Source organism: Sebastes fasciatus, chromosome 12, assembly GCF_043250625.1.
Source record: "Sebastes fasciatus isolate fSebFas1 chromosome 12, fSebFas1.pri, whole genome shotgun sequence".
Lineage (NCBI taxonomy): Eukaryota > Metazoa > Chordata > Actinopteri > Perciformes > Sebastidae > Sebastes > Sebastes fasciatus.
In genome coordinates, this window is record NC_133806.1 from 15,620,733 (window position 1) to 15,763,234 (window position 142,502).

Below are 142,502 nucleotides of genomic sequence, written 5' to 3' on the forward strand. Positions count from 1 at the left end.
ATCTACTTTTTGTTCTACTTGCCGTTTGCTTCATAAAAATTCATTCCTCAATGCCTCCATTTTTTATCTATTACTACTAGTATCTGAAAATGCTTTGAGTCTCGTGCTCAGTTATTCTACACAGGAACGGGGAGCAGAGACGGAGTTTATTCTACTGAGGAAAAGTAGAAAAGCTCACCAGCCTCTACTCCTTTCATCTATTCTACAGCTACTCTACGTTTACTACTTATTTAAGTCCCTTTTTCTCATCCATACGCCCACCATTTGGTTAAACACAAAAGCTTTGTTTGATCAATAATTTACACAGATAATCAGTAAAAATCAAAATTACAATGTACAAGATGCTCGTCAAAATAAAACGTGATGTGTTCATCAGTCTAAAACAAGAAAAGAAAAAGTCATAATTTGTTCTGCTTTGGATAAAAAGATCAATTAATACAGTTCTCCAGGTTATTTATAGTTATGTTGCCGCGGTAGACAACCCATACATTTTCTTTTCTACACCAGCAACCAGTCAAACCAGTTATCCACCAGAAAGGTCTTCCATGCAAATTCACCTCTGAGACCAGACGCCGTAACGCTGAACTGCCGAGCTCGGCGCCAGCAGGAGCAGAAATGATCCGACTAACGAGCTTCCCCACGAGACGAGAAGAGTCGCACAGAAAATAACCAGCGATCAATAACTTAAGTTCACATTGGATATAAATTATACAAATTCAAATTTCTGAAGCGATATGTTAAGACTTTAGTTAAAGAAACTATCTAATACTACCTACTGCTTTGTCTAACAATGTACTGTTTCTAATCTACAGAAAAAGGATTTAATCATTTAATACAACTTGAATGCTTTTTTTACGGTCAAATGTTTGCGTCTCTACAATTCTGACAAATTATATGAAAATTAGATAATATGTTATGGAACGTAGTGTAATGCTTCCTGGTTTCTGATCAACCATTTACAATAAAAGTTTAATTAAATATCGGTTACTAATTGCCATTTCTCTTCTGCTACCTCAACCAAAATGTTCACCACTGTTTGCCAGATTATTCCAAGTCTCTCATTTAATGTTTTTTTAAAACTGACATATGAAAACGTCAGAAATCACATTGTTCCGTGTGCGTATTTGACTTCTCTTGTTGACTGCTTTATGTAACAGATTGTCTCAACACCCTCCAGAAGTATTTTCACCCTCTAGCAGCCCTTAATGAAATCAGATTGTATATATACTGTATATAAATATACTGTATAATCTTCATCAAAGGGTTAAACATGGCTTAGCTTTTAAATACCTCCTAATGTAAAAGATTCAACCACCACAACATTTTCTGCCCTCTAATTATTGTACAGCATCATGAAATTAGTTGATAATAATTCACTTTCCCTCGGAACTCTGGGAAATGTAGTTTAGTTTCTCAGAAGTGCATTACAGAGATGTAATGTAGAAATTTCCAGTCTTTGTTGTTATGTCGTTTTTTTTATGTCACAGTTTGTTACAAAATAAAAATTAATTCCAGTTGCCTCTTTGTAAAATCTCATTTTTACACTTTTTTCGTGAGGTTGTTTTACAGTTATAGCGCCTGATGTATTCATCTTAAATTTACTTTCATAAACTACAGTGTTGTTATGTGCATGTCACTCCTTCACCCCTGAGTAGTTGAGGCTGTGAGAGGCCGACGTGTGTGTGTGTGTGTGTGTGTTATCTGTGTAACTGAGTCTATGTTGTGCGTCACTCTGTGTTGTTGACGCTGTAGGGCGGCGGAGGGTCCAGGCTGTGTTCAGAGGAGGGAGTCGGGGTCCCTGGGAGTCCAGAGGAGGGGGTGGGCGAGGCTGGGGGCTCCTCCGAGTCAGAGTTCTCCAACGAGAGGTCGTCGACCAGCGCTCTGCGTCCACGCATCGCCAGGGGCAACGGAGCACGCCTGGACAAGAAGAGAAACACATTTATAGCATGTCCTTCTGTGAAACAGCTGAGCGCAATTCTCTGGAAAACTACCGTATTGGTCCGAATATAAGAAGAGCCTGATTATGAATCCACCAAACCTCTCCCAACACCTGATTTTGGAAATCGCCTTTAGTAAGATACAAAGCACTTTTGAGACTTTTTAATCTAGTCCTTCTTGTCCCAGAGATACTGTTTGTCCAGTAATGTTTCTATTGTGAAAACGAACGTATGAGTGCAGCTTGTCTATCAGTCACGTATTTGCACACGGTCAAAATTATTTTCTTTGGCTGTTATCCGGTCGGTTTCTGCAAAGACATTGGGAGCCACTTTTGACTTTACTTTTTACTCATCAGGAAGTCAGTGAAAACACTTTCAGGAGCCATCAGAAACATCTGTAGGTTAAACTGGGCTTCCTGGACACTTCAAGAACTGAGTAATACTAAAAAACACACTAGACTTGAAGAAACTCCCTAGCTTAGCATGAAGGCTACAAACAACCAATAATGCAACACTCTCTGTAGGACCCGACGTTACATTCAATATCAGCTGTTGTAAATAGGCAAATGTCTTGTCCTATATAAAGTATATACTATATATAAAATAACATTAAATTAAATGATATCCTATATAATACTGTACATAATCTAATAACCTTTTTAAACTAAATTTCCATAAAAGAATATAATACAATATTATATTGCATTGTATTGAGCCCAACACGATTAGGGATTTATTTACTTAAAACTAAGGCTGCTTCTCACATAGATTAATCTGACTATTTTTCAATTTAATCAATTAACTGTTCAGTCTAAAAAGTGTCAGAAAATAGAGAAAAATGTAGATCACAAGTTCAAAGAGATGTCTTCAAATTTACTTGTTTTGTCCGACCAACAGTCCAAAACCAAAAGATTCGCGATTCACAAAGATATAAAACAAAGAAAGCAGCAAATTTTAACATTTTGAAAAGCTGGAATGTTTGCTTGCATTTTTGCTTGATAAATTACTTAAATGATTAATCAGTCACTAATTAATGGTTTCAGGAGAAAAGCAGAATAACAGTGGAATAATACATGAAGGGCAAGAGGTTTAGCAACATAAGATATCATTAAATCTCTTACATGACATACGTTATGTAATTACAGATGAAATGCGCAAAAAAGTAAACGATAAAAAAACAACACATGTACTGTATGAACTGTACATGTCCATTAAGCTTCCACCCTTCCACACACACACACACACACACAGATGCACAGAAATAATAAAAAGATGACACACATATTGACCTACTGATCTGCTCTCCATTCAGGCAGGCTGAGTGTTGGTGTGACGGACACAGATGGACAGTTTGTCAGTGTTAGATGGACACAAACGGATGCAACAAAAGAGCACAACAAAACAAATGATAATGAGTTAATGGGGGGTTAAAAACAAACAAAACAACAACAAATGATCATTCAAACACAGAAAATACGTGCAGACACACAAACACACAGGGGTACCTGAGCTGGCCGCGGAGCGAGGTGATCTCTCGCATCATGCTCTGGCTGCTGTCGGTGAGCTCCTCCATCTCTCTCTGCAGCTTCCTCTTCTGGGCGTTGGAGCGAGAGTTGTCCTCTTCCACCTCCTCCAGCTGCCTCTTCAGCTGCTTCAGGCGCACCATCGATTTATCCAGCTAGGAGGAGGAAGGGGGGAGAGGAGGAGAGAGGAGGAAAAGGACGGAGCGTATCGCAGAGGTCGGGGTGAGACACGAGATCGGAGAAAAGAGGGGAACAAGAAGAGAAGGGGACAAATATATATGAAGAGACAGATTAGTCTGGGACCAGGAGGGCTGATAGGGATCAGGAGTCAGATTAAACCCAGCAGATTATCACCGATGATGTTTTGGGAGGAGAGTCAGTGTCTCTGCTGGGGCTGATGGATTTATTTTTTGGTGGAATACGCTCTAGCATCCCATTGAACACACAGATGCCGGGGCGGGATTAGGATTAGGTTGGACTGAGCCGGATAAATCACTCATTTTAGGATGATTTTTTCAACACTGGGTAACAATTAGAGCAGCGAGTTTAGCTGACCTGCCCCCCATTAAATGATTATTTAATGCTCTGTCTCCAGCTATAATATTAAGAGTATCCTCTTGTGGATAATGTTAATGTTCTTACCTGTTCTCTGTACTGGTCTGCGTGTCTTCTCTCGTCTTCTGCCTGCATCATCACCTCCTTCAGTTTCTTCTCCGTCTTCCGCATCAGTTTGTTGGCGATGGCTCGCTCCCTGAGAGACAGAAAAGTTCATGATAAGATACCTGTTGCACCAAGCAGTTCAAGACATCTGTAACACATTACCATCTAATTGTGTTTTATGGGCATTCTGATGTTTTGGAGGAAGGTTCAATGAATTAAAAATCTCCATTGCATATTGTGGCAAACACATCTTAATTTAAACACTGAGACTGGTTATATTTAAAACCATTTTATATCCTATATCCCACTGCTGACCGTCCTTAAAAGTGGTACATTCAATATAAAGTAGGGTTGGACGATATGGCCAAAATCTTCTATTCCAATATAGGTCATTTCATATCTGGATAACAATATACATCACGATATAGGATGTTTTCTGGTAATTCAATAAATAAATAGTCTCGATTAAATAACCACATGGTAAAGCCTATTTTTGTACACTCCTGTGTGAATTAAATACTCAGCAAATGAAAAGTACGGAGTATTTTCTTGTTTTATGAACTTGAGTGCAAAATTAACATAACAGTTTAGCAGTGGACACTATAGAGAAAAAATAAATATAGGCCTAGCCTATATTTATTTATTTATTTTATAGGTACTGGATGAGTTAAATAAATAAAACTGGCTTTGAAATTTGAAAAAGTAACCTTTAATATAGAGTCAACTTTTATGCATAAAATTTGTATTGACCCTCATTATTATTTTTATTCTCTGTTCAATTCTCCCAATAAAAACAAGAAATACAAAGTTAAAAAAGAGAAAAAAGGCATATCTGTTGTTTTAATTATCTGTACTAAAGTGTGTGTTTCTCTCACTGTCTCTCCTGCTCCAGCAGCTCCTCCATCGACTCTATCTTGGCCTCCAGGGCGGCGACGCTGAGCCGGTGCTTTCCCCTCACTGCTCCCTCCATCTCTCCCAATCGGGTCTTCAGCTCCTTGTTCTGCCTCTCCAGCTGCTCCCGAGCCGCCTCGGCCTTCTGGGCCAAAGTCCTCTCTCCCTGCAGCTGCACGGTCATAGTCTCCATCTGGCCAGCAAGCAGAGCAGCAATGAAGAAGTGCACTTACAAGAGAGAGTGGTGGATGTGTGTGTGCAGTTACATTTACTGTACCTGTAGAGCCGTCTTCCTTTGTCTCTCCACCAGCAGTTCAGAGTTACTCTGCTCCTCCTCCAGCTCCTCCTCCAGCTGACTGACTCGTGCGTCCAACCTGCGCTTCTCTTCAAACATTGCGGTCCTGGACAAACAGTATATTTTAGTAAACCAACCAACCAAGAACACGTTGATTAATATAATATATCCGTAGTAAAGTGATACTAACTTTCCAGAGCTGCTGTTGACCATCTCGTCGGCCATCTCGTCTCTCTCCTGCTGAGCCTGTCTCTTCTGCCTCTCTGATACAGAAAGCTCCTACACAGATAAAATGAATGCAGATGGGGGTTCAAAAGTTACTCAGAACACCATTTTAAAAGCATTATATCTTAATATTTCTGCAGTGATATACTTCTGCTGGGTTTCAGTTAAGTAGACGCACCTCCGTGAACTGCAGGACTTCTGCCTCCAGAGTTTGGATCTTCTTTTCGCTGTCTTTCGACTGTGCGGTCACCTCCTCCCGAGACAACCTGCTCTCGTCTAGCTCGCGCAGAACTTCCTTCATTTGACCCTGTGACAAATAGAGAATTTAAAAAAAAAAATGCAGGCCATTGACAAGTACAGAAAATCAATGTTTATGCATTGGAAAATGTCTTTACCTGCAGCCTCCGGAGCTGCTTCACAGCCTCCTCTTTCCCGCGGCTGGCTGTCTCCACCTGGGTTTCGGCTTCCTGCAGTTCTGCTTCCAACTGCTTCTTGGACGACGTGGCCTGAGACCGCTGAGTCCTCTCCTCCTCCAGCTGGATCTCCAACTCCCTCACCTGGGAGGATAAGAAAGTTTTGAGTGATCTGGAGCGAGGAACATCAACAACACACACTGTGATTTCCTCTCTCTCTACCTGTTTGCTAAGCGCCCTCCTCTTCTCCTCTCCCTTCTCCTCGTTGGTGCTTATCTCCCTCTCGAACTGAGCCTTGAGCGCCTGCAGGGTGACCTCCAGCCTCAGCCTCGAGTTCTCCGCTTCCGTCAGCTCCTCCTCCAGCTCCTGCGACTGAACTCGAAGGTTCTGGGCTTCTGTTTCTAAAGACCTGCGAGTGCGCTCCAGCTCATGGACCTGACGCAAGAGCAGATAAAAGGCGGTGACTCACTGAGAAATCAGACAGAGAAATAACCAACGGAGTCCCAAGAGGAAGATTCTTACGCTCTTGCCGACGTCGTCCTGCTGGTTTACAAGCTGTTCCATTTCCAGACGGAGCTGCTTGTTGGACCTCTCGAGCTCTTCCCTCTGGTCCTGAGCCTCCTACACACAGAAACACAAGAAGACGATTAATCACCACAATCACAGACACATAAAAATCCTTGTACTGTCTGCTGTCAATCAGTTTACCTGCAGTGCTCTGGAAAGAGCCAGATATCTCGTCTCCTTCTCTCGGCTGTCTGCTTCTGCTCTGTCCCTTTCCTCTGCCAGCCGAGCGCTCACCGCCTTCTCCTCTGCCAGACACTGACGGGGTGACGGAGACAAAGTTAGACAACAAGGGAAGACATTTCAGGAGTATTTTTGCATGGAAGAAAACTGATTAGGCTCTGACCTGGTCAAACTTCTTCTGCCTCTTCTCCAGGGCCGTGCAGTTCTGTCTCTCTCTCTGCAGGGCGAGGGTCATGTCCTCTATCTCCTCCCTCAGTCGCTCCCTCTGCCTCTCCACCCTCTCCTTCTCCTCCTCCCTCTGACGCTCCCGCTGGACGGCACTGTCCAGCTCTCTCTGGAGTTTCCTGCGCGTCTCTTCTCCGGTCTCCACCGCAGTGTTCACCTCCTCTGACTGCTTACGAAGCTCTGCCAACTGAAGCAGAGAGGGGTTCATAATTTATAACAACCATGAGTTTTTGGATATTGTGAATTATTAGGGGATGTTATAAACAATTTGAAATATAAGAAATCTTTTACACCATGGTCTGGAATAACATAAATGAATTGACTGACATCTATTTTCAGATGAAGCAGCAGTTACAGAGCTAAACAAAGCCCACGTGGGTCTCTTGACTTACCTGCTGGGTATGAGTCTGAATCTGCCGGGTCAACTCTTTGGCTCTCTCCTCCTCCTCCTCAAGTCTTTCCATCAGTCCGTTCTTCTCCTCCTCCAGCACTCGCACCCTCGAGCCCAGAGCCATCTTTTGACGAGTTTCATCCTGCAGCAGCTCCTGAGAGAGAAGAAAAAACGAGAGGGTCAACCAGAGCCCGGCGACAAGCCTGTGCATGTGTGGGTGTACTAAAAAACGTTCTCTTAAGTGGCTGTAGTCTAATATCACACCTGACCTAACCCCGGTGTCTGTGTGCGTTTCACTTTGTTACCTTTGCATCGTGCAGCTGGCTCTCCAGGCCGCTGACCTCTTTAGTGAGACGAAGGGATTTGGTGTCAGAGGAGGACACGCTGCCGGAGAGAGTCTCAATCTCAACCTGAAAAAGACAGAGTGGGGATAAAGGTACAGAACTAATACAAGAGGATCTCTTTACTGCAGAACCACAGTCTGATTTTGTGACGTTCAAAACATACAAAGCAACACCTATTTGAACACAAAAAAACTAAACATATAAATTGAAGGTTTAATATCAGTGCGTTTGCACCTGTAGCTTGTGCACCCGCTCCTCCCTGTCCTCCCTCTCTCGGTCAGCCTGAGCCAGTCGGGCACCGAGCTCCTGCAGCTGACCCTCGGCCCTCTTGCGGCCTCTCTCGCTCTCCGTGCGGCCCGCTTGGAGGCTCTTGAGCTCGGAACTCAAATTCTGCCTCTCCTCCTCCAGCACTGTCTTGGCCTTCTCCAGGGACTGACGTGCCTGAAAGAGAACACGGACACGACACCTGATGAGCGACATGTTTACACGTGCATGTGTTTTTGAATTTGCATCTATGTCCTGCTTACTCTCTTGCTATTGTCCAGCTGTTCCTGGAGGTTGTCTATGGCAGCGCTGTGTTTGACTCTGAGCTCTGATAGCTGGACCTCGTGGCGGCGAGTCTCCTCTTCAACACACCGCTGGAGGTCATTTAACTCCGCCTCCCGACGAGACCTGTGTAGGCGGAAGAGGAAATGGGTCAAAGGGGTCTAATTCTTTCCCTTTTATTATACTTTCTTTTTCAGTCCTGATCTGACAACAGAAACACAAAAAGTGAACAATCAAAGCCTAAATTTATGATAATTTATTATCATTTACCTTAGCTCCTGCTGCGCAGCTGTGGTGTCCAGAGTGTCCTCTAGCTCAGTTCTCAAAGCCTCCAGCTCCTCCCCCAGGTCTCTCCTCTGTTTCTCCGCCCTTTCCCTCATCCCTCGCTCATTCTCCACTTCCTCCTTCAGCTCAGACACCTGGGACATGGCCTCCCTCAGCGCCCTCTGAGCTTCTGCACGGCGCGCTCCTTCCTCCTCCAACCTAACAGAAACAGACAAAGACAGATGAATTAAGGGGAGGCGATGTCGTGTGAAAGATCTATGACTTTATTTGTGTTACTACGTCTATCACATGTCGTCCTGTGTCTCACCGGCCCTGCAGGGTGGTGATTTCCTTCTCCTTCTGAGATAAGCTGCCCCTCAGCTCGCCGGACAGCATGCCCAGGTCCGACAGCTGCTCCTGGGCCTCCACTGAGTCGTTCTCCATCCTCCTCCTCCACTTCTCCTGCTCTAGGCGACCTTGCTCCTCACGCTTCAGGCGCTCTGCACAAGGTTGTAGATGTGACAGATTATAGATCGCAGTATTGAACAGTAACAGACAAAGTTGGTTAACAAGGTTACCACCAGTCTCCAGTCAACTACTAATGAACTATGACTGTGAATGACAAGGTTGGGAGGTTGCTTTGTATTCACAAGTAGGGTGCTAAAATCCTCTAGCTATGGCTAAAAAGATTATTCATTCATTTTCAGAAGAAAATTGTGTCATTCAGTGACATTTACCCTCTAGGTCAGCGATGACAGCCTCCTGTTTGTTCTTGAGTTTGTTCAGACTTTTGGATTTCTCCTCTTCCTCAGTGAGCTGATCGGTCACCTCGCTCAGACGCTCCTCAAACTGTTTCTTCTCCTGCTCAGAGAAAAACAACAACATTGCATTGGATCATGAAACGTGTACAAATATGTGAACAATGATGCACAAAGCGTTATAATGTGATGCCCACCTTGCTGAGTCGGTCTCTCTGCTCCACCGCAGTCAGCAGGTCGGTTTCCAGACTCTTCACTTTGGTCTCCAAGGTAACCTTCTCCAGCAGGAGGCGCTGTCGGGCACTTTCCTCCTCCTCTAACTGCTCCTCCAGGTCCTGGCAAGGAGAGGACACAATTTAAGTAACAGGGAATGGAAAAAAACTAAACTAACGTCAATTTGAATGTAATGTTACAGATTTTATTCTGTTTTTATGATTAAGCAAATCTGGCAGAAAGAACAGATGACTCAGTCAGTATTGGTTTTTGTTTACATATTTTTAGAGTTCATCTCCTAACCTGAATATTCTGCTGCATCCTCTTCTTCTCATTGGTCAACTGACTGCCTCTCTCCTCCTCTTCCTCCAATCGACTCTCCAGCTCTCCCAGCACCTCCTCCAGCTCCTGTTTCCGACTGGCCAACCTGGCCCTCATCTCCTCTGCCTCCGCAAACAGCTCCGCCTCCGCCTGCAGCTGGTCGGCCAGCACTGACTTCTCCTCTACCAGCTAGAATGGGACAAAGAGAGGAGGAGGAGGAGGAGGAGGAGGAGTGGTGAGAGAGGCACTGATTCATAGCAGAGGGATTTCAGTGTAGGGGGAACCGGCGGCAGAACAAGATGGAGGTTTTGTTTACCTGGGCATGTTTCCTGTCCAGCTCTGTGTAGTCCATCTCAGCTCGGGTGAGATTGTCCTTGGCCTTCGTGAGCTCGGCCTCCCGTACCTGGATCTCCTCGTCTTGCCGGGTCACCTGCAGCAGGGGCTTCACCTGGTTGGCACAGAACAAGGGTCAGAGGTCAATGTGAGGGATGCCCTTATTTCTGCATCCCTTTTGGTTTTATTTTTATTTCCCTCATCAAGGATCTAAAGTCATTGTGTGAATTTCACAACATATTTCAATTGCGAGGTTCTAATACCTAGTTGAGTTTTCTTTAGTTCATAATTTTGTTTGTGTGCTGGGATGTGAGATATTTTCCTTCCTGCACAAACTAGTAATTATATTTTTCTGTCTTTATTTTTATTGTCACATTTCAGCACAACTTTTTAATCAATGCTAGTTTGATTAACTGGTAGAAAGAAACTAAATCAAAGTAAATAAAAAGTTAAATAAACTGAAACATTTCAGCTGTGTCAGAGATCACTTGCAGGTATGAATATTGTTTATTTCACGTCTGTGTTGTAATGTAGTTGCGTGCTCACTACCTTGGTGAACAGCCGCCACCACTGCCAGTTCCTGAGTTTGAGGTAAGCAGCACAGTTCCTCTGCATCACCCTCATGGCGCTCAGCTGCTGCTGCTTCTTCAGGAAGGCTCTGAGAAGTAAAAAAAGATAATCGCAGGTAATCTCTGAAATGATTCAAGGTGGTGGATCATTCTTTCAGACACAGAAACTAAATCAGGTATTAGCACTTCTTTACCCAAAACTAATGACAACCCAAAACTTTAAGCATTAAGTAAAATGTTTACTCTTTTTTCCTGCTAGACTATAGCATAAAATAACATCTGCTGGCATTTGGTAGGGTCGTTCACCAACATCAACAACTTAATGATTACTTTGACAGGTGCCGAGATTTGGCTGAACTCCCTTTTTGACCAATGCTCACACTACACCTTCCAAATACCATTCACACTGCTCAGTGATGGGGCAGCACTAAAACTGAGCGACTGGTAAAAAGCGAATGAGGAAATTGAATTAGTCAAAGCCATCACTAGGGACACTTAGACCCCCTTTACACCTGGCTTTAAAATGTGTCTTGTATCCAGGGTGTATCTATATATGATTTACCATGATTAGTTTTAAACCTGGTATTAATATGTGTCTCCAGTGTCCACATTGAGATCCGATTGCTCTCTCTGAAAGGGCTGAGCAGAAGCTTCCTGAGGCTGCATTATGCACAGGCTTGCAGCCGGGCACTGCTGGAGAGACGGTGTGTAATGGGCAGACACAAAAACGCTGACATTTTTGGGGGAGAGGGCCCGCAAAGAGGAATGAGGAGAGGAGACGCTGAGCGCAGACAGAGCAATGGCGGTGATCTCTCTGGTCACGGCGGTCCAGTGATAAGAGGAGTGCCCTGCAGGTTGAGCTCGGCCGAAGCTTTGAATATTCACTGCTGATTACTACCGAAGCTCCGGAGCCCAAAAAATGGTACTGCGGACAGACCAAGCCTTACGTATTTCCACGTTCCACAATTGTTGTATGTGGATTGAAAACGCATTTGCATTTACACTTGTGTTCAATGTGGTCACAATGCCTCAATGCATTTTGGGTGCATTTACACCTGTACTTTCATGCGGTCAAGCTCTATCCAATTGCAATCCGATCACCCAAAACGTATCTTAATGCCCGGTATAAAGGGGGTCTCAGTTTTAATTTGCATTTTAATGATTTAATGCATTATGTAAAGCACTCTGAATTGCCTTTGTGCATGAAATGTGCTGTACAAATAAACTTACCTCTAATGAGTTAGCCTCCATTGTAAAAATATAACTTTATTATTTATGTCATTTGCAGGCCAAATACCTGTCAATGCTGACGCTATTCCGGAGTCACTGATAGGGGCTGGCAAAAGATTAAATATTCATGCTCCTTTAAGGGCGAAATACAAAACTGCGACCTAAACAGCAGCAAGCAAATACTCCTTACAGAGAAACCCCACCAGCGTAAGATGTTTGTCTTCTCCTACCCCTTTAGTTTCATTTAGTAAGAAAGTGACTGTTGACTGACTGATGACTTGAGTTAGTCAAGTCAATTTATGTGTAACAAATGTTTAAAAATGACCAACAGGAACAATAATTCAGTATCTATCATATCTCTCTCTATCTCTGCTAATGTTTTCTCTTAGGTAATGCTCTTACTTGCGTGCGAGGTAGCCTCTGGAGGCGCTCTGGAAGCGTATGATGGTGTCGGTGATCTTTAGGTCTCTTTCTTCTTCCAGGTGACCCAGGACTCCAGCTCTGAAGAAGACTTTACTCTGACCCACTCTGAACAGGTTGTGATCCAGCTCCAAAGCTCTGATCTGAACGAGGAAACAGTTGTTGGAGATTTCCACCATTTGAATCATTAAACGGTATGTCAGCTACTGAAAAATGACTCACCATGAGTTCTGATGCCTGTTTGCCATCCATGAAGGTGCGAGGAATAGCATTCGGAGTCAGGATCTCATATCTGCAGGACAAATGTGATTTTATAAGTGAGTGTTTGAGCAAGAGACACAAGAGTGAGGATGTGTAAAAAAGGGTCATTAGCAGGAGCCAGAGAAAGTGCTAGATGAAGCATTTAGTGTGTGTTGGTGTCTGTTGTCTCTTCTGTGATACAAAAATACAATCACACACCTCTGTCTGAACTCCTGGAATGGGATGCGGTTAGGGAAGCCTTGTCTGCAGATACGGATCCCCTCCAGGACTCCATTACACCTCAGCTGGTCCAAAACCAGGTTGGGGGACAGCTTACCGGCCTGACAACAAGCAGACAAGAGAAAGTAAAGAGTGAAAAGAATGGAAAGTTGCAGACATTTTCCTCCAGCTTTCTTGTCTGTTTTGATGTAAAACAGTGTCCACATCCCCCTTCCCCCTCATCCAGTCCCCCCCATCTTACCCTCTTCTCGTGGTTGGGGATGATGCAGCGCAGGAAGTTGGGGTTGGTGTTCCTCAGCGTGGCCATCAGCTTTGTGAGCGACTCCTTGTAAAGCTGACCGACGGTCCTGAACATTCCCTTCTTTGTCTTCAGCCCCGCCGCGCCGAAATTGACCGGCCCGCTGTTCTCTCCGGTCGACACCTGGTCCAGACCTATGATCCTGTCCACTGGACGAAAACACATGGAGCAGGGCATCAGTTTCAGCAGCAATTATCGGTTTAGTGGAGTGAAAAGAGTGTTTGGCATGGTGATGTCTGTGTGAATGTTATGATTTCACACCTGCTTACACATCTGCTATCAAGTCTCTGGACAGATGATATCAGATGGTAGATAATGGAGGAGTTCATTAGAGATGCAATGATATGGTTTCAAAGCCAATACCAACAACATTTATTTGCTCACCCATATCGGCCAGTAAGATACACAAACACTGTCTTAGTACGGTGCATGTGCATAACACCTTTTCTGGCTTAACCTGTTAGTATGGAACATGTCTCGACAGGTATGTCTGCAGGTTTAGAACATGATGATTTATTCTGTTCCTGATTAAGAGATATACTCTTAGAAAAATGGCATGAAATTGCCAATTCCACAATCAGCCAAATACCTACATTAATAATATTATTAGACCAATACTGTGGTTGCTACTTAAATGTTAGTACTGTATGCCCATATGTTGCATCTCTAGAGCTCATTCAGGATCACATTTCTGCCTGGTCGGTTTTCATAAAACCACTCCAGTGAGTTGTTTGTGGCAGTATTGTGCAGCACAACTCTTACGTGATCCTGAATGTGGTTTTTGTGACTACTAGCGAGCATGCTGCTACCTTGACACTGTCAAACATCTACACAACCAAGGTGGGTTACTTCTTTATAAATGGAAAAAGCTACATCACACAAGCACAGCGCTGTCACTAAAAGCAAGAACTTGGTGAAAGAGCAAAGAGAGTACAACTGAGCAAACAGCACAGCAACTATATGAGAAAAGAATTAACAACATGTAACAGTTCACTACAGCACAAATGTAAACTAAAAAGGCACACTACAATCAAACAGCGGGAAGACAGAAAACAAAGGAGTAATGTAAGCAGAGGTGGGAGTGAGGAATGTGAGTGTGACACACAGAGGAGGAGCGAAACCTACTGTCGGAGCCATTAGCCTGCATTGTGGCATACGAGTCAAAGAAGTACACACGAGGAAGAGTTTGAATATCTGATGCAGGAAGAAAGAAGGAAGGTACAGGGAGAATGAAAAAAGGGAAGGAAAAATGGAGCCCAAGCAAGCACCGAATCGGTGGAGAGGGAAGTGAAAAGAACAGAAGGAAAAAAGACAAGAGCAAGCGAACACAGGAAAGAACAAGAAGGAACAAGAACAGAGAGATGAGCAGAAAGTGAAAGACAGCAGATAGTTGCATGATAGAGAAAGAGAGGAGAAAGAAATACAGTAAAGTTAGTACATTTTACACCAGAAACTTCAATATTCATACTTGAAGGGTACACTACTGATGATGTATCCTGTGCCCAATTGTCCTGAAATGTCACAACCCAGGCAACCCTCCCACAAACTCTGAGAACCCCCACCTGTCAATTGTCAACCACTCTAAACAACAAGGTGAATTTCGTGGAAGTGCTCACCACCTATTGGCACAAGGGACAGAATTTAACACCACGTCCTGTGTTTTTTGATTCTGACAAGCTTGAAAAAAATACAGCGCATGAAAATGTTTTTGTTTTTCAGTTAAAAGTAAAAAATGTTTAGGACTGTCAAAGTTAACGTGATAATAACGCATTGGATGTAGGGGACTCAGTTTTAAAGCTAGAGTGATGATACTGGAGCCCTATGAAACTAGAAAGGAATCCATTGGTACAATGTCATACTAGCTTGTTAAGAAGGAGGGTACCCACGAGTCTCCCCTTTACAGACATGCCCACTTTATGATAATCACATGTAGTTTGGGGCAAGTCGTAGTCAAGTCAGCACACTGACACACTGACAGCTGTTGTTGCCTGTTGGGCTTGAGTCTGTCATGTTATGATTTGAGCATATTTTTATGCTAAATGCAGTGCCTGTGAGGGTTTCTGGACAATATTTGTCATTGTTTTGCGTTGTTAATTGATTTTCAATAATAAATATATACATACATTTGCATAAAGCAGCATATTTGCCCACTCCTGTGTTGATAAGAGTATAAAATACTTGACGAATCTCCCAACGTGAGAATAAATTAGTCTCACCCTCTTTCCAAAGCTCTGAGACAAAATTATCAGACGACTGGTGGAGAAGAGACGCCACGTTGTCGTTCAGAGGATCCATGTTCTTCACTAACCAGTCATGTGCCTTGTAGTCCACCTGAGAAACATTACAGAGGGCAGGGGACATTTTTCAGTTGGTTCCTTTGAATGGGAAAGATGGCAGACATGGAGAGATGTGAAGGAATGATGGGATACCTTGCCAGCATAGTGAATGATGGAGAAGTCGGCTTCCCCGCGTGGCTGCTTTGGTTTGAAGAACTTTGGATGGGTGCCCTGCTCAGTGGACAGCTTCTCCACAAATGAGCGGTCTGTCGCCCGCGGAAACCAGCACTCTTCATCCAGCAGGGCCAGAACGCCAGGCGGGTGGGCCTAACAGAGACAGGGAAAAACAACATTTATTGTGAGTGAAATTTTGAATTTATAATTCAAGATGACAAGGAATCAAAGCAGAGTGTTTGTCTGCATGTTTTCTATTTATGTTCTTTTATTCTATTCATCTGTGGGTGTGTTTGAGTGTGGTGAAGTGATGAGGTCCTATGGGCCACAGGTTGAATCTGCAACCTGAACTTCATCATGCTATTTTCATACAATCACCAAACAATGCACACTATTTATAAGCTAAGTAAAAAGGGCTATCAGCATCTATATCCTCATCATTTTACAAGTGATAATGTGTGCTGTGTTTTTGTGTGTATGTACCGGTCTCTCGATGAGGTCGATGCAGGGCTGTAAGTCGAGGCCAAAGTCGATGAAGTTCCACTCGATGCCCTCCCGCTGGTACTCCTCCTGCTCCAGGATGAACATGGTGTGGTTGAAGAGCTGCTGCAGCTTCTCGTTGGTGTAGTTGATACACAGCTGCTCGAAGGAGTTGAGCTGCAGAGGAGGGATTAAGGAAAGCAAACGAAGACTCAATGATTAATTAATCTTGTAATGTTAACTATGGAAGAACACGCTTGTATGCCTAACGTTTGTGACTAGTATTACATGGATTATAACCCACACCACTACATGCTTATAATAAGGGCTGCAACTAACCATTATTTTCATTGTTGATTATTTTCTCGATTAATCGATTAGTTTGGTCTATAAAAAGTCAGAAAATGGGGATGTTCTCAAATGTCTTGTTTTGTCCACAACTCAAAGATATTCAATTTACTATCATAGAGGAGTCAAAAAACAGAAAATATTCACATTTAAGAAGCTGAAATCTGAGAATTTTGACTTTTTTTCTTAAAAAATTACTCAAACCGATTAATCGGTTATCAAAATAGTTGGTGATTCATTTAATAGTTCTAGCTCTAATTATAACGCAGGCAATATAAATTGTAACCAGTCTTTAAAAAAGTAGAAATAAAGGAAATCGCTCAGTCATGCTTAAAAAATAAAATATCCTTCATCACAAAAGTTTCAGAACAAATGCTGGGGTAAGAAAAAAACCCACTATCACCCCTTATGTTAAACTACCTACCGCAAACAAACACACCATCATTACATGAACAAACCTGGAAGATCTCAAATCCAGCGATATCGAGGATGCCTATGAAGGACGCTCCCTGTCTCTGCCGGCGGTCCAGAGCTCTGTTGATCCTGTGGACCAGCCATCTGAACAAACGCTCATATGTGGCCTTCGCCAGGGCCTCCACAGCAAAATCAGCCTAGAGGAAGAAGGAGACGCCGTTAGATACACTCCACAGATACAAATGACGGTTCATCTCTATGAGCGCAAACGTCTAATTACATGAGTCTTACCTGTTCTTTCGTCTGTGCCTTCTGCACGTACTCTCGACCCACTTTGATTCTGGGGGTGAGGATGGCCCGAGTGAACTCCAGCACGTTGATTCCCAGCAGGTGGGACACTTTCTGAGCAGATGTGTTGTCAGGCATCGAGGCCTGGTCCTGGTTCTTCTCCTTCATGAAGGAAATGTTCCCAAACTGGAGCACAGCGGAGATCACCTTAAGCATGGCTGAGGAGAGGTGAGACAGGGAGAGGGAGGGTGATTTATAGCAGGGACCAAATGTGAACAAAGCAAACTACTTTCTCTCTTTTCCATCATCTTGTCTCTTACATAATGACTCCTCTGCGTTGAAGCCCATTATAACCATGGAGTCCATGGTCTGGGTGAAGTTGTCTGAGTCGCTCTGACCAGGAACGGGGATGGAGCCTCCACTGAGGAAGCGGTACTCATCAGCAGTTCCTAAGAGCAGGTCCGCTAGGGATTGGAATAAAAAAGGTGCAACAGAGAAATAGATGTAAGTAGAAAAGACATGAATTACTGCAGGAAGTAGATACATTTTCACCAAAATAACATACAGTATGTTCTGTATAGCAGCATTTCATTATCACACTTTGATCACCTTTTGTCTCGTCTGAAGTGCCACACAACAACTGGTAAAAGATGTGGAACGTCCTCTCATCTTTGGCCTGACGGGTGGCCCGTGACTTTTCAAGGAGGTCTGGATTTATATGGTCATGGATGTATATACATCTGTAAACCTTTAAAGATGCTTTTTGGCCGAATGAACAACCTACATCGAGCACTACCATAAACATGAAGTTTCAGAAAGCACCTTAGGCCATCAAAAATAAACAAAGCGTGAATGGACAAAGTCTCTATGCTGTAAATGAGGCAGCTTATTTAGAGAGCAAGAGTGCATTAACAAAAACTTTGAAGATATGTAAAAGGATACAGGTCTCGATGTTGGCACCAACAATGTACCCCGCCACATCAAAATTAATGCGGATGAATTTACCCTGAAGAAGAAGAAGAAAAAGTGGTTTTATGTTTCAGTTGATTTCTATATTAATTGAACTATCATACTGATGATACTGACGACATATTCAGGAGGTAATAAACATTATCTGGTTGTATAATACATCTCGTCTGCTCTCACAAATCTAGAGGAGTTGTCGTTCTTGACAGTCTTTGCGTTGCCGAAGGCCTCCAATATGGGGTTGGCCTGCAGCAGCTGTCTCTCCAGCTCGCCCTGAGACACACAGAAGACGTCAGATTAGATTTGCAGCACAACAAAGACAACAGCTTCGACAAAAGGCTTCTACAGGGCCTATCTACTAAAATGCACCATCTTGCTTTCTTTGGAGTAACTACTGATCTGTTATGTAAAACAAAACAAAAAGCATGACTCACCCTTGAAGAGCAGTGACACAAAATGATGCATTTTAGGGCCCAAAATAGCATCTACAAACACACACCGTCCCCAGACCCAGGAACAAATGATTCTCAACGTCATTAAAAGTAATAGGCCTTCATTAGTTTAGCAATCGATGATGAGGGCAGCGACACGGCAGCATATTGCTGCCACACCAGAAAAAGAAAAACGGATCAGTATCACGTTATATCAATGTCTTTCACATTATAACAAGATATTTTCATGTTATTATGACCTGAACCGAATGCTATGAAGATTTGACCGTTGCCATGGTTTTCGACCTACAAATCATTATTCGAATGCTTTGTTTTTTAAATTTTAAATAATAATGTATATGTCGCCAATGTCTCCCTGATTTGTGTGCCTTAGGGTGTTGTCTGTGTTTTATTTATTTATTCATGTATTTTTTTTTTTTTCTTTTCTTTTCTTTTCCTCTCACTACTTATGTTTTTTGTATTTGCTTGTCTCCATTTTTGTTTGTCCTTAGTTCCTAGTATTGTCTGTTTTCTGTTGATATATATATAACAATGAGGCATGATACACACCCCACAGAAGTCTGTATCACTGACATGCACATGCTTCTTAATAAAAATATTTGAATAACGCAATAATAATAATGTATAAATCCCCAAATAGCCCATGAAATAAGGAATAATCCCACAACATTATTGGTAGTTATTCTCAGACGGATATCGCTGTTTGTTGTGTGTAGAGGTGCGTGTGTGTACAGTAGTGCGGCAGCGGCGCTGTCCCGGGCACTGAAACGGGGGAGATGGAGGCAGACAGACAGAAGAACATTTACGCCTTCTGCGCCGCAAAGCTTAGAATACCTTCGAATATTTCTCACTGAAGCTTCGAAGCCCAAAAAATGGTATTCAGGACAGTCCTATTAATGCATACTAACTTATCTTGTTATAAAATAAAACATAAAATTTGTCGGAATAACGTGAAAATATCTTGTTATAACATGAAAAACATTTTGTCATAACAATAAACATTTCACATTATAATGTGATACTGCTCCGTTTTTCTTTTTCTGCCGTGGTAGCAATAGGCTGCCATTCATCAATCATGTTCACATTTAATTCATTAAAATTTAATGTGCTACATTATTAAAAGGCAACCTCTAGAAACCAACTAACAAGAGTCTGTTGAGAACCATTGTTGTAGAAAAACAAGGGCAGAGGGAAGCTGCAGATTTAGATGCCAACATCATACACAAGCTATATATTGGCTGAATCTAGCTAGCTGCAATGCATTAGTGCGGCTGTCGCATTGCCAGTGCAGCAGCTGTTGATGCAGCAGCAGCAGCAGCAGCAGAAGCAGGCAGTGATGTGATGGGGAGTTACTGCAGTTACAGGAGGTGGTTATACTGTAAAAACTGTCAATGCCAGCAAGCCAACACCAAAGGCAGATACGCAAACATACATGGTCAGCACTTTTTATAGTGTACACGCTGCACACATATTTACCACATATTTAGGTGTCTACACTCGTTCACTTGCCACACACTCACACAAACGGCTGCAACAACACAGCCACACCTGAATCTGCACTCATTCAACACACACACATACTGTACAGTTGTGGGAAGTCAACCATCAGCCCACTGAGGAGAATAGAGTAAAACGTGCCAAAACTAGAGACCCAGATAGCAAGGATCAATTCAGATAAAAGTCAAAAAGACTATGCACAGAAGACATAATTCTCATTATTTAGAAAGAGAATCATTTCAGGTCTGGTAAATATTCTACAAAATGTGACCCCCAAAGAATAAACCCCAAGTTGTCTAAATACTTTCATACTCACATATTGCATACTCTGACGAATTGTGGGGGTGGGAATGAAGTTTTAGGAGGGAGGAGAATGGGTGAACATATGGATGGGACAAACAAACAAACAAACAAACAAACAAACAAACAAAAAAAGACAATAAGACAACAATAACAACAACAACAACAACAAATAAAAGAATACAAACAAGCAAAATGAAATATACTGTACAACGCTTGACTGTTATGAGGAACCACATGACAGTTAAAGGTTTAAGGTTACTCCGTTGGTTAGTCAGTATCATTGTGGAGTTCATTAAGTAGGAAATAGGACGGGACAAAAGCGCAGGACAGGACAGCAGGATGGAGTTAACTCACCTTGTTCCCCAACGTACTGCCTCTTGTTAAGGACCTGGAGCCGTCCATCTGAACATGCAGGAAAGAGAGAGGGGCAGAAAGATGAGAATGAGGGGAAACAAGTGCAGGAAGGAAGGTAAGGAACACTGCTGAGGAAATTAACTATAAATCCCCACTGAAAACACTGCAACAAAGGTGGGCCATATTAGGTTAAACGAATAGTTCAACATTTTGGAAATGTGCTACGATTAGCTTTGCTTAGCATAAAGCCTGGAAGCAGGAGAAAACGGCTAGCCAGGCTCTGTCCAAAGTTCAACAACACACCTACCAGCACATCTAAAGACCCTGACACACCAAGCCGACGGTCGGACAGTTTAGGGCCGTAGGTGAGCGCCTGTTGGCCTAGTTTTTGCGGTGTGTCCCGCACCGTTGGCTCTAGTCTGCCCGTGTCAGAGTTTTTTATGGCCGCTTCAGCATGTTGAATTGGCAGCGGAGCTGGTCGGTGAGCGAAATCACTCTGATTGGCTGTACGTATCATAACAAAGGCTTGTATATCCGCAGTCCTCTGTCTTTCGGTTTCACTTTTTGAATGACAAATACAGACTACCGCGACTTGCTGGTGTGGAGAGTTATTTCATCTCAGGCAGGCGCAGAACGTACGTGGTAGTTGGACGTTGGCTGTGGTCTTTGCGGTGTGTTCAAGTGCAACTTTTTGGCCAAGACACAAGCAACGTGAGGAATGGTCGGCCTTCGTCGCTGCTAGTTCTTTGATGTCGGTTTGGTGTGTCTGTCACTAACTAACACAACCCAATATACTGTGACAACAAGACTCGGAGAAATCACTGCAGCCAGCTGTACACCAAGAAATAGTTACAGTACAAAACTCCCCATAAAGCTCCAAACTGTAATTTTAACATTTCTGTTTGTGTAAAATTTAAAAAAAAACAAGACAAAATGTGTTAATTAGTGAGCTTTGCGGGCGTTGGTAAACTTTGTTCTTCATTTTCTTTGGACAGGGCCAGGCTTGTTGTTTCCCCCTGCTTCCAGTCTTCATGCTAAGCTAGGCTAATCGCCTCCTGATTCCAGATTTAAGCTTCCACACAAACTCGAGAGTAGCATCCGTCTTCTCATCTCACTCTCCGATAGAAAGTGAATAAGTGTACTACCCCAAATCTACCTATTCCTTTACGTAGCCTAGTCCTTCACAGCTGTAACATACAACGTTTTGCCCTCATTCCATGTATATCGGTCAAAGTGACTTAAAATGTCAAGGGCACAAGTCCTGCCCACATATAGAAAACACAGATGAACTGCACTGACCAAGAGGAACAGTAGCATAACAAATACAAACTGTATACAGAGTGTTGACATACAGCTACATGTATATCAAGTATGAAACATTTTTGAAGCACGGTTATATGAATTGATGATCTAAAACACTTAATGTTAGTTTCCTACAGCCTCATCCTACTTCATATTTCTTTTCCTTATCTTTTGTCTGTTTCGCCTCAACGTTTCAGCTTCACCAACTTTCCTGTTATTCCTCACCCCTTCATTCTTAATGTTCCTAGAAGGCCCTTTGTCTCTTTTTATGTATGTTGTTTTTCCAGCTGCTCTTCTTGTATTGTTACTTCTATGGTGTCTCTATTGCGACGTACCTGTGCACCTTCTTTGTTCCTACCCAGAGTGGCACCCTTATGGGACGAGGCAACGTGAGCCAAATACTGGATGACTTTCTTCGTGTTCTCCGTTTTCCCAGCTCCAGACTCGCCTCTGGAACACACACACACACACACACACACACACACACACACACACACACACACACACACACACAATAAATACCAGTCTCTTTACAAAAACGGTCCATCTTAAACACATATGGTCTCAATTATGAATGGTATATATGAGCATTTTAAAGAGTGAGAACACACAGGAACGAGTGGCTAAACACTCATTCATCACACCAATAAATACAGAGCCCATGCAGTGTGTTCAAAGCCACAGGTCTAAACAGAAAGCAGGTGTGGAGGATACGGGCTGCGTCACTATTGTTGCTTTTGGAGAAGAACGAAGGAGAATGGGGTAAAAATAGCAGCTGTAAAAGATCTAAAAGAAGAAGACGCCTCGTCCCAAATACACGGATTCAAGATGAACCTAAAGTGGGATCCCTGACAATGACAGGAAGAGTCTGGCAGGAAGACATGATGACAGGGAGACGGATGGCAGGCCCTCGGGCAAGCAGGTAGGTAGACAAACAGACAGGAGGATGCATTCACACTACAGGCCTGACTTTATACTAAGATGTGATTTTTCTGTCCTGATTCTTTAAATCCATGTTTGAGAATGGCCCATAATGAACATCGGTGTGAACATTGATAGGTCCTGCATTTGTGCATTTGCATTAAAGGCAATCCATATCCCACGTGAACTATGAATATCTGCAATAAATGATACCAAGACAATTCATCATGGAAATCAATGAAATATGGTTAATTTTTTATCTTATTGGTTGTTTTTTCCCAAATATTTTCTGTTTACTCAAGTAGGAAAAAGAAAATCACATCTGTGCGACATTTGAATAAAACAATCTGATTTGATCCACATTTGCTTGAAATCTGAATAAGTTACAATTAAATGCATATGTGGAAGGAGGCACCAAGACACACACATGAAACACATAAAAGCACACCAGACACACACACGCACTCCCAACAGAGGCAGACAGTCTCAATGTGACCCGTACAGAGATTTTCCTCACGGCAAAGTACAATGCATTCACAGACAGACACACTGCTATCCTGTAGGCTACTCACGTGCAGAGGATTGCCTGATCTTCTCTGTCTGTGAGGAAAAAACAAACAATGTGGACAAATTAGTCACAGCTTGATAGATGAGTGTTAAACATGTGGTTTAATTTATGGCTGACAAGTAGGGCTGCTGCCTCTTTGTCGACTAGTTGACTAATTGGTGGTTTGGTCTTTAGTCAACTAAGATTTCTTTACACAATTAGTCATATTACACTTTTTCATGCTGAATGATGTATTTCTAAGAAACAGAGTACATCTTTGGTAAACACAAGATTTAAAGTGGTGCTTTTGTGTGATTCTTTGAAAAGAAATTCAAGATCTGTCGATTGAATCAACGAATTGATTAGTCTACAAAATGAGTGACTCATTCAGTGACTAATGAGTGTTAGTCAACTAAGAATTCCTTTGGTTGAGGACAGCCCTACTGACAAGACAGCAAAGTTAACATCAAACAGCTACAAGGATCCCAACTCGGCCCATTTGAAAGTCTACGCATGTTGACATATGAATCCTTGAAACAACACACAGGCTGGTAGTCAATTGGTGAACATTGTTTGCTTCATTACCTACCTTATATATTTAAGATTCCCACACGTTCAGTCTAGAATTCATACTGGTCCTACAGGTTCAGTCAGTGTGGTAACACGCCTACAATCTACCCTGAGGGGGGCAGGTGGTAGCAAATGCATAGACACGGAGCCTCATCTGGCCTGTCCTGTTATCTCAGGAAGAAACCCTGAGGCAGAGACATTGCTCAATTGGCTCTTAACTGCTCTGCTTGGTTGCTGGGAATTCTCTCTCATGAGCTCACCACAATAGGTAGGGCCTAAAACATGTCTGCCATGCATTGTAGTCATGAGAATAATATGTGCCTACTATCATCACCACCACAAATATGTAATATCACTGTATCTACTGTTCGTTACACACCTTACTGCTTGAGTGCCACACCTGGAAATCTGTGTTGCGAAAAATACCGTCTTGCCTGTTTGTTTTCACTTTTAAGGCCTTTGATAACAGTCAAGAAAACACCACACCTTCACATAACGTTCGTGGTGTGGCTTAGCGATCAAAGATCACAGACGGGATTCAGTATTTCATGTTCTAGGCCAGCTGAGCTGATAGCAGATGTATGGGTGAGCTGTAGTGTCAGAGTTAGTCAGGGGTTAGAGGTCAAAGATAGTGTTAATTACCTTGTAGCATGCTGCGATAGGCGGCCTCTGATATGGCGTAGATGTGTGGGGGCATCTCGTGGCGTTTTTTGCCCCGGTACATCTCCACGATGGACTCTGTGTAGATGGGTAGGTTCTTGTAAGGGTTCACCACCACACAGAAAAGCCCTGAATATGTCTGGAAAAACACAGAGAGATTTATCCTCACATTGCAGTACATGGTGCGCTTTTATTTCATTAACAATTAGGATTTCAGTCAAGTCAGAATAAATCTGCATCATTTTGCTTTATGTCTGTTTGATAACCTTCTGTTTTTCACAGAACACTTTCTCTGTACATGCTAAGTCACTTGAGTTACAGTAAGTGGTTTGCGCTCGATTCAAGTAGTCAATACTGGTGGGTGGCTTGACTTCTCCTGTTTAATAACTGCAGTAGTAGCATATTCTTATTAAACTACTGCTTCAGCAGAAAGTGCAGCAGCAAACCAAGCGTCAAGCACTTGATTCAATATATCATGCAGGTCAGCACCAAATACATTACTTATTGTGACACTGGTAAACACCTTTAGGGCTGCAACTAAACGTTATTTTCATGGTCGATTAATCTGTCGATTATTTCCTCAATTATTGCTTATCGATTAGTTGTTTGGTCTATAAAATGTCAGAAAATGGGGGGAAATGTTGATCAGTGTTTCCCAAAGCCTGAGATGACGTCCTCAAATGTCCTGTTTTGTCCACAACTCAAAGATACTCAGTTTACTGTCATAGAGGAGTAAAGAAACCAGAAAATATTCACATTTAAGAAGCTGGAATCAGACAATTTAGACTTTCTTTTCTTAAAAAAAACCTGAAACCGATTAAATGATTGTCAAAATATTTGGTGATTAATTGAATAGTTGACAACTAATCAATTCGAATCAAGCTCTAAACACCTTATCTGAACATTCATCTGACATTGTCAATTAAACTGATTTCAATCAAGTGAACAATCAGTCATCCATTTCCAGACCGATGCTCCACATACATAACAACAGTCACATCAAAACATACACATGATCACAGTGATGGTCTGTAATCAGCCATTCACATAATGCAAAAAACAGACTCCTCCACCACGGAGCCCACACCTCTAATAATAAAAACAGTAATAATAATGTACTTAATTTGTCCCCTTGGGGAAACTCATTTTTTTCATTCTGTTGTTATTTCTCTCCTAATTTAGACACACACATGACATCACATCAAATGTGGAGAGATGTCAGAATGATGGGTCGCCGCAGCGCAGCACCCCGAGGGTTTCAGTGCTTTGGTCAAGGAAAAAGGAACCTCTCCAGCCTGGGACTTGAACCGGCTACCCTTCGGTTCCCAAGCCGAGCTTCTGCCCCAAATGTGACGATTTTTCCAGGTTTATAAATGTCAGTTCATGCAGGAAGGAGCATTTTGGTTCATGTAAATGCAGCCAGTGATTGTATTTCCTACAGTGTCATCTCGACGGTTAATGACATAAGTGTTCTCATAATGCATTCCAACTGTAATGAAAGTCATGATGAAGTCATCTCCATATTGTAACACGCCTCTCGAAGTTATTCCAACAATCTATCTCTGCTCTGCTCTTAACCATTCCTTTCAGCGTCACCCTTCATCAATCACTCCATTAAAGGCTGCTCAACTGAATTTAATTGCCTATATATTATTCTACTTTACTATATGCTTCCTGTCAATTATCATTGGCTTACATCACTATTCCATTCCTATCTATCCTACTCATATCTCTTTTTTGCACTCTCATCCCCCTTTTCTGCAGGAGAAACTGGAGATGCCTCCCACTGGCACCACACACACACACACACACACACCAACAACTTTGTAAACCGACTCCTCACCTCTCTTACCACTCCATATCAGTTACACAGGAGATGCCAGAGGAGCTAACACATGCATGGACATAACATCACCGACACAAACATCCATGTATGTGAACATGTGCTTTGGCGCGAGAACCGTGTCCACAGGTTCTTTATTAGTTGTGTAAACATGATCACATGCATTCATTGTTTCGCTCACTCACATAGATCAAGCCGGAGTAGTATCTCTCTCTCAGGTTGTGCAGCACCGAGGCTTCGTTGAGGCAGGTGAGGTCGGCCATGTCCTCCACTTTGCTGAAGCGCGGGGGGTTCATCCGCTGCACCTCCTCCCTGGACAGAGTCACCTTCCTCTGGCTGTCCGTCAGCTCGACCTCCACCTCATCGCCGCGTTCCTCCCGAATACTGGCCGACTGGTTAAAGTAAAAGAAGAAAAAGACTTTAAGAGGAAGAGAGAGTTTCTGTTCAATGTGACAATCAATAAGCAGACACTTTAAACTTGCTTTAGGGAGGTAAAACACCACGGTGAACGTCATGTCTGCATTTATCGTCGTCAGCGTCACAATTTTACAATCAGGAACCAAACAAGCAATTCACTCACGAGATATGCTGTCAGGAAATCTATCCCAGAATAATCAATAAATAAAAATCCCTTGAAGAGGTTAATGTGAATTTAATAATTTCTTGCATCCTCAGAGAGCCTCAGACCCTCTCAGAAGTCTTAAATCTTCAATGTTGCATCATTAAGTCATTCATTTTACTAAAACTAAAACAGACTAAACTGTGAAGCTGTCACGAGTTTGAAGATTTTGAAAATGTTCATTCATTCTGCACCGAAATGAAAAGCAGCTAACAGCTACCTAGAAGGTTGAACATCAATTAAAAAACGTTATGTAGCAGTCAAAGAATCAAAATCAATGTAGCCGACTTTATTGTATATTTGTGGGTAGTGGGCTATAACATACAAAAAACTCTGGTCTAGTCGTTTAACTCTACAGTAACCAAGCTTGCCTGCTTATAAACTGAAGCAAACATAAATATATTTGTGAAAATGTTTGACAGAATCTCTGTCAGTGAATTTAGAGTCTTAGAGTAGTCATTGTTTTCGACAGCAGACAAGAATAGACGGTGACAGAGGACTCCTCTTGTCATGCCGTCAGTCTTGTGCTTGTTGGACAGGAAGTAGTGAACTCTCGTTTTGACCAGGTCACATGACTCCGCTCTGCTACACTTTATCCTCTCTGCTACTTGACATGCACAACACGCAAGAAATATGTGTGCGTCTGTGTTTGTGTGGGTGTATGTTAGTCACAGATTGAACTCAGAATATGAAACTGGATAAAAGTGTTCGGGTCTCTCTGCGTGTTATACTGTATGCATGAATGTGTATATTCGGTATGTGTGTGTTTGTCCTACGGTGCCATTCTCAGATCATGAGTGTAAAAATGAAGTCAGTGTCGCTACAACGGCCTCTTTAACATTAGGAGGCTGAAGGAGGGTATTGTTCTATTCATAGAGCTCTCTATGAAACCAGTCCAGCAGAGAGAGGGAGACTCATACGTCACATCCCACAATATGCACCAATGAAAACTTCTAAAATGCTTTATACAAGTACCAAGTAGAAGTGGAACAAATTAATATTATGACACAGGCCTTGTGATCGCCATTAGGCCTAAATGTGTTAGAGAGCATCACAAGACATATTAAGGAAGCTAATAGGATGAAGAAAACCATGGGAAATAGGGTATCGTCATGGGGATAGAGACCTCATAAATTATGATAACACATACAAAGACGCACCCGCCCTGTGCTGCTTTGCCTCAGCTATTTGACACACCTTCAATCGAAGGCACACACTTGGAGCTAATTATTTACCAAAGGATTAATACTTAGATAGTAGGAAAAGAAGTTAAAAATAAATTCCACTTAGCACTGAAATTCAACTTAATTTAAGTTTAAACATCCAGTATGATTTTAATTAGATGTCCGTGCTTGTTGGAAACAAAAAAAACTCATCAATTTCTCTCAATGCCCGCCTTACCTCAAAGCCATGCTTCTCTGACGGCACCCACACCAGCCGCTTAGCCGCCCAGTCGGCCTGGCTGGCGGCGGAGATCACAGGGGAGTTTGAGGTGGGAGACCCCGGCGTCACCGCCCCCGACGTCAGGATGCGGGTGATATCGTTGACGCCGCTGCCGCCCCCCGTTGGCTTGGACATGGTTTCGTTCTACTGGCACTGGGGAGACAAAAAAAGATGAACAATAAAAAGTGAGCCTGTGTTGAGCCTTTTTTTTTTTTTACTGTCTTGTGGGACGTTTAAAACTGGAGCGCTGAGGATGATGTGAGGGACTGTCGGACAGTGACACTGATGTGATTTTGTCTCAAGACGTACACTCCATGTGCATCCACACATAAAGGAAGAGCAGTAGTAGCACGCAAGTAGCATGCAGGCCATATCCAGCTGAGATTGGGTCAAGGATGGCCTAATTGAAAGACAGCAAATCAAGGAGAAGAAGGGAGGAAGAAAGACAGAGAGATCGGTGGGTGGAGGAAGAGCGAGATACATCAATCGACTGAGTAAACTGACATGACAGTGAGAGGGGGAGGGATGGTGAGGAAGAGAGATAGCAATGAGGAGTGGGGATGGAAATGGACTGAATCTATTGTTAACTGAAAAGAAAACGAAGGATCCTTCTACTACAGGCCACTCAGTAGAGATAAAACTCTAGTGAAGCCCCCACTGAGAACTAGTGGACACAGTGGACCCAGATTCCTGTGAAAGAGGAGGTGACAGTAGCTAGAAGTGGTTACTACTCTGAAACGTAAAGGGCAACCTCCAGTCGGAGTGACTGTTGCGCTACAACAGGACGCTTCTAGATTTGCTCTGACAACTAAAAAATATTGTTCAGCCTTGATTTCGTGAGAGAAGTTCTCTCGGTGGAGGAGAACTTGTATGACTCGAAAACTTCCCATTGAGGCTAGTTGGAGTGACATTGTTTCAGATGGGCTGGTTGCTGCTCGGTCTAGGATGGCCCATAATGACGCTTCAATGGTAAGTGTCACCCATGGACAGTACAATGTATCAGATAATTAGAGCTGAAACAATTAGTCCATTAAAAACGAAGAGCAGAATTATCACATAAACCACACTATGGGTAAAAAACTAATGATATACATATATATTTTCAAACATAAACATAAATACACATAGACACACAGACAAGTAGAGGTACATATTAGTCACTGTTGTCTATAGTCAATCTATATTGTAATTTGGCTTGAATGAGAATCAGTTATGGAAGAGTACACAGTTTTAGGGTTTTCATATATGTCAGAAAGGACTGCCGTGTCTTTACCTGTAGAGCCACCCAACGCACTCTTTATTTTCTCCATGTGTAAAAACAACGATTAATGATTAAAGTCAGTTTTTACACAAAAATGGTAAACATTCACTGGTTCCAGCTTCTCAAATGTGAATAATCTTTTTTTTTTAGATAATAAATATGTTTGAGTTTTGAACTAGCAGTTATTTTAAGATGTTGCCACAGTCTCCTAGAACTTGTGATGGACATTTTTCACTATTTGCTGACTTTCAAAAGGACCCAAAAAATGTTTGAGTCGAAAAAATAATCAGTCTGTCTGTCAGTCTCCATCCGTTTCAGTGCCGCTGCCACACTACTGTACACACACGCACCTCTACACATAACAAACAGCAATATACGTCTGAGAATAACTACCAATAATTAATACTGGATATGATTAATGTGGTTAGATTATTCTTTTATTCATGGGCTATTTTGGGATTCATACACTATTATTACAGACTTATATATAAAATATTTAAAAAAATAAAAATTACAAATTAAAAAAGAAAAACGAAGCATTTGTATAGTGATTTGGAGGTTGAATACCATGGCAATGGTTGAAGCTTTGAAGCATTTGGGTCAGCCCTACTGGAAACACAGTTCCTCTTACAGACAGGTCCATCTGTATCTATGGAATTTGATAGACGCTAGACGCACAATTTAGGAATGAAACCCTTCAAGCAGTCCCAAAATTTAACAATTGCTGAGGGATTAATTCACTGTTTGACGAGCTGACACAATGACCTCTTAAGCAACACTGTGTTTGAGCAAGTGTCAACTATGATCAGACAGGTAGGCCATTGTGCCGGCCTGTTTTAACTACTAGGCGTCTCCATGCCTCCACTGGTATGTCATCTGGCTTGATTCCTGCTATGCATATCAGTCTCAGTTTTTTCCGCTCTGTCTGTTCATGACAGGGCCCTGTCCTAAACCCTGCCTTACCCATACCTGTTACTTCAATACTACTCTGGGTGTGGAGTAAACACCTTGACAAAAGAGTTGCCACCACCCAGCCACTCAGTATGTCAAATATGTGAGTTTTATGAAACGGCTGTGTATCTGTTCTTAAAGGCTTCTTACTGTTGACCACAAATCCCTTGAAAAGCCCAACAATGCGGTAGTCCATATTTCAATACTTTACGACCTCTCTACTCTGTAGAAATCAGCCCCACGCCCATTTGTTCCAACTGAAGATATTTAGAAAACTGGTCACAAATATGTGGTTTGATGGCCTTTGATTTACTACAACAGTTGGGCACCATAGTTTTCAGCAAACGTAACTAAAATGGGAGCAAATTGTTCATTTACTGGGGACTATTTTCATCAAATTCATTCATATTGTAGTGTTTTACCTCACCGGGATGTGGGTTTTGTGGATAATGTAGTTTTCTTGTTCTTAGTTATAAAGAAACATGTCACCCGGTCGGTGCATCTGTATGGCTGACTTATGTCTTTTTTAATAGTTAATATGTCAAGCTTTGGCAACACAGCATCATCAATTCATTGTTATAGGTTTTTGTTATAACAATAAGATAAATATAGAATAATCTGCTCTATTCTTAAATCATAGTGATCATATAGAAGAAGAAGCTGCAGTGTGTGTAAATGCTGCTGCTGACGACTACCATCAATACCAATGATTCCCCCTGAAGCAATGTCTTAACACATACTCACACAGACCTCACAGGTTGTCGCAGTACAGCCTGGACTGACCAGCCAGCAAACTCGTCCTGCAGCAGCTGGAGTTGCCAAAAACCTGACTGCTCTCCTCCATAGCAACAGTAAGAAGCAGCAGCAGCAGCAGCCCACAGACAATACCTCGTCTGTACTGAGGTCATTCAATGCGGGGGTCTTCTTTTTAGGTGCGGGTCTATATAATATGTGTGTGTAATTAATGTGTGGGTGTCTTGCGTGGTGATTGTGCGTGTGTTAAAGGGGTGGGGGAGCAGGAGACGCCTTTTTTCCTTCAGCTTTTGCATCGGGTGATGGTGGTATTGTGTCATCTGCGCACTTTCAGTGGACAGTGAGGAAGAGGTGACATTATATTATTAAAGCCACTGGTTATGATGATGAGAATAAGCTGGCTTACAGCTGCAGCTTTAGAAATTATACCTGCATTTAAAGGTCTGTAGCTCAGAAGGCACAGAAACTGACGAACCACACCGACATTATTACTAAAGCCACTGGTTATGATGATGAGAATTAGCTCTTCCATTAGAAATTATACCTGCATTTAAAGGTCTGTAGCTCCACAGCACAGACACTGACGAACCACACCTTGAACATGAACAATCACATGAGCCTTTAATTGACTGTGAATCTCATGCATGTGGCAGCCACATAACCAAGAACTGAGAAATATAGCTAGGTATTATTATTATTATATGACACAAAAGGTCACAGTATAGGCCAATACTTTATAATTATGTGGCAGCCACATAACCAAGCCATTTTCACTGAGAAATATAGCTAGGTTATTATCATTATATGACATAAAAGGTCATAGTAGGCCAATACTTTATAATTATATGGGTCAAAATGCCTTCTAATATGTCCATTAGACAGACACAGGTCATCTGGATGTAAGCCTCTTCTCGAAGCATAAACATAAAGATCAAACCAGCCTCTAGTCCCCCATAATGGTTCATTTTGAGGCGTTATGCCACCGCATTTAGACCAATCATAGCGGAGGGTTAGCTCCAGCTCCTCTGAAATATGACACGTTCAGGAGGATATTTCACTGGCTATTTACGAGTTGGATTAAGAGTAAAGGCAATTAAATGTCTCACCTTCAGTTCCGCTGTGAGTCGTGGATAAGGCTGCGGTGCGAGGAGGACCGGGGTGAGGCTGTTCGGTGGGTATTTTCCTGCCTGATAGGTGTGTGTAGCAGCCTACCGCATATGCGGCTTTTTATCATTGCACCGCTCCTCTCTACGGTGGAGCCGCACTCAACACTCCTCGATGGGAATAAAACACAGAGCAGAGTGAGGGCACGGCGGCGGCTTCAGCTCCGGGAGAGACACTTCCTGCTAGCGCACCAACCAGACTACAGGAGACAGTTCTCGGTCACTACTCGGAGAGATAGAAGTCCAATCAAACTCTACAACCGAGCAGAAAGACCCGCCTCATGAATACGACGGGAACTTTCCGCCCAAGAGCTGGCATGAATCGGGTGCGGCGACGAATGGCGTCGACGGTTACAGAAGAATGTCGGCCGTTAACCAATGCTAACGGTCAGGGGGCGGGGCTTAGCTGTGAGTGACGCGTCACACGGCCAGTTGGAGCGCTGCAGCAGGTGCCTGTTGGTTGCGGCACCTCTCGCGCTAGAGTGAGGGGAGATTTGCGCGCTCTTTGTTTACCAGCCTGGTGGAGGCAGAGAGAGGCAGAGTGGAGGCAGACACTGATCTGAGATCAGATCTGTTTGAGTCCAACAAACAAACACGAGCGACGGCTTGCTGGAATGATCTGACTCCAGGCGCGTGATTCAGATCATCCACCCGAAATCCGACTAAACCCGAGTAGCCGAGGTGCCAGGCTTCTGGGGCTCTCGGTACATATCTCCACCAATGTAAAAAAAACAAAAAAAGAATATATATATATATATATATATATATAGCCTATATACTTTTTTTTTACATTGCAAAATATATATATACTATATATATACACACACACACTACTATATATACGATATATATATAGTATATATATACTATATATATACTATATATATATATATACACTATATATATACTATATATATATATACACACTACTATATATACTATATATATATATATACACAGTCATTTAAAAACAAAAAGAATTGCTGAAAAATTAAGATTGAACATCACTAAAAGTTGCTGTTGACCTAAAACAAATGTTATTCACTTATGTTCTTATAAAAACAAAGTTTACTCATATAGTCCATTACTCTGGAACTTAATCTACACACTATGCTAACTGTAAACTGCAGGAATTTGCCAAGTGGTTCTCTTCATAGTTTCTGAATAATCTGACCGAATATTAAGTGAAAAACGAGAATATGTTTTAAGTTCAACTCTTCCTTTAAGTGAATGCACTTGTTATATTCATAATTGACATGGATATTGTAGAAAGTGTACAGTATGGTGACTATCCCCTCTGTCTCATCGGCAGGTTTTTATTGAACTTATATATATATATATATATTTCTACAACATGATTCTAATAGTTCTTTTGCACGTCACAGGAAGTTTTCTAGGAAAACACATTCCTAAAGGAATTATATATGTGTAAATGACCATTTGCCATTTAATGGCAGGCTATATGTCCTGTGTTTTATAACATATACATTTCAAAGGTTATTATAGGGTCATTATTATTTCCATAAGGGGTGTTTTATTCTTTTGATAGAGTGTTGCAGAAGCTTACAGGTCATTTTAACAACGCAATAAAAAAAGTTATTAAAACGTTACCTGTCAAAGTTGTACAATTCTGTTGTTATAATATATTTATGGTTTTATTTACATCATTCGGTTTTAACATTCTTCCACTTGTTCCTGTAAAAAATAAAGATGTTTGGCTAAGGTTTAGGTTCAGACTGTATTCTGTGAGAGGCAGTCAGTGAAAATATAGAGTTGTGAACATTGGAAACAGAAAGTTGACAAGACAGAGTCTTAATCTCTGGCAGCCAGGAAGTTGTAAGAGTGAGGAAATTATAAACACAATCTGAAACACTTTTTCTTTAAAATGTTTTGTTAAAATCTTAATAACAGTTCAATGTATATGCAAAAAAAAAAGATTATGAGAGCAGTGATAAATTACACTTACCATCTGGATGACATTTTGAAAAATGGTCAGTAGGTTTGCCCTGCAACCTCTAAAGAGAATAAATAAAGAAGCAACCAATAATTGCAATTCAATCCCCGTGTTTTATTTGCTCTACAACACAGTTCAGTTTCATTTGGAAGTGCTCTGTGCCTGAGGCAGCACTGAATTACATTTCAGTGTTGGAGCAGAAAGGTTTCCCTTTGTCTAGAAAAATAACGTAGGAAAGGTAGCTACAGCTTTTATTGGTTTCATCTCACTCATTTATTAAAAATGTATGTATACGATGTATTTTACACTATGTATAAGTGAATCCTAAGCAACCGTGAAATGCCAAATAATCCATTTGTCTCTTTCTGTGGTTTCAAAAAGCGCTATCGTAGTTAAAGTGATGGTGCAGTAAGTTCAAGTTACAATTGGAGGCAGAGCGAACAACACGACCCACCATGCAACCTATAAATAGAACATGGTAGCCAGAGGAGAAGCGTAAGAGAGGAAACAAACATAAAAGAGCATTAACACTAGTTGTAACAGATAATATGTTTTCAATACCTCACCCCACCCCCCCTGAGGTAACCATAAAAAAAACTTTCAATAACTGAAGTGAAACGTTGCGACTGATGTTTTGAGGTTAACATGTGCTGATCCAGCAACACTACCGTGCTGTTGTAGAGCTTCATTAGTGATATTAGTCTCCATATATTACTTTAGTGCAAAAGTACAAAGAACAAGTTCCCAGGATGTGCGTTGGACAAGCTGATTATTGGTCAAATCTTAATATCATGTTGCACTCCTGACAACAACTTCTGTAATCATCACTTAAATACTCCGGTGGCATAATTTACTGCAAGTCATTACAGGAGCTGAAATATACAATAACATTCCAAGTGCTTTGTAATATTACTACAAAGTGCAACTATTGCAATATAATACAGCTAAAAGCCTCTTCATGTCATCAGTGCATGTTCATATCGAGACTACTCAGTTACTGAGCAGATTCACAGCATAGACATTATTGTCTACTTAGAACAACATCCTGCAAATGTTTTGAAAAAAACACTCTTGCATAAGTAGCATTTGCAAATACACACAATAAAAATAAGCTTTAAGCACATTTCAAACATGAAATTAACTGTTGCAGATGAAGGGGCCAGTTGCAAAATCTCTGGTTTGTTATGAAGGCACCGCTCACTATGCTGTTCTCACAATTTGTGAGAGAAAGCAACTGTAACACATTAGATTTAGTCAGGGTGTCACGTGATTTTATGGGCACAGAAATACAGAATCGTTTTCTATGAACGTGGTGTAGTTTCCAGTTCAATCCTCATCCGCTTGTGCAGGTGTTAGACAGATGTTTTATCTCTCAGAGATTCAGAAACGGCAAGCCGTCATCACAATACCTCTCCCCCTCAGTTCAGTTATGTTCTAGTGATGTTGGAGGTGACTTTAGGCCTCCTGTGCGTTGAGAGTCAATGACAGCAACCCCCTTTAACCTTGGTCTCAGTCCAAACCATCTTCCATCTTCCAAGTGCCAAGACACTTACAAGATTATAATGTCAGTCACTAAGTACTACAATCCAAAAGCAACAGAGCAAAACAATACAGTGTGGTTGATTTTAGCAACACGGGACATGAGAAGATACTGTAGATCGTAGTGCAAGAAAGAATGTATAGTAATTAACTAGTCTGGACACAGCCAGCATCATCTGTCATTGTGTATCACTGCAGTAGTCTGAAAACACAGCCCGTTCTCATTCCCAGGGCGTCAAATACCGACGCCTTGTCACAGCCGTCGGCGTTCGATTCTGACACCAAAGGCACCCTTTAGCATCGGTATGAGACGCACCAGGCTTTCCATTAAGTACAATATAAACCCATACGGGTCAATATTAAGCGCTCAGGGAAAGAGCTGTGGTGACGTAGTTTAAAGAGTGAAAGAGACACAGGGCGGGCGGGAGGGGAGGTGGATGGGTCCAAGAAACAAAAGGCTTTCATCCAGGAGACCGTTGTTCATGTCCTGTGTGTCCCGTGTTCCCAACGTTCAGAGTAATTTTCACTGTAACATAGTGGTTTTAAGCCCAACTATGCTGTTTTGTCCTAAACCTAGTTATCATACTTGCCAAACTTGAGACCTCAAAAATAGGGGGGATTTTGAAACCAAAGGGGGGGGGAGGGGTCTGGGGGTCCTGGTGAACCCAGTGGCGAGCACAGCTCAAACTGTTGAGTAGCGAGCGGTTGTGCGCAGGTCTCTTCCGCCAGGAAACAACATGTGGTGTAGCTGTATTGTTGTCCAGATGGAAACAGTAGGGCTTATACATGCTGTACAATGCCAGAAAAAGGTTGAGATAACAAAAAGGGAAAAAGGTGTGAAAATTTGTGTGTAAATCGTGAGAAACATGGAAGAATTGTGACCATGGGGGGAAACTGGGAGAGGGCAATGAAAAAAGGGAATCTTCCGGGAAAATCGGGAGGGCTGGCAAGTATGCTAACTATAGTAGTTTTGTTTAATTCACGACATTAAGCATGTGTTTACTGCGACCAAAATGACAAAGCGTCAGTTATGACGAGTTGGGATGAGAACGTGTTGGAAAACACTACAACGCTTCCTCTGACCACATGGCATTCAACTCAACACAAAATTTTAGATTAAATGAAACAAATGTTACAATCAGTGAACATTTTTTTGAAGGACACATAGAAAAAAAGCCAAAAAAACAAACAACATACAGTACGTAACATAGAAAAACTGCTCAAAGTCGCTGCTAGTTTTCAGCCGTTTCTCCATGTTACTGTTGCTCTGCTTTGGCTCTACAAGTAGCCTATAGCCTAATACTCAACTACATTCTCAACAGCCCCCACCAAGATGTGCACTATCCATACTTACCATACGAAAAATAAAACATTAAATGATAAATCAGCATCATAGTGGAAGACATTCCTGAGTTGTACCTCAGAAGGTACACTACTATTCATTTCATACAGAAGCCACCTCAAATAGAGGTCAGAAATGTCCGCAGGTCAGAAAACTGGAGGTGCAGTTGCATGGTAGAGCCACCATGGGGTGCTGCTGTATATTCTGCCAGTCAGGCATTAGATGGGCCAGATGGGCGTGTTGTGGTGGTGACAGACCAGATGTGAGACTTAGCAGACGAGTTTTCAATGATCCTGAAAGATTGCCAGGACCAATCAGACAATTAAGCCAGTGTAGTAACCCTTCTCCCCAAAAGACTGACCCAAAAGCTCCCACTGTCTCTCTATCTGTTCATTTCCTTTTTATTTCTCTGTGCAATCTAATCTGTATAGTAGTACTTTCCTAAATCTTGCAAACATTTAATGGATCTCTTGACTTGCTTCTATTCTGGACTTTCTTTCCTGTCCAATCAGCGCTTCGTGTCCTTTATCCTGGCCCTATCTGCTTTTAATCCTGTCTGTCTTGGTCTGCCCATTCCTACCTGTCTAACCCTCTCGTTTTGCCTGTTCTTCCTCTAAACCACTGGGTCAACTTCTTGTCTTTTTTCCCTTTAGGCCTCCTATCCCACAGGCTCAGTTATAGTGGAGATGTTCTGCCAGGGATTGCCTTCGGGTCGGTGGGGAGGGACATTCAGGATCTGGGCCGGGCTCGTCATCAGGGGAGACGAGCTGCAGAGCGACTTCGTTCTCATAGCAGAACGACGAGCGCGAGCTTTGAATGTACTTCTGCTCGGCCAGCTCTTTAGCGCTGCATGAAGGTGTGTTCGGGATTTCATATGTCCGATGGAAGAACGAGTAGTCCACCTGCAAAAAGGACAGAAGATGAGAATTTTTCAATACATATTTTATTGAAAGGTAACAAGATGAGTCTGTGAGGCTGTATATGCAATGCTTTGAGCTAAATGCTAACGTCAGCATGCTAACATGCTCACAATAACAATGTTAACATGCTGAGGTTTAGCAGGTTAACGTTTACCATGTTCACTGTTTTAGTGTAGCGTGTTAGCATGCTAACATTTGCTAATTAGCACTTAACACAAAGTACAACTGAGGCTGATGGGAATGTCAATTTTGAAGGTGTTTGGTCCATAGACTGTATATAAGAAGAGGATGTAGTCACCGTGACGTCACCCATTGGATTTTGGACTACGGTTTTGAAGCCTCGAGCTCAGCATTTTGTCCATCGCCATCTTGTTTTTTTTGCGACCAGAAGTGACATGACTCAGGGTGAAGCTAAGTGCAACTGAACGCTGAATAAGACATTTTTAGCACACTGAAATTTTTTTAACACACTGTGAAAGGGTTAAAGTTCTAAAACGAAAACATGGACAACTCCATGATAGCGACCTGTCAATCACAAGGTAGCCACGCCCTAAAGCATATCCTGCTTTATGGTCTATTTGACTCTTAATGGGACCATAATTTACTAAATGAACATCATGCTGTATTGAAGAAGACTTGAAATTAGCGATTGAGACCCTAAACTCATGTTTATAATGTTTACTGAGGTAATAAATCAAGTGAGAAGTAGGCTCATTTTCTAATAGACTTCTATACAATCAGACTTCTTTTTGCAACCAGAGGAGTCGTCCCCTGATGGCCATTTAAAATAATGCAAGTTTAAGGCACTTCCACATTGGCTTCACTTTTCAGAAATCAGTAGTTGCCCTCTGGTTTGGTCATAAATCAAAGTACTGGACTTATACAAATTTTGACCTGTTGATGGTGCTATATGACAAGTCAGGGGATCTTCGGAGTCATTGAGATACATCGTCTGGGAACCGTGAATGTCTGTACATGTCTGTGACAATCCACCTGATAGTTGAGATATTTAATAACTAAAGTGGTGGTGGACCAACTGACCAACACTGCCATCCCTGAGCCACACCACTACCGTGGCTTAAAACACTTATTATATGCACCCCTCCAAACGATAGTGAAGTAATGGATACCACGTCAGTCATAGCATTAAGGGAAAGGAAGGATAGCTCTCCATCCTTTCTTTCTGACCTGGTAGCAGTCTTTCCTCTCCAAGAGCACTGGTTCGAATCGGTGTCCCCAGAGGATTTCAGAAGCCAGATAGGAGCTGCGGCACTGTGTGGTCATGGCTGTGGCCTCCACCATGCCCTCGAGTATGACCACCACCTCCAATTCAGTGTCATTCTCCAGGGTCTTTCGGTCGATCTCAAAGAAGGGCGACTCATCGTTGATCTCGTGGACAATTGTCACTGGCGAGACCAAGAAGACGCGGTCGGTGCCAGTGTCAAAGCCCACGTTGATGTCCATATTGTCCAGCGGGAGGAACTCTCCCTCTTCTGTCACCCTTGGCTGAAATTGGGAATGGAGAGTAAAATAAAGTCACTATTTGATACATTAAACTTTCCACATTAGATGTTGTGATGTTGCAAAATTGATTTTTACACGTGGGAAAATATGAAATGGAGACTAGAAACGATTTCCAATATGAAACAAACGTCAGCAAAAGGCAGGCAGGACATTATCAAGTAATTTTGGCTATAAAATGCAACACAACAGTATAGAAAAGAGGGCATTAATCTGTCACCTTGAATACTGTAAATGAAAATTTTAAATACACTTGACACCATTTCCTACGGTCATCTTTAGAAATTAAATTTCTCACCCTGACCCAAAAGCTTAGTATTTGGTTATTATATTCAGATGAATTTGACAGTCTTTAGTCATACCACCCATGCATAGGCTTATCACTCACCCAACCCGTACTATGGAACAATATCCAGTCCCAGCATTTAGAATTGTATTTCTTTGATCCTCGCAAACTTAATCCCATCTGCCCTGTTTGAACTTTGATATGGTCATGCTATTAAGAGAGATCAAATTGTCTATGCTGTAGCCCCAATGTTCCACAGATTTTGACCCTCTGGACAACTCTGGCAGCATACACACATATCTTGTATACACACACAGCATTGATAACAAAACATTCACAAAAACAGGAAACATGTTTAAAACTACCCATATAAGGCCAGACAGAAAGGTAAACATACATACAGTACAATCACCTAACCCACATACAGCACACATAAGGGAAAATGAGATGAATAAGGACAATGGTTCTCAGTTAAAGAATAGTGGGCAAGTTAATCCATGGTAAATCTTCCTAACCCCTGAGGGAAAATAAAACAAGCTCTCATTAACTACGGTCCACAGAATACAGGCCAGATGGTCTCAGCGCTCTCTCTTTCTCTCTACTGCAACCTTTTTTCCTCTACCGCTATCTCTATCACAGTAGCAACATCTATTTTTGATACAATCGTTTACTTTTGCCCGTCTGTCCAATTCACCTCTTTGACCTTTTTCTCAAAAACAGAAAGGCTTTTCTCTTTTATCATTGCCAAACATTCTGATATCTTTCTTTTCTCATCACTGTCATTATCCATGTCCCTCCACTCACCTTCAGTAGTTGTGCTCGAACATGTGCCTCTACCAGATGGCTCTTGCGTAGGTTTCCGACCCTCCACATCATGCAGAGTTTCCCGTCCCTCAGCGCCACCACCGCTGTGTCAGAGAACAACAGTGTCTCGTTGCGCTTCTTGGGCTTGGCAATCTTCGCCATGACTGCCCCGATGATGAAGGCGTCAATAATGCAGCCCACGATGCACTGCAAAATGACCGCCATCACTGCCAGGGGACATTCCTCGGTCACGCTTCTGAAGCCATAACCGATGGATGTCTGCGTCTCCAAGGAGAATAGAAAGGCCGCCATGAAGCTGTTCACCTGGAAGAAGCACGGCTCATCAGCCACTGCTTCTCTATCAGACTCTCCTCCAGATCCGGCCTCTCCTGATCCCGGAGAGGAACCTGAGCTGGGGGGGAGCCGAATGGAGAAGTCCCCATGCGCTAAGGCAATGAGCCAGAAGGCAAATCCAAAGAGCAGCCAGGAGAGAAGGAAGGAGAGGGTGAAGATGACCAGCATCCAGCGCCAGCGGATGTCCACACAGGTGGTGAAGAGGTCGCTGAGGTAGCGCTGGCCCCTCTCGCTCATGTTGACGAAGGTGACGTTGCAGCGTCCGTCCTTGCCCACAAAGCGTTGTCGGGGCCGGCGGCTTGAGCGCCTGGCGCGCCGGCGGTTGGTAGTGGAGGGGGAAGAGAGAGAATCCTGGTCCGAGGATGATCGGCCTTTTCCTCTTCCTCCTACACTACTGCCTCTTCCACTCCTTGGTCCTGCGCACATTCCTCCTGCTCTCACCCCACCTTCTCCTGCGTCTCCCCCAACTCCGATGGCGCTCTGCCTCCGTGCATTGTTGGTGTTGATCTGGAGAGTTATGCCGTTCAGGGCATGGGTCGGGGAGGGGCTGGTTGGGGTCCCTGACCCCGTTGGACTCCCCTCTGCCCGAGCCGTGTCTGCCGCACTCTGTGCCAGCCTCATGACCTCCTCCTCATCAACTGGCCCGTCCACCACAGCACTGAAGCGGCGTTTCACACGTGCCGCTCCCATCATGTACTATAAAGTCTCTTATGGTGCTCTGTATTCGTCAGTGTGCCTTGATTTGATTGTTGACGTGGCAATAAAGCACCTTGACACAGTCAATTAAGTGTGTGGTGCTAACAACACAGTCAGTCTTTCAGTCCTTCTTAATGAAGAGATAATTGCAAGCCCATAGTGGCCAATGGTAACCAGAGGTTAATTCCCTCCAAGACCATTGATCAGTCACTTACTTTCCCCAATTTATAATGATGTTTCCCAGTAGAGTCTATCTTTTCAGTGATAGTGGTCTTTCTTGAAGGCGGTCCATGGGTGCATTCATTAACAGACAATGTCCTTAAATCATACACACTGAGTGAGGTGAGCTGAAAAGAAGGATGTCAGCAGCAGCCCAAGGAGTCTATTTCTGTGACCCCCAATTTGCAAGAATTCTTTTGACGAGGAGAGGTAGGACTGGATTGACCTCAACATACATCACAAAAGCATGCAGGATTGGTTCTGCTCAGTTCAAAACAATAAAAGGGAAGCCTCAAGCAGGCATCAATTGATAAAAACTATAAACTGATAATGCAATGGAGTAGGAGGATGGAGATGGAAACAGAGGATACACAGCTCGCTACCTTCTATAATATTGTGACAAGATGCATACAAGACAGACAAATGCTCCAAATTAACTTAAAATGGGACGATATGATAAAAACATTTCCAGCATGCAGTCAAAAAAGAAAAAGAAAACATGCCAGTTCTTACGATCCAAGTTCTCTCCAGTTTCACAACCCCTTGGTATGGGCATGAGGAAACAAAGAGTAAAGTACTTTCAGTACATCAAACGCCTACCATCATCATTCAATGCCAATATGTCTTGGATAAAGCATTGAATATAGTACACACAATTAAGTATTAAATTGTCAAGGAAATGTCACCTTTGCCCAACAAGAGGGTCCCAACTGATAGAACCATATTTTGTTTGCCATTTCCTGTTCAATCATGTCACTGCTTTAACAATTTCACATTTTCTTTCTAAGAGTCTGCACATCTGTCTGATGGCCATTGTCCAATTTGTTGAAGACTTATTTTACTGACTGAATATTATTGACCCAAACTACTCGGCTGTTAGCAATCACCTGCAATAGTTAGTCTCCCAGAGCAGACATACCTCATAACAGCTCAGCATTACGGCTGAGAAATCGCCTACGCCTGACAAAAGATAAGAAAGAAGGGAAGAAAACAAAAGACAAAGAGTTTACTTTGATCTATCTCCAACACTACTTGTGTTTTTAGCTTTAAGTGGAAGATTCATATGGAGGGAAAAGGTAAGTACACAGGTCACCTTAGGGAGTTATCTATATTTTTCTGGCATGTTGGGCGCCAAAGAGCTGAGAGGTGCTGAGAGCGTAACTGGATTTGTGGATTGTCGTCTCTTACTCATCATTTCTGAACCAGATCACAAAAGGCTACCTGGACATCAGAGAGAGATTCCACAAACAAAATAGAAGATTATCAAATGCTGATGCAATGCGAAAAGCTAAAAAAAACCCAATCTAACAAAAAACATGCATGAGCATGCAACACCCATAGATATAATAAAGCAAAAAAAAATTGTGCAAATATATCTGCAATTGAAAAGATATGCTTGTAGAGTTAGTAATTACCTTGCCCAACCATTTCCAGAGAACTCTACCACTGAATCCTTACGAGTATGTACCTGCATCCTCTTTGGAGCAGTAGACAGAATCAAACCTGTACTGTGGTGAGTACAAAGAGAACTGAAAAACAAAAGAGCTACTGCTATAACTGTACAAATATAGAATAAGCTATTTCATTCAACCAGCAACAGCAGGGAATACAAAAGTCTACAACAAATGGAAATGGGGAAAGAGATCCCTCCTGAAGTGTGACGTGACATAAGGGTTCATCTTCGCTTGTGTGTTGATCTCCCTTTATGACACATGTTCAGTAAAGCATTGAGCTTTGGGGGAAAGTCAAGAAAAGAGTCTGCTGGATTTTCGGTTGTCTTTACTGAGATGTTGGTTATCTGTTTTTGTATCCCTTTGCTTTAGGACCTTCTTGTTTAACGCACTGCCTGTCTTGAAAAGAAATGAGAACAAACAACAAGAGAATGACAATTAAAGGTGAGGTAGAAGTTACAAAACTGTGCTGAAACAGATGCTTCAGTAGTGATGCTTCTTGAAATTGTCTTAAAATAATTGCATGTATTCACATTTCATACCAATTCAAATCTTAAGTATGCTGTATATGATAAATATCTAAATGGATGGTGATCAGAAACCTACCGTTTGTAGTCGACCTCTTAGGTTTCTCTCATGCAGTCCTTGGGTTGTTTCTGGATTATTTCATCGGTCAAATATTGTGGAGTTTTTCTTTAGACAGCCTTAACTTGAATAACCAAACTCTGTCATGGCAAAGGGAAAAACTTCACCCAGATGTACCTGAGGAATAATGGAGCCTGTGAAGAGAAACACAGATTTAAGTCATTTCCAATTTGTACCCTCTGAAAATCATTTCTGTACCTTTAGGACAAAAAAAAACAGTATCTCAATAAACACAAGTGTAATTCTAAATATTTTACAGGGATTATAAGAATGGACACACATGTGAGGTGCAGCTGATAGTCATTACGACTAATTTCTACATATTGATGGATATAGCACTTTAAAGGGAGGAGAGGTCAGTTACCAAAAGGACTGAACTGCAGTGCCCTCATGTTGGGTCAGGAAACCAAGTGGCACATGGTGAGTAATCTTTGATAAATAAACAATAGTGGATTAAAGCCAATAGACTGGAAGAACTGGAGGGGATTTTCTTGGGCAAAGGTTGAGACTGGGATTGTAGCTCAGATGAAGGACTGAGATATAGAGCAGGGACTCTGGGTTGGTTTGGGGTGAAGAGGTAGTATGTCTTGCTGTGGAGATGGCGATATGCTGTGGATTACAGCGGTGCTCGTGACTTTGGTAATCTCACCGATGGTTTTGCTAATCCTCTGAGGATTTACGTAAGAGCCACTACTGTTATAGAAGGTGGCAAGAATATCTATAAACACGCCCAGGATATGTTATTGCATTAGCAGGATTTGGGAAACTATGGGAAAAAGTAGTACAAGTCGCCCCAATCTAATGTCACCCTCTAAATTATTCAGACTTAAATATAGAAGGTGTGACCCCGAATAGTTGACTATTCAAACTAATGAGCCTGATTCGCCAATCTCACAGTCAGATCATCATTGCAGTGGTGGAAAATGTGGTTATGAAAAAAAAGATCATTCCATTCTGGCTATATGGGGGTGCTGAATGTCTGATTTTACATAGACTTGCTTGTTTCTCCCAATAAATCATGATATATAGCCTATTTTGGTTAAAATATCAGCCTATTAATACTGCTTTGTAAAAAAAACAAAAAACAGTAAATCAATCTTTCAATCAATCTCCTTAGTGTGCGTGAATAAATCACCATGTAAACTAAGTTGCACGACCATCAGTGCAGCATCTTGGTGATTGCCCCAGAAAGGCTAAACAACAACATAAGGCTATTGTTTGAAAATCAAAGAATGCTTTTATTAATCAGAGCACTCACATAAGAACGTAGCACTATCAGATCGATAAATATATTCAGAATTTGTGAACCATTCTCCCTCAATATCAGCAGGGGGAGGCTCAAAAGTTTTATTTACAACCATGAAAAGCAAGCAGGCTAAGATACCGCGTTGTGTCGGTCTGTTTATCGATCTCCCCCACTCCATTTCAGTAGTACGGACAGAGCCGCACTTACACACAACAAATTGCAACAATCAATGAGCAAAAATCCCACCAAAAAACATGATTCGGCAGTCAGTCGATAGGCAAGACTTGGCCATTCAGATTAGACACCCCTGAAATATAGTGTTCACCTTGAGTCAGTTGGAACTGAACAATACGTTCACTATATCTGAGACATAACCACATGTTCCACATGGATGAATGAATAAATAAGCAATGTTGAGCATCCTTTTGGCCAGTGTAATTTAAATAGAGTCTGCTGCGTAATTGTCCACTGACGTGGTGGACCATCATGCATATGGTGTTATACCCTACTACTGCCTGAGAGGGAAAATTACTGATTTCATGCATGAAACTGATGAATAACTTCCTCAGATCCATCTCCTATGCTATCACTACTGTAGCTTCAGCATTGTGAAAATACCATAAAGGTGAAAAGAATGCAAACCGGTCCAGGATTTAATAGGTACAATCAAAATGCATGAATATGATAAATTAACTACTTAGGCTTTTATTACGTTGCTAAATGTAGTAAAATTGGTGAAATCATGGTAGATTATTGACTAGACAAGAAAGATTAAATGTTACATATATATTAATATTAAAATTAATATATATTGGAATAATATTGGAACTGAACTCAAACTGGTCTTTTAAGGTCTTAAATTCCACAAAATAATAAAAACAAACTCGTCCAAGCTTGTGTTGCTCAACGTTCAGTTAATGAACAAATGTGTGATGAGTTGGTCCTGACCTTGAGGCCTCTACTGTAGCTCCTGCCAACTCGACCAAATGAACACGCTATCTCTGCGATTGGGTTGAAGTGTCGCCGGACAGCTGACGACAGTAGCTGGAGGAGGTGATGAGGGAAGTGTGTGTGTGTGTGTAGGCAGTGTGAGGGTACACGTGTCCTTGTGTTGGCTAGTCTTATCCTGATGAGGTGGCAAATGTCTCAAATAACTTCTCATATAAGATAACATGCAGAGGTGTCTGGGGAAAACTGTGCATTGTTGCTTCACACTGTCAGGACCCCCAGGGCAGCATCTGATCTGCAGCCCAGCCTTATATGATGAAGGCTGAAATATGTGTTGGGACTTTTAATGTTTGTAGGTCCTTTAACCAAACAAATCTTTTGCAAACACCAGCCTCTGATACTATAGATACGTCACTAAACTGGACATTGTTTATTTTACATACAATTTAGCATACATTTGGGATATTTATTGATATTAACAACTAACCAGGCAGAGCTAGGGTCATTAATAAGCCACTCAAGAGCTGCAGTGATTAGTCAATTAACTGAAAAATAATTGGTAATTATGTATGATAAGTGATGTTCTCCAGTTCTACATCCTCAAATGTGAGAATATCTTGTTTTCCTTGTCTTATATTTTTCTTAATTACGACTGTGGTCTTATAAAACTTTGAAATTTGAGGACACCACCTTGGACTTTAGGAAATTATGATGGGTATTTTTTACAATTTTTGGATGCTCTGAAACCATTCTATAACATGCTTTGTAACTGCTAAATGATGATATATAATAATATACTCCACCTAGTTTAGAAGGTTAACTACCTACCTAGGACACTGTTTATGCCATATTTTTTGTTAAAGTACAATTTACTTGCCCCATGATTTTCTTCAAAAGTAACACCAGAAACATATGAAAGTTATACACCACAAATCAAAGTATAAACAACATTTATAGCCAGTGACTACAAAACATGTTTTTAACATCTTAAAATAAAAGAGCAAAGTTTCTCCTGTACAAGTTTTTAAGATATGGGGGGATTTTTTATAATTAATTACTTAAAGCCTATTGGGGGCCAGCAAATGGATTGGTAGAAAGCTGAGGTTAACGCTTGTGATCTATTAAAAGCCACTCTTCACTCTTGTGTATTTTATACCCCAAAAATTCCATAATCATAATTAAAAAAATCTTATGCAGAGTATGTAATTCCTCTTGCATCAATGTTCAGTCTTATAGAAGCAGATAATGGTTCCATAGCAAATGTAAATAAAGCACTGACCGGGCAGCACTCGTTGGCAAAATGATAACCCAACTATTGGTGAAAACATAAAACAGCTAATGTGCTTCATCATCCAGGGCTTGTGGATTATTTTAAAATAAGTCACTGATCTTTGACCACAAGCAGCTGTAGAGTAATGCACAGACAACATTGTTGAAGCCAATCGAATGGTATTATAACTCTCACCGGTTTGAATTAACAAGAATTCTTAGTATTAAATTTACCCAAATAAAAAAGTACAGCAAAGCATCTACCTTGACGAATACTTTCAGAATTTTCCTGCAAGACCACATTAATCCACTTTCACCACCTATCTTTTTTCATTGTGCTTCTCTCTCTCTCTAGCACCTCCCCTGTCCTCTTTCTATCCAGATTATCTGACCATATTAAGGTGTTATGTGGCCCGATTAGATTTGCAGGGAATATTATTTCAGTGTCATTGAAAAAGGCACTGAATAAACAATGTTCTTCATTTCGTCACTCTCCTTGCCTCCCGCGTCACATGTGATCTGTCCTATTTCCTGTTCAGCTTTAGTAAAACAATGTTCCCAAGATAATGTTGCTCTATATGGCATATTTCATGCATCACTAACTTTGATTGGAGGATTTAATGATGGGGAGTTTAATTAACACTGTGGACACAGTGTACGATATAAAACCCTCAAAAGTGACCCTCTGGATTGCGATGCCACAATGCAAACGTGGAGACATCAATACTTGTCATTGATCAGCGGGGGTTAGAAACCAGGGCACAGAGTAGGTCTCTTTCACGGTGTCACATGGCTCTCTGTCTCAAGCCTATTCTCTACATCTCTTTTATTTCAGACTATTAAACTTCACTTTACAAAGCAGATTTTAATAATGTTTAATGTGCATAAAGTGGGTACTGCAACAGTTGTAATAGCTGTGCATATAAAACAAATGCCCTGCGGTGACCTTTTGCTGATAGTCTATCTGATCAATACAGTTCTAGTGAAGTGGTGATCTGGTGGCATCATTCATACGTTGCAGGAGCTGCAGCTGATAGTTACAGCAGCAGCAGAGCACCAACCAGTAATGGATGTTACGTAATAACTGAACATTAGGTGACATTTTCCCGATGTTGTTGCTTAATATTTCAAACACATGCACGTTCATATACAGTTTGAAGTTGACCATAGTGGTGTTGTGCATGTTTTAGCTCATTTACTATGAACTGAACTGCATAGATGTTTAGACAGTTGAATCATTTTACCGCATTCCAGGCAACCACTGGTTTTAGTTTAATGTACTATAGTATGGAAATAAATTTACAGAAACAACAAATAACGTTACATTGAATTTTTTGTTTTTGTCCAAATATGTCAGTAAGTAGTCTTAATTATAATTTAGGGCTACCATCTGAAAGTTGATGAGTCGAATCATCGTCAGTGAAGTTGAGTCGTCAATTGTTTTTAAGAGGCTAGATCTATGAAGAACGTTGTGCTCTTTTAAACAATTGTGTCCTCTTGTAAACAAATTAATCATAAATACATTGGTTGTATAGATATGAAGGGTGATGACAAGGCAAAAAAGTCACACCCAAGTCTGGTAAACGAGACGGGATCCGTGTTACAACACGGGTCGGGTGGTTTGTTATGAAGCTGTGGTGGACCCCATTTGACTGAGTTTAATGTGGTCGAAATCATCACTGAAACTCAGGCCAATTGATTATCTGATTGCTATTTGAAGAAACAAAATAATGAATAGTCGAATCTTCGTATTGAACAGCCAAATCCAAGTCGAATCAAAAAAATTCTGATTTGGGTACAGCCCTTTAATAATTACCACAAAAGTATAGATGAACTGGAAATGCACGTCAAGAAACAAAGACTATTATCATTTTGAAGACCCAGTAAAATCTGATTGAGTATGGTTAGGGTTAGTTAGTTTGTTACCCCCTTACCCTAACTGTAACCATCACAATCACAGGCTTAACCCCAACCCGTTCCCTAACCTAAACCTATTTCTAACCTGAACCCTAAAACCACAGATGCAGTTTGCGTTGGTTCAGGGAGCTCACTGAACCCCCTTAGTGACCGTAGCCAAAATACATGTAGGGATATTTATATTTTTATAATAACAGAACTAATAATTTATTGTAATGATGAATAATATCAACCTTGTTGTGTATTCATATTAACAGAATAAGAAGCCAACAAGATACGAAGATAGATTTGTGGTCTTTTATTTATAATAATATCTCTGTCCACACACTGTTAAATGTCAACTTCTGGTACGTCATGTAAACAACCCACGCACTTATCAGCTGTGCGCTCAAGATACAGACTGGAGACTTAACCACTTAAAAAGTGGGCGATACTGAGCTATCTTCCTACATTTGTAATTATTCAAATTTAAAATTGAAAAAAATCACAAAGATAGATGTACAAGTACACACATACACAAACACACACACTCTTATGAAAACATTTGATAATAAGCGCAAGCGTGGAGTCGTCTTGGCACCGGGCCTTATTCCATCTAATTGAATCTTTTCCGCCGCCGTCCCTCCCTCAGCTGTGTGCAGAGATCGAGGTCATTGTGTGATGACGACGAAATGTTAATCTGGGGAGTTAAGATGGTGCAGGTTGCAATGTGTTGGTTAAAACTCTGCATAACTCTTTTCTAATTAAGAAAATACTCAGAACACTGAGACGTACGCAACCAAGACTAATTAGACTATTTAAATTAGACAACTTTATTACAGCTTTCTCCTATTTATTTTTAGAAACATTCCCATTCAGTTACACCATCTCCACTCAGTAAATAAATGCACTGTCATGGAGGCTTTGTGCCTAATTATCATCATATAGAAACACCTTTTACTTATTTAGAAAGTCAGTTTTGATATAATGCATTACCACAGAGCCCATCAACATCACTCTGACTTTGCATCAACAAGAAAGACAAATTTGAACTTTCTCAAAGTATTTATTACTTAACTACAATGGTTGTGCTAGACTGCATTACAATAAATTCAGTTTTTCTAGTAAAAATCCAATTTTCATGGTGCACCCTGCTACTGCCAGCTCACCAGTCCCCAGAGATCTCGTCACATCACTGCACAACAAGTCCACAGCATATCATGACTGCATCAGCTGCTTTCATCCAATCTGCCTCAGAATATCACAACTGAGTGATCTGCTATTTGCAGATATTTCCGTTTTAAATGCAGCACAACAAAGGATGTAAATTACAGGGTACACTACGGGGCTTCTGTCTCACACACAAAACATGGCAGGGCTTCCCACAATGTCTGGTTCCTAATTTCTAAAATGTATGTATGACTAAAATATTCTGCAAATGCATTTCACACCCTTTTGGAAGTGGAAAGATGGGGCTTTAGTAGAGTTTGATGTTGTGGCACCATTGTCCCATTCTTTAATGGTGCTAAATATGAGATTGGGAGCATTTCTATTGTCTCTCAACGGCTCTCAACATGGCGACAGCGAGCCACGACTTGCAGCTTACGGTGCTGACAGAGATAACAGTGTTAACCTGAGGGGGAACCGGAGGGTGGGAGCTACACCGTCAGTCGGGACGGCGTTATCAGCTGTAACCGCCGTATGAGAGCAGTGCAGAGCGGCGGCCGTGAGCTAGCACGCTCACATGCATAAACATGCATGAAAAGCATGCACAGCCGGCCCGACCATGTCAACAAAGCGAGGAAAAGCTCTGATTACAACACACACAGAGGGAGAGTGACTTCACTGTCTGCACAGGTAGACATTACTACACGCGTAGAAAAATGCCAAATGCAGCAATCGGAGCAGTTAAAATGTCTGGAGTAAAAGGACACAACCTCGCTGCAGTCAAAATGCAAAATATCAATATTGTATCACACTAGGGACATATCATAACATGCTGTCATATTATTTATCTCTACTCTTTTGAAAATCCTGATTTGACTTGGAAAAGAAAAAAACAGCTCTTTTAATGTATTTATGATAGGTTTTAATATATTTCTGGACTTTAAAAAAAATCCAAGAGACTACAAATTAAATGGGGCTCGAGGTTTGACTGACGTGGGCGTTTACCAAGCAGGGAGGGTCTAGCAAAATATACTATCGAGTTGTAAGATCCAGGAATTTTGGAGCTTGACCCACAATAGGGACTAAAAGCAAGATATCTTGACCACTGCATCATTGATTTTGACCATGTTTTTTTTTTTTTTTATCTATCACTCTCATGTCCCCTAACTTTATGGAAGTGCAGCTTTTAATTGGTGGAGTACCCTTCCATATCATTAACAATAATATTTACTTGACAACTGTCCTGGTCAAATAAAATATTTTGAATTTGAGTTACCTCAAAACCATCAATATTAGTAAAGACAGCCTGATGGGTTGAATGAGGCTTGATTTACAAATCAAGTCTTATACAAAATGGAGCACATTTTAAAAGAGAATCAGCTGGAGGAGAAACTGCTGTCATTTTATAATCCTGTATTTTTGTCCATCATCTGTACCCCCATGTGCCTCTCTGAAAAACCCTCAGCAAGGTCTTGCCACTTTTTGCACATTTTGCAAAGAAACTGCTAAAGAGCATCCTTTCAAAATCACAATACATCTCTTAAGGAAAGGAGTCTCCTGAACATGAACTCATATATCCTGTGACTTTCCTGCACTATGGACTATTTCCTATGACCTCCTATATATATATTTTGATCTGAGCTGTACCAGTGTTTTTTTAAAAATTATTATTCTTATTGTTGTGTTTGTGAAAATAAGAAAACCCAATAAATATATCATTAAAAAAAAAAAAAAAATCACAATACATAGTGTGCATGTGTGTTTTTCGAAGCGGTTTGTCTCTGTTTTTCAGAAGCATGACATCATTATAAACCTATTTCAAAATACAGTTGTGTTTTCAATCAGTTCACACAACTCACAAAACCCCCAAAAAAGGATTAAAGTCTAAATCATCAGGGCACACCAGGGCCACCTCATCTGCTCAGTACTCTCTAAGTCCTGCACAGCACAACACAAGTTAATGCAATACTTCAAATGTCTAAAAGTAAAATGGTGGGAAAAAAAACAGTTTGAGTATGCTTTTGGTTTTAAGGAGTATTAATCCTGTTTATGTAAAGAATCATATCCTATTCTCAAGTCCCATTTGTGGTTAACAGCAACTCCACAAACCAACATTCAGAAGTGACAGTAGGGATTACAACACTAATATAATGTGATAAACACATGCGTGTTTCATCAGCTCTGTCTGATGCTTTTCAGAGTAAAATGTAAGCTACGAGTTCATGCTTTTAAATTCCACTTCACAGGTTGCTTCCAAACAATGCAACTCTCGTATAACATGGATATAATACATAAAAATAATTTTCCAACCCAAAGTGAAGCTTTGACAACTTCTTGCGCAGTTAAATCAAGTCAGCACTTACCGGGTTGTTGGCATGTTTCTCTCCCGTTAATGCAGCGCGACGTGACGACGTCAGTTTGCTTTCAGTCCTTCTTTAATTTAATAAACACTGATTAGAAACCGTGCGCGAGCTCAGCTGTCCTGTCTGGCGGTCCTGTGGACGTCCGCGAGCCCTCAGGTGGTGGATGAGCGCGCTCACGTTGCGATGCTGTCTGTCCCCAATCAAAGACACGCGCCCCTCTGGACTCACAGAGTGACCTTGTCACAACATCCTGTCCCATTCATCAAGGTTAAATGACTGTTTAGATGTGTCATACACACGGATTATTGATCCACAATTATTCATTTACTTTATTGAAAAAAAACATTTATTTCAAGTAAAACTCATCAAACTTGTTCCACGAATTGTAGTATTTTTTTAAATTTAAAAATAAGATAAAAAATAATTATTTTATATCTCTAAATTATTATTGATTATAGCATAAATGCCTCAAGGTTACTTTCCCTTTATATAGCCTATTTGTGGGCTAATAAAAACACCCTTTTAAACCCTTTATTAAAGCTGTAGTGGGTAGAAATGGAGCAAATATGATTTTTAAAAAAAAGTTTTTATAAAACGGTCACTATATCATGACAGTAGTGCATGAGACAGATAGTCTGAAAAAAAAATCATGTGCCTCTGTGTCCTCCGATGCTCCTAATGGCATCTGCAAGATTTCACAGACTGGAGGAAACTTTATCCAACTAAAGAATGCAATGAAGAAGATGCATAAACTATAAAATACATAATTAAATGTCTATTTATGACTGACCTCTATATTTTAGTCTCTCAGCAATAAAGAAAACCTTGTTGTTACGATGCCACTAAAAACAAAATGATGCATTCATGGTCCACACATAAAAACATGACTGTACCATGACCCTTAATAATTGTACATAAGTGGATACAGAGGCATTGCAGAGGTTAAAAGCTGGATGGTCCCAGCAGTTAAAAAGATACAGTGGGTAGAAATGGAGCAAATATGATTTTAAAAAAAAAATGTTTTTATAAAACCATCACTACATCCTGACAGTAGTGCATGAGACAGGTAGTCTGAAAATATCATGTGCCTGTGTGTCCTCTGGTGCTCCTAATGGCATTTGCAAGATTTCACAGACCAGAGGATAACAACCAATCAGAGCCGAGCTGGAGCAATGAGGAGGTGCAGAAGTGTAGTTATCTCTCAGAGCACTTGATTTACAATATGCTGAAAGGTTATTATGGAATTTTTGCCCAATGATGACAAAAACATTCTGCCTACGGCAGGTTTAACCCCCTATGTGAGTTGTCTGTGCACTTTTATATATAAGGCAACAGTTCTGATAGACTTTGAATTGTCATGTAAGATTATTGTAACACTACGACGAAAAACAAGGTTGGATCTGACGGTTATGAAACTGCTACAAAGAAAAAATAACATCCTCCGGATGATAATGATATAATTTTATGAAGAGTTTTATGAAGTTCTTTCAGTCCCTGTGTGTGTGTATGTGTGTGTGTGTGTGAGTGTGTGTGCATGTGTTTGTGTGTGTGTCAGAGAGAGACATTGTGAGCCTTATACAACATGGTTTGGCCAACAAAGCTAATTTGAATTTGAATGTAAATTTGAATGCCAGACAGACAGAAAGATAGAAAGATTGAGAGAGACAGAGTAACCACTGACCATGTAGACAGATTACTGAGTTGTGTTTGTGTGTGTGTGTGTGTGTGTGTGTGTGTGTGTGTGTGTGTGTGTGTGTGTGTATGTGTGTGAGAGAGAGAGAGACAGACAGAGCGTCAGTGTGTGTTTACTAATACTTAATCTGATTTAATCTCAGTCAAGGCACCCAAGAAGTGACCTATGACGTCATGAGCTCTGTCATTCTATGGAAATAAAGATCAGATTGAAGATGACCGACGTAATGCAGCAGCCACAACATCCAGCTGCATCCAGCAACATAAACATGTAAACATCCCTGTGCATTTACTGCATATGAAAAAAAAATTAAACGGTCACCGTGCACAAATCAATGTAGTGGATGATCTAAATCTGCACGCTCTGTTGTTTTAAATTGCATAAGTGTTTGTGTCAAAACATTAATTGTAATTGACCTAATGGAAAACTGTCCGGGAGGAGGGGCAGAGAGGGAAAGTGACGTGGGGAGGCGTGATGATGTCAGATGTTTCTGAATGATCAGACAGACATGAGGTGTAGAGAGAACCAGCAGAATGTTATTGATAAAGATTACATTTAGTAGAGGAGAGAATTTACGTGATCAGTGTTTGATCTGATACAACAGCCATGCGACTATATCTGCAAATGCTCTCCTGTTTTGTTTTTGTTGCAGAGAATCAGTTCAAACATAGCAGGAAAGTACGAAACCTGAATTTTAAGTTTTTTTAAAAAACATAGTTACTGGGGTTTCCAGGCGCTGACCATGAACTAGGATAGAAATCACCAGAGGCTCCACCATACGATATTACCGTGCTACTTAAGTCACAATACGATCTTATTGCGATTTTAAAAATGTTGCGATATGCTGACTATTGCGATAAATATATTGAGATAAGATATATTGCAATTCATTCCCTTTTTCAAATGCCAATTATGCAGTTTGTCAACATCTCTTTTGTCTAGTAAGATACTGTTTTAACTCTGTTCATCTCAGAGTTTTCATTCACATATCTTGAGGTCAGAGGTCAAGGAAGCCCTTTGAAAAAGGCCATGACAGTTTCTCCTTGCCAAAATTTAGCCTAACTTTGGAGTGTTATTTAACGTTCTTCCCGACAAGCCATGTTTCCACCGTGTGAAACCAGAAGTCAGCGTTGATTTATTTGTCACATAACTTATGTACTTAAGTAACGCCACTTCCAGAGTTATTTTAAGCCAAACCACGATCTTTTCCTCCGCCTAACTAAGTAGTTTTATTGCCTATACCTAAGGAAGTTGTTTCCTGTGAAGACAGAAGTTTATTTTGAAAATACTAGGCATGTAACGAGCGGAAATGGACATATGTTGCTGGACATTCGTAGGAAAACAAACGAAAAAGGAGGAATAACTTTTTTGTAAGATATCAGCATGAGAATATGTTGATCGATACAATATTGCCTTGCAAGATATCATGAAACTACGCTGTATTGATTATTCCCCCCTACCGTGAACTGCAACGTCCCTGATTCAAATGCACTCGGGGGCCTTTGTTGCATGTTCCTCTCCATCTCAAATTCAAATATTATGATGTATTGGCATGAATATCAAAGTTACTTTATTGACAAAGTTCACATCATTACCATCTCTCTCGTCTCATCTCTCTCCTATATATTCTCCAATAAAAATGCATTTAAAATGTGGTCATCAGTGTTTACTGTGACTGGACTTCCTCGTGCCATGTAAATAATGTTTAACTTGATTTGATTGTGGTAAACTGCTGCAGCCGGGAACAGCCTAAAATAAACAGTGAGAAATATGTTCATCTGGGACGAAACTTTCCTTTTTACTTGTTTGACATGTAATGAAGCATAAAACCACCAGCGGCGCTCGTTTCTAACTGCTCAACAGTGAGCCGACATTTCCACGATTTAGCTTCAATCATGGGCTACTTTCACAGAGTGGCATTCACAATGAATCATGAGTAATTTGGAAACTTGATATGATTTTATAATTTAGAGGGAATATGTGCAGCACGGTGGCAGAGTGAGGAGGCCTGTGTGTGCCCTCGCTGAAGCCTTGCATAATTAGTCCGTCCATTATTATTATTGGATGTGGGGATGCAATACTGATCCTACGCCACCAGTGGGCAGATTGAAACTATTTTTGGCGTCCACTGGTGAGCCTGCAGTTAAAGAGCCTCAGTGAAGCACTTGAAAGTTTGCATTGTAAACTGGTGATTAGCTGATCAGACTGCAGGTTGACCAGAGGCTATACACCTGGTTTCTGAGGGTCTAATTACAAACCAGGATTTAAAATCAGCAGCTGTGCAGACACTAAAGAGGTTCGGCTTCACACCTTAGGGTGTTGTTACGACCTGAAAGATGCTAAACAGAGATGACAAGACAGAACAATACCTGCTTTCTCTTTTGGTTTTATAGAAATTCCTTTTAAAGTAACAAGTTATTGGTGAACCTGGAGCATGCAACATGTGGACGTTAGTATTAATGAGAGTTTTCTATGATGTAACAGTCTATTTCATTGTTTAGTTTTTACACCTATTCATAATAAACCATGGGAAGGGCATTACTAAACTATTCTGCTTGGAAAGCAAAGGTCCATCTCCCTGCTGGCTGCACTGATAACGCTCCATGTGTTTCCTGTGAAAGGCTGATCTGATTTCTGCAGATGGAGCAGCAAAGTCAGGCTCAGTGTCCTGTAACAGCTTCCAGATTTTGTCATGGTCACACCAGGTCGAAATCTAATGCTCTTTGATTTCAGGGGTAAGCGCATATTGGTTCAATGTGTGGTGTGTCTGCCCTCTGCACACTTACTTCAGGGGCCAACACAGAAGAAAGATTCTCCACACTTCAGACAAAGCGCTCACTAAAACCTAGATATATACGTTATCGACTCCGGCCTGAGCAGGAAAAGTTAAGTGTTTGGTTTGTCCATTCTGGGCTACTGTAGAAACATGGCAGACTCCTTGAAGAGGACCCGCTCCCTGTATAAACGGCTCATTCTAAGCTAACGAAGACACAACGATTCTTATTTTCAGGTGATTACACACTAAAGAAAACATACTTATTAATATTATATTCCATTTCTGCCACTAGATGCCCGTAAATGTGTATAAAAAAAGGACAGAAGGAATGACTTGAGGTAAATCTCAGGCTGTATCTCACAGTACAGACTCCAGGCTTGGAGGGTGGAGGGGGGGGGATCAATAACTCATCACAAGTTGCGAATCAGCCTGTTCCAACGACCATTTGTCACAAACAAGAAAATGTCCGCCCATTTAATCAAGACAACGGCACTGAGGACGAAATGGGTAAGCTAATTAATGAAATGAATGAAGAAAGCAAGGACGGCCAGGAGAAGGTTAGGGAGCTGTTAATGTCTACGTGTTTACGGGACGTTTGTCAAACTGGGACTACCCACTGATTGGACATGTTACGGCCCCTTCATTTGGGTGGGCTGCATAAATACATGAAGATACACAGAATAACAAAGACTGTTTTTCAAGGGAGTGTGAGTGTGATCTCAAGCTCCATTTTGTTTTCACATGCTCAACCTCTTGTGAACTCCCAGTAGCACAAAGACACCTCAGGGACACTTTGGCCTCATGATATCCTGAAACCTCAGAATATAATATGTGTTTCTATATGACAAGCACACAATTAGTATAATGGAATACGTCAGTTACTCCAATGTAATCCATTCACTGTCATGTTCTGAAACAGGTTTCTACCGTGATACTGAAGCTGCTGCTGTGTGTACAATGAGCTGAATCGATTCATTGATCAACAGAAAAATAATCGGCAACAAATCTAATAACTGATTAAGTACTTTTCCAAACAGAAGTGCAAAACATTTCCTCATATAGTTTACCAAATGCATCAGTTCTTTGTGTTTTGTCAAAATAAACTGAATATTTTGGAGTTTTAGACTTTTGGTTGGACTAAATACGGAATTTAAAGATTTCACTTTGTGAATGGACGTTTGTTTACTATTTGCTTACATTTTATAAACTAAATGATTAATAAAGAAAATAATCATAAGATTCATTGATAATGGGAATAACAGTGGCAGACTCTATATAATGTAAATATGGCCACACAAATACATATCACCTGATGGGGCAGATAATATCTTAGCAAACGGATATTAATAGTTTTTCCTGTATGCCAAATTGTATTCAGTCAGTTATATAGTCAGATTTGAAAAATGACTTAACAGACAAAATAAATTGTACTGAAGTTGAAGACGGACTATTGCCGGAAAATAATTATTTAACAACCTGAAATGTAAACAAAAAAATATTAAATATATTAATAATGTTAAAATTGCAATTAGTTAAATTAAAATTCATTTTAAATTAATCGCCAACTATTTTAATAATCGATTCATCGCTTTGAGATTTTTTTAAGAAAAAAAAAGTCAAAATTCTCTGTTTCCAGCTTCTTAATTGTGAATATTTTCTGGTTTCTTTAGTCCTCTATGAGAGTGAACTGAATATCTTTGAGTTGTGGACAAAACAAGACATTTGAGGACGTCATCTTGGGCTTTGGGAAATATTGATCAACATTTTTCACCATTTTCTCTGATTTTATAGACCAAACAACTAATCGATTAATCAAGAAAATAATCAACAGATTAATCGACAATGAAAATAATCGTTAGTTGCAGCATTACAGTTTAACAATTATGAAATATAGCCGATCCCTCTGTATACAGGTATGATCACCGAGCCAGTCCTCATATTAAAAGCTTCATTTATATTCATCTTCACACCGTCTAGATTTGCATACTGAAGGTGGATGCAGGTTAATTAAAAGGGGAAACACGCACTGCAGGTCAAAGTACCAAAACAAAGCCCATAGCTCAGGTAAATGTAATTACAAATTATATAACGTGTCTGCACAGACTGAGATTGATGTGTTTTGACAAAGACAAATAAACAGACTCTGACTCTCTCAGTCTCCTTTCCCCCCACTCCTTTTTTTCCACGTTAAAGTTAAGCAATATCCGTTCCCAAATGTCATAATGTTCCTTGCTCCTTTTTTCCACTTCTATGTAAATCTGAGACCCGCAGAGCACCTGATATCACTTCATTAAATCTTTTTTGCCACCTTGGCACTCAATCCACCGTCTCCATTTCCATCTTATAAATTGTTATACCTGTCCGTGTCCTTGTATGAGAGAGCTGGGGCTTCTCATGCCTCCATGGTCCCCCTCCCCTCCTATTTTGGCATGCCTGTGCCAGGTATTTGTTCAAATTCCTCACACCCCGTAGGGATAGGTATGTCCCCCCCCCCCCTTCCACCCTGTCCCTCTCTCATCTTTACAGCCTGTCTCTGTCCATCTTATGTACGCCAGCACATGTATGCAGCAGCCAACCTGGTGGACTCCCCGCCACCAACATGAGGCGTACAGTCTTCACATTTTACTGGTTAGTCACAACTAAATCATTTCCAAGTCATTCAGCCTCTTGAAGCTGGCAAACCACAGCTGTGGGTCCAACGACGGCCCGGGCCAAAAACAACTCGGTGGATAACAGGCAGCTGTAAGTCGCTTCTGATAACTGCCGAAAGACCCGTTTATTCTGTGGTGTGTTGTCACAGCTTAAGGTCAGGCCACTTATTAGATCCACCAGTTCAACTTTTCTCTGACATGGAAAAATGTTGATACAGGCAAGTACACTGGATAATTAATTTCCTCTATAATTTAAACACCAAATCATTGTATAAATCCCCCGTGGGGGTGTGAGGCGCCTTGTGTTTGAACATGAGCTGATGTGGTATTGACATTGGGTCAGAGTTGAAGTGCATTAGTTATTGCAGTGCGTCATGAAATGACAGCAAAATACCGATGATACGCTGGCTCGGTACGTTGTCCTCTCTGCCCTTCCCACAGAGAGTCTAAACTCTGCACAGTCTAATTCAATCTTACGGGAAGCAGTTTCATATTATATGTTTACATTTTTCAGGTATCAAGCTGAAAACAAGATCTAATGACAGACAGGGTCGTGTCCAAGACTATTTGACATGGCCTTTGATTGACCCGTTTCTGTTATAGAGAGTAACCCCGTGACCTTTGGGTTGCAGAAACGGTTTCTTTAACCACTAATCCAATATATACCGTCCCTATATCTTATTATCTGTGTTATTAAAAACTGAAGAAGTAGATTAAATAAAAACACTTTAGAGTCCAAAAGGGAACCACAAATCACTTATCATTCCTTAAACCTGCAGTAGGCAGAACGTTTTTGGCACCAGTGAGCAAAAACTCCATAATAACCTTTCAGCATATTGTAATTCAAGTGCTCTGAGAGATTCTGAGACTTCTCCACCTCCTCATGGCTCTGTTTTCAGGCTTTAAAAAATCTAGCCTGTGACGGGAGACTTTGGCCAATCACAGGTCATTTCAGAGAGAGAGCGTTCCTATTGGCTGTGCACCGGCTGGTAGGCGGTGCTTGGTATTTCCTCAACTGACCTCAACATGGCTACCAGGTGACAAAGTTTCTAATTTTACAGCTAAACAGTACAATACAAGATGTTTCTGAAAACATTTGAGGAGAGAAATAGGCATTACAGTAAAAGAATATTGATTCATATTTGATCAGCGCTGCCTAGTTTGACCGTTTGATCGGAGTTTGCGAGTGATTGACAGCTGCTCAGAGGCGGCAGACTCCAGATCGGCTGTGATTGGTTGTTTTCCTCCGGTCTTTGAAATCTTGCAGATGCCATTAGGAGCACTGGAGGACACAGAGGCACATGATTTTTTTCAGATTACCTGTCTCACGCACTACTGTCAGGATATACTGTTTTATAAAAACAACTTTTTTAAAATCATATTTGCTCCATTTCTACCCACTGTAGCTTTAACTGCTGGGACCATCCAGCTTTTAACCTCTGTAATGCCTCTGTATCCACTTATGTACAATTATTAAGGGTCATGGTACAGTCATGCTTTTATGTGTGGACCATAAATGCATCATTTTGTTTTAAGTGGCATCGTAACAACAAGGTTTTCTTTATTGCTGAGTGACTAAAGTATAGAGGTCAGTCATAAATACACATTTAATTATGTATTTTATAGTTTATGCATCTTCTTCATTACATTCTTTAGCTGGATAAAGTATGCATCAAAGTACATTAACAGTGCTATTACAGAATAAAACCAGGTTTTATAAGTCCATCACAATAAATTCATAGCTTTACAGCACCGGATTATTTGCCAAAATATGATGTTACGATACCATTTATGGTCAGATTCTTGACTTTCATGGAAAGTATTTGCAGTAGAGTTCACTTGTGAGATTTATATCTGGCTCAGAGGTATTGAAACCCTTAAGAGAGTCGTCAAAGCGTGATCAAACCTACTGTAAATCACCTCAATCGTGGCTATAAACTATGAATTTAAAACACACGCTAATATTAGCTGAATCTGTATTTTAAATTCTTATACTCGGCACAGCTGTGGGTTGAGCGGTGGTCATGATTTAAAGCAACTGAAACGGGCAGAGTGTATAATTACCATCAAGTGAATGTTTTTTTAACGTTTGTCTTCCTTGATTCTGTAATATTTTCATGACCAGTAGATTTCAACCACAAACCCCCATGTGATAAGCTAAAATAGACTCTTCCTGTTATTGCCTACATTACTAATTGTTGGAGAGTGAAATATATTATTAGGAAGGTCATTGTTATATATTCTGTTGCTGTTCTATTTCACATGAATGAATAAGTGGGGGTTCCCAGGACCCCCGTATTAATATTCAGTAGTCTTCAGCAGGATAAGCCCCCTCTTCATCCATCCCACCCCTCTCTCCTCTCACACACACTCCTCTCTCTCGTTGACTCAGACACATCAAAGACTGCAGCCAGCAGGACACACAGCAGCAGAGAAGTTTGGAGGCAGATTATCGCCACATATTGTCCTCACTGCTGAAGAGAAATAATCCTAATCTCAAGTATTCAGAGGGATATTTCAAAATGGGAATGGAGTTTTTTCACCAAACAAATCCATGGAGTATTATTTTGACAGCTTCTGGGATTGAACTGTTTTAAGGTAGGTCTATATTTTAGAAAATAATAATCTGCCTCTCGTTTATAGCCTATATGCGACTAGATCTATATAAATAGTAGGCTATACTGTGGATTGTCGACCTATTATAGGCCTACTGTATGTTTTTATTCAGCGCTGATAAGGGCCCAGACATGCCATTATGCAACAGTAGCCTGTAGTAAACTGGTTTTCTTTTGCATTTGCATTTGTATCTCAGTAGGAATTGCATTTTTTGAATATGAAACTAATGTTATCTCTAAATATTTTAAGTGGCCTATATTTATTTTTATCTATTTATTGCTAACAGTGCAAAATTATGGTGAATTAGCCTGCTTGCCGAATTATTTAGCATTGGGGTTGTAGGTTTATTATATATATATATGTAGATATATTATATTATATATTATATTAAATATATTAAAGACTAAAAGCAGAGTCAATCGGGAGCTGTCTGTGTTTCTGAATATTTTCACTTTAACGTTGGCTTCAAACACTTGATTTTAATGTGTTTTGTATGATATCATGTTATGTATTTATTTTGTATTTGTTTTATGTTGTGGCATCTGAAACCTTAATGTATGTTTAAATGCTGCTGTCTTGGCCAGGTCTCTCTTGCAAAATAGATTCTTAATCTCAATGAGTACTACCTGGTTAAATAAAGGTTAAATAAAATAAAAAAATATTGTAAACATTAAATTGTAATGCATACTGCACATTTGCATTTAACAGTTTAAAGGGAATTTGGTGGTCTTAATGTAAAGGTCCTGTCATAAATAGGCTATGACACAGCGGTTATTTAAAGGGAGCCGGCCGGTAAGGTATGGACTCTGGACTCTGGACTGTGGACTGTGGAGCGGAGGCGCGCAGCGGCCCCGCGGGGGTTCGGCTGCTCCTCCTCAGTTCAACAGGAGCTCTTAACCCCGCTGCAGCCTGCAGGTCACCATGTGTCACACAGGCACCCCGCCACTGCTTTGATCTCTCTGTAGATTATATTTCCCCCCAAAAAAGCATCAGTCTTTGTCGAGAAGTATTAAGCTCGTCTCACGACTGACACTAAAAAGATCACAAAAGACATCATAAAATATATAGCACCTCTTTTCTTCTGGGGCACCAAACTGTAACTGTCGAAAATGTCCTTTAAAATTAAAAATATATTATATAAAGTCAAACAGTCCAGTCTGCCTCATTGCGCCATCCACTGACTCGACAGATTTGCACGCACCGGTCCACATCCAAACCACCGACGCGTAAATACGCACAGCATGAACCCAGAAGTCTAAACTAAAACTTCACAGTTTATAATTCGTTTGCACGAAAAAAAAAAAAGTCTGTTTAACTCTTAAATGTTTCTTACACTTTTCTTGTGACTCAATTAGCCTAATTGTTGTCCTAACATGCTGACCTTAAGAAGGAACAGGCTTTGGAGGTTTTTTAGATTTACAGCCTTCAGTCTGAGCCCTCCTACTCTGACAATCCAATTATTTTACTAAAACCATGGACGCCTCGCCTTGCTCCCTGTGAAACTATAAAACCGTGAAGGATGTGCCAACCAGAGCAGGTTTCATGCTAAAACATAAACTATACTGGTTTTGCTGACATTTTCATTTCTACTTCATGTTTATATGACTTTATTTACTTTATCTGGTGCCATGATTCACATAAATCACTTTGTGGCACCCTCAGAGATCCAAATCAGTTTTAGCTTTGTTGTCTTTGACCCTGGAGTCAAACAAATAAAAGCTCCAGAAACCAGAGAATATAAGAGACAAGTATTGATGAAAACTAACAAAATATCTTTTTGTTTTTCCTTTTGACACCCCCACCTCCCTCCTTCCTCCTCCCTCCTCTTCATCTCTGCATCTGAAACAGACCATTTAACATTTCTGTGTAATCTCAAAACTTTTTTATACTCTCACATTATGGACCTCTCAGGCTCTTTGCCACCACCATCCCCATACACCTTCCCTATTATCCCCAACGTCTCTGCTCCGTCCTCCCCTCCCTCCATCTCTCCTTCACCTAGCTTGGCGTCTACAGCTCTCTTCTGCTCCCTCCTCTCCCTCCTCTCCCTGATGGGCATCACAGGAAACCTGTACACTATGGGCCTCCTCCTGAGGCGCAGGAGGAGTAGGAGAAGACGTGGAGCGGGACCAAACTGCTGCCTAATGAGAGTACCTGTACCGTCCTGCCTGGCCAACTCCACCTCGCCTTCCTCCTCCCCTTTCTCCTCCTCCTCCCCCTCCTCCTCTCTTCACCTCCAGGTGCTGAGCCTCGCTTTTGCCGATCTGCTCTACCTTTTCACCGCCCCCTTCATCGTGTACGACAGCCTGGCGTCCGGGTGGGCCTTTGGCGAGCCGGGCTGCCGTCTCCTCCTGAGCCTCGACCTCCTCACCATGCACGCCTCCATCTTCACTCTCACCGCCATGAGTCTGGACCGCTACCGGGCTGTGGCCCATCCCCTGCACACCTCCTCCTCCAACTCCTCGGGCCTGCTGCGTGTAGGCCTGGCCTGGGGGCTGGCTGTGGCTCTCAGTCTGCCGATGATGATCACGCTGCACCTGGAGGACGGGGAGAACCAGGAGGGCCAGCTGTGCGTGCCGGCGTGGGACGAGCAGAGCTCCATGGCCTATATGAGCGTGCTCTTTTGCACCAGCATCCTCGGGCCTGGGCTGGCCATCGGAGCACTTTACGCCACTCTAGGCCGGCTGTACTGGGTGTCTCAGACCAGGCCGGCCTGGGCCAGTGGGAGCAGCACTGCTTGTCCTCCCCGTGCCCCCAAACCCAAAGTCCTGCTCCTCATCCTGGGTATCGTCCTGGCCTTCTGGGCCTGCTTCCTCCCCTTCTGGATCTGGCAGCTGCTGCCGCTCTACCAGCCCGACATGCTGCGGACAGTACCAGTGGGGACACAGGTGACAGTGAATCGTATCCTCACAGGGCTGACGTACGGAAACTCCTGTGTGAATCCATTCTTCTACACACTATTGACTGGGAAACGAAGACGCAACCGGCAGACACTGACCTCAGCAAATCAGCTCTGCCGTAAGAGCAGTCCAATGCAGTAGTGTGTGTGTGTGTGTGTGTGTGTGTGTGTGTGTCTAACAGTAGAGACAATAATGTGAGTGTGTACATACTGTACATGTGTGACAAGGTACTGAATGCTTTATGAGTTCCATAACAGACACCAAAGACCATTGATTTATCCAACAAACTAAAGACACACAACAATACTAAGCAAATGAGAGCACTTTGTATAAATGCTTTGTAAACTCGCTGTTAGGAGACAATCAAAAAGACAATCTCTGTAAGATGTTTCACCTAATTAATGCTTTATCTGAAAACCTTTTCCAAACTTTGGTTGTCATATCAAATAATGCCACGTATCCTCACACAACAGTTCATATGATATCTTACGAAAAGTTATTCCTCATTTTTTGTGCGTTTTCCTACGAATGTCCAGCAATACGGGACGCACGTGTCAATTTACGCTCCAGTCTTTTCAAAATAAACTTCCGTCTTCACAGGAAACACCTTTTTTAAGTTTAGGCAACAAAACTACTTAGTTAGGTTTAGGTGGTTTGGGTTAAAATAACTCCGGAAGTGGCGTAACTTTAGTACGAAAGTGACATAATAAATAAATCAACGTTGACGTCTGGTTTTACACAGGACACAAACACAGTTTTTTTTACCCTGCCATCCACCCAGACCTCCTCCCTACGCAGCATTTGTTGCTCTTTATACTTCCTGGTTCATGATTACGTGGATTACATACAAATTGATTTTGTGGGATATATATAAATTACAGTGCATTACTTTTCGTAGGTATAGGTACGAGTGGTGTATGAGAACAGCCTGAATAATATGTCTTTAATTGCTGTAGTAACCAGGTTTACATGTTGATTATTTAGATTTAAATGTTTTAATGATATTATATTTGTGACTATGGTAAAGTAATATAATGGCATTTCTAACACAAGTGGTTACTACAGTAATTACTTGTGTAAAGTAATTTACCCAAATCAACAGATTGAATAACAGAGAGGAATTGTTTATTTACCTGTACTGTATGCAGTAATATTAGGAGAGCAGAGTTAATGCTGTATGTACAAGCATTTCCAGTAAAACCCTGATGCACTTCTGCTTGTTTTCAGAGAACTATCAAAGAAATTGTTTGTTTTTGAACAACTGGCTTTAACAGGTCAGAACCTCGTTGGGACATTTTTCTGAGACATTGTTTGTTGACTTAATGAATTATGTTTTGAGTGAGTCAACAGTCTTTTGTTTGCTTCCCCTGAACCCCGACATATCTAAAAACAACTGACATTTTTGTTTATAATCATGACCTGCATGTTGGGTTTGAAAATGTACTTATTATTTTTGACTCATGCTATGCTTTGCATGGCCTCAACTTGTGTTGATTGTAACTTGATGTTTATAATAATGCATAATATATAGCATTGAATAAAGAGTATGCTTTCTGTAATGCACTGTGTGGTTGGATCTTTAACTGAGGGGAAAAGGAGGACTAACGTTATGGTGTTCAACAATGACATGAAAAAGAAACAACAATTATGAAGTGAGGCAGAAGGAGGTTGAGAAGCAGATGTAAAAGATGAGGTATGCAAAAAAAACAAAAGAAAAATCCTTGAGTTGCATTCATACTGTTGTTTGTGTGTCTGTGTCAGCGTGTCAGTGACTCTGGAAGGTCTTCCCCGTTCTTGTGTATACACTCGCTGGCTGGCGTTTCTGTGTCTCCCTGTAGCAACGGCCCATCGATGTCTGTCTGACTCAAAGGCTGCACTGTGCTGTATCGCAGACCCTGCTGCTCTTTGACGCAGATGAGCAAATATTGTTGTTTGACAGAAAGGACTAAGGAACGGGATGGGGATGATGGGACAAAAGTGGGCGGGTTGGTATAATACAAGCACTGTGCGTTGGTCAGAGGCCTAGGGGTTTAAGATGCTGACCATGTGATATTAAGGTCCCTGGTTCAAGTCCGGCAGGGGACTGTTGTTGCATGTCATCTCCTATTTCTCTCCCCTTATTTGTTACTTATACTGCATACTTATAATTAAGATAAAAAGGCCTTAAAAAAGGATATCAGAGGGTTTAGAAAAACTAAGAAACCTGCAGAAAGTTAATTAATACACAGTCTCAAGATGAAATGTCAGGACAGATTTTAATGTGTTGTAATCTAATCAACCACATCTTGCAGAAATCTAACTCAGAACAAAATTGGCTCAGTGTAACTTACAATAGATGTAATAGCTTGTTATTTAAATCTAAATCTGTTTATATAGGCTCACTTTATAATAGGCATGCACTGATACTGGATAGGATATCGGGCCGATACCGACTCGAGTAGCTGGATCGGGTATCGGTGACAATGGGGCCGATCCATTCAATTAAATTCTATGTTTATATACTATATATACATTTTATACTGGAATATGAATTCCCGTTTAAGTTTTGACCAATTTATTACTGCATTAAAAAAGTTCACACTTAAATTCTAGTCCCTGTTAATTTTGAAGATTTTTTACCAAGTTGCTGGTGTAAGATTTATTATTTTAATGATGAATAACAATTCAGTAAATTTATATGTATGTATTTATTTGTTACATTTTGTATAACAAAGTTAGGAAAGCAATGTTTAAGTCAAGCCTGATGTTGCCTTATACATAAAAGAATGATCCAAGTCACTTCCACACAGTGAGGCATACAGCTGATTGATTAAAGACTGATATCGGATCAGTAATCGGTCGATACCGAAAGCCCAGGTATTGTATCGGGACTGAACAAGTTGGATCGGTGCATCCCTACTTTTTAAAGCTTACAATATACAGTATCTGCATCTGTGCTGATGGATGTGGACTTTCCCTTAAAGAGTATGCACCTCCTTATAAATAAATAAACAAACCAACGAATAAATAAAGCATTAAAAAAAAAAAAACATGAGCGTGAATTGGCCAAATTGTTCCATTAAACAATTTCTGAGGTTGTTTTTCTTTCTGCGTAAATTCAAAATGTGTTTCAAGAAACCGTGAGACAACCGTATACAAAATAAATCAAATACTGCAAGTCATTAATACAAAAAAATATATATTCATTCTCATTCTCATGAAGGCAAACATGGCTTTTAAAATCTAGTAATCTTAAATCTATCTGAATAATAATCCAGACCTCTAAATAATGTGGACACAGACCGCGGGGGAGAGCAGATAAATAAGTGTCAGTGATCCGTTAAATTTTTAATTTCATCGCTGGGTAATGGTGTGTTTTTTTTGTCCACACAAATAACACAAACGGACCATTAAGCTCTATTAACTGTGGTTAACTGTGTTTTGACTTGACATGCAATAACTTCTGTGAGTACATAATCCCCGGGTAATGGAATAATTGAGCAATTTCATGTTAAATGCAACGTAAAATGTGACTTCAATTATGTGAGGGAAGCAAACTTAAAGAGTGGGTTTATTTATTTGCACATAAAGAAAACCAGAGGGCTGCAGTGGTTGAAGACACATACCGAAAGCATTTGTCAAGGCAGCTTGTGCGTTTCTCTGCACTGTGATGCCCTTCTGTAGTCTACGCTGCCCACCATGTGTTTCCATTTACCTGTCCCCGGCTACCTCTGAGCAGAACGTTCCCACTGCAGTTATTACCCGGAGCCCTGTGCGGTCACACCACGGGGGGGAGCTTCTGTTGTGAAGTTAATGCAATATCCATCCACCTTTCGCAGACAACCGAGGCCCTCTCAGCACATTTGTCCATTTAAATGGAATTTCTTTGCAGACAAAGAGCCGGCTCCCTATCCGTCTGAAATCATGAGCCCTCATATGAGACATGGTGATTTTTGGACCCCTGGGTCATACCAAAATGACATAAGATGGAAGGTGTAGCTTGTGTAAAGACGAAACCTTTCCAAAAAAGACACTTGGCTGCATTGTGGATATTAAAGCACAGAGAGCTAGTTGTATAGTGGACAGGTTTTGGGTGTCTGTGTCCTCCAAAACTCAATATAGCAGATGATTAAGTTCTGCCTCAGATGTGCGGGGATGACCGAGTGTTTGATAAACTTCAAATACGTGGTGTTTGGTCAACCCAACCAGAATGGATGGAAAATATTGTCTCAGTTGGCAGGCTGGTCAATCTATAAACTTTGTGCTGTTTGTGTTGGTGGTTGCCAGCACCGGCTCACTCGCTCCAATCATAACTTCTGTCCTCCTGCGCAACATAAGCTTCTGATTTCATCCTGAGATATTGCAGTCTGTGTCCTCCTCCTCCTCCTCCTCCTCCTCCTCCTCCTCCTCCTCCTCCTATCGAGTCCACGGGGAAAACACAAGGACAAATATTTTCGTTCGGGAGCGTCGCTCTGTTCTACCTGACGATTTCATAAATCCAGCACATGTCCCGTTTCCTGGAACCGCCAAGCATCTTTCCATCCCAGCAGCAGCACCCCCCTCGCCCCGCCTCCCAGCCTCTCCTCTTGACCAGTGTGTGAAGCTGCTGCAGGTGCCCCTCCCCTGGGCAGCCCGCTCAGGAAAGCACCCCGCCGTGTAGACGAGACGAGCCCGCAGCCCGGGCCAAATTCACGCTGTGAGGTGTATAAGAGGCTCCCATTCTCTCCAGACATACACAAAAAAGATTCCCTTCGCACTCCCTCCTCCGCCTGCCCTCCTCTAGAATTCAATCTTCCCATCTGTTTTCCCTCTCTCAATCACTTTTTGTCCCCGCCACACTTTCTGCCCACAGTCTCATTCCTCTGCACCTTATATGACGTTAACGTTTAGAAGTTTCACTACAAGTTTTTGCATTATGAATCACAGAAAGTGGTTCTCAATTGTCCCAGAATTAACTTCATCCACTTAACAGACTTCCAACATCTGTAACATCAGCTTATATCAAACAAATTTGAGTTTTTACGCTACCCGCACATGTAGTCAACACAGTACTAAAAAAAAACTGTTTGTAATTGCGGGTTTGACAGCAAACACTGAAACGTCGGAGCTCACAGTGTTTCTTTGTTCAACCCATGGCAACCCCACCATGAGGCGCCCAGCGTCCCCTGACTTCACACCTCTGTGTCAGCCGCCAGGATCAGGCGAGACCCAGGCTTGCGTGCCTTGGAAGGCCGGAGGTTATATCAACCGACATACGCATTACGGTTCACACTTGGGCTCTTACTAGCAAAGACAGTAAATATGGCACGTCTGCCCCTCTTGCTGCTTCTCCCTCTCCCCGTGCTTCACCGTTTCTCTGCCTCCTCCTCCTCGTCCTCGCTGCCCATAAACAGTCGTCCCTGTCAACTCAGGCGTCCAAGCTCCCCTGACCTCTGACCTTCTGACACTTTACTCATCTGAAACCCATGGTTTGTTCATGCAGGGAGGTCATGGCCGAGGAGGGACATTATGCATTTCCATGGCACTGTTTTAGGGCTGCACATAACGATTAATCGTTGTTGTTTAATCTGTTGATTATTTTCTTGATAAATCCTTTAGTTTGTTGGTCTAGAAAAAGGCAGAAAATGGTGAAAAAGCCCAAGATGACGTCCTCAAATGTCTTGTTTTGTTCACAACTCAAAGTATTCAGTTTAATGTCATAGAGGAGTAAAGAAACCAGACCAAAATCACATTTAAGAAGCTGGAATCAGAATTTTTTGAATTTTTTTGTATTAAAAGATTACTCTAACCGATTAATCGATTATCAAAATAGTTGGCGATTAATTTAATAGTTGACAACTAATCGATTAATCGCTGCAGCTCTACTGCTCAATATTAGAACAAAAGCCTGTGTGTGCTTTTATGTATAAGAGCTGAAATGATCCGATGATCGGCAGAAAATTAAACTGTAATTATTTCCATAAGAATGTTTCAAGCAAAAATACTAAACATTACTTAGATCCAGCTCTTCAAATGTGAAGATATGCCACTTTTTTTTTGAGTCTTGTGTGATCAAAAAACTGAATATTTTGGGGCTCTGGACTGTTGGTCAGACAAAGAAATGCACATAACCTTGGACATAATGAAATGCATTTTTCACTATGTTCTGACACTTTTTAGACCGAGCTATTAATCGGAAAATCAAGAACATAATCTGCAAATTAATCAAAAATTAAAATAACTGATAGTTGCAGCCCTATTATGTATATGAATACTAGTGTCTAGTGATATTACTTTCAAAAGGACTACCTGCTTGCTGTGCCAAATGTGCATTTCAAACAAAGCAATGTCAGCTATGAGCAATTTCATTCAGTAGTGTCAAAATAAAAAGTAAAGTTCTAGGTATTGAAGTTATGGCCTTAAGTATAAACTGGTTTGGTCCAACAGGTAAAAAAACAAAACAGCTTTAACATCACTACCACATCCTTATCTGAGAGAGAAGGTTGAAGAGTGAACAGCTTGGTGTTTAGAATTAGAGCGCCACCTGCAGGTGAAATATAAGAACTAAACTTCATATTTGAAACCAACCACCGTTACTCACTGCTGTTCAGTAGATTCCAGTTCAGACATAGTTGACATCAGTTCGTTGCATCACATTTCTTCCTTTCAGTTTCTCAGAGCGCCACACTAACAATAAAGAATAAAGGATTATGTTTTATCAAAAGCAAAGATTACTCAATCTGTTTTTGCCTGTGTTGTCACGGTGTGTTATAAAAATGCCAAGTAACCAAAGACAGAAGGAGGATGGTACCCATAGATAGACTTAACATTAATACAATGGTTGGATGTCTCCCTATTGTCCAGGCTCATGATTATATTCTGAGTCTTGACTATTCTCTTTCCTCTTATTGGTGTGCAGCACCAAAGGCTGAACATCACAACTGAAATCTACTGAATACCTACAGCCTGGCGTAAATTACAACTCCATGTCTAAACGATATCATTTCTTTCTCCGATGGCATTAATGTGGACTGTGTCTGAACTTATTCTTTCAGGGTTACTCAGCGAGTAGCATCATGTCTGTACAAAGTTAGTCCTCTGGGTCACTATTGTCATGGTGCAAATATAACACAGTGTACTTGGAGATTTTATTAGCAGCTGTTAGTAACAGCTATAAAATGACTGCACGTGTTCCCCGCTACACAACATGTTCTTCCCCTTGTCCGTCTTTGCACCGGCTGAACTTCCAGCTCGGGTGGCCCAGTAACTGACCCAGCCGTCCCAGTAACAGAGACCCGTCCTGAGGGCTCAACGCTGCAGAACGAGCTCAATTCACTCAGTAAAGAGAAATATGATTTAATTCTACTATGAATACTGAGCTATTTACATCCAGGGATTATGGTGACACTTCACTGCACACGTTCGATATATGTTGAGTATGTGACAAATAAAAAATTGAAACGATTCAGAAACAAGTTTTAGCTGCCAAAGCTCATCAGCCCTTCTTTGTATCAAGAGCTCAAAATGCTTCACTTGAACAGTGATGGAAATGTCAATGCAAAGCCCTACTCAAATGCTGTACTGTAACTTTAGCAATACTTACTAATCATAAATCTATTTTTAATCAAAACAAATATAACTCATTAAAATGTCCTGTGTTTCTAGAGAGAAAACCATAGTTGAATGTGATCTATGACTTTACAATGAAAGTGTATAAGAAACGAAAGTTCAAACAAGATGATTTGAAAGATGAAATATATAATTTCAAAAAAAGTTCTTGCGCATCATAAAGTCTCAGTGATCAAAAACTCTTGACTTGAAAAGCAAACCAAAGAATCCTGCATGTGCACGCATCACTTGAACTCACTTTAAGGTGATTCTTTGGGGGTTTTTTCAAGTCAAAAGGTGAAATGTGTAAAATCACAAAATTAAGTTAAAATAAGTAAAGTGTCTAACAATAACAATATCTCCACAAATCTCTTAAGTCAACTACTTCAGTAAAAACATACATACGCAAACCGTAAAAAGTATTATTTCACAAATGGCACCTACATTTCTGTATCTACTGAAAATAATTCATTACATCCACTCTTGACTTAGAAAGCAAAGTAAAAACAACTAACAAAGCCAGTGTTGTGATTGAAAACTAACACCGAGCCTTTTGAAAAAGCCACTTCCTCTTACGTACACATGACAGACCTCGATCCTAATCAAAAGTTTTGCAGCCTGCTGTCAACACAATGCAACGCTGAACAAAAGAAACTCAACTAGGGCTGCTGGTTGTTCAATCTATTGATCCATGTCGCCCACACGCGGCGTTCTCACCTTCCACAGTAACCTGCACCTCCTGGCCATGTCTCTGTGCTCCTGGGTGGTCAGTAACTCAACACCTGTACAAGATGCTGTGGTCTGTCTCTGCACAGGATGCTGGATGTTGGGTTATCGTCACAAACAATACGGTAAACCTACAGCTCTGACAACCGTCCACCAAGTTCAGTTTGAGAGGTTTAGAGGTTTAGAGGTTTTATAATCTATCTGCAAAAGAGGTGGCCATGTTTCCAACAGGTCAAAACACAATTTAAACCAGCAAGTCACATTAAAATGCCATGAGCAGGCCATTAAATATTTTGGCCCTATTAGATTGTGTCATTTTGGCCCATAAAATAGTTTTTCTTTAGTTTATGTTTGATTTTATAGTGTTGTAACTATGTTAATGAGCTAAACATGCCAAAAAATACATCTATTTCCCTGTCTGTTAAGATGTTATTTGTGCTTACTCCATGAAAAGTGTTGAAAAAAACATTACAGTTAACCTGTTAAAGAGATTTTGTGGATGATATATACAGATTTTGTTGCCTTTATTAAGTACAAAAAAGAAAATACGGAGTCACAGTTACATCAGAAGGATTACTGTAATGCCAGGGCATCATGCATCATGCATACTCTAGATATTCATCCTCCTAAATTCCTCACTAGTAGAGGTCAATTTTCGATAAGATTTAGGGGAACCAAATTATAGAGTAGCTTTTCACATCTATTAATAAACTGTTCATCTGTCAAATGTTTCAAAAGTCGCTTAAAGGGTCATTTAATTGCTGTTTTGTAATTGTTTTTCCCCATGTTGTCCATGTATCTGTTTTTATGTTTTTAATTTTTTCCCACTCACAATGTTGTTTGGTTACAATTGCCTTCAAGTCTTTATAGATATTTGAATCAATATCCTCCTCACAAACACTAACCATACACTTCCACACAACACACACACTTGTCTTTTTTAATATATTTACTGTATTGTTATTTTTGTTTTTATATTTATCTTGTCCTAATTGTTTGTTATCACTATTATGTAGTCATATTATTTCCTTATATTAATCTTGTCTCTGGGTGGTGGAGGCTTTAGATAAGCCCAGTGTTTTTTTTTCCCTCTTCCTGCACTTTATAATTTTCATTTATTTTTTTTGTTTTGTTGTATAGTCTTAAATTGTGCAAAATAAATAAATAATACAAATAAATAATAAACATTCAAAATAAAGGATAATTAGCTAAATGCTAGCTTATTTCATTAAAATGAATTAGCTAATAACCAGAGGAAAAGCAGCAGAATTTGAACATTTTTGGAAACCTTTGTTGGAGTTTCTTGGACGTCAAGAGGCACAGTCAAAATGAAACGGCTGAGTGTTGCTGAGTGCTGTTGTTGAAATTGTTGTGTGTTGTTGTGTTGTGTTTTTTTTTGTTCTTCTTCTTTGAGGTATTTATTTATTTTTTCTTATCTTCTATTTTCTTTGTGGTATAATTTAATTATTAATATTGTTAGTCTGTTTGTATGTGTATATATGCGTATATGTCTTTATGTAAAATTCAATACAAATATTGTTTAAAAATAAATAAATAAATGAATTAGCTAAACGCTAGCTTGCATTAGTTTGCATTGAAAGAGTGACACAAACAGCATGTCAAAACAGTCAGAAGTCCTAGTACAAAATACACTTCTTACGGAACAAAAAAGAAATGCATAAATAAATAAATAATTCCTTTAATCATTTTCTACCCCCTCTTTTATTTTTGTTATTATATAATTTTTTATAATTTAAGTTAACTTTCCCTGCGATGGACTGGCGACCTGTCCAGGGTGTACCCTGCCTTCGCCCAATGTCGGCTGGGATCGGCTCCAGCCCCCCCGCGACCCCTAACGGGATAAGCGGTTGCAGATGGATGGATGGAAGTTAACTTTCCTATCCAATTGTGCCTTGTATGTTAGAAGTATAGAGTTTAGATTACAATGCCTTCATGTTTGTAAATTAATTTTCTTCAATAAAAAAAATATACACTTCTTACAGACAAACACCCTGACACATGATTTAAAAGTTACTCTATACATAAATGCATTAATTTAACAAGACATTTTAAGAAGTAAAGTTAGGTTAGTTAGCATTAAGTAGCTCTCTCCTACCTTGACTAACCGTCCTGCAGCTCGAGGCTTCTTCCTCCTCTCCTCTGGCTCCTCCGGAGAAACTCACCCAGGGTGGCACGGAAGTGATGAAAAGTGAGACAGGTGAGCAGCAGCAGCACACCTGAACTATTTTAGATGCGCATGAAAAAACATGTGCTGGTATCTGGCGCCCTCTTGTGGTGTTTTATTGCCCGTTAACAGTATTAATATTAACCGGAGGCGGAAACGGTGAGCTACGTACTAGTGATGGGAATTCCGGCTCTTTTTAGTGAGTCAGATCATTTGGCTCAGCTCACCAAGAAGAGCCGGCTCTTTCGGCTCCCAAACGGCTCTTCGTTTTACCACTTCTGCCTTTTATAGTTCAGCCAAATTTGGCGTTGTTTTGACCTATGATTAGTATGTGTGCACATATATCACTTAAAGGGACTGTTTGTAAGATTCAGAAATGCTTGTTAACAGCGACACCTGCGACACCAACAAGCATCGCTCAAAACAGTGAGGCGACACACGTCAGCTAAAACCACAATATCACTCTATATTTCACCTGCTTGGCAATAATGTTAACTGACCAGACGAAGACCCTCCATGAATCAATGCTGATACTAGTGTTGGCTTTTCCTGCTTCAGCCTCGCGACCGCGGTTAGAGGAAACAGGGGAGACACCAGCACCCGGTCGGAGACGATAACATTTCTCGCTCTCACTTCACAAGACACGGGAAACCTCTGTTGGTCTGGAGGAGCTGCAGCAGTTATTTCTGCACAAACGTCCACTAGATAGCACTAGATATTCTCAGAGCTATTAACTCTACTGCAGTGTGTAGTGTGCGCGCATGCACCTGAGGTGGAGCGAGCTTAGTGAAGGCAGGCAGGCAGGCAGAGGAGCAGAGGAGCAGAGACTCCGGACCTGGAGACCAAAGCTACGGTCTCCCCCGCGTCCTCCGAACGCGGCCAACACTGTTTTGCAAGACGGGCTTCACTAGATATAACTTTGCGGTTTTGGTACTTCCGTGTAGTTTGTGTTGGAGTCTTGTCTGAATAGCGTAGCCACACGTGAGCACGCATGGGACACCGACCCGGGTGATTTATACGTGTAAGAAGTTACAAACAGTCCCTTTCACCATTCAATTTAATTATACTAAACCTTATAATTTCCTGAATACCATAATTTTACATGCTGCATCGTTTCCAAATGTCACTCATCTTGTCTGCTATTCGCGCACCGCACTCCTCTCTCTCTTTCTCTCCTCCTCTCCCTCCTGCTCTATACCTGTAGACCGTCAGCGCACCATCCCTGCTTGATGGTATGATCCTTGTCTGTCATCACCTGATTGGTCTCACAGACGTCATTAACACAACATTTAGTCACAGTCAGTGCATGGAGTGACCGTGGAGCGGAGAATATCGTTGTATCATTCTGTCTTGAATTAATAAAAAAAAACCAAAAAACAGCTCTCGGATGGGAGCCGGCTCTTATCGTTCACTTAAAGGTCACCTATTATGAAAAATGCACTTTTCCATGTCTTTTAAACATCAATATCTGTCCCCAGTTTGTCTACAGGCCAGCATAGTATCATAAAAGACCATCCTCTCTCTTTTTCTCCTGCTCCATCTGTCCGAAAATGGATTTTAAAGAACACTGAGCGGTACTTCCTTACTTCGGTGACGTCGGTAACGAATTTCATGCCATATAAGGGTTTCCTGTTAGAACAACGGAGAACCTCAAGCTAGGTGACCCCGCCCACAGAGTGGCTCTCTCTTGTCCACCTCGTAACTATAAACAAAGTTTGCTCCTACTTCTGTTAGTCTGCAAGAACCAGTAGAACAGTCTTCATGTACTCCCATCATCTGTATATAACTTGATCTTTCACAAAGGCTTTATGTAATTACACTGTTTAAACAGGTGATATGAAACATTAATTTGATGTCATGCATGTAGAAGGGTACAGGTAGTAAATAGTGACTGCAAGCAACACAATACATTTCTGTTTCACAGTCAAACTTTATTTGAGTAGACGGATGACAATATTAATTATACACAGCTTTTTTAATTCCACCTGCAGTTATGTTAAAAGAGCCGGCTTTTTGAACCGGCTCGTTTGCGACGACACATCACTACTACGTAGCAAGCAGCAGCATCAGTGACTAGCGACCAGCAGCAGCAGCAGCTCAGTCTACTGTGTGCTCAACACAAGTCAAAAGGAGGATTTTACACATTTATTTTAACACTGAGAGGAAAATTTCCGTTTGACAAGATATTGATGTCATATTGTGGAACCCAAAACGGCGGGTGAGTTTGTGAAAACGGGCTGCTTTTATCATTTTAACTGCGAGTATCTGGACTCACCGTTCTTAGCTAACGTTAGTCAAGGCCTATGGAAAGGAGGCTGGGTCACGCGTTATGTGTTTGGGGTATTGCGCATGCGCAGTAAAATCTGGCCGCACTCGTCGAAATTGAGCCAATCGTAACGCAGCTTGATTTACACTGCGCATGCGCAATACTCCCTGTGTCAAGACCCGTGTCCCATCCTCCTTCTGTAGGCCTTGTATTAGCCTTCTAGCTAGCTAACGATAGACAGCTATTTATGTAATCATGGCGGAGTGTTTGTCGGTTCAGCTCCGCACTGGTTCATGCTAGTTATCCTGTAGTTACATGTATGTTATATGAGTTATTTTAAAAGAGCACATGTGAGTTTACAATGTGACTTGATCACAATAAGACAAAAAGAAGTGAGACTATAAGAGTCTCACTTCTTCTTGGTCTATTTCGAAGACGTCAACAATAACAATATGTCAACAGCAGGTGTTTTTGAGGGGTAGCTTTAGGTTATACCAATAAAAATCAAAAGTTTAGTTCCCCTTTCTTGTCCTAATTCATGATATGTTTTCTCTGTCTTGTCGTTTTCTCTGTCCTGTCCTTCCAGCCGCCGCAGTAAATGGGACCAGCCCGGCCCTGGCTCCGGGTCCGGTGGGATGGGTGAATCTGAAGCTGCTCCCACCGGAGCTCTGGATGCTGCAGCGGCGGTGGCTGCCAAGATCAATGCTATGTTGGTGGCTAAGGGAAAACTCAAACCCTCGCAGATAGGCATCCCGGGACCACCTGATAAGGTAATGAGGAGCATAATAATATGCATAAGATATGGCTATTATGCAAGAATCTTTTAAAACATAATCATCTCTGATGCAGGACCATCATATGTTGGTAGTTGTGGGCAATATGTTGATATATAAGATAAGATATTCCTTTATTAGTCCCACAGTGGGGAAATTTGCAGTGTACAGCAGCAAAGGGGATAGTGCAAAAAACAAGATTGCATCAGCTAACACAGCAAAAAAGAGCTAAACAAAGTTTTACAAAATATTAACAATTTAAATAGAAGGGAGTATAAAAATAGGAGCAGTATATACAGTATTGACAATAAACAGACTATTAACAAAATTGCACAAGTGGGAAATGATATTGCACAGTGAGAATGAAATGAAATTCCACCTGAAAATATTGCACAGTATGAATTACACCAGAGTAGTAATATTGATAATGGTATTGCACAGTCATTATACAGTATAGTGCAGTTATTGTCAGTTTTTGGTGTGTAGGTGTTAGTGTTAGATTTGATAAATTTGTCAAACATGACCATGTTTTTACATATATATATATATATATATATATATACTTTAAATAGCATGGTCGCTATCCGTTTGACATATTCCAAGCCTGTGTGGCCAATGTTGCTAATCAATTTTATCCATACGGCCTACCCCTACTGTAGTTAGATTTCTCTTTGTTTAAAGCTCTATAAAATGATCATAATAATAATAATAATAATATTAACATTTATTTAGTATAGCACCTTTAATAGAACACAATTCATAAGGGGTTTACAAGAATACAAATTAATTTAAAACAAAACTATAAAATAGTAAAAACAATAAATAAAACAGCTGTTATAAAGACAAGCGCAAATCATGATGGAAACTACAGGACCCTTTTCTCATATCGACATACTGTATGTCACAGAATTCGTGCAGTTATCGAAAATGATGCGCTTAACTGCCTAGTTAATGTTTATCACATTGGGCTGCATGATAATGGGGTGACAAACTGAAAACAGCCATGTTCAGTTTACATTAAGCATTTCTGATAAAGCTCTGGGAGATATCTAACATAATTTTTTGTAGTGATAATCGAGAAAATATTTCCACTTAGTGGCCCATAACAGTTGTGCTGATAATAAAGATGTTCCTCGCCCAGTTTCCAGCATATATCTCTCCTAGGATTAAATTATCCCAAGAGTCATCATTCTGTTGTGGCACACGAAGCTATCGGTTGCAAATTCTTTGAACTCATCTTTCTCATGAGAATACTCCCGTCACATATCGAGTAGGTTCACCACAAATTTGCTCCCTCGACAAATTTTCTTCAACTGCATCACAATTTATATTATTATTAGATTCTGCAGTGTTATCACAATGTTAACACTAAATATTAGTATAGTCTCTTGCCCATATTTATTGACAGTGGCCACAGTTAATTTGGGGTGACACATACTTTATCTCTTGACTCCCCTCCTCTCTCAGGCTATAGGTGTTGGGAAGCCTCCGATGCAAACAAAGGCCAAAGATGACCTGGTTGTAGCCGAGGTGGAGATCAACGACGTCCCGATCACTTGTCGGAATCTTTTGACACGTGGACAAACGCAGGATGAGGTCAGCAGTAGCAATATGAACAATCATAGCTCATAGAATCAAGTTCATCACTAGCTTTGTGGAGTATTTATTGACATACTTCACCTATTTTTCTGCAGATCAGTAAAGTGAGCGGTGCTGCAGTTTCAACCAGAGGCCGTTACATGACGGGAGAGGAGAAGGGCAAAGCGCTTCCAGGGTGACTTCCCTCGCCTCTCTTTTTCAGATCATAAAAACTAGTCGACTTGCTGCTTTAATTATTATATGTTAAAACAACATTTCTGCTGTTTCGTCGCAGGGATCGACCTCTGTATCTGCATGTCCAAGGACAGACTAGAGAGCTCGTTGACAGTCAGTACTTTTTCACACTTCTTTAATGAATGTGTGTCTTTGTATTTATCATGTGATTAGACTGATGGTTTCTTTTCCACGTTCTCCAGGGGCAGTTAATAGAATCAAGGAAATCATCACCAACGGTGTGGTGAAGGCCGCAACTGCCTCGTCATCTTCCTCACCCTTCTCCCCTAGTGGGGCTTCAGTCACAGTTTACCAGCAGCACAACCCACCTCCTCCCTCACTGCCCCCAATGACCCATCACAAACCACACTATCAGTCCGGGGTAAGAATTGTTTCCTCTGGTCTTTTTACATCTCATGAACTAAGATGATGCTACAATGAAAAGCTTTGTATACACACACAATATTTGTACTTACCTACAGTAATGCATATAGATGTATATATGACCTTATATTACCCTCAGGAAATCCTTTGTCCCCCAAGCCATCAAACTGTACAACACCTCTCTGGGGACGAGGGGGACAAAGGAGGACGGTCTGCAGGACAGATAATGCACACAGTGCACTTTAATAGACTGAGCTACTGTTTAATTCTGCACACCACAAACGGCTCTAGTCTGCACCTTTATAGACTTGTGTTTACTGTATTCTACAAATAATGTACAGCTTTAATCTGCACTTTAGTCTATTTAAAAAAGACTACCTCAGTTCTTATCCCGCATTATACTCCATATTTTACATTTCTTAATCCCCTGGTCTCTACTGTATATCTCCTATATTTTATTATCCAGCACTATATCACTTTTTGCACTATATTCACATTTTGAATAGTCCCGTATCTCAGTTGTTACCCTGCACTATATTCATTTTTAACAGTTTTCTTCATCTCCTGGTATATTTTTTTATACTTTGTACTACTTACTTGTGCCTTTTTACTAACATGTTTGCACTATGGAACTGAGATGCTGGAAACTTGAATTTCCATTGGGATCAATAAAGTTACTATCTATCTATCTATCTATCTATCTATCTTTATGCTATCCTTTCCTTTTTTAGATGCATTATGTTCAAGATAAAATCTTTGTGGGCCTGGAGCATGCTATCCCGGGGTTTGTGGTTAAAGAGCGAGTCGAGGGTCCTTGCTGTTCGTACCTGCAGCACATCCAGGCTGAGACCGGGGCCAAAGTATTCCTCAGAGGAAAAGGATCAGGCTGTTTAGAGCCTGCTTCTGGACGAGAGGCCTTTGAACCCATGTACATCTACATCAGGTGGGTGCTCTCAGAGATGATTTCGGCTTGTTTAGTTTTTTGTTTTTTTTCAGTATCGTGGGCTCAGTAGAACTAAATTAAGTCTGTTCTCTCTCCAGTCATCCTAAACCAGAAGGACTTGCAGCAGCAAAAACCTTGTGTGAGAACCTGCTTCAGACGGTGAGTAATTTCCTGTTACTGTGAAATGTTAAGACATGATACTTTGTCCAAGTCTGTGCTTTTCCATTCCAACTACAATTGACATTCATTATAAGCGTATACAACTCCAAATGCATGCTTTGTTGGCGTATACTGCCATTTATAACTGGTGGGAGGAAGAGCTGGTTCACTGACAACCACCGTCATTACAACTGCTTTGAAATTTGGAACAAAACACCCGCACAGCTCAAATGTCCCAGGGATAAACATCAGTACAATATATACTAACTTGACTAATCAATTCTTAGCAATGAGTAATCTATAATTTATAAATCAATAGTATACCTTGAGGCCACTACTGACGTTTCCAAATTGTATAACTCTCTCTCAAACAAAATCATTGTTAGCAACCAACTCTGGCAAACAAAGCTAAAAGTTAGTGTAAAAACCCCCCCCAAAAAACATGCACTTCCTTGCGGCATGAATGTCGTCAATGATCTTAAGAGTTTACAGATGTGCCATTGAGATAAAAACCTATTCGCACATATCGGTTACAAAACTGTAGATAGTTGTGGTCTAAAGCTGTGGTAAAGAATATACAGAATACCTACACAAGTTTTAAACTATTTTGCTTCCTGTAGAAATTACAACAAAAACTTTAAGGCACAAGCTCAAGGGAGTATTTGCTTCTACCAGGATGTATTGATGAACGGCATTAGATAGTTTATTATATATAGTTTTAATTGTTATACAGTAGGTTTATACCATATTCTCTTCCATAACACAGTGATGTCACATTTTTGTGTTTGCTGTTGTCTCAATGATCACCTACAATAGTACATTTTTGTATTTTAGTTCCTTGAACCACAAACAAGCCTTACATACATGTTTCTCTTTCTCTAGGTCCATGCAGAGTATTCTCGCTTCCTCAATCAAATGAGCTCAATGATGCCAACACAACAGGGTACAATATAACCGGTTAACAGCTATAATTGCAATACAATGGATTGTAGAAGTCATTGGACGAGCCTGACTCGATCGGTTTCTCTCCCCTTCCTCCTCCAGGCTTTGCTCAGCCTCCGATGGTGAACGGGATGCCTCCGCAGCCTCCTTACTACCCCCCTGCTGGATACCAGCCAGGCTACGCCATGCCCGTACCACCACCTCAGCCTCAACCTGTCTCTCTATCTTACACTATCCCACCCCCTCTACATCCCGCAGCACCAGCGGGTGTGCATCCTCAGTACTCCCTCCCCCTTGCCCCCATCCCTGCTCCCGCCCATACCCACACCCACACCCTCGCTCCAGTGCCAGTTCCTGCCCCTGCACCTGCTCTGGCTTCAGGCACCATGCCACAGGTAGGACAGAGCCATCATAACCCACATGTGTATAGCATGCAAAGCAATAATACTTACTGTATGTCTCTGTAGACTCTTCCTCCTGTACCTTTTCCTCCATCGGCTGTAGCGCCACCCAAGGCTCCGCCTCTTGCCCCTCCAGTCAACCCACCACAGAAAAGACGCTTCACAGAGGAGGTGCCAGACGAGAGGAACAGCGGCCTGCTCGGATACCAGGTGATAGACGGCTCCTCCGCCATTACAACCCCTCGTCATTCTGCTGGTTTTTTTTATTGTTCACCCTTATTTTCTTTTCTCCACCTTGTGGCCCCCTTGTTTGTTTTTTGCCTTTTTGTTTGTATGACTACACTTTTACCTGAGTGCAGTGTGTGTCGAGTCACTTTGTTTCATCAGCCAATCATTTCCAGTCTCTGTCTTTAGCTGCTCTATTACTTCACCGTCTGTGATTTATCTACCATTTCATCCTTCCTTTCTTCAAATGTTTTACGTACACTGGTTGAAATGGCATGGCTTGCTGGTTCCTGTTGTTCACTTCCAGTTTACCCGTGTCTTTCTACTGGTAATAAGGAGATCAGGACAAGGTATTATTAATACTGATGAGCTTTAAGTATCTTTCATAGTGGCTGGGGAAAATGTCAGAGTAATCAGACATGTGGTAAGCTATTCACAATGACAGATATTTTTTCACTTGATATAGTTATCAGCTAGTGTCAGGACAGGGTTTAGTAGAGGATGTCTGCTAATCGCGCCTGTGTGTTTTTCTGCTCATAGCATGGACCCATTCATATGACTAATTTAGGTGCAGGCTTCCCAGTGGGCAGCCCAGAGACTACAGGACCCCCACCACAACAGAGTTCCTCTGGCCTGCCGAGTGAGAGGGACAGGTACACAGAGTTTTGTTACATTTGTTTACATTTTATTAAAGGGTAGGTCCATTATTTTTGAGTTTTTTATATCATTCTGTAGCTTCCTAGTGGTGTTCCTTATGTGTTCAAATCCGAACATGCACATTTTGGTCAATGTATGTATGTTTTAGCGCAAAAATGCTATTTTCTAAAGCCCTTCTAAAATATTTTTCCCGCTAGACATTACATGGGTTTCTGCAAACCAATCGATGCAGCGGTAGACCAGCAACTCCTGTGTTCTGCAAAGTAAAATAACTGTTTTTGTGAATGGAGTCTGGTCTGGTGGCTTTAAAGACCGCGATATAACGGCTTCAGTCCTGCTAACGTCCACAGCCACTTTACCTCGCCGTCAGACAGCCCTCTCCGACGGGAAACGGAAGCCGTAATATCGCTCTCTTCAAAGCCACCAGACTCCATTCACAAAACAGTAATTTTACCTCGCAGAATGCTGACTCCAGCATTCAATAACCTTATTGATTTGCTTACAAAACAGAAACCAGATGGACCCACCCTTTTAATTAAATATTAATATTGAGCAAGAGCCAGTAGGCAGAGTTAACTCACACCATTTCTCTCTGTGTTCTCCAGTCGGCAGCTAATGCCTCCACCGCTGCTGCCTGTGAATGGAGTGAGACCCAAGATGGAGGAGAGAAGGGCACCGCAAGGCCCCGTGGGTAAGGGCATTATCCTGTGGACTGACAAATCCCTGCCCAAATCCAAATCCACAGTTCCTGACTGGACTGTGCCCTTTATAAGCTCAGCCTGGATCTATTCACAGCCTTAATGCAGAGCTGCAGAGAGTAAAATGTAAATCCTGTCCTGGGCCACTAGACTGTCTAAATTTCAGTGGTTTTACATGAGATTGAAGAGGCGTATCTGTTACATAAAGCCCGAGCAGATGTTTCAAGACACATATATGGCTTGTATTTCTTTGGATTTTAATAATTAAGTTTTTGTGGCAGATTAGAGAAACAGTCACACTCACTGAGCCTCAAACTAGGCCTTCTTATGACTCTTCCAGGACTCTGCTGCTGTGACTAGAACCCTCCAGATAGTGAGGCGGAGCTATGACTCATCTTTTGTGCATTGTTTAATCCTTTTGTTCTGATAAATCGAGTCGACCATACCGTCCCGTTCTGATGACATCATCAGTCTGGGGTTGCCTGTAGTTTGTCTGCTTTCCTCACTAACGAGAACCTCTCCTGTTTTTGTGTTTTTCTCTTTTTCTCTGTGTTTTTCTTCTCTTCCATGTGTCTCTGGGGTGATGCTGGATTCTGATTGGGGGTGGGGCACGACTCGTCCTGTGACGCTGTCCTGCCGCTCGATTGGACGGCCCTAACGCTGTCGCTCCCCACCAACGAATGGCTGCCCCCCTCCTCTACTCTGCTGATAAAACTATGATTTAAATCTATTAACTATTTGTTTCTCCCAAAATGTGTTTGGAATAATGAACCTGTCGTGTTTGAAACATGCTGCCGCTGTTGTTTTTTTTGTGTGTTCTTTTTTCTCTACCTTCCTCCCCACATGTGCCACCTCTTCTTCTCTTCTGCGTGCTTCCCCTCTTCTTCTTTCAGAGCCTTCGGTGAAGAGATTGAAAACAGGTTTGGTGGCATACACCGGCGACTCCTCCGACGAAGAGGAAGACCACTCAACCTCTAAAGCCTTAGGGCCAGGTAACCCTGGGGCGGTTCCCCCCACCTCCTCAGGCTGGACACCGGGCTACCGCTGCCCTCCTCCACCACCCCCTCGTGCTAAAACACAGCCACAGCAGCAGGTTATGCCTTTCTGGATGGCACCCTAAAACAGGAAAAATGTAACCTGTGCCGAGTCTTACAGGACGTTCACCCAAACTGAGCCTGTCTTTTTTTCCATCATTCATCACGTGGATGACTCTTAACAGCTACATGGTATTTTAGTACTTTGGGTCCAAATGAACATACTAATGTTTTGGAAAACTTTGTTTCTTTTGGTGCACACATTATAGTTTGAAGATGAACATTTGCGGGACTGATGCTCAAACTATTTTGTATAGATGGTCTGCCTCCAGTTTTATTTGGAATGATTTGAAAACCGATGCCAGGTGAAGTGTTTAAATCTTGTGTCTTTGTAAAATCACAAGGCAATGATGTTGCACGTCACTGACCACTTTTCATTTGATCCCTAGTACAGCTTTTTGTACTTTTGTCCCCTTTCCTTTCCTTTCTCCCTGTCCAAATCAGTGACACCATCCTTTCCTATTCTGGTCTTTTTGTACAGATCATATTGGACTAAGATGTAGTAAACCTATTGAATTTATTTCATGCTTTTATGAAATAAATAAACTTAATTTATTGCCGTGTTTGAGCTTGTGATTCTTGCCAACATGTATTTTTACTTATTTAAGTCTGTTTTGCCACACTTCATCACAAACCAAATCAATTGGCTGTCAACAGTTCTGCCTGCCAAAATAAATAAGGGATTAAGTGACCAATTTGCTGCAGGATTTATATTACAAAAAATAGAACCACTCATCCTTGCATGAAAATTCTCGAAAAACATATTGCTTGTGAAGGTTTTGCAATTATAACTTTTAAACTTGGAAGAAATTTAATTTTAAGCGTAACTGTGCATTCTTAACCAGTACAGATATATTTTCATATTTAAAAACAATGTTAAAAAAATATGTGCACAGTGAGCTTTTATTACTGTTCTGAAGGACTGAATGCTGAAATGGACACCTGCACAGTTTCAGATCATCTCAATCTCTGGCGCTCTCGGAGGGTTTTTCTTGTTATACTGAGAGATGCGGCTCTCCATGACGGGCCGGAAGTGGCGGATCAGTCCCTGTAGATGAAAAGTGAAAGGTGAAGAAGAACAGAAATGCTTGTTAAAATGTAAATTGGTACTTGTTTGAACTTGTAACCTCAGTCAGTGTTTCATTAACTGCTTCATGAGTTGGACTGGTTAAAAAAAAAAAAAAAATTGAGAGATGTCACCTGCACAGGCCAGGCGGCTCCGTCTCCCAGAGCACAGATGGTGTGTCCCTCTATCTGCTTGCTCAGCTCCCAGATCATGTCGATCTCTGAAGTTGCTGCTTCTCCTCGAACAAACCTCCACATCATTGTATCCATCCAGCCGACTCCTGAGGGGGAGGACAAAGAGGAAAGGTGGATACAACAGCAAAGTACTCACACTGAACCAGGGTTATTATAGTAAACTAAAACAAAAATAAGCAGCAAAAAATATTTTTACTGAACTGAACTAAAACTAAATACAAACTATATCCTTTAAGAATAGCATGACGTGGTTATTACCAATGGATTCCTTAGGTTTTTTATATTTTTATATGTTAATCAACCCATTTGGCAGTACCTCCACGGCCCACGAGGTGGCGTTCTGAGGCCTCGGCCCAGTGGTTGAGAATAGCTGATTTATAACATCTCTCCCAATTCATTGTCTATGGAGCAGATCCACACCTTATACTTTGACTAAATTTGAAGTTTGAGTTTTAGCACTCTAGTTTTTGGATTTGGTAGAGAGTTGTTTCCTATTTACTAATATTTTTTGGACTGTCTTAGACCATAGGAATAACGTATGAATTTTGAAAATGGGCGTAGCTCACATTTCAGGCAGCTGTGATTCCAATGTGAAGGTACTACTATTGTATTCATGATGATTTTTTCAGCTTCTATCTTACTGAGGTGTTACGGACAGGCATATGACTATTTTAACCTATTAAAGAGAGAAAAAAGGCCACCAAAGTGTAGTTCCTCACCCTCTCTGCAGGGTGTGCACTGGCCACAGCTCTCATGTTTGTAGAACTCGATCAAACGTGCGATGGCTCGGATCACATCAGTCTGGGGGGAAAATACTCAGATTATCTTTCCAGACTGATTGTCACGGAAGATGCAGTGTATTCTGTTATGTACATTATTCAGGGATCTGTTTACCGATTTATCCAGAACTATGATGGCAGCCGTTCCCAGTGCCGTCTCTGCACGCACCAGGTCATCGAAATCCATCAAAACATCATCGCACACGTGCCGAGGGATGATGGGAGTCGAGGACCCCCCTGGGATCACTCCTAATAGATTGTCCCAGCCGCCCCTCACTCCTCCTGCACCAATCACACCAAAGGAGACAGGAAGTCATGTCGGCGTTTCATAAAGTAAACCAGCATCAACACAGAGGTGGACTGTAAACACACACACACACACACACCTGCGTGTCTCTCTATTAGCTCCCTCAGAGGAATAGACATCTCTTCCTCCACCGTGCACGGTGTGTTCACGTGACCGGAGATGTTGAACAGCTTCGTCCCAGAGTTCCTCTCCCTCCCAAAGCTGGCGAACCAAGCTCCGCCTCGACGACAGATCGCAGGCGCCACGGCAACCGTCTCCACGTTGGAAACTGTCGTCGGGCATCCAAACACCCCTTGAGGGAGAGAGATGAAGCAGTGAATAATCACTTAAGAACTACATTGCAGTTTCTTAAATCACTATTAACCTCATTAGGACACCAGATGTAGGAGGCTGTAGAGCTTCTGCCTCACCTATGTCTGCTGGAAATGGCGGCTTGAGTCTGGGTTTCCCTTGTTTCCCCTCAAGAGACTCGATGAGGGCCGTCTCCTCCCCGCAGATGTAAGCTCCGGCTCCCCGCATCACAAACACATCAAAGTTAAACCCAGAGCGACAGGCGTTCTTCCCTATCAGCCCTGCTTTGTATGCCTCATTAATAGCCACCTGTTTGAAGAGTAGAAACAAACAACACTTACTGTGCGTTACAATACCCATACTAACATACTATTTAATATGCCAGAAAAATATTTAGTACGTCCCAAAACATAGTATGTCAAATGCAGTACCAGGATGTCCTACTACATCCAGTTGCATTTTGCAGTATGCAAGCCAGCATGCTTTTCTGGCTATTCTGACCCACAATCCTCTGATATATGAGCAAGAGGGTCAAAATTCAAGGCGCAATGTTATGACAAAGCAGTATGTCCTAGTTGTACTGCAGTGCATACTAAAAGTAAAAAGAAAAAGTATGCGATTTGGACTGTAGCCACAGTCTAATTCACACAGCATCTATATGGATTGACAAGTCACTCAGCTGTGCCTTTGCATACCTGTAGATTTGACGACTCGTTGTAAAACTCTCCTCTGATGTAGATGTACGCAGCACGAGCGCCCATAGCTCTCCCGGCGATCAGGCAGCCTTCTATTAGCTTATGGGGGTCGTGACGCATTATCTCGCGGTCTTTACACGTCCCAGGCTCGCCCTCGTCAGCATTCACCACCAGGTACTTAGGCCTTAGGACACAGGAAAGAAGGAGACACTCAATGATACATAGTGTGTGACATTTTGGGGAATCTATCAGCAGAAATGGAATATAATATTCAGAACTATGTTTTCATTAGTGTATAATCACCTGAAGCTAAGAATCATTGTGTTTTCGTTAGCTTAGAATGAGCCTTTCTCTACATAGGGAGCGAGCCCTCTTCACGGAGTCCGCCATGTTGCTCTGCCATATTTCTACAGTAGGCCAGAACAGACAAACCAAACACTGGCTCTAGAGAGAGCCTTTTGTGTTTTTACATTACCTGAAGGCCACCGTAGTTCTCTGACACGCTTGTGAAACTGAGGTAATGTGAGCCGCAGAGTGCTAAACTGTCACCTACGAAACTGTCTCCAAGACATTAAGACTGGTTGGCTCATAATGACCTTCAGTTAAATGAGGTCAAGACAGAGATCTTACGTTTTGGCCCCCCACACATAACCACTGTTATTGCCCGGGACCTCAATCAGACCACATGCAAAAAAACTGGGTGTTTTATTTGATGGTAAATTAAGTTTTATCAGGCAGGTAAATTCTGTTGTCAGGTCCAGTTTCTTCAAACCATCTCCAAAATCATGCATTTCCTATCACCCTCTGATCTAGAAAGAGTCATTCATGCACTAATATCATCTAGGCTGGACTGTTACTCCTTGTTTGCTTAGTGCTATATAAATAAAATAAACTTGAAACTTGTGGTACCGCCAGCTGCCGTCTGACTTCCGTTGCTCCTAAAGCAACCACACCACTAGATGCTGCCAAATCCTACACACCGTACCAATAAGTGTCTCTGACAAATGTTGATTGAATGTAGATTTCTTTTGCCTCTCCTACCTGCCGTCGCTGGGTTTGTTCATGAAGCTCCACTTCATGCCGGTGGGGAATCCTGCCCCTCCTCTTCCTCGAAGCCCTGAGATTTTCACCTCGTTTATGATCCAGTCTGATCCCTTCAGTAGGATCTCCTTAGTTTTATACCAGTCTCCTCGATTGAGAGAGCCCTTGAGTCTGAGGAGGGAGAGAGATGAGCAAGTATTTCTACTGAGTTTCAGGTCATTAGATTGGAGAAATGTTTTTTTTTCTTTTATGTTATTACCTCCAGTCATGCCGGCCATACAAGTTGGTGAATATCCGGTCTTTGTCACTCAGAGGGCCAAATTTGGTCTTTTTTGGCTTCACCTGGTAAGAGAGAGGAAGATAAAAGAAAAGTGTGATTACATAGAGTTGCCATCACTTAAGGGCTGCAAGTCACGATTATTTTCATTATGCAGATGTTTTTGATTAATCAATTAATCGTTTTGTCAAATATCCGAAAATAGTGAAAACTCCTGTTATAATTTCCCACAACCCAAGGTGACGTCTTCAAATGTATTTTTTTGTACGTCCAACAGTTTAAAGCCGAAAGATATTCAGTTTATTATCGTTTATGACAAAGAAAAGCATCAAATCGTCACATCTGAGAAGCTGGAACCAGCATTTTCTTTTACGTTTTGTTAAGAAATGATTAAAACGATTATTCTAATATCGAAATAGTTGGCAATGCATTTCCTGTCGATCAAACATGATTGTTGCAGCTCTACAGTGTAATTACAATGTTGACAAAATACCAAAACCTAGAATGCATTGTATGAAAAATCTATATATAAGAGGCCTCCCATATATTTTGTTTCACATGTCAATATCTGGAATTTTGTGTTCTGAGTTTGGAAATGTTCTATAATTTATATATGAATTAGTGCATCTGATTTGTGTGAATTGTCTAAATTTGGGGAATTTTAAATTAATTAAAACATTTTTTTTTAATTCCAACTGTTTTAAAATCACCACTGAATGTTAAATTAAATTAAAAACACTTTGTGACAACATCTGGGCACATGGCAAGAACCAAACAGACCTGAACACCACAAAATATAATTCTGAATGTCTCCAATACATTTCTTTAAAATCATTAAATATAGCCTCTTTCTGTCCTTTTATATCATATAGAATCAAATGAAAATATTCAAGCCCAAATTGAACCAAATTGATCCAAAATAGCTATTTAAGTTATTTTATTTCACTCTGTACTGTGATGTTTGGGACTATTTCTTCTGTTGATAATTGATGAGTAGTTCACTCATATTGTATACTGTGATGTTTAGTTCTTTGCCGTATGCTTGTTTGCCCTTCACAATATGAAATATTTGAAATAAAAAGCTAATTAAAGAACAGCATCATGTTCATCTCATGTTCAACCTTTGTCCCCAAGGCTGTCCTGCTCCTCAACTCCCAACCATCCCTGTCCCTCTACTCAGTATACTGCACTATTTTAAGTATTTTACTAGTATTAGTACTATATTAGTATCACTATTTTTACTTTTAAAATGTTTCAAAATTTCCTGTTTTGTGTTGTTAATTGTACTACTCTACGAGCCTCTACAATTGCCCCTCGGGGACAAATAAAGTGATTTGAATTGAATTGAATTGAATCTCTGTAGTTCTATTGGATAATCTCCTTATTTGACTAAAAACACTTGCTACGTGACAAAACTCTCCTATGCCTGTATATGAAAGTAGGGATGTAGGCCAGTGCACTGAGTTGTACAGTATATTGCGGTGTGCATACTGTAGTGTGAGTCTATGTGGTGTGTGTGTGTGTGTGTGTGTTGCAGTGTGTGCATGCAGGCCTACCTGCGGCTGTGCTGCTGCAGAGCTGTAGGTGAGACGCGGAGCGACATGACGCGTCACAGCTCCCCACATCATCCGCCGGGGCAGCATCAGCATCCTGCAGCAGAGAGACACCCGCACCTCCAACTCTCTTCACACTGGTTCAAACTCCTCCAGAGCTTCTCCGCCCACAGCCTCCCTTTGACTTCTAGTACAATCTAATCGATTGGTGAATCCTCCCGCTGTTACCGGAGCTCCGCTGTGAGACCTGCTGCAAATTCGGCTTAATTAACCTAATAGGATTAACGAACTACGTCATATCCTGTCCTAGCTGCCCGTGCGGCGCCCCCCCACAGGTCGCCAATCTCTCACAGGTGTGTGCGTGCCACGTGCACACACACATACACACAAACTGACAATTAATGGGTGAGTATCTGGGTCACCAAGAGGGGCTATCATCAAGGGACTGTGTGCATGATTTACAGGCTTATAAGCGGATTGTTAATGTGAAGATAACCACTAAATATATCCATTAATAGCCACAGACTAACCCATTTGACAACAGGCCTTTTTCACAGACATTTTGACTTATAGTTAAAGCACAGGTGTTACCAATCACATTAACGATGGCTCTGTTCCATTTAAGTGGCCCACTAGTGTGACAGTGTGACCGCGTGCACGACAACAGGAACCTGAAACAGAAGCAGCTAAATGGAATCCAGCCATCCTTAACTTTATTATTCACACCTGTGCTTCTCCTACTGTGACATGTCAAAAAGGTGAGACTATAATGTACTTAGAAATAATGGCTACGTTCCAAATCGCAAGTACGTACTGTTGCATGCAGTATGCATACAATTGGGACGTAGTGTGCTTTCCAATACCCATACTACCATACTATTTAGTAGTAGTATAGTATGTCAAATGCAGAATGCCAAAAAATACCAGGATGTCCTACTGCATCCAGTCATATTTTGAAATATGCAAGCCAATATGCTTTTCTGACTATTCTGACCCACAATCCTCTGCACAGTAGATATAAGAGCAAGAGGGTCAAAGTTCAAGATGCAATGTAATATCTTATATGTAGTAGTATGTCCCAATTGAATGCATACTGCATGCAATAGTACATACTTTGTAAGGGCAGCTGCAGTACGTACTAAAAGTAAAAAGAAAAAGTGTGCGATTTGGAACGTTGCTATATTACTTCGTCATAATATTGCGCCTTGAACTTTGACCCTCTTGCTCATATATCCACCTCGCAGAGGATTGTGAGTCAGAATAGCCAGAAAGGCATGCTAATGGCTAATGAAGCTTGACAGATAAATCACTGGGCTGATATAACTGCACGATATTAGCTTATCACTTGAGTATATACAGTATCGGCCAATGAGTAACTAGAAATGTCAAAACATAAATGCCAAAAGATACGTTTAAAAGGTACAGTGTGTAGGATTTGGCATCATCTAGTGGTGTGGTTGCAAATTGCAATGAACTGAGTACCCCTCCGCTCACTCCTCCCTTTCCAAGACAGCGGTAACGTGAGCCGCCGAGTGCAAAACCGTGGTAACATCCTTACTATAATAACACTACTTTAGGAGCAACTGAAGTCAGACGGCGGCTGGGGATACCACGGTTTTGCACTCTGCAGCTCACGTTACTGCAGTTTCACCAGCGTGTCAGAGAACTACGGTGACCTTCAGGTAACGTAAAAACGCTTTGGATCATACGTCCTGGGCGACTGTAGAAACATGGTGGACTCCGTGAAGAGGGCCTGCTCCCTACTGTACGTAGATATGAAGGGCTCATTCTAAGCTAACGAAAACACGATTCTTAGTGTCAGGTGAATATTATATTCAATTTCTGCTAATAGATCCCCGAAATGTTACACACTGTTCCTTTAAGGTATTTTAAAAACAGTGTCTCCATTACATAGTTTGTCCACCAGAGGGCACAAGTCAACTGTAAAATTTCCCACTCAGCATGCATCTCGGTCACAACTCTTTAATTACCAAATTAACTACTTTTTACTAAAGCCCTTAAAGCGTTGTTTTTGTATTATAAATCAACAGAAACATAGAAAAGATCAAGCTTAGATATGTTTATTTATTTTTCTTTACATTAACTGAAACAAATGATGGGAAATGATTTCATATCTCTGAGAAGGTTCCACTAAAAACTGAAAGACAAAAATGTATCCCTGATAGCGGGGTCTCGACACAGACCGGACCCCATGTCCCTTCACCGAAGCCAAGAAAACAAACAGCTCACATAGAAACACACACTTCACAGCTGGCATCAGTTAACCCTCATTCATTCACGAAGCTCCGACCGGGAGCACCAACACCCTTCATGAACAGGACCAACTGCCATACTGCCATTCCAGTAGGACTGGTTCCAGTAAGGCCAGTAGTTTACTGGCATGCCTCCCTATTTTTATCCCACAATAAGTTTAATTAATTTGGTTTTCAACCATCAAATGATACAAAAGCTCTTATTTTGAAACTACTGGCCTTACACTTCCATGAAGAGTGTCACCCTACAGCACCAAACAACTTCTTCCCATTTTATATTTTGTATAATCACTTAGTGCATTGCTCAAGATTTCCTGAGAGTAGTTGCAGCACAAAAAAAACTAAGGCAACTTCATCCCAATATATATTATATTGACTATAGCTCTGTACTATTATGCAGGAGGAACAATGGTTTTAAAGAAGTATTTCAATCACAATCTTACATAGTATGGAGAGAGTTAATGGACTAGATATCGAAGGTCAGACAAAAAGGCTTGAAGCTCTCAAATCTCATAGTGCAAATAAACTGGAAATAAAAAGCAGATAGTGCACACAAGGCCAGACCGGCGCGACTGCTACAGCAGGATCTGACTCATCTGGCTTCAAGGATCTGGCTTCAAGAGAATTGGAAATAAAAAAAGACAACTTGCCGTTGTTTAAAGCCATTAATGATTGCATTACACCCTGCAAAAGGCCTTAATGTACTGGTCCAGGGAAAGCACGATGACACTAAAAAAAGGTTTTTGGTCGAGGATAGATTAACTCAAAAGGATAATGGCCCCTTTAGACACAGCGGTGGCCGATCTAGAAGAATGTTAACATGTGATACAGTACTATACATGTTAAATTAACATCAGAAAAAGCGTGCTGAAAATGTCATTTTGTGTTCCAGTTGCATCGAAGGTTTTAACCTCCACTGACTTCTTCTCTGCTCTGTTCCCTTCTCTCAACCCCGGAGGCTGGAATGTGCCTGTATTATTGCAGTATACCTGACGGGGTTAAATGTGCAAAGAATGCATTCGAGGAAGAATCGCCAAAAGAAGACACGCAGCCCGTTAAAGAAAGGCGTTAAGTTACACAGAGAAGTTGAGTCAAACTCTTTTAGCGCAATGCAGCTTCTAGTAAGACTTTGTGATGTGTGTACCAACCCTGGATTTGGTCTCACAAAACAGTTTCAGCAGAAGAACCATAATAAATAACAATAAATAAATAAGTACAGGAAAATAAAGGGGAACGCCATCTCATTCATCCCCTCAGCTTTTTGCCCCTTTTATATTTTTTTGTTTTCAAACCTAAATGAGTGCATTGGAAGACTGAAATCCACAGCCTTTTGGGAAAAGAGGAATTGTCTTCAACATAATCAACTCGTTGACCCAGACTTTGTCTCTTTTGGTCAGGCATTTAACACAGAGCTCTGCCGCTCTGAAACACTCAAACATGGAAGCAGATTCTCTCTCATGGCTATCAAAACAGTTGGGAAAAGAGTCTCCTCTTCGAACCCAACATTGGCTACAATTCACCTCTCTCCTCTCCTGTTAACTTAGGATTTAAGAAAACAGTTCAACTAAACATCTTTGGTTTAAGCACCAAATCAAAGCAGAGATTCTACCGTTAACAAGAAAAGACACAACGAACATTATTGCTTACAATGTACAAAACGAGTTTGATTAACTGCATTTCCACTGATGACCACCAGAGGACACACAAACTCATTCTTGTGATCTAGGTGATATGACTTCTGAATTGCACCTGAATCAACACAATTATGTTGTAACTAAAATAAACATCTTCAAATATCCCTTCATGTCGCAGCGCTGGATTCTAGTTTGCATAGAGAAAAGCGTCCCAGTTACCACACACTCAACACACGCATGTCCAGCTAGAAACAGCTCGAAACTGAAATACATAAAAATAAAATAGCAAACGAGAAATAAAATCTAAAAGACAATTGAAATCAAAATGCCAAGAGCCAGAAGACAAACATTTAAAACATCTAAGAAAACCCGTTTTCCATTTTTTTTCTTTTAATATCGTTTAGTTGTTGTAATTTTTTAAGCGCTCTCTATATGGGAGAAGCAGGTCATTAGTCCAGCCACCTGAGTGAGATTTTTTTTTACTGTGGATGCTTTACCACACAGACACGCACACACACACACACACACCCTCTTTTCACTATTCCTCTTCCTCCGCTTCCTCTTCTCCAATTTCCTCTTCAACTTCGTCAGCCCATCGGTCACGCTGCACAACCGGCGAGCGGGTTCCTCCTGGATCTTCTCCTTCCGCCTCTCTGCCCGCTCGCAGCTCCAGACCTCGCAGGAAGAGCTCGGGGTAGGCCAGCCTGCGAGGCCCAAGTTGAGCCAAAGCCTGAAAGGCGAGAGACCGCTCCCTCTCCCTATCGACGTCGCCTGGAAACATCAGCGGGGGGACGAGGCCGGATCCACTCCCGCCATCCAGCAACGTGCGAGGGAGGAACGCCGAGGAGTGGGCCTGTAAAGAAGACAGCGCCTCCAGAGGGTTGGACTGCTCCCTAACGCCTCCTTCCTCTGTCCCATCCTCCCCGAGCTCGGCCCCACGTCTGGGCCGGCGTGTGCGCAGCTCCAGGCAGCTGTGTCCCTTGCGGTGACGCTGGAGGTGGTCCTCTCGAGCAAAGGCCTTGTGGCAAAGCGGGCACTCGAAGGGCCTCGCCCCGCTGTGGAGGGACAGGTGGTTTTTGAGGTCATATGAGTGGAGAAACCGGGCGGTGCAGTGCGGGCAGGGGTACGGACGCTCGCCCGTGTGTTTCCTCATGTGGATCTTCAATTTATCATTCCTAATGAAGGGAAAAAAGATAAAGAAGCAGAAAAGGAAGAGGGATAAACATGATTAAAAGATTCAATCAGGCCACAATACATCAAACCGTTATATGTGAGAAGTTCCTGTACCGGGTGAAACGGACTCCGCAGGCGGAGCACTGGAAGGGCTTCTCTCCAGTGTGTGTCCTCATGTGTCGGGGCAGTTTTCCCGCTCCGTGGATGATCTTCTGACAAACAGGGCACTGCTGGGGTGTCTGAGACTTCCTCTTCCTCCCGCCTCCCGCCGCTGACGCCGCTGCTCCTTGATCAGCTACAGAGAGAGGTATGGAGGGGCTTTCCATCAGCATACCATCGTCGCCAAAACCCTCCATGTCGTCGTCCTCCGACAGCTTGTCGTTCAGGGGCGGGGCAGGAGGTGCGTGGGCTATACGGGGGCGCTCCTGCAGCCAGTGAGGGGGCCCTCCGTTTAGTGTGGCTTCTCTCCCCGGCTTTCTGATCGCCCTGGGATCTCCGTTTTGCCTGGATTTGAAGCGAGGCTCCTCCTGTTCGGGGCTGGGAGGCTGGGTTGATGGCAGGGAGCGGAAGCTGTCGGACGCAGGTGAAGGGTGCGAGACGGGAGAAGCAGGCGGCGGATTCAAAACAGAAGAGTTGATGTGATGCAACCCAATTTTTTTCATCTTCTTTTTGTCCATTTTTCTTCGGGAGCTTCTCTCCACCCCCCTCTCTCCCTCCGTCATCCTCTCAGCAGCTGTGTGCTGGGCTCTCTGCTCCTCCGCCGCCTCCCCCTCCACCTTCTCCCCCAGGATGTCTCTGCACGCGTCCGCCACGCACTTGATGCCCAGAAGCTGAGCCCCTCGGAGCACGTCTCTCATCCCAGAGCTGGGGATGGTCAGGGTGGCGGTGTAGGCGAACTCCAGCAGGGCGTCCAGGGCGTCGGGTGCCACGCAGTCCAGCTGGCACACGCTGAAGCCTCCTCCTCCGCCCTCGCCGCCCCCCTCCTCTGCCCCGAACAGCCCGCGGAAGTAGAGGCTGACGGCAGCCATTACGGAGCGGTGAGTTGGGTAGCGTGCACCGCGGGACGTCAGAGTGAGGTCACACAGGAGACCCGTCCTCCTCTGGTCATTTAGGTGGGACAAGAGCTCGTTGCTGTGCTCCGGGAAGGGGATCCCAATCAGACCGTCCTCTCCTGGAGACATCGCCACCTGCGGGAAAGATGGGAAAGATCAGGTAAGTGGAGGTCTGAGCAAATGGAGCAAATGGCTAAAATGAATAAAATCTTTTCCAATGAATTTTTTTGATCACATTTCATTCTATCTTTGCAGTTTTTAACATTGAAAGATTTTTCTTCCTCTTTCAGAGACCCATGTATAGACTTAAAAGTACCTAAAAGTAAATCATCGGTGGCGTGACTGACACAAGCAGTTTCTTTCACGTGAGGGACAATTTAAACCGGGCTTAGCAACCACTCTCCCCCCTCCACCCCTCCTATACTTTCTCTCCAGATTACTAAATCAGGAGGCGGCGATTTTGGCCTGTGAGATGGGGGTTGGGGCAACACAGGACGAAGGTGATGAAGATGACAGGGCCAGAGAGAGCGGCAAAATATAACAAGAAGAAGAAGAAGAAGACATAATCATTAGAGCAGAGAGAGAGCGAGAGAGAGATATAATACCAAATGATCGATAAGTATGACGCGGAAAGGACGCAGGATAATGCAATGTACCGAATGTGCTGTAGCCAAAAGGGCAGTAGGCTAATTCCTGTGTGAAACCTTTATAGCATTAGCCGTTTGATTAAAATACCTGGAGAAGACCAGAGGGGGACAAATGCAGGACAGAGAGAAGAAAGAAAAGCAAGCGAGGGACGGGGAGGAAGTGACAGGCTTATAGCGGGTGAAAGGGGGGAGTACCAGTGAAAGAATGAGGAAGGAAAGAACAGCAACAGAAGAATTTAAACCTTTATGAAGGCTGGAATAAAAGTACGTCACTCACAAACTTGATGTGCAACATGTACAGTACGGTCAGTTTCATTTATTTCAATCCACTCTGTCTTTTTTTAACCCAATACAAGCAAATGTGTCGACACAAAGTGTTGCGTTGTAGGTAAAATAAGGACAACTTCTTTATGTCTCTTCATGAGACATATTGAGGTCTGTTGGTAATAAGACCCAACGACTCTCTTCTTCTCTCCCCAAGCTCGCACCTCACCCTGTCCACACCATACCTGCTCAACAATATCTCTCTCACACACACCTGAGCGTACCACATTTTCCACAAACAACTCACCCTCCAGATTCCCCCTCCCTGCCCTTCATCTCCCTCTCATAGCAACTGGCAGCCCCCTGGCCGTCCAATAACAGTGTTCGCACAGTGCCCAGAGGGCTCTGCACAACGACGGCACATCCACCTGACTAACCTGCTCCAAAACACACCCTATTAAATACACAGAGCACACACACACAGACACACATTGCGTGCCAATCTGTGGCTCCCCCCTCCCACTATTGTTAGATTTAACCTGTTCTGTGATGATCTGGAACCCAGCCCGTTTAAAACATACTTGTATAAATGTACTCCACCCATTCAACGAAAAAAAAAAGAAGTAAAAGTACAGGCAATTAAATAAACACCTCTCACGAATTTGCCAACACCTTCTCATCACGCAAACTGATATCAAACTTCCCAAATGTCCCCTTTCTCATCCCCTAAAGTACACCAGTGTTCATCCTACCTTCCCCGTCTTCATCGGCATGGGCACAGTCAGCCGGAGACGAGACGGCGTGCGTCTCATGGCATCCATCTTTTTGCTCTTTACAAACTCCCTCCGCTGTCTTTGAAAACCACTTTTTTTTTTCCTATTTCCTTCAACCCTTCAGACGTGTAACTTAAAGGTCTGATCTCTTTGTCAGAAGTCGGGGTTAAGCGTTCATCCTTGGGGATGTCTGCCTCTTTCGCACATTCTGTCACTCACTCTCCTTCCTGTTGTATCAAAAGAGGGTTACGGTGACGAAAACACATTCAGAGATACCCCTCCCCCCTCTCCCCCCCAACAGGTCGCCCACGCGCCCCCTTCTCTCCAAAACCCAACGGCCCATTTTCCGAACACTTTCCGATAAACAGCATCTCCTCGTCGACCTCTCCCTGATCACAAAGAGGCCGACAGGTACACAAGGAGAATCTAAGGTCGTGGCAGGATGATGTAGAATAAATAACCTGCAGACTTCAGACCACACACGTTAATTGAACTGGTTTGGCAGGAAGGAAAGCGCATGCAACCAAAACACCTCAGAAATACCAATATTTTCTTTTTTTACTCAACTCGCAGAATGTCAAACAATCATGTAAGAGCCAAAATCATATTGCCATTATGAGTCATATTACACCCAGCATCAAGCATTCAGGTAGGTGCAATATGAGAGTTAAACCATATTGCATCGCACCACAGAGACAAACTGGTGTAAAAAGCTTTTCCTTTGAAACCTGGTCATGCTAAACGTCACTAAATGCCCTTTCTACAATAACACCGCGTCATCTACAGCATATATTTACTGTTATTTTTCAAGCCAAAGCATTTTCATAAGAGTTATCTCAGCAACAAGAACGGCGTGTGTTGCGGCAGCCGCTGATACAGAAGAGTGAGGAAGTTAACACGTGTTTGCTTTGTCTCCTGCACACACAGACACCCTTTTTACATTTACACCAACAATTTTGATAATGAATCAGTCATTTAAGCCTTTTTCATGCAAAAACGTCAAAAATTCTCTGATTCCAGCTTCTCAAATGTGAGGATTATCTGCTTTTCTCCGTCTTATACGATTGTAAACTGAATATCTTTGGGTTTTGGATAGTGGGTTGGACAAAACAAGACATCTGAAGATGTCATCTTGTGCTTCAGAAAATTGTTATGGGGCATTTTCACTATTTTCACTATTTAACGCAGTACCTCAAATGGGCCGGTACTCACCAGCACTGAGTATGGGCACTTCTGATTTTTGTCCAAACATGTACCCTTACTTCTTATTGTGTAAAACCACCTCCTGGTGAGTCTAGGTACGCACCCCTAAACACCCGCTTAACTGCGTCTCTGTGTAAATGCAAAGCTAGCTTTATGCTGAGAAAATCTGTAGGCCAACAGATATGATATTTTCAGTTGGTTTTATTAAAGCGTACATGCAATACTATTAGGGCTGTCCCAAATACCATTTTTGGGGCTTCGGTGAGAAGTAGTCGAAGGTATTCAAAGCTTTGGGACAGTGCTGCTGCCGCACTACTGTACACACACGCACCTCTATACACAACAAACAGCGATATCCGTCTGAGAATAATTAATAAGAATTAATGTTGAATATGAATAATGTTGTGGGATTATTCATTATTTCATAGCAATATTTTGGGAATTATACATTATTACTACATACTTATACATACTGTATAAAAAGAAAATCTAAAAACTGATTTGGGGGTCGATTACCATGGTAACGGTTGAAGCATTCGGGTCAGCCCTAATTTATATTTGCATACAATTTGATTTGTATCAACATCTACATAAAAAGTTTTATTAACCAAATATACATTCGTGTACAAACTATGGAAATGTATGTCGTATGTAGGTTGAATGTATGTCATGAAATGCATACAAAAATACATCTGAAGTGTGATATATTACCGAGATATATCTATAAATATAAATATATCCAAGACACATGATGATCATGTCGTGGAACTGTTGAATTAAGGTACTGACACCTTTTTAGGTCCAATTCAGGCACTTTTTTTATGGACAAATGTTTAACTGAGAAAATGATGTATAGATGAATGGTTAGTTGCAGCGCTGCATAATACACAGATGTATAATAACATGCTGGAAAAAACTTCATGGGGGGAAAAAGTCCTATTGGAAATTCACCAGCTCAGCCTCTGTAGGACAAAGTGTAAAAGCATCCCTTGACCTTGTATGCGTACAGTTTGTCTCCTTGTAAGTAGACACGATAACAGACCTGAATGTCACATTTAAGGATCACATCATTGTTTAAATGCACCCACAGGAAAACAGGAGTGTTCCTTATAATTATTACGTGCATAAATATGCAACACATCACGTTTTGTCCAATTTCTGAAATGCCCCCAATAAGCGAAATGTCCGTTAAACAGAAAAAACAGAAATCTTGAGCAAAGCAGTGCAGACGAGCGAGGCACAAAAGGGGTTTCAGGTGGAGCACAACAACGCAAGTTAAATTTCCGGCGCAGGGGAGAGAGAAAAAAAAACTAAAAAGCATCATGGGTGGTTGGTGGTTCGAGAGTGTTATTTTAGGCATATTCCTTAGAACACAGGCGCGTTTCGGAAAATAATAAGATTGCAAAGAAGTTGCAACGATTCCCATCAATTTTCTGTCTCTGTGAGTCACTTAATAGTGACACATCGTGCCATGAACAACCACACACTGTTCATATCCCCTCTTCTCCTTCCTCGTCACCTTGTTTCGTTTTTTTGTTGCTAAAGTTGTCTGCATAAAGTTGCTGAATCTTGCAACACATTGTAACTGATGTTAAAACAGCCCGCAATCAGAAACAACACAACACAACCAACACATTTAGTCTTAATATTAGTTCACAAGTATTCAACTATAATAATAAAACATAATTGCTATCATTGTGCAATATGTTTATTCATGTTAATTAGGGATCAGTACCTCAAAGTCAAATAACTGATACCACTGTTTGCCTTTAGGTGTGTCATTTAAACTCATTGTTAGTCTTTCCAAAACATACAACCACAAAAAAACAGCTCACAGAAAAAGTACTTTATCTCTCGAAAATCTGCCATTTTTTTCCACTTTTTATGCATTTAACACTACAGATGTTTAAATATTATCCTTCTGACTATTGGCTCTCATCTCTTTCTTTGTTTTTTGTTCTCACCTCCCACTCTTTTAGACGACGGTGGAGGAATTCAACTCCTCTGCAACGCTACGGTTTCCTCATCCCTTGCTTTCATTATGTGCACACTCTTCCTCTCTCTTAACAACAAGGATTTATTCGTTACTTCAATAAGAAAAACGTTGATAACATCTGGAGTTTATTAGTAATTTTGTCTTTATCTAACTTTCAAGCCACGTGTCATAAAGCTACGACTTAGCTGTACAGTCGACTTTAAAACGAAGCAAAAATCAAATGAAACATTTCGAAGAGAATCCACCGAGGATTCGTTTTTACTGAAGAGGAAATGGAAACTTAAATCCACCATTACTGTCCACTACCACGACTCAGTGTTTGACACAAATTTGTACGGTGGCCAGGAAAATTACAGCAGCAGGATTGACCGAACCTGCACACAAAGATGTATTCTTCAGTATAAAAGCAGGTTGTACTGTAGTATCCAATCGTCTGTATCATGAAATCCCTCTGCTCACCCTCAGAGCGTGTGATGACTGGAACTAGAGCTGTTAGTGTTATTTTTATGGGTCTTATTTTCCGTTAAAGGCTGTAAGTTTTCCCAGTCCACCTCAATTATATCAGGCTCCAGCGCTAAGGGGGAAAATATGACTTTATACTATTCACAGAAAACTGTGGCTGAGAGGGAGAAGGAGAAATGCTTTTATGAATTCTGATGTCAGATGTTTTCCAAAGTGCCCGTGCATGTGTGTGCATGTGTGTGTGTGTGTGTGTGTGTGTGTTAGTTAATGGTTGGATCCATGTGTTGTCACGGCTTTCTCAGTACTCACAGAACTTGTATAACCAAGAATATGGATCAACGATGGATCATATGGATTTAACAAAGTCATGAATAAAATTGAATGTGAAAGGTAAGAGAGTACAATTTTAAACCCAGATGTGACAAAATTTAGCAACAATATTTTGTGTTTTTATGTCCCAAAATGTACAGAATACATTTCTAAACATTGTAGCTGTTCAAATATGTTTACTTCTAACAGTAAAATGCTCACAAATAAGAAGCAGTTGTCCATCCCCGTACAGTAAATGAATGATGAATGTGTTTTCATTCAGATAAAACCCACTCCCTTGAGACGTTATTCATACAACCACAACACAACATATTCTGATGCTCGACTACCACTGTGCCAGAAAAACAAGAGAGCGACCAAACGCATGGAAAGTAAGATTCAAGCTCATACCGTGTCTCCTCCACACACTCGTCTTCCTCTCACCACTTGTCTTCTGTGTGACAGACTGATTTTAAGGGGTTAGGAAAGATTTCACCTCTCTTATTTGGGGTATAGTGAGTGGAGTGTGGTGCTGGGACACCTTCTCTGAGGAAGAGTAGGGGAGGAGGAAACGGGGGGGATGAGAAGAGATGTGAGTTACACACGCGTCTGCCAAACCAAAAGCTGCACTCAGCCCAGCGGAGTGCAAAACCTTCACGTTTAAGCAACAAATGCACACCAGAATGCACACAAGCTGACACATCCAGGTCTTCTAATAACGCAGCTCGCTTCGTCCTGGAGATAAAACACAAGCTCCACCCAACTGTTCCCCTCCTGACTGAACATTTGCATCCCACCAGGAGATATAAAAACAGATGCAACTGGGGGAGAATTTGAATCTGCATTTGAATTTGTCAAAGACCAAACTTGAGACACCATCATGATAATTAGAATGACTGCATCCGGCCATGAAAGCACCTAAAGAGGAATTAAAAAAAAAAAAAAAAAAGGAGAAGTCCAGTGATGTAACTCAGCAGAAGTTCTGTCTTTTATTCAAGAAAGACCCTGAAACCAAGCCCTCCTCTGTCCTTACTGTAACTGGGGCATTATATGGTGTGTGTGTGTGTGTGTGTGTGTGTGTGGACGCATGCGCACATTGTGGTCTTAGTTCCAAGAACACATTACATTATTCATTTGGCTGGCAGAGCAGAGGCCCTTATCCCCTCGTCCTCGCACACCACAAACTCTCCACTGTGAGCTGCAACAGCAGCCGGTTTGCATGCCAGACCTGAACACCAAAGTGAATCTGCAGGAGGATTATCAGCTTATCAACGCATGGGACATTTGGGTGCACATATATACTGTACGTGCTGCCCCGCAATATTCACCAACTTATGACCTGAAGTTTATGCAAATGAGAAATTCGGGGCAACACTGACAACAAACATCACAATAATGTTAAATAAATGCCTTAAAATTAGTAATTAAGAATATTTTGGGGATGAATTTGGGGTATTTTTAGAAGATATTTTCTGACAAGACAACTTAGTGGTCATTTTACTCAACTTTAACAGTTAAATAACACCAGAGAAGAATTATATCTTATTGTAGTTTAGCCTTTAAGACCAGGAAAAGACAGAACTTATGCCCAAAATGCCTACACAATATCTTGCCTCACATTACAATACAATATATAGATTAGGGCTGTGCATTGGCAAGAATCTGGCTATACAATACGCATCATGATACAGGGGTTACGATTCAATGTATAGCGATATACTGCGATACTATAAGCACGACAATATATTGCGATTTTTAAAATCTAATTTTAGGAAAACTGTCATAGTATAAAGAACACATCACCATATGCATAAAATATGAGTAAAAAAGTTTACTTTTTTATGCAATCAGAACAGTGAGATCTGCATTTATCACAGTCCCTGTAACATCAACATCATAGCACTACTTTGAGAGGGAACATCTCTTTGCAAATTAAATAAAGTATTAACCGAGTTCATCTTTGCATGTGAACTGTTAATTAAAAATCAATAGTGTTGTTGAGAATCGATACAGTGTCACAAAACATTTTTTATATTTTCTAACACCCCTAAACACAGATTATATTGATATATTACCCTAGTCTATGTGCAACCTAAAATACTGTACCATCAACCTCTCATTTATTGATTTTTTTTTACTAAGATATTACAACTAACGTTTTTTACAATGTTAAGATACTTCTTTTTTAAATTTTTATAAATGACAGCAGAGAATAATTATTTTTTAATTTAGCTTTAAGACCAAGAAAAGACTAAGAATTTATGCCCCAAAATTCCTACCCGATATCTTGCCTCACATTACAATATTATATTGAAATATTACCCTGGTCTATGTGCAAATCAACATACTGTACCATCAATCTCTCATTTCTAATTATTTTTTTTTTACAATATTACAACTTAAAGGTGCAGTGTGTAGGATAAGGCGGCCTCTAGAGGTGAGTTTGCAGATTGTAACCAACTGAAGTTTCTCCCGAGTGCCAAGCGTGTAGGAGAACTACGGTGGTGGACGCAAAAATGTGAAAACACAAAAGGCTCTCTCTAGAACCAGTATTTGGTTTGTCCATTCTGGGCTACTGTAGAAACGTGGCGGATCAACATGGTGGACTCCGTGTGTAGATATGTAGGCCTATAAGTCCTGGCAATTTTGCTCACCGGGCTCCATGTTTTAAGTTTTTTTTTTTTTAATAAACAGTGGGACGCATCCATTAGAGATTTTTTGCCAACCTTTTTTGTAATTCTTTTACAATGTAAAGCTACTTCTTCTTTACAGCTTTTAGATTCTAAAGAGACTTTATGTGAACACGCTGAAACTGATGATTCAATATAATACCAAAGTTATTTCCCTAAATATAAAAAAAATGTTTTAGTGCTTATTTATTTCTAAAAATGAGTGTAACATGTTAACATTTCTACCATGTTTGCCACTGTGAAAGGAGGGGAGAACAGGAGCAGGAAAAGAAATAAATCTGAGGTTGGAAAGAGGAAACCGGTACGAGATTTGAGAAGAGACAACCAAAGGAACATGAGGGAGGTATGTTTGCTAAAAACACACATGTTCTTAGAAATCACACACTAAAAAGGAGGATACGGGGGAGGAGAAACACATGAGAGTGAGTGACTGGGGAGTGGGTGTAGAGAGATACTCTGAGAGATAAAGCAGAAGAAGAAGAGAGGGGAGGTGAAGACAGGAAAATCTAGTCCGGGCCTCCAACAATCTGTGTTAGCGAGGAGGAGACATGAAACAAGAGGAGACAGAGTTAAGTTACAAGGGGAGAGAAGAAGGGGGGAGACAGAAAAGAGGAGCAGTGACATGACGACTGGGAGATAGACAGAGGTGAACACATGCACGCCGCCACAGGAAGTAGCAAGAGTCCTTGCAGGTGTGTGTGTGTGTGTGTGGGTGGGTGTGTGTGCAGATGTCTGAGGGAGAGATGTGGTAGCAGCCAGCTCTATCATTAGCATCACCAAAAGGGAGTTTCACCCTGAGATGGAGAACACACACGGATGTGAGAGAGGAGGCATGCTGACGGAGTGGTTTCACACTTTACTCTCTCTTACAGCTCCTTATCTGGTCAGCAGTTTCTACCCCCCCGAACACCTCACAACTGTGTGTGTGTGAACACTGGAGCGACCAAGGTGTGTGGGCGAATCACACACACACTTCACCTCAATTAATATGCGAGCGCAGGAGAGAAACGTTATTATGGTGCGTGTGGTTTTCATGACGTTTATATATTTGATGAGCTCATTTGAGTTGAGGAATGTTTCCTCTGAGACAACTGATTACACTGCATGTGAACAACTGTAATGAAAGAGTATCATTACAGTCAAACATGCAGTAATTTATCAGCGTACTCGCTGTAACTCAGCGTGGGTGTTCCAACATGTCGGTCCGCGGTGCAAACAGACGAACTGTGGGGGTGTTAATCGCGGAGCAGAGCGACGAGCGCAAAAATCATAGTCAAAAGTTATTTTACACCGAGCGAGTAAACTAAATTAATGGTTTGTATATACATTTCTTGATATTTTTTTAGATTACCTTGAGGAATATTTATATTAGGTAGAGTAGAAATTGTTCATTTGCAACTTGAAAGTCACTTTTCAGTCAGACTTTCCATCGAGGCCGATATTAAACTCTTTCAAAATCTGTGCTAAGAAACCAATATATAATTTGTATTTTTACATTAATTTAAAAATTATTGTTTTACAAATTTGATGAAGTTATGAAACTAAAAAAGTGGCCGAAGAGGATCAATCGTCTTTTTGTCCAAACAGACAGAAACAAAACAATGAAATGCTGCACTTGGGACTGGGTGATAATTTAATATAATATATCGTCTTTCAATGATTGTGATGACATCATGTATTGAGATATTGTGGTACACAATTACGTTGTCTAAAAATTGATAATAACAAGGACATTCCAACTCCACTTTCTCAGAAAATCCGATGTGAAACCTTTTGAAGATATGTTTTGTTTTCACATCACACTTTACATTACCACTCAGTTTAAACTTAACTTGTTACAAAACAGTTACTTGTGACTGTTTTGCACTAAACTTGTGAATTAAATGATAAAATACTCAGTACTTTATTTGTCAAGTATTTAATTCACACATACAACAATAGGCTTTACCATGTGGTTTTTCATTTAAACTATTTATTTATCAGAAAACTTGCTGTATTGTGATATACATCATTATCGAGATATGAAATGACCTATATCGGGATAGAAACTGTTAGCCATATCGTTCAGCCCCTATTTGAACTGTCCCTTTAACTTATTTTTTTGTGTATATAGCATGATATTAAAGGCCAGGTTATGTATATAATTGTGTGTGTTATGTAAGTAGTTGCAAAACAAATAATTCCTGTTATATTTTTTATTTAAAAAGGTATAAGCGACGTTAATTAAAAACTGTGAAATAAATATTACGTATTTTTTCATTCTGATTTGTTGTAATTTTCTACCATTTTTTGTTGAATGCTTTGTTTGAAATTTAAATAAAATGTGCAATTCATGAAAGAATATAAATGGATTTCACATGAACATAAACACATAAACCGTGAAGAAACATTACTAGTGGCCTCAGATTTTACCAAATGCACGTGTATGCATGTATATGTATAGATTACTGTGGGCGTACTCGTGTGTCTGTGTGGGTAAACCTGGAGATGTGTGGAAGATACGACTCTCTGTATGTTGTGTTTATTTTTGTTTTTATTTACCCTTTAGTTTGGGTGGTAGAGTGATTGGGATGGTTGTGGAGATGGGGTTGAGTGGGATGTGGTAAAACAAATGATGTGTATTTACAGTGTGATGTGTACAGTTTCTCAATGTGTATTCTTGTAGTGCATTTAAGTCAACTACTCTGCCTGAGTATACATGAATGCAAGGAACAAATAAAGCAAATAATAGCCAAACAAATGTATTTAATATGAGTGAGAAAGTCTTCAACCTAATAAAAATGAATGGTGGCTGCATGCAGAAATCAACAGAATCCGTTTTTGAGCTGAGCTTTTAAGCTTGCACATATCTGTTGATAAGAACACGTGTTTAGAAAAACTAAGTATGTTGTGTCTTAAGTTGCCACATCACTGGGAGGGTCTCAACAACTGCTGCTCTCCTACACAAATGACCTCTCGCTTTAGAGGAAGATATTGCAAAAGCACTGGACACACACACACACACTCACACTCATATATACACACAAACACGGAGAGAGAGAAATGTCGCAAAACAAACTGATCCTGATCAGTTTCCTCTTCCTGTGCTCAGTGAAGATGGTCGACCACTAGAAGTTCAGATGGAGCGATAAATGGAAAGTGACACTTTTGAAAGAGCAAAAAACGGCTCTGACAGAGATTATTAAGAAAGAAAGAAAAACTGAAAAAATATTCAAATGTGTAGAAGCAGAGAGAAGTAAAAAAGACAATTAGAGGACATGACTGAATGATGTGTCACCTTCCTGATAAATCAGCTTAACCGCGCAGTAGGGAGGGGAGGAGACAGTTTGTTTTTACTGTAAATGCAGTTCATGAATTATATCAGAACTTCAGAATAACCTGGACTAGTGCACAGCTGCATCACCCACTGCTGTGGCGTCAAAAAGACAGTCAGGAACTAGACAGCTGCGTAAGGGCAGAAACAACGACAGTTAAACTAACTGATGACTTCTCTTCCAGGCGGACGTCTCATAGCGAGTCATGGTTTTCTCTTTCACAGTCTGAAAGATGGATGTCTGACGGGCACTTCTTGAGGGAGAACAGAAGGAAGAAGTGATAAAATAAACTAGGGCTGTCAATCTAAAATATTTAAGCGTGATTAATCGCATATTAATTGCACATGTTTTTTCTGTTCGAAATGCACCTTAAAGGGAGATTTGTCAAGTATTTAATACTCTTATTGACATTGGATTGGACAAATATCCTTACTTTATACAAATGTATGTATATATTTATTATTGGAAATCAATTAACAACACAAAACAATGACAAATAAGGTCCAGAAACCCTCACAGGTACTGCATTTAGCATAAAAAAATGCTCAAATCATAACATGGCAAACTGCAGCCCAACAGGCAACAACAGCTGTCAGTGTGCTGATTTGACTATGACTTGCCCCAAACTGCATGTGATTATCATGAAGTGGGCATGTCTGTAAAGGGGCGACTCGTGGGTACCCATAGAACCCATTTTCATTCACGTATCTTGAGGTCAGAGGTCAAGGGACCCCTTTGAAAATGGCCATGACAGTTTTTCCTCACCAAAATTTAGCTCAACTTTGACAGCCCTAAAATAAATACATATTTTATTAAACAACTTTGGTTCAAAAGAAAGCCAATCCAAAATATGAACAATCTGATGTGTCATGTGTCTTTTCTACAACAACAATAATAATGTTTGTTTTTTAAATATCAACAAAACAAAAGTGACTTTATTCTTCCAGAAGGGATGGTACGCAGCCCTTTTTGGAATAAAAGCCTCTATTTGCTGCTGGAGTTCCCCTTTGAACATCACACATGAAAGGGGTCAGTTTCAGCAGCAATGACTCCCTTCGCCTGCTGATGTTTGGGTGTTTATTCTCACTTTCCCTGAAGTGTTGTCTCACTGTACCTCTTTATGATAACCGCCCGCTCAATGTGTACAGAAACAATTGCAGTGTTACTAGAAGAGCTGAATCATGATCACTCCTTCAGCCGTAGCTTTTTTTTCTCATGCCTGTTTTTTCTCTGATGCTTTACAAGAAGAAGAAGAGTCACGTCGGCCACCTGCCAATTGGTTAACGCTGGGTGGCGTGGGACGCGAGGCTGGTGGTCGAGAGCGAGGGAGGGCTGTCAAGTGCTACAGAAACTCATGACTGAAAAGAGGAAATGGCAGATACATAACTTCCTCTATTGACACAGATCGAGTGGGGGCAAGACTCAACTGTAGTAGCAGCAGAGTGGATTACGGACACCGTGTAGTCACCCCCTGGGCCATTACTGCCTTAATGTGGGGAAACAACCGCCATATATGGTGAAAAATGCGGCGTTTGTGCAGAGGTCAAAGGGATACGGTCATGGTTTATGCACATTTTTAAATAAAAGGGGACTTCCAACCGTAAAAACTAACGGCAGTGAAATAATCACCACGACTTCATAAAAATAAACATCAACCGAAATATATTCTTCTTGACGAGCGAGGCCTCGTTTCTTGCGTTGGATGACACACTAGTTTGGCTGCAGAGGTGTCTTTTCTCCTTGTTTGTTGCATGAACAAAGTAGGGAATAGAGAGAATAAATGTTGTTGCGACGTAGACAAAAAGCCTGAGAAAAAAAGGTGCGACACCTCCAAATATTAGGGGTTAAAGATAGAAACCTTTACTTCTTTGAAACTCCCGTTCTCCCTCCCCCGTTCGGTCTCTCTGTCCCCACCTTCCTCCCACTCAGTCGGTTTGCATGAAACTGAAAGACCCATGTCAAATGAAAAGGGGGAATTTATATGGGCTCACATGCCCTGATTAAAGCATTTCCTGGAACTGCGTGCATGCATGTTTATATATATATATATAGTGTGTCTGTATGCATGGGTGTGTGCGTGTGTGTGTGTGTGTGTGTGTGTGTGTGTGTGTGTGCGTGCGTTCCCCGCCTGACAGACCACTCAATGTCACTTCCCCCTACACACCAGTTCACGGACACATGCTTGTCACCAGTCATACTCCAGCAAAGCCAAGGTCACATGATGTGTCACACTAACTTGCCCACCACAGACGCAAACACACGCAAACACACGCAAACACTCACCGAAGTCACAAAAAAGTGGCTTTTTGTATGCTTAAACGTCATTCAAAGGGAGGATTGTACACCACTGCAGGATACTCTATCATTCAATCATTCATAGACTGTAAATTTGGGTTAAAGTATTTTGAAATATAGTTTAGGGACATTCCCATGTTGCCTCTAACGATGATCAGTAATCAGGAAAGGGACAAAGGCTGGTTTGTAGTGGTTTTACAGCTGAAATCAGAGCGTTAAAACACTAAAAACAATGTGGTTGGAGATGAGTTAAAATCTAACTTCATCACAGTAAATAATATACACACATTCACATTAAAGACTTCAATGATCTAGATATTCTTTAGAGCATTTATTTTTAATTTTAGGGTAAAGTCTTCTCAGTAAGTTTATGGTAATTTGAAGAAAGGAATATCAGAAATATATATATTTCTTGCCTGGTTTGCTGCTGTCTTTCTTGTTGATGTACAGCATATGGTCCAGTTTTAAGAGGTAAAATATTTTTTTTGAGCCATACAGGTTGAACAGTAACTAGAATTTGAATGCCATTAAAAGCCTGAAAAAAAAAGTCTGTGCGTGAGAAATATTAATATTCTTTATTAATTATTTATGAGGTGAAGGAAATCTGTAATGTTTAATGTTCTATAATAAAGTACATTATTATTAGTTACAGGAATCATACATTACATCCATAAAACTCACTACTTTGTTTAATTTAATAATATTAAATTTAATATTTTTTCCAGTTGCAGGTTCTTAAATTAGCTAGCAAAGCATTAGGCTGAAGCTAAAGAAGCTGTTAATGTTGGTTTTGTAGAAATGTGTCCTGGTTTAACCTGTTACACTGAACATGAACATGGCTTTAAAGCAACATTGCTTTGTTGCGATTATATCACATACCAAAACCCTATAAATATCATAAGCCTGCTTTAAACACAAGAGTGTATTTTTGGCATCATTCCCGAACCTTCTTTAAAAGCCGATTGCAGTTATAGAGCGCCTGTAGCCGACCAACTACAGAGGAGTTAACTTCCAGGTTGCCTATAAAATATTCAGCTGCTTGACCACTTTATTCAGCTCATATTTATTCCGAGGACGGTGGTGTTTTCAAGAAGCCCCTCCTCTTGAACCATCCTATAAAAAACACTATGTTTAATGAGGTTTGCACAACAATGTGTTTGTGGTGGGACAGACTAAATAAAACTATTATAAATGTTGCCGTTCTGGATGATTCTGGGAAATTAGTCAAGCCCTTTTTCTAAGTACATCTCTTCTCTTCTCTCAGACCGGGTGGGCTGAGCTCCATAAACTCAAATGATCTCAGGCTATTTTCAATCATTTACAAATTGATTTAACTTGTTTTCATCTGTGCGTGTGGAGCTTGGTGTGAGACTGGGAGGAAGGCATGTTTGTTGTTGTTTTGAATCTGTAATGTTTTTAATGAATATATTATTCTTAAATTCATTCCGATGGTGGAGTATGTTAAAACATGGAAACTGTGCATTTAGTGTGGTTAGAAATGTTCCTTACACAATATAAGTATTATACAATTAGGGCTGTCAATCAATTAAAATATTTAGTCACGATTAATCACATGATTGTCCATAGTTAATCACGATTAATCGCAAATTAATCGCACATTTTTTATCTGTTCAAAATTTGAGTGGGCAAATATGCTTGCTTTGTGCAAATATATGTAAATATTTATTATTGGAAATCAATTAACAACACAAAACACTGACACATATTGTTCAGAAACCCTCAAAGGTAATTTAGCATAAAAATATGCTCAAATCATAACACGGCAACCTCAAGCCCAACAGGCAACAACAGCTGTCAGTGTGTCAGTGTGCTGACTTGACTATGACTTGCCCTAAACTGCATGTTATTATCATAAAGTGGGCACGTCTGTAAAGGGGAGACTCGTGGGTACCCACAGAACCCATTTTCAGTCACATATCTTGAGGTCAGAGGTCAAGGGACCCCTTTGAAGTAAAAGTTTAGCTCAAGTTTGGAGCATTATTTAACCTCCTTTGCGACAAGCTAGTATGACATGGTTGGATTCCTAGTTTTATATGATGCCAGTATCTCCACTCTAACTTAAGAGCCTGCTACAACCTCAGGAAGATTGACTGTGTTAATGCGTTAAAATTACTGGCGTTAAAAAAGAATTTGCATTAACGTGTTATTATTGTGTTAACTTTGCTTTGACAGCCCTCGTTAAAACACTAAAAACTGTGCATTTAGTGTGGTAAAAAAATGGTTGATCAATGACACTTTTACTAAATAGCATCAACAAGGTGAAACAACTTCACAAATATGCAAAAAGTTGATTTACCTAAAAAAAATATTATCTGGTGAGTTACAGACGTCTCTTTCCCAACGTAAGTCTATGGGAAAAAGTATTTTTGGGCCCAATGGCATCACGTGACGGACACGGAAGTTGTAGTTCCACTGTTTGGCCACTATGAAAATTGCTTTCCGGCCAGCCAGACAACCGGCCAATCAGCATCCCGTGAGGAGCTCTTCCAGCTTAGGTGTGTGTGAGACCATATTGACAGGCGACATGGAGAGCTGACTGTTCGTTCTAAACAACAATGGCGGCTCCTGGAGAGGTTAGCGTAACTGTAATAGCATCAGTTATATCAGAACTGGAGAGTATTTCTTTATCGCAAAGAAGAGCAAAGAACGCCAGTGAAAGCGATGTTTTCGCTTTCAGTTAGTTTTCGTTTTTGTTAGTTTGATTGACAGATGGTTCATCCAATCACCTCCAAAGTAATTACTGAAAGTGCCTGCCCTTTTCCAAACATTTTCCATTGACGGCTTCTGTGAAACAAACCATCTAACAGGGTCAGGTTAGTGCTTGGTTTATATAGATTCCTGATTTATCTTTGTGTCTGCAGGGGGTGCTAACAAACATAAATGTAACATATACCTTTAAGATGACATATTTATTTATTTGATTAAAAAACAAATAATTTTGGAGCTTAAAGAAAGTCAAGTTGAATAATATCACATTTTGCTACCAATCACCACAATACTGTCACAGTGAGTTTGTTCCAACCTTCACTTTGGTTTCGGTTGCTCACAGTCACTGAATGGTTTCCTTAAAAGACATCAGTATGATTCAAACAAAGCCCTTATTGAAGCGTCTGAAACTCCTTCCCCCCCACATGTATTTTAGACTTCTATCTCAAGCTTTTTTATCATTCTTCACAGAATCACACACTCGATTTTAACAAGAGACTGAAAGTCTAGAAGCGTGAACTTGTACAATTAATCACATCTCGGTCTTCTCCTTTGGAACAGCTTTTAACACCCCTTTAGATATGTTTCGGCGACACTTTGCACGAACTACTTTGTTTGAAGGATAACAAACCCTTTAGATAATCTTTGCCCCATTTTGCGTCTATGGGTTAAGATCTTTTCAAAATGGTTGACAGCATAAATAAAAGTGTGTTTGAAAAAGAGAGGGACTGATGGTATTACATACATGGTAATATATAGGGCTGGGACGATACACCTATCTGCCGATTCGATACTATCATGATACTTGGGTGCTGATTCAATATGTATTGCGAGTTTCAAGTATTGAGATTCGATATTTGGTCATCATATCATGGTCTACTGTTAACTTTTTAACAGTAGACCATGGGAAAGAGTTGAATCATACACTTCATGGGACTTTTACTTTGGAAAATATCTAAATTAATACAGTAAACATTTTTTGGTTTTCAACAAGTATGTAGTCAGATATGTCCTTAAGTCAAATATATCAGTCATTAGTCATTACATTTTTTCCAATAACCCAAAAATCTAAGAATAAAGACATTTCCCTCACAAATTATTGGTATTTTATAAGGAGACATTATTGTTTTATACTTCTGGTGAATATAATCCAATCATCATATATGTATTTTGTATATACAGTTTCCTTTGTTAACACCTTATTTTGAATATGTGTATACTTCCACTAACTTCGCCAAGTCTGCCGTCAGCTCTGTTGTCTTTATACATCCATGGTCAGCTCCATCGGGGCCGTTTGAATGCATTTAACATAAATGTCAGTATATGGGTGCTCTACAGTTGTAGCGGCAGCTGATTTGACCACGGAGATGCGAGTGACGGCTGGCTTGACCGCACGTTACCGCAATACGATAACGTTTCCTGTCTTGACAGAGTTAGCATGCAGCTTTAGCCGTGATGTGTAGCTCTGCTTTTCATCGTAATGTGTGAAACCCAAAGTGTTTCCATACTTTACTGGATGTGTAATGTTTACCACTTTGGATTTAACATGTGAGGGTGCAGGTTGTATCCACGCGGACCCTCTGACGTTTTCTACTTTCTCGTTGCGGCCGGCTGCGGTTTGTTTTGGTTGACGGATACGGAATGGATATGACATCACGTTACTCAGACTACAACAATAAAAGTGGTAACTTCCTTCTAACTCCGCAGACTCAAATGAAGCAAATATATTGATTCCGGCATTAAAAAATTTATTTCAAAATCGTAAAAAAAAAATTGCGATACATAGGTGAATCAATTTTTTTCCCCACCCCTAGTAATATATGATGAGTGATTCCTACCTCCGGTCCATAAACCCAGGAGAAGATGGGGGCCTGCGGTCTTCTGCCTATCCCTTGTCCCCCTCCTCTTTGGTCCTTTGCTCGGAGGTCAGCAGAGGTCATACACCTGAGGGAAAAGGCACAGGAATGTTAACACTGAAAGAGAAAACACACTAACTGGGGCACTTTTCCTCCTCTCTCGTAAAATAGGTTAGATTTAGCTCCAGTGCATGCGAATAAACACACTCACACAAGCAATCATATGATGCATCAGATGTAATTTGGGTGGAGTGAGGGAGGCGGGAGGGGGTTCTTGTGAAAAGAGCAGGAATAAAAAAAGACGCTGATAGAAACCGACCGCTTCCTACTTTGAATTCTTCGGAAAAGAAGTTCTCCAACAGACAGTGAGGTAATAAAGCCCACAAACACTCCCCCATACACACACACATATACACACCTCTTTGTGATTGACAGCATACTCTATGTGTGTTATGATTTCCACAGCGCTCTAAGAAACACTTTAAATATGTAGGCGATGATGTGGAGAATGTGTCTGAGGTGCAGATTCAGACTAAACACAGTGATGAAGCTCTGGGGGGAAAACAAGAGATACGTAAGGCGTGCCTGTAGAAAGCAGCAGGACAGAGGTCATGTCAGGACAGCAGGGAGCGAGGGTTGAAGCACAGATGTCTAATTATGTTACAGACAAAGTCCGGGGCAAACAGAGCTGGCATTAAGAATTTATTTCAAAACACTGATGGCTCCTCCATATGTGGGGAGCTGTCCCAGCACGAGAGAGGGCATCTCACATGATGGCATGGGACGAAACAGTGAAAAGCAAACAAACTTCCCTTTGGTCACAAGCTCAGGTCGTATATAGACGAAGTGTCAGCCCCTCAGTGAGCCCGAAAAACACAAAGAAGCTGCCACAACACCTGAGCCTAGAGGGCACGAGGCATTAACTAACATGCATCGACAGCTAAAGATTTAACCAAACAGGCTGTGCCCAAGACAGGGAAACCAAACCCAAGCCAGTTGAGCTTGTTAGGCCGGTCTGTCAGAGGGGCGAGTCTGCAACATATCTACCTCTGTAATCACACACACACACACACACACACAAAAGCCCACTTGCATGCCAGCCCTCCCTACCCATGAGGTACTAGAAGCCTTAACCTAACATTACAGCCTGAGCACATCCTATTGTAGCACCGGATTAAGATAAAACACTGGGTGCGCCATTGGGAGGATGAGGATGATGATGATGATGATGATTAACAGACCACTGAAGGGAGATCATTTAGAGGCCAATAAGCGTGCTCTTCTCTGCGTGCCCACGCACACAGAGAGAGGAGGCAGGTGATGTGCGTGAGAGAGCAGGTTAGGTTTTGGATGTCAGCCGGTGTGTTCTCGGCTATAATTAGCAGCAGTCTCCAGAAATGTACCCAACGACCCTGCTCTGCCTCTCTTCCTGCTGTCTCACCTGGACGACACAGACTGCACATAAAGCTGCAGCACCTGCTCACAACATACACTAGTTTGTGCATTTAAAAAAAAGAAGGAAAAAAAGCGTGCTCAGGGTGTTTTATAATAATAATAAAAGGGGAATGAGTCGAAAACACACAACACTAGTTTCATTTTGTGCATTTAAAAGCTAAAAAAAAAGACGCGCTCAGGCTGTTTTATTATAATAAAGGTGAATGAGTTGTCGACGGGTTGTTAGGAGTCTGTACCGAGCACCAGTGACGTGGATAGTCCTCCCGTGACCCCGATCAGAACCGGGAAGGAGGGAGGAGGAGGCAGGTTGAGGCAAGCCCCGGTCCTGTGCTGTCATGGCAAACACACACATCAACTTAAAGGTGTGAGATGTGCGTTTTTCCACTCAAATGGACAGGTGAAGCGGTTACCTGTGTGTGTCACCTGTTCAGACGCGTCGCCTCCCACCTGACCGACACACTTCCTGGATTATTATTCCGTCCCACCCTACTTCTTCTTCTTCTTTTATCCTCCCAAAGTGTTGTCTTTTCTTCCTCTCAGCTCGACACCCGGGAGGTTTTAATCATCGCCAAATTGGTGCCTCTTTCTCGTGCGTCTTTTTCTCTGGTGCGTCTTTTCCTCTCGGGTCCTCTGGTTGTGTGTCTGCAGACCTCCGGCTCTCCGGTCTCTCCTCTGACCCCCCTGTGTGTGCTGCTGCCTCCTCCTCAGGCTGGCCCACTCCGACTCCCACAGCTCCTTCTTTCTGAGAACCAGGAAGCGGCTTGCCCTACTTACACCCAGTCAGCGGATTGGCTCTGGCAGGGCTGGAGAAGAGACCGCCGGGGTGGGCAGGGCACACAGGGGGAGGAGGGAGGGAGGGAGTTATAGGAGAGAGAGGAGGAGGAGGGAGGAGGGGGTCCGGCTCTGATGCGATAGGCCAAAACCGGTGTCTGTCTGTCGAGAGAGAGGAGAGAGAGGTGGGCAGGTTTGGAGACCCTGCTCCTCCTCCTCCTCCTCCTCCTCCATCACATAGGTGGGTAGAGCAGGGCGGCCAGTGGAAGCGGATTGAAGGATATCTGAGTCACACACAAAAAAAAACATTACTGCTACTACTACTACTAATAATAATAGTAATACAAATATAGAAATTGTCAATATTTGTGTTTTAAATATGGAATGCACCCAGTAATATGTGTAATTTGATTGTAATGTGATTATTTTGTAATTAAAGGGACTATTTGTAACTTTCAGAATTGCTTGTTAACAGCGACACCTGTGGCCGTCAACGAAAGTCAGCGTCGGGCTCACGCTTTTAGACATGAACGAGCATCGCTCAAAACAGTGAGGCGACACACATCAGCTAAACCACAATATCACTCTATATTTCACCTGCTTGGCAGTAATGTTAGCTGACCAGACGAAGGTCTCTCCATGAATCAATGCTGATCCTAGGGTTGGCTTTTCCTGCTTCAGCCTCCGGCGGGGCTCCTCAGCGAGTAACGTTGTCCTCTCCGACCGCGGCCGGAGTGAACAGGGGAGACACCAGCAACCGGTCGGAGATAACGTTACTCGCTGCGGAGCTCCATCACTTTACAAGACACCGGAAACCTCTGTTGGTCTGGAGGAGCTGCAGCATTTATTTCTGCACAAACGTCCACTGTACATTCACAAGATATTCTCAGAGCTACGAACTCTTCTGCAGTGTGTAGTGAGCGCACATGAACGTGAGGTGGAGCGAGAACGCGCGCGTTGTGTGAGTGAAGGCAAGCAGGCAGAGGAGCAGTCTGAACAGCGTAGCCACAGGCGAGCGCGCATATGCGAGCACGCATGACACACCGACCCGGTAGATGTATACGCTTAAAAATTTACAAACAGTCCCTTTAATAATCTGAATCTGTAAAGTAACTAAAGTTGTCAGATAAATGTAGTGGAGTAAAAAAGTCTAATATTTCCCTCTGAGATGTAGTGGAGTAGAAGTAGAAAGTAGCAGAACATCGAAATACTCAAGTAAAGTAGAAATACCTCAACATTGTATTTAAGTACTTAGTTACATTCCACCACTGAGTACATTTTATACTGTTGTGTTTTTTAAAAGCATTATTTACTCTTCCTGTTGGAAAAAAAATATTGTTAATTATTTAACTGCAAGGTAGTAATGTGTTTTTGATACCTTCCCTTTTTTTTTTGCATTAAATCATACAGGGATGTTTGCTGAAATTGATTGGATGTGGCACAGCCCCACCAAGAAACATTTCCACCAGCCGCCACTGATATCTGCCTATTGCTTACCTGTCACATGCAAAAAGCATTTCCCAGCCGAAATAGACTTAGTGCACCCCCCCTCTCCCCCCGCCCCCCCATCCTCACCATGACTCAGCAATATTCCCCCTGGACTCAGGAGCCATCTGGAGGTGACCACAGATGGAGAGAGATGTGGTGGACTGAGGTCGAGAGATGATTAAACGGAACCTATTGTGATAAAATGAAACTCGTACAGAGGATGTGTCACATCCAGTGTGAGGAGTATTAAAGGGCAACACCATGCAGGGACTTTTTAAAATGACTTGTAGTGAATCAGAGTTAAAAAAAACAAAAAACTCATCTGCTGAAGAGAAAAGTAGTTATGAACTGAACTTTTTTTTTTTTCCAGTGAGAGACACACAAGTGCAGACACTAAACAGCAGCAAAAAACTTTGAACACTTTACTCTGCCTCCTGTTTGAAGTGGTTATGGTATGGGAATCACCACGCTTCTTCAAATCTCATCCTCGTCTACTGTAGCTCCAGGAGTGTGTGTGTTGGTGGGGTTTGAAGTGAGGGTGCAGGAAGTCTATATATAATGTTGTGGTGAGCTCAGGCAGCCCACCTATATTACCACCCCCCTAACCTTAAATCTGTGCTTGCTCTGCGGTTCTGCTACCAGACAAAGTAAAGACTACATGTGCACCACATGTTCCATAGATGCAACTGATTGCAGTTTGTTTTAAGGCAGTGGATCCCATCCGGGATCACAAATTGTGTTTATTTTATCTGACTTTTTCATTCTTTTATTGTGAAATTGTTGATACTCTCATCTCTCCGGGCCTTTAAAAACTATTCATATGAAACAAAAATGTTTGGTTGAACAAAACATGCAACCTGTGACAAGGGGTCATCATGACTGTGTAATGGCAAGAATCTGGCGATACGATACGTGTCATGATACAGGGGTTATGATTCTATATATTGCGATACTGTGATATATTGCAATTTCTAAAATCTAATTTCTAGGGCTGCCAAAGTTAACATGAAACGTGTTTAATTAAGCTGAAGTAGGCGAGAGTGGAACAAATATGATTAAAAAAAGTTATTTTTATAAAACGATCGCTATATCGTGACAGTAGTACATGAAACAGGTAACCTGAAAAAAATCATGTGTCCTCCGGCGCTCCTAACGGCATCTGCAAGATTTCACAGACTTGAGGTAAACAAGCAGTAAGAGCTGATCTGAGGTCCGCTCTCCAGCTGCCGTCTATGAGAGCCGGCTGTCAATCACTCACAAACTCCAACCAAACGGTCAAACTAGGCCGCGCTGATCAAATATGAATCAATATTATGTTACGTTAATGCCTATTTCTCACCTCAAATGTTCAGAATCATCTTGTAGTGTACGGTTTAGCTGTAAAACCAGAACTGTTGTGACGCCGCCGCCATTGTGAAATCTGGTGAAGGAACGCCAAATTCTGGTCACATGACCGGAGCACAGCCAATAGGAACGGTCTCTCAATAAAATGACCTGTGATTGGTCAAAGTCTTCCGTCACGGGCTAGATTTTCTAAAGCCTGAAAACAGAGCCAGGATGAAGGGCAGAAGTCTAGTTATCTCTCAGAACACTTGAATTACAATATGCTGAAAGGTTTTTATGGAATTTTTGCCCAATGATGCAAAAATATACTACCTACTGCAGCTTTAATTTAATTCCGATTAATTTCATTAATGCATTAACACAATCAATCTTTCGGAGGTTGTAGCGGGATCAGTTTGAAAGTGTGAAGATACTGGTATCATATGAAACTAGAAAACCTAAAGAATCCATTGGTACCAACCATGTCTAGCTTGTCGCGTAGGAGGCTAAATAACACTCCAAACTTGCGCTAAATTTTGGCGAGGAAAAACTGTCAAGGCATTTTTAAAGGGGTCCCTTGACCTCTGACCTCAAGATATGTGAATGAAAACGGGTTAATGGGTACCCACAAGTCTCCCCTTTAAACACATGCCCACTTTATGATAATCACAGTTCACGGGCAAGTCATAGTCAAGTCAGCACACTGACACACTGACAGCTGTTGTTGCCTGTTGGGCTGCAGTTTGCCATGTTATGATTTGAGCATATTGTTTATGCTAAATGCAGTACCTGTGAGGGTTTCTGGACAATATTTGTCGTTGTTTTGTGTTGTTAATTGATTTCCAGTAATAAATATATACATACATTTGCATGACGCAGCATATTTGCCCACTCCCGTGTTGATAAGAGTATTAAATACTTGAAAAATCTCCCTTTAAGGTACATTTCGAACAGATTAAAAAATGTGTGATTAATTTGCGATTAATCGCGATTGAATATTTTAATCGATTGACAGCCCTACTGATTTCAAGAAAACTCTGCAAAATCTTAGTAAAAATAATTTTAGTTTTTTACTGCAATCAGAACAATGGGATCTGCATTTGCATATATCACAGTCCCTGTAACATCCAACATCATTTAATTTGCAAATTAAATAAAGTACTGACTGAGTTAATCTTTGCATGTAAACTAGGGCTGCCCTATCTTAGTCGATTAGTTGACTAATCAGTCATTTTGGTCTTAGTGGACTAAATTTCTTTAGTCGATTTTGCTATTGTGCTTTTTTCATGCCCCTAATTTCCTTTGTGATCAATGAAGTATCTATGACTTACTTCTAAGAAACGTATGAGCATATCTCTGGTAAACACAAGATTGAAAGTGGTGTTTTTGTGTGATTCTTTGTGGAGAAACTCATTTTCACAGATCTGTTGAAATTATATTAGTGTCAGTCAACTAAGAATTTCTGTGGTCGAGGACAGCCCTAATGTAAACTATTAATCAAAAATCAATACAGTGTTTTTGAGAATCAATACTGTATCACAAAACATAATAATACGATAATCTATATTTTTATATTTTTCTTACACCCCTAATGAATAGTCATTGTGCAGCTTTACGAGTTGGGAAAGCCTGTTTGAAAGTACTCGCAGAGAGACCCTCTAGTCTGTTTGTGGATGAATGAATTAAGGATTAAATCAATCCAGTGATTAAAAGTGCAGGACAAGTACACACAGGCTGTTGCTATGACCATGTAATGCAACACTGTAGTATGATGATGAGGAGGAATAAAATACTCATACGTGAGAGTTTATAGCCCCTGAAACTCCCCGACAGTGTAGTTTGTTCCCAACCCAGAGTAAAGACTTCTCTCTGAGTCTATTTCAGATGACAGGCAGCAATTACAGTCCGGTTTATCCCCCCACCTCTATTCACGGCTGGTAATCCAGGCTGGTCTGCTATCATTAACCTCTTCTCCTCACTCCACAGTGGCTTCTTCTTTGTTCTCATCAGTTAAACGTCCCTCCTGTTCTCTCATGTTACTGTAAAGACACTTAAGAAATATAAATGGTGCTATTGTGCAAGATGCTGCTTCTTCCTGATGTTTATTATTAAAGTGCCATCGCCATCTAGTGGTCACTGTGCAGCCAGCAGGCCTCAATCCCTAAAAGTGTCTGCTCAAGTGAGGCCTCCACTACTAAACTACTGCACTGTTGAAATGTAGAGACATTGGTGGAGCATCTCTTCTGTCCCTTCATTTAAAATGTCAGTATAATTCCCAACAGCGCAGGAAAAAAACAATAATATTTACAACTACAAGGCAATCATCCTCTTACTGACACATTAATGCTGCTTTGTGAGACTCTGAAGGGGCTATTCAAACAGTGTGCAAATAATAAAGTGTAAATCCAACGAGTTAACGCCTCTTAACTCGCCCACACGGGCTGAAGGGCTGTTAAAAACTCCTTGGACATTAATGAGAGGGGAGGTAAAATAAATGTGTGTGAGGGAGTGAAAAGTTACAGGAAAGGAAGGGGAGGCAGCAGTGAGACTGTAATCTGCCCTCATGAAGGCAGATATTCATTCAGAGATTTAAGTGTGCCCACATTCACAAGCTTAACCTTGGACGTGAGTGTGTCTGCCCTCTACTGAGAGGTACAGGATTAGTGTTGGGGATCCGGGAGCAGCAGCAGCAGAGCTGGGACTGAGCGAACACTTCTTAACTATTCAAGCAGTTGCTCACCAATAAGGAAGTTATTTTACCACACAGCAGAGTTGAAGTTGAGTCCACAAACCTCTCGAGTCTTCCGAGATTACTAACGAGTCCAAATCATCTGAAAGTCGTGTCCAAGTCGAGTTGGATAGTCAAATCCATCCCAACTAAAATTGAATATGCAAATTAAAGGATCAGTTCAAACAGATTACAGAAACAACAGATCCTAACCAACAGTGGCCGCAGTGGAAAATAAACAATTAGTCAATACTATACTTAAAGAAGCAATTGGTAGGAATGAAGCAAATATGATTAAAAAGTTATTTTTATAAAACGGTCACTATATCCTGACAGTAGTGCATGCGACAGGTAATCAGAAAAAAAATCATGTGCCTCTGATGTCCTCCGGTGCTCTTAATGGCATCTGCAAGATTTCACAGACCGGATGAAAACAACCAATCAGAGCCGAGCTGGAGCCTGCTGTCTCTGAGCAGCTGTCAATCACTCGCAAACTCTGATCAAACAGTCAAACTAGGCAGTGCTGATCAAATATGAATCAATATTCTGTTACTGTAATGCCTATTTCTCTCCTCAAATGTTTTCATTTTGTAGTGTACTGTTTAGCTGTAAAATGAGCCATGTTGAGATCAGTTCAGGAAATACCAATCACCGCCCATCAGCCGGAGCAAACTTCCTCATGTTACAGCTCAACAGTACACTACAAGATGTTTCTGAAAACATTTGAGGTGAGAAATAGGCATTACAGTAACAGAATATTGATTCATATTTGATCAGCGCTTGATCAGAGATGGCGAGTGATTTACAGCTGCGACCGTTGAATGAACAGCCAATAGGAACGCTCTCGCTATCTGAAATGAGGTTTAAGAAGAATTTTGAGGCACGTATTTTCATTTAGTGCTACTTTTTTACTTCTACTTCGCTAGAATTCAGAGGGAGATGTTGTACTTCTTTACTCCACTACATTTATTTGACAGCTATAGTTACTTTTAAGATTAAGATTTTACATGAAAAAACATATGATGAACTTATGAAATCAGTGCATTTTAAAAGCATTTTAAGCTAGAGGTTCCTAACATGTTTGGCATTACAATAACGGAGATTCAGATAGCAATTCCACCAAACATTTGTCCACTAAACTTAAAAATTGGTCAAGGCCCCGAAAAGGTAAAATTATTCAGTCTTTCCCAAAAAAGGAAAAGATTATTTGCATAGAAATGTGTATAGCAGTAGTAGTTCCTGAAGGATCTGAATACTTTGGTTTTATAAATAGTAAATTAACTTCTGCCTTTCTAGTTTTCTGACCGCTCTAAGCGCTTTACACTACATGTCAGCATTCACACACACATTCATACACTGATGGCAGAGGCTGCCATACAATCTGCCCATCAGGATCTAATCTAACTACTCATTCACACACCGATGGCACAGCCTTCGGGAGCAATTTGGGGTTCGGTATCTTGCCCAAGGACACTTCGACATGTGGACTGGAGGAGCCGGGGATTGAATCGCTCTATCTCCTTAGCTACAGGTTTTCTAGGTTTTGAGATATCCATCTATTAGATTTCTGCCACTCCAACACAATGTAGGTAAATTGAATTCAGCTTCAGGTGCTCACAACCAGGGCTAAGCCTCCACTGATGACACTGAGGTCATATCCTCTGGTTTTGTTTTTTCTGTGAATTTGAGGGTTTTCACAGCCTGCATGGAATTAAAAAGTTATACATGTTGGGTATTTCATATGCTGATTCCTGTATTTTTAGACTCTCGACAATCCACCTTGTTGTTTTCATTGGAACTACTTTTACCTGAAGAAATAGTCCTGATGAAAACTGTCGACAGTGTGTTTTGTAGATACCACTGGAGATAAGCTGGGAACACTTTTCTTTCCATAATTCTGGTGAATCAACCCCTTCATTTATTTTCCATTAACAGCTTGTTTAGTGGCTGTAATGGTTTCTTGGGGATGGTTAGTTAAGGATGTCGGTTTTAAATCTCTAAAATGTTAATGACACAATGAGGGCCTCTGAAATAAAACAGTTTCAAACTAAACCAAATATAAATAAAGAGTAAAGTCTGCTCTGCAAATGTCCAAAAGTTCCAAGTCATCAACATTCAAGTTTGAGTTGAATTAAGAATCAACATTGTCAGTACTTTCATACATCATGCCTGTGGTTAACAGCATTTTAAATATACATGTACACAGAAACACACATGCAAGCACACAAATGAGCTCATGCCTCAACACACTGAACAAGATGATATCTAAATCCGCTTTATTCTTACATCCAGATATACACCTTCATCATTACCATCATGGTTATCAAGAATACCATCACAATCGTAATCATCACCTTAAACACCACGCTCAAGATCATCATGACAGCATTATTAGCTATTTCTTTTTTCAGTTCAAAAGCTAAAGCTGTGATAAATAAAAAATAAAACATTTGGTCCTTTAATATATCGTCTAGGCAACATGGTATCGGGGTTAAGACAAAAATGTCTTGTTGCTACACCCACACAAAACATCAAACATCACTGGAAATGGCGCTGAAACAGTCTCGTAGAGACACAGAAGGAAGAGCCATTTGAACACGAGGCTGGCGGTCGCACAGAGCAAAGTGTCGGGCAAACCGAGAGAAAGGGAGTGAGTCTGTGGGCGCCAAAGAAGCAGTTAGCGGCCGACCGGGGCTGTGAAATCAGATGAAAGGCGGCGAGACAAGAGAAGAGATGAAAGACAGAGAGGCTGAGGAGTGAGGAAGCTTAACACAGACCCACAGAGAGGCACGTATTTACAGTTCAGGGAGGAACTAAATGGAGCGAGCCACGGTGCACAGCAGAGCAGTATTGTCTCTCACACACACAAAAAAAACACAATTTACAGAAGTGAACATGTAGGCTTAAAAGTTTTGTCTTGTTCAAAAACTAAACACCACACACCTGGGACAACAAAACTACCAGTGGACTGATCCTAATTATTCAAATTCATATGAGCATCGACTTTACAGTGACTTTTAAACTCTATATTATTATTATTATTATTATTCAGATGAGAAAATATTACACTTTGGTGCAGAATGGGAGGCAAGAGGGAGTTGGAGCTGGAAACCAGGAAGTTTCTGACATCACAAGAGACTTTCTTCCCAACAGCAGAAAGATCATTATTGTCAAGCTCATTTCCTGTCACATTACGAGTCTCAAATGTTTCACATGTATTGCTGTTTCCAAGAAAATGGAGATTGTTTTTCTCAGCTATTGCTTCCATTCCCTTTTACCGTGCATACTTGTTTCTACTTCAGCTCCCCCGCTTGCTCCAACAATCACTAACACAGATATGTATGTATACATTTGGATGGTTTTTCAGACTCTACCATTGCCTGCGCTCAACACACCCATAAAGTCTTTCTCCTTGATCGATGGCGTGGTTAAGAGTCACACGAACACCTGATGTTCTAAGACAATCACATCCTAGAGTGAATGCAAACAAGATGTATGTCCTCATCATTATCATCATCATCATCACTGGATGCCAATTCTGACACAACTCTGTATGTCCATGGCTCTGCTAATCGGCACACATCCTGGGAGAATTTCTTACATGTTGCCTTGCAGTTTGTGTCTTTGTTCCTCTGAGTCTTTTCTGGTGAGCTGAGGGTCTTTTTTCCCACCTTTAGGGGAGGTGGTGTTGGCAGTGGTGGCCGCGTGTGTTGTGGATGTGGTGGCAGATGCCTGAGAAGTCTGGCCAGGGGTAGGTGGTGTATTGAGTTTTGAGGACTGGGTTGGGGCAGCTGTGGTGGTTGGCATTTGTTTTGGGGGGTGAACAGAGGCAGATTGTGTACTAGAGGAGATGGAAGAGGTGGTGGAAAGAGAAGAGGGGTGGGGGCTCGATTTTGGGCATAAAGTTGTCGAGGATGTCGCTGGGGTTGGTTTGGTGGAATGACCTGAGCCTGAAGTGGGGCTTGGGGTAACAACAGGAGGGATTTGCTTTACAGGATGAACTGAGAAAGTTATTTTACGTGAAGAGCTAGTGCTAGCTGGTGTTGGGGAAGGAGATGCCGGGGTCTGTTTTGGGATCTGGCTCGAGGTGGGGCCTCTGGCTGAGCTGGAGACAGAAGGCTGGAGACACGGGGTTGGACTCTGGGATTTGCTTAGGGAGGGAACAGGTGTAACAGGGATCGGAGAACGTGTAGGGATAAGGGTCTGGGTAAGAGTAACCGGTGATTGGGCGGGGGTAGAAGTGCGGGTGCGGGTAGTCTGAGTGGGAGTCGGTGTCGGAGAAGGGATTGGGGTTTGAGCGGGACTGAGGCCAGACAACGGAGAGGCAGAAGGAGGTGTGTTGGATGCCTTGGCTCGGGGGCTCTGGGGACGTGGTGGGATAGAGGTGATCAAGGAGGAAGGCGGAGAAGAGGAGGTAAAAGATGACTTGTAAGGTTGAGGTATTGGAACAGGGGTAGAAACAGAAGGCGGAGGCGGTGTGGAGGAGGGAGAGGGAGAGGAAGAGCGGGGAGAGGAAGAGCGGGAAGAGGGTGGAGGGATTGGTTTGGGACGAGGAGTTGATGAGAGTGTTAGCGGCTTTGTTCTCGCTGAAGGAGGGGTGGAGCAGAAAGGAGGAGAGGAGGAGCGAGAGGCCGTCATTGAGATTGGTTTAGGGCGAGGTGTCTGGGGGAGTATAGGTGTAGGAGACGAGGGGGTGGGTGCAGGTGAAGGGGTGGCAGAGGAGAGCGGGGTCTGCTTCGGAGGGGAGGAAGATGGCAAAGAAGCTGCAGGAGGCATGTGTGCAGCTGTGGGAGTGGGTACAGTGTGAGCGGCAGATTGTGTGGGCAGATTGTGTGCTAACGCAGGCTGAATAGGAACTGCGACCTGTGCTTGTGTTTGTGCATTAAACGGTATATTTGTCACCAGCTGTACTGGAGCGTTAGAGGTCAGCATGCCCGCGCTGCATCCCCTGGCCAACTGCCCTGCCAGGAAAGGAGTCGCCAGCAAATTACCACCAGAGGCCTTCCTGTGGAGAGGCGGGTGAGGCTGCAATCCCGCCCAGGAGCGGTGAGGCAGAGTGGGCTGCGAGGCCGACAGCAGCCTGTTTTCCTGGGTGAGCCTGCCCAACGCTGGCAGACCCTGAGAGCTGTTTCCTCCGTGACGTAACAGAGCTTCTTTTGCTCCCTGCTGGCCTGTCAGAAAAGTGTTGCCATCGAACTGGGTGCCACAAGTAGCAGGGGGGTTGGTGGCAGGCACCTTGTGGAGGGGTGGAGTTTGTTGCCCTCTACCTGTCGGGGTTCCTAATGATCCAGCAATCATGGAGGGGTGATCAGCCTGGAGGCGGAGGCTGTAATGAAGAGCTCTTCCTTGTTGGACAGAAGTCGGGACAGAGGAGGCTGGTGTGGGTGGAGCAATAGGGGGCGATGTCAACCCACCAGGAGGGCCCATGGTCGAGGGAGAGGCAGGAAATCCTCTTGGGGACAAACCTCCCATGCCTCCCATCCCTCCCATCCCTCCCATTCCTCCCAATCCTCCCAATCCTCCCAATCCTCCCATCGTCGTCATCATCCCGATTAGAGAGCTCACAGAGGGGCGGAGGGGCTGTAACACGGGAGGACGAGGGGGAGACAGAGGGAAAGAGAGGGAGGGAGAGGGCGAGACAAGAGGGGAAGGCAAAAAGAAAGCCCCCCCAAGTGCATGCTGCTGCTGCAACTGCTGGAGCTGCTGCTGCTGCTGTTGCTGCTGCTGGTGCATGAGGGCGATGGCTACATTACTGGTGGCGGCGGCGGTCTGCAGCGGCGCGTGGACCAGCGGCGCCCAGATGACCGGGCGTGGCCGGGGAGACACAGCGCCACTTCCTCCTATGACTCCGCTTCTTCCTGCAGCAGCGGCCGCAATGGCGTCTTGCATGGCCGGCATGCTGTCGTGTTTGACAATCTGCTGCACCAGCATGCTGTCACAGGAGCCCAGACTGTCTGCTGCCAGACCTCCTCCGGCTCCTGGACCCCCTCCACCCCGGCTTCCACCACGACCCATACTCCCCCCCAGAGAACCTCCCTGGGATGACTTCCGCAGGAGCATGGAGTTCTTCCTGCCTGTAGATGAGAAAATTCATTATTAATTTTAACATCTGAGGTTTTAGTCTTGAGGTTTTTCTGTTCTTCACTGAGAACATTGCTCATCCTTTATTTTTTCAGTGAAGTGCTGAGGACAAGGCGCCTGAGAAATTTAGCAGAATTGGATGTATTATTGTAAATATTGGGCAAAGTCGTTGCAGAATTAAAGAGCTGAATGGAAAATAGCAAGTCCCTACATAGATAAAATGACGAGAGAAATGAATGAGCCAATCAGACATCCACACTTTACCTATACGGTCCAATCGGTCAACAGCGACAGTTTCGAAGGCACGCCGCATCATCGGATGTTCCTCCAGCACCTCGTTGAAGCTGTCCACACTCAGAGAGTACAGGCGACAATACGTATCAGCACGGACGCTGGCTGTCCTCCGTCCATGAGTCAACAAACAGATCTCTGAAAAGGGGAATAGGCAGTCAGAAAAGCTGTACAATAAATTAAGTAGGGCTGTCAAAGTTAACGTGACAATAACGCGTTAACGCAAATTCATTTTAACGCCACTAATTTCTTTAACGCATTAACACAATATATCTTTCAGAGACTGTTGCAGGTTTTCAGTTTTGAAGCTAGAATGAAGATGGCATCATATGAAACTAGAAAACCTAAGGATCCATTGGTACCAACCATGTCATACTAGCTTGTCGCGAAGGAGGTTAAATAACGCTCCAAACTTGCGCTAAATTTTGGCGATGAAAAACTGGCATGGCCATTTTCAAAGTGGTCCCTTGACCTCTGACCTCAAGATATGTGAATGAAAATGGGTTCTATGAGTACCCACGAGTCTCCCCTTTACAGACATGCCCACTTTATGACAATCACATACAGTTTGGGGCAAGTCATAGTCAAGTCAGCACACTGACACACTGACAGCTGTTATTGCCTGGTGGGCTGTTATGATTTGAGCATAAATATTATGCTAAATACATTTTGAACAGATAAAAAATGTGCGATTCATTTGCGATTAATCGTGATTAATCATTGACAATCCTGCGATTAATTGCGATTAAATATTTTCATCGATTGACAGCCCTAAAATTAAGCCTAAACAGTATATATCACCTTCATCTTCAAGCACCTTCTTACACAATGCTGCATGTAATCACCTCCAAAGTAAGAACCGTCGCTCAGCTTGGTTCCCATGTTGCCGCGAGTCAGCACACTGACTCGTCCATGCTGGATGAAGTACATCTTCCGTCCAACTGTGCCCTCGCGGATGATGAAGTCTGAAGGCTGAAACACTTCGAAGCGGAGCTTGGTCAGCACGGCGGTCACAAAGTTGGGATCAGCGTTGGCGAACAGTGGCATGTTAGCCACCAGGCTGCGGCAGTTGAAGCTGACTATCTCCTGGACAAAGAGGAAGAAGAGATGAAGAGAGAAGGGAAGGAGGAGATATTTGCCGGAGGACAGAGCATGGGTGGTCTGTACGTGTGGATGTTTGTGTTTTACCTCTTTAAGTGGCTCGCTGAGTTCTCCCAAGATGTTCTCCTCATCAAACATTTTCCCCTGGAAGCGGTGCTCGTAGTACTCGTGGATCTTCTGCCGTACGTCTGCAGGAAGCTTATGGAACGACATGTACTGCTCCACCTGCTTGTACTGCAATAACACGCAAACACAAACATGCACAGGTCAGGGATCTGCAAACAAACACATTCACTTTAAAAGAAAAGAGCAAGAGAACATTGGGCCTCATCTACCGACCGCTCTGAAGAATACATTTCTTCTTAAAACCCACTTAAGAAGTTTTCACAAACATTCTGACATTCACCAATGTTATATTATTTGGGATTTGTTCTTAGGCAAGAACATAATCTATGCACACTCCCTTGTTCACTCATTCACTACTCCACATACAGTATAATAGACACTGAATAATGAGCTGCAAATTAAGATTTTAGACACTTTTGTCACAACAACTTTAATTTTCAAGTCCATAAAATGGGATGCAATGCATTGTGGGTGGTGTGCATCGTAGACAGAAATTGATTGAATCAAGTTTAATGGCTAAACTATAAAAAGTATAGCAGCAACGGATGGATGAGCGTCATGTTTCACCTTCTCCTGGTACTGCCGTCGCGAGGAGTCCAGTGACTGGATGAGAGCGGTGGCATGGCCGATGAACATGGCGTAGCAGGTGGCACCTACGATCATACTGAGCATGGTGAGCCACACATCAGTCATCCCTTCTGGAGCCTGGGCGCCGTAGCCGATACACAACATGTGGCTCATGGCTTTGAATAGAGCATAGGAGTACTGTATGCCCCATGTGTCATTCTGTGAGTGGGAGGCAGACAGAGAGGGTGACAGGAGGAGTAAAATGAAGTGTTAATTACCAAGTTGCTGTAATATTGAACTGTTCTTATTTTAGTCATGCCACAGGAGCTTTTTTTTCCTCTCAGCCACACCACTTCAGAAAATACAGCTGAGATCATAACATGTAACAGCAGAGCAATTTAACTGTCAAAACCCACTTAGCTTCACAACAGAGCGGCTGCAGAACGTATAAAACCACGAAGACAATAAAAAGGCAGCCATCCTGCATTATTAAAAAATGCCTAAAGAGCAGAGACCAGCCTCTGTGTGTGTGTGTGTGTGTGTGTGTGTGTGTTCCCTTCTGTTTTAAGTTGAGTCCAATTATACTAAGATGTTAATGGTCTAACGGATGAGGGGACTTTCTCTGGGGAAAATCCCAGCATCAGCCTGCTTAGCAACAGTCACCCAGGCAACCGCTGAGACGTGAGTCAGCTATTCATACAGCTGTGTATCTGAGTGCATTCATGGGCGTCTACGTCTGCACGCCTGCATGCACGAGGATGAAATCCCCAGCAGGTCCCCCTGGGCCTTCGACTTGCGTGTGTTCACACCCTCATCTGATCTCTGCTGAGGATTTTAATTGGAAAATCTTTTTTTATTTTCGTGCTGATGATGATAGTCAATCTTATTCCAACTGGACATGTCGCTGCATGAGCCAATTAACAGAGATAAGGAGCAAACAATGTCAAATCTGATAAACACCCTCACTCTGCACACACACAGATAACCAGAAACCAAGCCTTTCTGAATCTGTGATTTGCATTCATCTGAAATAAATATTGTGCACACTGTTCAAACAAGCTGAGATAGCGCTTTGTATGTTTCATTCAAGCCAAACTGAATGTCATGTCCTTTTTTTGTTCTCTGCACAATAAGAATCACTGGTGCATAAAAAAAAATAAACGTCATTCACAGACGGCTGGTTAGAGACTCACCACCATCAGGTTCTTGGAAACCCAGCAGTCAGGAGGGAAGTCCTGCAGCATGGGGACCAGGAACTGGAGACAGCCGTCCCAGTGGCACAACAGCAGCATCATACCGATCAGGTTAACTATCCTCACCATGGCACTAGCAAGGTCATAGGTCATATGGAAGATCTGAGGAGGAGTAGAAGGAAAGAAGAGGAAGAAAATTAGGTAAATTAGAGGATGAAATGGGCAGGTGACGTTTACCTTATCACAAGGATGTTATTCCAAAATTGTTCAAAATGCATTTTAATGAGGCATTTCCTCCAGCTCATCGGCACAATATTAAAAAAATTGGTTTGATTCTACCCGTAAAAAATTATATTTCGTAAGTAAAGGGCTTGTGATGAGTCATACCTTACATATTAAATGTGTTTAATACAAATATCTCTTCGACTTTGCTCTCTGTTTCCAGCCTCGGTTTCTCACCTCCTCCCACTGGTGGATGTAGCGGATGAGTCTGGACAAGCGGAGCAGTCGAAGCAGGCTCAGGATTTTGGTGAAGCGGACGATGCGCAGCGCCCTGGCGGTCCTGTAGACCTCGGTGTCGAGGCTGTCCACCATCAGGAAGATGTAGTCCACCGGGATGGACGACACAAAGTCCACGAGGAACCAGTTTTTCAGGTAGTTTTGGCGGATCGCTCTGAGTTGGAGTAGGATGGAAGACCGGTGACATTTGTGATTTGGCAGTCAAGCTTTGTGGAAGTGATTCCAACATTTGGCTGGCATGAAGCGACTCTCATCAATATTCAACAGTAGCACAACTGGAACGTGAACAAAGCTCTGCCACCGGCTGCACGTCACCTTTTCACATTTCACACAGACCCAGCAGATGGCCAGAGGAGCAAATTTAAAGGGGACATATCATGCTCATTTTCAGGTTCATGCTTGTATTTTAGGGTTTCTACTAGTAAATGTTTACATGCTTTAATGTTAAAAAAAACCCATTATTTTTCTCATACTGTTTGTTTGAATAATAAAAATAGTTTATCATGATATGTCCCCTTTAAATTAATGGCGACAGAGCTGTTGTATTGATATTCCTCGACCACACACATAGAGAGGCGAAGTCCCTCCCCTTCCGGTGGACCTCAAGGGACCTAATTTTGGAAATAATATGAACGGTAGACAACGGCAAGTGACAAACATTATTTTATCTGTGTTTTATGCAGCGACTCCTGGTCTTTTTATCAGCCGGGAAGAGAAAGAACGATCAGACCCGTTGCTCATGCGAGTACATCCCAGTACAAAACACACAGGCATCGTAGCTTCAGCGAGACTGAGCGTCACTTACACGACTTTTGGGTATGTAGTCTTTCTAATTACGTAGTTTCACAGTCTTATACTTCGCACAATTCGAACAGGATCAAAAATATTATTATAGTCTCTTGCCATTGACTACCATTCATATTTTTTCTGAAATAAGGTCCCATGGTGGTCCACCGGAAGGGGAGGGACTTCGCCTCTCTTTACACATAATCAATGCTTCTGCTGACCTGGGGTCCAGCAGTATCTCAGTGTTGTCTTCCTTGATGATGCCGGTCCTGAAGTTGAGAACCAAGTCGACCATGAAGAGCGTGTCAGAGACCACGTTGAAGATGATCCACGAAGGCGTGTTCTCCTCTCTGAAGAAAGTGATGCCCACTGGCAGGATGATCAAATTCCCCATCATCAACATCAACATCAACAGGTCCCAGTAGAATCTAGACGGAGAAAGACAGATTTAGTCAACTCAACTGTTTATGTTTCTATGTCTATAAGGTAGCACTGGAAGTCTATGATATTTGTTTTCTTCTGGCTTTTTATTTTTATTTTGTTTCTTGTGTTCACACTGTAAAATTGACAAAATGACAAGTCTCCCACAATGCAATGCACAAAGGAAATGAAGAGGAAAATTGAAAGCTGTTCACTGCTGGAAAATGTTCAATAAATTGCGGGTGGTGGTGAAACAGCTCCGGAAAGATATTGGAAACCAAAAATGTATTAAATATATATAGAAAATATTGTATGTCTATTTGTGAAGTTCAATTGGCAATGACATTCAAAAATCCATTATCACACATACGAATGCTGGTGCAAAATGGTCTTGGCAATCTACATTATCCAACGTGATGGACCAGAGCCCCCAGAATCTAACTGCTGGTCATCTCTCAACAAAAACTGGCAATCGTTTCCAGTTTCTCAGTTGTGAGCATGAGAGAGGGCTACGTCATCCAGTAATACCCTCCAGCCTGAGATTGAGATAAATGAAGCCTCCCAAGGTTACTGATCATTGTCTCTCTTTGTTTCTCTCCGTCTGTCTCTCTGTAATAAGATAAATGATGTACTTTATTTTGGTAAAGCATTTGCAAAGGATGAAACTGTCCTGGGAGAAACATTCACATGTACCACTCCTGCAATGCAAAAAGTGCGAATGAGAACTCATCAGTGCTTGTATCCTGATTTATAAATCAAACAGCATTTAGTAATACATGATGGTATAGTGCAACTTAAAGTTTTCAACCACAACCGACCAACCAGCTCTCTAAGAAGATGAGGAACAACTTCCCATGATCCTCAGAACAACCTGGACGTGGGAAGAAACCTCATGGAAAGGTGGGCAAGTTCTGCATTTAATGGTTTTAGCTGGATTTGGTATGAAAAGCAACCATCAACAAGTCATTTTTAAACAAAAATGCTTTTCAAATATCACAATTTGCTACACTTCTTTGTTTCATATGAATTTATATGTCTATAAATTGAACATCTTTGAACAAGACAAAACAAGACATGAAGACATCTTCTTGGGCTTTGGGAATAATTTTTTTTAGCCATTTTCTTCTATTGTTTGAAAATGTAAACAATTGATATAGGTATAGTTCTCATTAACAGATTCTAATTAATACTATGCTCTTTTAACATTTTGAGATATCATTTCCTGTTGGTATAAAATAGTAAAGTATAGAGATCTTTTTGTATACTAACTGCTAAACACGACAGCATACAATTATTGGGACACTTGGCTACTTCCATCGTTAATGTTATTAGTAACACTTGTGCTACTTTTCTTTCCTACTGACCTGAAGTCCAAATGTGTGCTTTGAAAAAGGCCTGTTTTATTCAATATTAAGCTTTAGCAATAATGTAACCTGTACATTCATGCCAATAAAACATAGCTGATTGATTTTCAAACTGAAGACCATGCAGCTTACTCCCTTGTGATGAACATAAAGATTTAAAGGGGTACTCCTGTGATTCAGTATCATACTTAGATCAAGTTGAGAGAGACAGATCCGATAAAGAAAGGTCAAATTTGAAGCAGCAGAAGCCGAGATATCCTGACATTTAGAGTGTAGTATGGGTCAAGCTCCAAAGACTCTAAAAAAATCAAATCCTAAAATGCATCTGGATGGATAGCATCTTTCATTAGGCCCTGACTGCCCTCAACTTTCAAACTCCAGACATCCAGTTTGTACACAGACACAGCCGAGATAACCTTGACGGCATAATCAGTGTATTTTATAGGACTTTACAAAAGATTTCCGGAGCCACAGAGGACATTATACTTCTATTTTTAGTTTCCTAGTCAGGCTGGTCTCATAAACTGTTAAAGTTTTTTACGAAAAGTAAAGCACTGTAATTTGTGTATGTGTCACAAAATAAATTTGTGTGTAATTCACAGAATCGTGAACCAGGAAGTACAAAGAGCGACAAACGGCGCGTATAGGGAGAAGGTTGGGATGGATGGTTCACCCAAGATCGGGCGTTCATGTCCCAGTGTCACAGTGTTATATATAACAACTTGGGGATCATCCAGGACACTAAGAAGTGCAAATTCTTCCTCGTAGCTGTTTCCAAGTGCAAGACCGACTGATACATGTGAATGTTTCTCTTAAGACAATTTCATCCTTTGCAAATGCTTTGGCAACATAAAGCTCATCCTTTATCTCTCAGACCAATAGAGCAGAGCGGAGCTGGACTGACTGGAGATGGAGAGACAGACAGAGAGGGACAAAGAGAGGCAATGATCAGTAACCTTGGGAGGCTTCATCAATCTGTATTTCATGCTGGAGGGTATTACTGAATGACGTAGTAGTCCTCTCATGAAAACGCTGCAAGTGATTAAAGTATGACAGAAGAGGCGATCCAATCATCTGGAGATGATGCCTGTCATCTTTCTGTCTTTTTCCTCTGAATCCTTAACCCATATCAATGACTTGCTTTCCACACACTCGCTCTCCTTCTGTAAGAAAGTACACTCGAGCTCTGTGGTCGATTGCTATTGAGCTCTAATTTAGTAACACAACCTCATGTGGTGTGACGCCGCCGCCAGACTGATGAAGATTAAGTATGAGTCATCACTCTGCTGTACACACACACACTTCTCACTGACTTTTGTCATTTATACTGACAGACGTATCACTTCATAATCACTGGCAATAAATACAGGGATTATTTACAGCAACACAGACGCAGCACTTCTGTTTGACGGGGATGGAAATCTATTCTTCCTGACCTTGAGGATACGCTTTGTTAACTCTCATTATAGGGAATAACTCTATCAATCCTATAAAATTAAACTGGTTGTTTATGTCTGTCAGTGCTATTTATATACAGTATAAGACAGTACTTTACAGTGGTACTTGATGTTCTGATTGAGGACACGACCTGACAGAGCGTCTTGAGAGGCAAAATATTCTTTGAAATGATGCATGGAATTTGCTTTTACTATTTTATATTTTATTAAACAATTCTAATCTATGAAGCAATTAGTCTATCAACAGAAAATTCATTGATAACAATGTTCATAATCAAATCCGAATACCTTGTCCACTTGTACTTTGGACTTTTCAGATGAATGGTTAATGAAAGCAGTTGTTTGTGGAAGCTTAACTAAGTACATTTACTTGAGGTACTTGGGCAGTACTATTTGTATGTATGCTACTATAGTTCTGCTCCGCTACACTTCAGAAGAAATATTTTACTTTTTTACTCCACTACATTTATTTGACCGCTTACTTTGCATATTCAGATTAATAGAAAATAAAAAATAAATCAACTACTGCAGTTTTAGAGATTTTACACACAAAATCGTATAAAATACAAACTTATTGGCTTACATTGGTTTGGGCCCCTTGTTTTTAAACTTTAACTTAAAACTTAAACTATTACTTTAAACTACTACTACTTAAATACCTGTTTGAAACCCAAGGAGGTAATGTTATCCATTATTCCACAAAAAAGTATAGATGTATATGAAGCTATTTTACTTGTAATGGAATATCTTTACATTGTTTTCACTTGTACTTAAAGGTACTGTTTGTAACTTCTTACACGTATAAATCAATCCGGGTCAGTGTCCCATGCGTGCTCGCGTGTGGCTACGCTGTTTAGACTCAGACTCCAACACAAACTACATGAAAGCACCACAACCGCAAAGCTATATCTAGTGAAGCCCGTCTTGCAAAACAGTGTTGGCCGCGGTCGTAGTACGCGGGGGAGACCGTAGCTTTGGCCTCCAGGGCCGGAGTCTCTGCTGTGCTCTGCACTTCTGCCGGCTTGCCTTCATTCACACGCCGCGCTCGTTCTCGCTATTTCGCTCCGCTCTCACGTGCATGTGCGCACACTACACACGGCAGAAGAGTTAGTTTAGCTCTGAGAATATCTCGTGAATGTACAGTGGACGTTTGTGCAGAAATAAATGCTGCAGCTCCTCCAGACCAACAGAGGTTTCCCGCGTCTTGTGAAGTGACGGGGCTCCGCAACGAGTTACGTTATCGTCTCCGACCGGTTGCCGGTGTCTCCACTGTTCCCTCCGACCGCGGTCGGGAGGCTGAAGCAGGAAAAGCCAACACTAGGATCATCAGTGATTCATGGAGAGACCTTCGTCTGGTCAGCTAACATTACTGCCAAGCAGGTGAAATATAGAGTGATATTGTGGTTTTAGCTGACGTGTGTCGCCTCACTGTTTAGACGGATGCTTGCTCACATTCACGTAGCGCGTGCACACGGGCGAGCGCGAGCAACAGGACACTGACTTTCGTTGACGGCCACAGCTGTCGTTGTTACAACCAATTTCTCACAAACAGTCCCTTTAAAGGTGCAGTTTGTAGGATCTGGCGACATCTAGCGTCGAGGTTGCAGGTTACAACCAACTGAAACTTCTCCCGTGGGCCGGGCGTGTAGGAGAACTACGGTGGCTGACGTGAAAACGCAAATGGCCCTCTCTAGAGCCAGTGTTTGGTTTGTCTGTTCTGCGCTACTGTAGTAATAGGGCGACTGGCTCCGTGAAGAGGACTCTATGCTGGTCTAACCTGAATGACATGCAGCAATAATGTTTTAGTTTGCTGAGTAACGTAATAGATGACATTGTACACGTCACTGCACATTAATCAGCCTCTGTGTGTGTAGATGTTACTGTTGTCACTGAGATGTGAGACCAAACAAATGAGAGCAACCAGACAGACATAAAGAAGACGTCAGATGTCAAAGACGTCAAAACTAACAATCGATGTGAAGGTTTGTCATGTTGGCTAAATACCTGACGAGGCGACGGTCTGATGCAACACTGGCTCATGTATCATGTGTGAGGAACTGTATGCACGCACACACGCACACACAGTCTCTCTCATGCACACAGATAGGAATTGCAAATGCAATCAGAGCCCTTCTCCATGGCCTCATCAGTATTCCATCTTGAACATGAACAGGTGCTGGAGGAGACCTGACCTGCATCTACCTGCTCAGCTGTTGTCAAACCAAACACTAATTCTACTGTAATTGAGGCCAAGTGTCTCCTGAGCGGCATCTGATTGGCTCCCCGCTCGCGGTTGGCCAGATGTCAGTTCTGAGCAGGTTTCCACCCATCATCCTGCCAGACGTACAGACAAAACAAGCACATAACAGCAACCGGCTATTACGCAATAAATCCCTTTTACTATGTGTGTAATGCCACCAAACCTGTCTCAACACGACTCATCGGTGGCGACAGACAAACCGTCTGTCTTTCTGTTTTCACCTCTCGCATCGCTTTCCACGCTCTCGAGTCTCTAGTCCTCTCCTGCCTCTTGTTATGCATTCTTATAGGTGCAGCAGCACATCTTTTCTTAATGAGGTGAAGGGCGTGAGAGCTTATCAGCACACTCAATAATGACAGACCATACTCACACAAGCATACATATTACTGCACACACACACACACACACACACACACACACACACACACACACACACACACACACACATACACACACATACACACACAGGCTCTTGTGCTCAAGGTCACAAAACCGGGACAAAAACACAATAAAGGGGCTTTAGAGGTAATCTTTCCTTCCTCCTCGCTCGCGCCAGCCTCACAAAGTTCCTCTTCAGACGTCGCTCCCGACTACAGGTACTTAGCTGAAAAGTTAGATGACTGAATTATGTATAATGCATACTCAACTTGCATAATTTAGGAAGTCATAAATAATGGATCGGAATTCAATTGTGATTCTCCGACGTGTTAATTAGGACTATTAACATCTTTTAGATATCTGCATGAATATAAATAAGTGCAGGAGGGGCATTCATCCATCCATCCACACCCCTTCATCTATCCATCCTTCCCTCCGTTCCTCATTGACCTCATTTACCGTATCTCCCGTGAACAGACTCATAAGCAGCACTTGTGAGTGATCATCAAATTGACAGACAATAAAAAATTACTCTGGCTGTGTGTGTGTGGCTGATGAGACAAAAGTG

General features: G+C 41.6%; 7 protein-coding genes across 17 annotated transcripts in view; 2 read left to right on the forward strand and 5 right to left on the reverse strand.

The window, feature by feature from the left end:
- Positions 1-1,584: 1,584 nt before the first annotated feature.
- myh14 (myosin, heavy chain 14, non-muscle) lies at positions 1,585-32,870 on the reverse strand. Of its 3 annotated transcripts, XM_074653497.1 has the most exons (46): positions 32,612-32,870; positions 28,499-28,693; positions 26,664-26,870; positions 24,618-24,774; positions 23,431-23,458; positions 22,273-22,387; positions 20,636-20,683; positions 20,295-20,306; positions 18,210-18,302; positions 18,006-18,069; positions 17,673-17,771; positions 17,384-17,527; positions 17,067-17,281; positions 16,820-16,972; positions 16,017-16,190; positions 15,513-15,686; positions 15,300-15,414; positions 14,209-14,277; positions 13,027-13,232; positions 12,765-12,886; positions 12,528-12,597; positions 12,288-12,448; positions 10,636-10,744; positions 10,070-10,201; positions 9,736-9,942; positions 9,417-9,554; positions 9,199-9,322; positions 8,790-8,961; positions 8,468-8,680; positions 8,179-8,323; positions 7,886-8,092; positions 7,613-7,717; positions 7,309-7,461; positions 6,855-7,103; positions 6,653-6,766; positions 6,467-6,565; positions 6,167-6,379; positions 5,927-6,088; positions 5,710-5,838; positions 5,497-5,585; positions 5,289-5,412; positions 4,996-5,204; positions 4,103-4,211; positions 3,443-3,615; positions 3,231-3,254; positions 1,585-1,917 (listed from the first exon to the last, which is right to left on the reverse strand). In XM_074653497.1, exons 2-46 carry the CDS (start codon positions 28,673-28,675, stop codon positions 1,728-1,730), a joined length of 6,192 nt encoding a protein of 2,063 aa, XP_074509598.1. In that variant the 5' UTR covers positions 28,676-28,693; positions 32,612-32,870; the 3' UTR covers positions 1,585-1,727. The 3 variants fall into 3 exon arrangements, with proteins under 3 accessions (XP_074509598.1, XP_074509599.1, XP_074509600.1); XM_074653498.1 differs by lacking the exon at positions 14,209-14,277; XM_074653499.1 differs by lacking the exons at positions 14,209-14,277; positions 20,295-20,306.
- Positions 32,871-35,871: 3,001 nt separating this feature from the next.
- Positions 35,872-76,373, reverse strand: kcnj14 (potassium inwardly rectifying channel subfamily J member 14). 5 transcript variants are annotated; one of them, XM_074653502.1, is made up of 5 exons: positions 76,333-76,373; positions 44,361-44,533; positions 41,035-44,149; positions 39,612-39,929; positions 35,872-38,405 (listed from the first exon to the last, which is right to left on the reverse strand). In XM_074653502.1, the coding sequence occupies exons 3-5, from the start codon at positions 42,079-42,081 to the stop codon at positions 38,175-38,177; spliced, it is 1,596 nt and encodes a 531-aa protein (XP_074509603.1). In that variant the 5' UTR covers positions 42,082-44,149; positions 44,361-44,533; positions 76,333-76,373; the 3' UTR covers positions 35,872-38,174. The 5 variants fall into 5 exon arrangements, with proteins under 5 accessions (XP_074509603.1, XP_074509602.1, XP_074509605.1 ...); XM_074653501.1 differs by lacking the exon at positions 76,333-76,373 and adding an exon at positions 53,289-53,443; XM_074653504.1 differs by lacking the exon at positions 76,333-76,373 and adding an exon at positions 53,289-53,443 and having other exon boundaries at positions 41,035-44,153.
- On the forward strand, positions 62,802-67,487 carry uts2r3 (urotensin-2 receptor 3). The gene is made up of 2 exons (XM_074653500.1): positions 62,802-63,006; positions 64,873-67,487. The coding sequence occupies exon 2, from the start codon at positions 64,923-64,925 to the stop codon at positions 66,063-66,065; it is 1,143 nt and encodes a 380-aa protein (XP_074509601.1). The 5' UTR covers positions 62,802-63,006; positions 64,873-64,922; the 3' UTR covers positions 66,066-67,487.
- A 2,066-nt stretch (positions 76,374-78,439) lies between the features above and the next one.
- khdc4 (KH domain containing 4, pre-mRNA splicing factor) lies at positions 78,440-87,318 on the forward strand. 3 transcript variants are annotated; one of them, XR_012596155.1, is made up of 14 exons: positions 78,440-78,619; positions 79,254-79,437; positions 80,908-81,036; positions 81,135-81,214; positions 81,314-81,366; positions 81,456-81,634; positions 82,368-82,579; positions 82,678-82,738; positions 83,621-83,681; positions 83,783-84,075; positions 84,148-84,291; positions 84,875-84,959; positions 85,569-85,654; positions 86,555-87,318. XR_012596155.1 is itself a non-coding variant. In XM_074653507.1 (14 exons), the coding sequence occupies exons 1-14, from the start codon at positions 78,591-78,593 to the stop codon at positions 86,779-86,781; spliced, it is 1,851 nt and encodes a 616-aa protein (XP_074509608.1). In that variant the 5' UTR covers positions 78,440-78,590; the 3' UTR covers positions 86,782-87,318. The 3 variants fall into 3 exon arrangements, 2 of the variants coding, with proteins under 2 accessions (XP_074509608.1, XP_074509609.1); XM_074653507.1 differs by having other exon boundaries at positions 84,847-84,959; XM_074653508.1 differs by lacking the exon at positions 86,555-87,318 and having other exon boundaries at positions 85,569-85,712.
- A 229-nt stretch (positions 87,319-87,547) lies between these two features.
- On the reverse strand, positions 87,548-93,448 carry LOC141778943 (NADH dehydrogenase [ubiquinone] flavoprotein 1, mitochondrial-like). Its single transcript, XM_074653512.1, has 10 exons — positions 92,962-93,448; positions 91,388-91,470; positions 91,129-91,299; positions 90,088-90,271; positions 89,512-89,701; positions 89,181-89,393; positions 88,910-89,076; positions 88,735-88,816; positions 87,956-88,101; positions 87,548-87,803 (listed from the first exon to the last, which is right to left on the reverse strand). The coding sequence occupies exons 1-10, from the start codon at positions 93,052-93,054 to the stop codon at positions 87,708-87,710; spliced, it is 1,425 nt and encodes a 474-aa protein (XP_074509613.1). The 5' UTR covers positions 93,055-93,448; the 3' UTR covers positions 87,548-87,707.
- Positions 93,449-95,023: 1,575 nt separating this feature from the next.
- zbtb7b (zinc finger and BTB domain containing 7B) lies at positions 95,024-121,531 on the reverse strand. Of its 3 annotated transcripts, none has more exons than XM_074653510.1 (5): positions 121,428-121,531; positions 119,505-120,136; positions 117,609-117,714; positions 98,153-99,225; positions 95,024-98,040 (listed from the first exon to the last, which is right to left on the reverse strand). In XM_074653510.1, exons 3-5 carry the CDS (start codon positions 117,708-117,710, stop codon positions 97,404-97,406), a joined length of 1,812 nt encoding a protein of 603 aa, XP_074509611.1. In that variant the 5' UTR covers positions 117,711-117,714; positions 119,505-120,136; positions 121,428-121,531; the 3' UTR covers positions 95,024-97,403. The 3 variants fall into 3 exon arrangements, with proteins under 3 accessions (XP_074509611.1, XP_074509610.1, XP_074509612.1); XM_074653509.1 differs by having other exon boundaries at positions 119,492-120,136; XM_074653511.1 differs by lacking the exons at positions 117,609-117,714; positions 119,505-120,136; positions 121,428-121,531 and adding an exon at positions 100,754-100,987.
- A 6,136-nt stretch (positions 121,532-127,667) lies between these two features.
- Positions 127,668-142,502, reverse strand: part of LOC141778938 (uncharacterized) — a 17,493-nt gene continuing 2,658 nt past the window's right edge. Inside the window, exons 2-9 of the mRNA XM_074653506.1 lie at positions 136,277-136,483; positions 135,210-135,423; positions 134,751-134,912; positions 133,558-133,776; positions 132,952-133,098; positions 132,609-132,849; positions 131,737-131,901; positions 127,668-131,465 (exon numbers count right to left, since the gene is read on the reverse strand). Coding sequence (XP_074509607.1) covers positions 128,989-131,465; positions 131,737-131,901; positions 132,609-132,849; positions 132,952-133,098; positions 133,558-133,776; positions 134,751-134,912; positions 135,210-135,423; positions 136,277-136,483 — 3,832 coding nt within the window. The 3' untranslated portion in view covers positions 127,668-128,988. The remainder of the gene's footprint in view (positions 131,466-131,736; positions 131,902-132,608; positions 132,850-132,951; positions 133,099-133,557; positions 133,777-134,750; positions 134,913-135,209; positions 135,424-136,276; positions 136,484-142,502) is intronic.

What these genes read in the sequence shown, in the direction of transcription:
- myh14 (XM_074653497.1), bottom strand. Translation starts at nt 28,675, where the DNA reads ATGTCCAAGCCAACGGGGGGCGGCAGCGGCGTCAACGATATCACCCGC. An exon ending in TGTCATCGCTGACCTAGAGG is followed by an intron (nt 8,962 to 9,198) that starts GTAAATGTCACT and finishes AACCTTGTGCAG; the next exon opens with AGCGCCTGAAGCGTGAGGAG. An exon ending in AAGTCCTGCAGTTCACGGAG is followed by an intron (nt 5,586 to 5,709) that starts GTGCGTCTACTT and finishes TTATCTGTGTAG; the next exon opens with GAGCTTTCTGTATCAGAGAG.
- kcnj14 (XM_074653502.1), bottom strand. Translation starts at nt 42,081, where the DNA reads ATGATGGGAGCGGCACGTGTGAAACGCCGCTTCAGTGCTGTGGTGGAC. An exon ending in TTCGAGCACAACTACTGAAG is followed by an intron (nt 39,930 to 41,034) that starts GTGAGTGGAGGG and finishes TCCCAATTTCAG; the next exon opens with CCAAGGGTGACAGAAGAGGG. An exon ending in AGAGGAAAGACTGCTACCAG is followed by an intron (nt 38,406 to 39,611) that starts GTCAGAAAGAAA and finishes TCCTTTTTGCAG; the next exon opens with GTGGACTACTCGTTCTTCCA.
- uts2r3 (XM_074653500.1), top strand. Translation starts at nt 64,923, where the DNA reads ATGGACCTCTCAGGCTCTTTGCCACCACCATCCCCATACACCTTCCCT.
- khdc4 (XM_074653507.1), top strand. Translation starts at nt 78,591, where the DNA reads ATGTCATATTGTGGAACCCAAAACGGCGG. An exon ending in CTTCAGGCACCATGCCACAG is followed by an intron (nt 84,076 to 84,147) that starts GTAGGACAGAGC and finishes ATGTCTCTGTAG; the next exon opens with ACTCTTCCTCCTGTACCTTT. An exon ending in CTGCCGAGTGAGAGGGACAG is followed by an intron (nt 84,960 to 85,568) that starts GTACACAGAGTT and finishes TGTGTTCTCCAG; the next exon opens with TCGGCAGCTAATGCCTCCAC.
- LOC141778943 (XM_074653512.1), bottom strand. Translation starts at nt 93,054, where the DNA reads ATGCTGATGCTGCCCCGGCGGATGATGTGGGGAGCTGTGACGCGTCAT. An exon ending in TATGGCCGGCATGACTGGAG is followed by an intron (nt 91,300 to 91,387) that starts GTAATAACATAA and finishes CTCCCTCCTCAG; the next exon opens with ACTCAAGGGCTCTCTCAATC. An exon ending in GAGCCGCCTGGCCTGTGCAG is followed by an intron (nt 87,804 to 87,955) that starts GTGACATCTCTC and finishes TTTCATCTACAG; the next exon opens with GGACTGATCCGCCACTTCCG.
- zbtb7b (XM_074653510.1), bottom strand. Translation starts at nt 117,710, where the DNA reads ATGACCTCTGCTGACCTCCGAGCAAAGGACCAAAGAGGAGGGGGACAA. An exon ending in CCTGGGTTTATGGACCGGAG is followed by an intron (nt 99,226 to 117,608) that starts GTAGGAATCACT and finishes TCTTTCCCGCAG; the next exon opens with GTGGCGATGTCTCCAGGAGA. An exon ending in TGCGGAGTCCGTTTCACCCG is followed by an intron (nt 98,041 to 98,152) that starts GTACAGGAACTT and finishes TCCCTTCATTAG; the next exon opens with GAATGATAAATTGAAGATCC.